We start from the raw sequence: 121,083 nt of genomic DNA, 5'->3' as shown, positions 1-121,083 counted from the left end.
AGGTGGTGCTAGTGGTAAAGAACTCGCCTGCCAATGCAAGAGACTAAAGGAACTCAGGTTCCATCCCTGGGTTGGGAAGATCCCCTGGAGAAGGGAATGGCAACCCACTCAAATATTCTTACCCAGAGAATCCCAAGGACAGAGGAGCCTGGTAGGCTACAAGTCCATAGGGTCGCAGTCCTAAAGAGACACGACTGAAGTGCCTTAGCATGCACACACACCTTTTAATACAGTGACTAGTTAGAAATACATAGGTCTTGGCCCCTTTAATGTGAAACTATCTCCAAACCAGGACACCATCTGTAGTATGTAGAAAAATATTCCAGTTTGAACAAAACACTTAAAAGTGTGTAAATAGAATAATTTTTATCATTTAGTATTAAATTTTACCAAATTGTAGTAGAGTAGCTATCTTTTTTTATATAATACATTGTTACAGTTTTTAGACCTTATTTTGGTAAAATTAGTGTTTTTAATAAAGATGTTATTACTTATATAACAGCATAAATTTCTGTGTTCATAGTTTAAAAGCTTGGGCTAATTTTCTACGGTAAAGATAAGGACAAAAAGCAAAGCTATGAGTGATGAGTATAATCCAAAAGAAATACAGTCCTAGTTGGAACATAGCAAATAAAATACTTTTATTTGAAAGAGTAAATTTCAACTTATTTATGTTTTATAGGTATTGTCTGTAAGGGGGAAGAAATCAACCTTACTTTTTATTCTTTCTAATAAAAATTATCATCTTGAATATTTTACTTCACTTATTATTTTATTATATTAGATTAAAATGGCTTAAAAATATATCTGCCATTTTAGTCAGAAAGAATACAACTATTTCTCAGTACTAACATAATTTATTACATAAATGATTTGTAATTGTCTGCATTTCAGTCACAGGTTAACTTTGTGCCAGTCACTATAGGTGCTGGGGGATATGTGTGTTCGTCACTCAGTCGTGTCCAGCTCTTTGTGACCCCATGGGCTATAGCTCACCAGGCTCTTCTGTCCATGGAATTCTCCAGGCGAGAATACAGGAATGAGTTGCCATTCCCTTCTCCAGGGGATCTTCCCAACCCAGAGACTGAACCTGAGTCTCCTACATTGCAGGCAGATTCTTTACCACCTGAGCCACAAAGGAAGCCCACTCGGGGATATAGCAGTGGGTAAAACAGATAAAAATCCCTATCTTTATGCAACTTTGCTTTCTAATGGACAATCAATAAAGAGCATAGATAAATAAGTAAATTATTTTTAATAATATAAAAGTAAATAAATTATTTAATATATACTGTTAGATAATGAAAAGTGGTATGAAGAGTAAAGCAGAGATGGAGGGTATTGAAATTTTAGATAAGGTAACCAGGGAAAGCCTCCCTCAACAAAGGTCCCTTGGTAATCAGGTACTTAGGGGCAGTAGGAGCACAGAGGATTTGGTGGCTGAAGCAGAGTTCAGAGTTGAGAGAGTAGTCGATGAAGTCAAAGAGATAACAAGGTAGGGAGAAATCACGTAGAAACTTGTGGATCATTATAAGGACTCTGGCATTTATTCTGAAATGGGAGGGTTTTGAGCTGAGTTAGGAGACTATTTACATAATTGCGACAAGAAACAATGGTGGCTTAGCCCTTCGTGGCTGCAGCAGAGGTGGTAACAGTTACAGTCAAGATATGTTTTGAAGGTAGAGGCCAAATCAGAGGTAGAGTGTATGAGAAAAGGAGTAAATAAAAATGACTAAGGTTTTAGGCTTGAGAAACAGGAAGATGGAGTCGCCATTTATTGAGAAAATGAAATTAGCAGAGGAGTAGTTACCATGAAGGGAATGTGAGTTCAGTTTGGATAGTCCAGATTTGAAGTGCTTACTAGACACTGGTGGAGATGTAAAGGTGCAAATCTGGGGCAACATAGGAGAGGTCTAGGTTGGAAATTTAGAGGAATCAGCATGTAATGGTGCTATCTAAAGCCATGACCCCAAGAACAAAAAATTTAACGAACAAGTAAACAATGAAGCCATGACTCTGAATGTGGACAAGATAATGAAAACAGTTTTTGAAAAAAGTCATCCTGGAGAATTCCCTAGCAATCCAGTGGCTAGGACTCAGTGTTTTCACTGCCATGGCCAGGGTTCAATCCCTGGTCAAGGAACTAAGATACCACAAGCTGTGAGGTGTGGCCCCCCAAAAAGAAAAATAAATTAAAACTCTTCATCCAGGCAATTCTATGGATACAGATATCTTTGGAGCAGAAAGGTGGTAAATTTTAGTTCCTTTCCTTCTTTAATCATTAATTAAATATTAAAATGTTATCACAAATACTTTTTATAAGGACATTATACTGTGTCCTCAGGTTCAGTTAACTTAGAACTATTGAAAGTAAAAGTAATAAAAAAAAAAGTAAAAGTAAAAAATAACTTCTAATTTTTAAATAACTTTAGAGTTTTGATAATATTGGCTAATTGATGAGCCAACACCAGCATCACAGCTGAACATTTCTACGAGGGGGAATGGAGAGGGGGGAAAATAATTTGAATACCTCCTTTTCATGGCATACCCTTCCTTTTTCAGTTGTGTTTATTCTACTTGTCTCTTAGTCACTACATTTCCTCAATTTTGGACTGCTACTTTGTACTTCAGTTGTACAATAAATGTGTATAATAACATCTCTTCTGATTCATCCTCTCCAGTATACACATTCTGAATTGTACTTTACTTTTTTATTTTTTTACTGAAGTATGGTTGAATTACAATGTTCTGTTAATTACTGCTGTACATAAAAGTGACTCACCTATATGACAAATATACATTCTTTTTCATATTCTTTTCCATTATGGTTTATCACATGAATCCCATTTTATACTTAAGAGTATGGAACAAAATAGAGGCCCCACTGATAATTTGTTCATATCACATAGCAAGTTAATGAACAGGAAAGTCAGGACTAGTGCCTACCCTTTTACATTTCCAATTTTTTATGTCTTTTCATTAAAATGAGTTTGGGAGAGAAGCAGCTTTTTAAAATTCCACACACTTATGGAGCAGTTTTGGGATGATATTTGCTATAGATGACTTTGGCTTACAAATGAATTCCTTCTGATTTCTTATTTAAAGTAAACAATGAATCCAGAGGACCCTAAATTAGTCTAGCAGAGTCAGACACTTCTGAGAGACTGAACTGAACTGAACTGAGGTGCCGGGGACCAGCCCCGGTGGATCCAGGGAATTCGAAGCGGGGACGGCGTCGGCGAGGATCAGGAAACAACTGCTTAATTAAACGTTAATTAAGGATATAAAGAGTAATAGAATAAGGATAGCTCAGTGAAGAAATTCAGTGGAGAAAAGAGGCTGAATAATTCAGCCAGAAGGTAAGAGAAAGAACGACATGGTGAGACCAAGTTTCGGTGAACAAGGCCCGCACTTTATTTTCCAAAGTAGTTTTTATACCTTAAGTTATGCATAGAGGATAATGGGGGAAGGGGTAGAGTCATGCAGCAAGCCAGGCTTTCTTCCTGCAAACTTATCATATGCAAAAGTTTAGGTGATTTGCATCATCTTCTGGCCCGGAGGCCTTTTCCTCTAAAGGTGATTATTCTAAAGTCAGGCGCCAGCCTCCAAAAAGCATTAGATAAAGTTGCATTCCTACAGAGCAAAGGTGTGGTGGGCTATAACAAGAAAAAGAATTAATTCAAGGGTCCCAGGTTACAAACATTAAAGCTACTATTTACACCAATTATATTAATCAATACACTGCCAGGGACACAGCAGGTAAGGGATATGGAGACTTAGCAGCAAACATTGGCCCAACAAGTGAGAATCCCTTCACCAATACAATTTCTAATCAATCTTTTAACTGCTCAAAGGAATCTGTATTTAGACAGTTTAGAACATCTCATGCCTCTCACAGTTTGGAGGCTCTGAGCAATCACATGTGGCCGGAAAAACCTATTCAGGCAGGCTAGAGGACTTCCAAGGGAGTTTGTAGATTGAAACACTGTCACACCCAGGAATTATTAACTGCAGCTGTAAGCTAACTCTTTTTTCAGAGAGGTAGTGGGGGACAGCCCCCCGTAAAGTCAGAGGTGTAGGTGAAAGCACAAAGCAGAAAGTAGGCAGACTCTGGTTTTGGGGGTAGATTGCTCGAGAATTTCCAGGGAGACTCCTGAGGCTTGATCCCGCCTTTGCGTATGTCAAGCCTCCTTCCTCATGACCTTTGCCACGGGCGGAGCTCGCTCCCCACACTGAGGTATCCTCAAAGTGTTATTTTGTAATGACCCTACTCTGGCTAGTGTATTTATTATATATTCTTGGTTTTTTTGTTTGTTTGTTTGTTTCTATTTATTTTTTGCTATGCCATGTGCAGGACCTTCATTCCCTGACCAAAGATTGAACCTGGGCTACAGCAGTGAAAGCACCAAGTCCTGACTTTTTAAAAAAGTCAGATGTGTACCTTAACTTCCAAAATCCAGTGACGTAGGCAGAGCAGAGAAATTTAACTCCAAAGTACTTCTTCACAGCATCCTGTCCTGCACATTCAGTTCAGTTCAGTTCGGTTGCTCAGTTGTGTCCGACTCTTTGTGACCTCATGAATTGCAGCACGCCAGGCCTCCCTGTCCATCACCAACTCCAGGAGTTTACCCAAACTCATGTCCATTGAGTCGGTGATGCCATCCAGCCATCTCATCCTCTGTCATCCCCTTCTCCTCCTGCCCCCAATCCCTCCCAGCATCAGAGTCTTTGCAATGAGTCAACTCTTCACATGAGGTGGCCAAAGTATTGGAGTTTCAGCTTTAGCATCAGTCCTTCCAAAGAACACCCAGGACTGATCTCCTTTAGGATGGACTGGTTGGATCTCCTTGTAGTCCAAGGGAGTCTCAAGAGTCTTCCCAACACCACAGTTCAAAAGCATCAATTCTTCAGCGCTCAGCTTTCTTCACAGTCCAACTTTCACATCCATACATGACCACTGGAAAAACCATAGCCTTGACTAGACAGACCTTTGTTAGCAAAGTAATGTCTCTGCTTTTGTATATGCTATCTAGGTTGGTCATAACTTTCCTTCCAAGGAGTAAGTGTCTTTTAATTTCATGGCTGCGGTCACCATCTGCAGTGATTTTGGAGCCCAAAAAAATAAAGTCTGACACTGTTTCCCCATCCATTTCCCATGACATTAGTTAGGCTCAAATAATGTTTTAAATTATTTAATTTGAATTGCCATACTTGAAAACTGATCACACATCAATAATCTAGATTTTTGGCTTTCTCTTTAAGAGTCACCAGCACATCCATTAAGATAGATATTATTAAACGAAAAGAAAGTTATTATTAAATGAAAAGAAAGTCTTGCTCTCTGGCCACAGGCCTGTACCGCCTGCCCTAGAGTCCACCTCCGGCCCCTGGAGCTCTCCACAGTTTCCCGGACTGGAAGCCTCGAGAATACAGCGAGGCTGCAGTGGTTCCCATGCGAAGGACAGTGACTTAGCCTGTCAACGTAGGCGAGAAGGAGCGGCCATCACGCTCCAGACCAAGATCCGTGCGCCCGGCTCTGTACTAGACGGCTGGTCAGTGGGGGAGACCTGCAGGTGTGGCTCGTCAGGACTCGTGTCGGGAGAGAACATTCCCGAACCCCGCTGCTATCATGAGTCTCCAAGCCGAGATGGGCGTCCTGCTGGGGAGCCGGGCGCACCGTCCTCCAGCCAAGCGCACCCGACTGAAGGCAGGGCGCCTGCCCGACTCAGCACAGCGGCCAAGCTCCGCCAGTCTCAAGGGCAGCACTGCTGCTGCTAAGTCGCTTCCGTCGTGTCCGACTCTGTGCGGCCCCATAGACGGCAGCCCACCAGGCTCCCCGTCCCTGAGATTCTCCAGGCAAGAACACTGGAGTGGGTTGCCATTTCCTCCAATGCATGAAAGTGAAAAATGAAAGTGAAGTCGCTCAGTCATGTCCGACTCTTCGTGACCCCATTGGAGCCCACCAGGGTCCTCCATCCATGGGATTTTCCAGGCAAGAGTACTGGAGTGGGGTGCCATTGCCTTCTCCGCAAGGGCAGCGCTATTGCTAAGTCGCTTCAGTCGTATCCGACTCTGTGTGACCCCATAGATGGCCGCCCACCAGGCTTCCCCATCCCTGGGATTCTCCAGGCAAGAACACTGGAGTGGGTTGCCATTTCCTTCTCCAATGCATGAAAGTGAAAAGCGAAAGTGAAGTCGCTCAGTCATGTTCGACCCTCAGCGACCCCATGGACTGCAGCCTTCCAGGCTCCTCCATCCATGGGATTTTCCAGGCAAGAGTTCTGAAGTGGGGTGCCATTGCCTTCTCCGCAAGGGCAGCGCAGAGCCTGGCAAATCGTGGCCTTGGGACTGTCCTCAAATCAAGATCTTTAGGCTTATGATGTTGTGTGACACGTTGGTGTGTTGAAAAGCAGTAGTTGTGTGCATGAATCAGCAGCGCGAAGACGGTGGGTGAGTGTGTTACATAAGTGTGAGCAGAGACCTCGTGGAGTCTGGAGGCTCCAGGGAACCCGAGGGTGACGGAAAGTCCAGCGAAGAGGACCGGCATGGGGTGGGGGAGGGGGTGCGGTGAGAAGGCAAGAAGTCATCCTAAGGCAGCAGTGTCCATCTAGGGTCCTTGTCCTGAAGTCTTCCAGCCCAGAGGGCCCGGGAGCTGCACCATTTTGTGGGCATGCCCACCCTAGTCCTGAGCTGTAATTGGATTATCCGCCCCCAGCCAATGGGGAATGTAGATGAGGTTCAGGAATTAGGGCTGAGAACAGGGGTCTCACAACTGAAACTTGGGAACACATGTTTTCAGCACAAAGTGTTACAATGAATGGAAGGATTTCATGCATTTGTCAAGGAGGGTGTCCCCATGTTGGCAAAACTAGATAATGAATGGGTCTTTTGAATTTAAAGTCTTGGTGAGTAACGTGGACAAACTACAATCTTCGTGTTGGTAGAAATGCAAAATGGTACAGGCACTATGGAAAACAGTATGGAAAGCCCTAGAAAACTTATAAAAAGAACTACTATATGACCCAGCAGTCCCGCTTCTGTGTATACACTCAAGAATTCAAAGTAAGATCTTGAGCAGGTATTTGTATACCCACATTCATAGCAGCAGCATTATTCATAATAGCCAAGTGGAAGCAACTCTAATGTCTTATTGACAGATGAATAAACAAAATGTGGCATATACATACAATGGAATATTGTTCAGCCTTATACAGAAGGAAATTTTGACATGTATTACACAATGGATGAACATTGTGGACATCATGCTAAATAAAAAAGACAAATGCCACTTATGAGTTACATAGTTAAATTCAGAGACAAAAGAGAAAAATGGTGGGTGCCAGGGGCTGGAGGAAGAAGGGATTCGGAAGCTGTTGTTTAATGGATTTCACATGAGCAAAATGAAAAAAAGGTCCTGGGCTTCCCCGGTGGCGCTAGTGGTAAAGAATCCGCCTGCCAATGCAGCAGACACAAGAGATGCAGGTTCCATCCCTGGGTCGGGAAGATCCTCTGGAGAAGGAAATGGCAACCCACTCCAGTATTCTTGCCTGGAAAATTCCATGGACAGAGGAGCCTGGCAGGCTACAGTCTATAGGGTTGCAAAGAGTCAGACATGACTGAGCACACACACTTAACTCTACACTAAAATGTGGTTAAGATGGCAAATTTTTTTTTTAAAAATTTGTTTTTTTAAAACACAAATTTTTTTTTTTAATTTGTTTTTTTAAAACACAATTAGTATTTTTTTAATTTTAAAACAGAACATTAAAGAAATTTTTTTAGAAGATGCATCATCTTTGGATCTGTCAGTTTTCCAAGGTAGCAACCAGGTGAAGCTGAAGAGTAGTTTAATGCAGCAGGCCCTCTCCAGGGCCACCACCTCCAACTAAGTCTCCTGGCTTTCTCCCTTGTGCCAAGGCCAAAGTGTCAACTGCCAACGCTTCCCCAGTTCTCTCTTCTTCACCTGGTCCTCTTCTCTCATTTCTGTTACTTTCAAGGCCACTGCTAATACTTAAAGAGTTTGCATCCTTTTCTCTAGCTCATGAATTTACAGGATGTTTGTAAGGTCTTGTTCATTACTTCCCAATCTGTCCTTTTAATTTAAAAATAAAGATCACATGCATCTAACTTTTCCATCCTAACTAGTCTTTATACAAACAATTCCAAAGATGTTATGTATGGTCTAACAAGTATAACTGTTAATATCAAGTCTTTTCTTTTGTTCCTTTGGCTATTTTAAACATATACTTACTTCAAAAACTCAATAATAAAATCAGTTTGAAATGTATTAGCTGGATTATTCAAGAATTCCAAGTTGTTCCATGTTCATACACTCACCTACTTACTTTTTAGAAGACGACAAAAAACTACACACACACAAACTTGCTTAGGTGATTTTCTACTAGATTATGAACTTTTGGGGGTTAGAAACTGCATTTTATTCGTCCTTATATTCCCTAGACTGTACTAGGGAACATGGAACACAGCAGACACTTAGAAAACATACTCTTGTTCCTACGTTCTCAATCTCGATTTTTTTACACTAAGCAATAAAACTAAACTGGACCTAGTGCTGCTTCACACACCCTGATTACTACCAGCAACACCGCTTCTAAATAAAGCATAGCAATATTTCGGAGCATTTTTTTCTTCTTCTTACAAAACAAGTATAAATCATTCTGTCAACTCCTTGTGTTACTAATAGAGTATCTTATCCTCAAAGGTATTTCAAGTTTTTCATTAATTTCTAAACACTAAAACTTCTTCTAAAATCTCTTATGTAAAAAGGTTATACAAATAACATATAAAACTATTCTACCAAAGTACACATAAATCTGACGTTCATTTTTGAAGCTATGAGGTCCTACACACACATCTAAATGTATACGACAAGAACCATCGCCCAGCACCTATCTGGCTCACTTTTTTTTTTTTGGCTGCACTGGGAGTTCACTGATGCACACAGGCTTTCTCTAGTTGTGGCCATCGAGGGCTCCTCTCTAGCTGCAGAGCGCAGGCTTCTCACTGTGTTGGCCTCTCTGTTGCAGATCATGGGCTCGAGAGCATAAGGGTTTCAGTGGTTGTGGAATATGAGCTTAGTTGCCCTGGGGCAAGGACTTAACTCATGTCCCTTACATTGGCCAGCGGATTCTTAACCACTGGACCACCAGGGAGTCCAAGAAATACAACTATTTAAACAATTATTTTTACATATATTTGTGTCAGACATTAGGGACAAACTTCAATTTCTATCCAATGTGAAAAATGTGTATTTAGAGAAATGAGTTTATTAGTTTCAGGATTAAAAGGGGTTTAGGTTATCTTGGGTTTTTGAGGCCACTAGTTATGAAAAGATTTCCATTATCTTTCATTTAAATATCTTTAGAATTGAGCTTTACTCCAGGGTTTTCCTAGCAAGCAAATTTTCTATTCACTCACAAACAGTTTTGACGAAACAGTGTGATAAAGGGATGGAATGAGACTCATACACTCCTTGTTTATGAGAACTCTATATTTTATGCCAGATTATATAAACTCAGTATGTTATCTCTTGGGAAAAATATGACTATTTTCTCAAAGTGTAAATTTTATTTCTGTATATATAAAGTACAGATTTTATTAGATGTCTGATTCCCAAAATAACAGTATTAGGATGTGCCTTATTTTAGGTTCTAAAAAACTGCATAATAAAATAGTATAAGTAGGTATAAAGCTAAAACACAAAGCACATACCATTTCTACCTAGCATAAAGGAGAATGTCATGTTTCTTTTTGTACAGCCAAAAGGTTTCCAAAACTGTGCACTCGGTTACCCTAGGAAATTAATAGGTGTGCCACAGGACATTTTAAATTTCTGCGTAGAACACAGCTGTTGCACACGACACAAAATGCTAGCTCGAGGTAGTTTACATCTTCAACATTAGACCGCATCCTTTCCATGACAGTATGTCTTTGCAAAACTGGACTTTCTGCAGTTGAGGTAAGTACTATACAAAAAGCACAGTGGAACAGAATATTGGCAGTGTTTAAGCTGATTCTAAGGTTTGAGAAATTGTGTAGCAACCACAATTACTTGTGGTCAGGACACAAATTCTTATTGTTTGGACCTAATAGCCTAATAAATGGAATTATTAGACACTTCTTTTGGCCGAGGTATACTGTAATACAACTGAAACAGTAAAGGGTACCGTAAGCTAAGAAAGTATCGAGGACGTCTGTGGTATAGGCGAGATACACACTAAAACAAAACCGTCATTTCACTGTTCATTTTTAACCTAGGAAATTTCCTAAACAGCCATTTAAGAAGAGAACAAAATATATACAAACATACATACAAAGTTTCCATTTTTATTGAAATCTTGTGTTAGGTATCAAACAAAATTTGCTTTCTTCAGATAAAAATATTCTCTCAGATGTATCCAGGTAACTGCTAAGCCTAAATTGGTCCTCCAATGTCTTGTTTTTACTGTCCTCGTGAAATGTTCATATGCACTTAGGATGTTCCCAAGAATATTTATCGTGTAAAGGACCGTACGTGGCGACCTCTACCGCTGCCTCCACTAACAAACTTTCCTCTCGAGCCTCCACTGCCGCTATTTGCACTTGCCCAGGAAGGCCCAAGCCCCCCACGACCTCTGGAAGCACGGTCACGAGGGCTTGGGCGGTAGCCTGTAAAAGAAAGAATATGATTTTCAGTTGCAACATCTTTCCCTTTCCCATTATATAAATACAAAGCTGGGACACCACACTCAAACCAAGACTACTGCTTGCTCCTTTTAATATTCAAGTGCAAGTTCTGTGACTGTGTTGAAGACCACTTTAAATCGTTAAATTGTCTAAACCAAGAATTACATCTCAAATAAAGCTATTATTTTAAAAATGTGTATTTGGGACTTCCCTGGCAGTCCAGTGGTTAACAATCTGCGCTTCCACTGCAAGGGCACAGATAGGGGAAATTAAGATCTCCCATGCCTTATGGTGTGGTCCGAAAAAAAAAAAGTGCATTTGAAAGCAAAAGCTATATCTGACCAGAGAATTTCAGACTTGATATAGGAATGTTTTAGAGGGGAACAAAAGGTTATATATTACATACATAAGATCATCCTGTAACAGAAAAGAAAATAATTGACCCTTGAACAACTCGAGGGTTAATCCAATATAATTTACGTTAGCCCTCATATCCAGAGGTTCCTCTGCATCCTTATTTCAAACCATGAACCATATTTACTGTTAAAAAAAAATCTGCCTATAAAAATGGACAACCCTTGCAGTTCAAACCTGCGTTGTTGAAGAATCAAACTGTATACTCCATGAAGATATCTCAGTTTAGTCAACATGAAACCACTCAGATTATACACACAGTTCAGAATCTAAAATTTTGAGAATTTATACAGAATATGTACACTGGGCACTCACTCACAGACATAAAATTACACAGACTTCAGAATTATATGCCTACATTCTAAAATATTCTCTCCCAGAATGAGAATATATGACATTCAACAATCTGGAAAGGATGATTCGCCTCCCTCCTCCTCAGCAACAGCAAGAAGGAAGAGCGTGTACCTGTGGAACTAAGTGGTCGTAATGGTGGAAGAGGACCCCTGTTAAAATTGCTCTGGCCTCCACGACTTTCATTGTAAGTTCCTCGAGGAGTATTCTGAGCACTCCAACTGGAGCCTCTTGTTCCCTCCCGACGACTGTAGTTTCCTAAACATAGACAACACAATCAAAATGTACTTTTACCACAACTCTTCAACTGGATTAAGGAAGATATGACATGTTTTTCTTAAATTTTCAAAAGCAATGGAAGAGCAAATATGGAATTTTGTACATGAAATACAGGTAAGAGTGGCAGCATTATATACAGTCAGGAGCAGAGGCTCTGGAACCAGACTGCCAGGGTTCAAATACTAGTTCTGCCTGTTATATTTTATGTGTCCTGGTCAGCTAACTGACAAGTTTTCCCTTCTGTTAACTGAGGGTACTAAAAGAATCTACCTCATGAGGCTGATGAGAGTATTATATGTCAAGTGTTTAAAATAGTTCCTAACACAGCTATGTGTTCACTATTACTGTAAATATCTATTATCTTTGGCTCTCATCCTCTCAACTCAAAAGCATGAAAACCTGTCATCATCCACTAGTAGAATATAATTTCTGTAAGTTTATACTGTAGAAATTCAGGTTCTAAAATCTTGAAACATTGAAAATAGATTAAATATAACATTAGGAAGCACGCAGATAAAAGAATCGATGATGAACTACACAGAACAATCTTAAGGGAACTGTTGGTAAGGACAACTGTGAAAATAATGTATGGATATTATTCAGAAAGGATACACACAATTTTCAATGCAAATAGGAAAAAAGTTAGGCAAGACTTTTTTTAAGCTCAACAGTAATTATGTAGTTAATCAAAAGTTAACTTGAAGATTTTTTCACAGAAAACAACAAAATTCTGTAAAGTAATTATCCTTTAATTAAAAAATAAATTAATTTTTAAAAAAAGATTTTTTCCCATCCAATAAAGTACTTTGCAAATGGTACCATTGGTCTAGATCTAGCTTAATTATAGCAACAAAAAAATACTTTATTTGAATCACTTCTATTCAACAGTCTAATACTGGTAGAACTCATTAGAAAACATATATTAAATAGTTACCTTTACCTTAGTCTCCAAAATTTACAAACAGCTTATGACACTTAAGAGCATCAAAACAAACAATCCACTCAAAAAAATGGGCAGAAGACCTGGAGAGACATTTCTCCAAAGTGGACATACAGATGTCTGACAGGCATGGAGAAAGATGTTCAGCGTCACTAGTTACTAGAGAAATGGAAATCAAAACTACAGTGAGGTATCACCTCATACCAGTCAGAATGGCTGTCATCAAAAAATCCACAAACAACAAATGCTGGAGAGGGTGTGGAGAGAAGGGAACCCCCTACACAGCTGGCGGGAATGTAAACTGGTACAGCCACTATGGAGAACAGCATGGAGGTTCCTTAAAAAATTGAAAAAGAGCTACCATATGACTCTGCAATGCCATTCCTGGGCATATATCTGGAGAAAAACATGATCTGAAAGGACACGTGCACCCCAATGTTCACTGCAGCACTGTTTACAATAGTTAAGACATGGAAGCAACCTAATTGTCCATCAACAGAGGACTGGATAAAGATGCGGTATGTATGTGTATACGTGTGTGTGTGCGTGCTAAGTCGCGTCCGATTCTCTGCAACCCTATGGACTACAGCCCTCCAGGCTTCTCTGTCCATGGAATTTTCCAGGCAAGAATACTGGAGTGGGTTGCCGTTTCTTACTCCAAGAGACCTTTCTGACCCAGGGATTGAATCTGTGTCTCCTGTATCTTCTGCATTGGCAGGCAGGTCTTTACCACTAGCGCCACCTGGGAAGCCCATACACATACACATACATACATACATATATACATGGTGTGTGTGTGTATACATATATATACACACACACATACATATACACACATATACACACAATGGAATATTACTGCCATTAAAAGGAGTAAGATAATGCCACCTGCAGCAACATGGATGGAATTAGAGTGTCATACTGAGTGAAGTGAGTCAGACAGAGGAGAAGAAATATTATATCCCCTTATATGGGGAATCTAACAAGAAATGATACAAATGAACTCACTTACAAAACAGGAGACTCAGACTCAGAAAAACAACTTAAGGTTGCGGAGGAGGGACAGTTAGGAACTCTGGGAAGGTCATGGACACACTGTTGTATTGAAAATGGATAACCAACAAAGACTTACTATACAGCACATGGAACTCTGCTCCACGTGCCCGCCTGGATGGGAGAGGGGTTTGGGGGAGGATGGACATATGTATATATGTGGCTGAGTCCCTTTGCTATTCACCTGAAACTACCAAAACATGGTTAAACGGCTACACTCCAGTACAAAATAAAAATTCAAAGTTTAAAAAAAAGTAGTTACCTTTTGAAGCAGGTGGTGTGAAAAACCTATTCTGACTGTGAAAAGCACCCCGTCCTCCCCGATTGCCTGAAAATCCACCACGAGAGGAGATCTTCTGCGACACTTTGAGTGGCCGTTTTGGTGGTGGTATCCCATCTTGAGGGACCACTTCTTTACTTTCAGCTGCAACAAAGTCATCCACATGCATAGATGGTGGTCTGCTTGTGTTCTGTTTCCTCTGACGAAAAATATCATGGGGTCGTATACCCTGTCCAAAGCCTCCCCTGCCCCTTCCTCTTGGTGGTGGCACAACATGAGCTCGCTTGGCAGGTTCAATGTATTCAGATTTTCCACTATTAAAACAAAAGCATTCCATGAACACCTCTCTTTTACACATTTCCAGCGAAAACATAAGTCAATCTTTGCAATACTGAAAACTGCACTATCAATTATTTCTTATCCTAATCATGTTAAATTTGCAAATATCCCTGCTACCTTCCAGGGAAACAAGAAAACAAGTGAAGAATGGTACTCAACATTTTACTGATATGACTACAACTTTTAAGAAATAACCCAGTTCACTCTTTTTCAAATCTTCTAAACTCTCATAAAGTCTAATAATATAACAAATGGATCAGGTATGTCCTGGCCAAATTATTATCTTTTAAAAAAATTCAAGATGATATTTATGACTCAAATATTACATCAGTGTCCTTTTCCCTTTAATAGTCACGTGTTTTAAATTACACTAAAATAAATAACCTTACTTGATTCCAATCAAGATCTTCAGCAAAGTATATTTTACCTTGAAGTTATAAAGGTCTCGTGCTTGTGCTTCCCAAGTTTGAATCCTTTAGTCGTCTTGGTTCTTCCAGGAGATGACGGCTCTGACAGAAACGAGCGCTCTAATTCTGAGTGTAAGTCAAAGTCACTACAACATTTTTCAGAGAGCTCAATTAAGTCAACCTTTACCTGCAGTCATAAAAACGAAACAAAATGAAAAACAGACCTTAAATGCAGCATATTCATGCAGCATTATACTTTAAATGTAACTATTAATGTAACATTTGAATATAGCAATTCCAATTTCCTATAAACTATATTTGATTCTCATAAGAAATTACAGGTCAGCCTCTTTCCTTCATCTTTTCAAAAAGCAACATCATTGGTAGTTTAAAAAAAAGAAAGTCTTAGGAATTCAGCTGCTTTTATTTCAGGGGTTGGGGGTGGGAAGTTAGCATTCTTACTCAAAGGAGGACTATTAGTCTGAGATCTTTGCTGCCTGACAAAGAACTCAGGGTTTCTCTATATAAATTAACAATGGAGTATCTCCAGAACTTTCCAAAAGAATCTGAAATAACACACTCCACAAGCCTTGTACATCACTATGTTATAAAAGAATTCTGTACCACAGATCCCCAAGTTTAATGAATTTAATGAGGTTCCAACCGAAGTCAACTTTCAGAGAATGAAAATTATGTTTAACTTAGGTTTTATCCACATTAATTAAACCTAAAAGACCAAAGTTGTGGCTGCCATCATCCTCCCTAATACATCTATGAGAAGCATAAAACAGACTCCTTTAAAATCTTTATTTATACTTTTATCTATACAGTATTAAGTTAATGAATGTCAATTCCTGTTCGCACTATATTCCTTTAGCAAATGTCTTTTTACATTTCCCCAAATTAAGAGCAGATACCACAACCTATTCTCCTTAAACCCCAATACAGAAATCAATTATAATTTTGTCAGATACTATTCTCTATCCTACAAATATAAGAAACCAAAGTGCTTCAGAGTACTTATGCAAAAACATGATTTTCCCCTCATTCTCAAATATACAGACCATTAATTAGAAAGAGGCAAAATCAGTAGCATAAAAAAAAATAGTCCTGGACACCATTAAGTGGGCATCTGACATAAAAATAGTGCAGTATAATCCTGAGACAGACTTTTGACAGCCATAAAATGTCATCTATTTTAGTGCTAACAACATGCAAAGAAACAAAAAAAAATCAACAATTTTTCCCTAAATATTTAGTAATAAAATTATACCAAATCCAGATCTGTATCAATCTCCTCAGCCTGAAATGGAGTGAACCACATAGATTTCAACTGATCATCCATGACATCAGCTAGCACATATGCAGTTCTAGAATAGAAAAAGTATTTCTTAAAAAGCAGAATTCCAAAATCAAGTATATTGGCTTAACTTCTAAGTAAAACCTGTGAACAACAGAATTAAAAATATTACCCTCTAAAATATTAGCAAAATTAGCACTTCTAAAAAGACTCCTTCAAAAAACTACTTAAGAATTAAGTATCCTTAAAAACTAGCAACTTGGAAATTAATCCTTTTGTAACAAATTTTGATTTTTCAATAAAATAAAACAGAGACCTAGCTTTCTTTCCAAAAAGCCAAATTTATAACAGTATACCAATGTGCAATTTTTCTAAATTTAGAGAATAATTTCACCACATTAAACACTCATTATCTCTAGAAGGACAGTGCTCCAAAGATCAAGAGGCATAGCCTCTAGACCAGGGATCAGTAAACTATGACTCTATTTGGCCAACTTGCTTTTGAATAGCCTGCAACCTAGGAATGGGTTCCACATTTTTAAAGCTTTTTAAAGAAAACCAAAAGAAACAAGCAAAAAGCTATAGAAGTGTGTGCAGCAGAGACTGAGTGTGGCCTGCAAAGTCTAGATTTTTCTTGCCTAGCCCTCACGTGTGTGCTGCGCTGTGCAGGCTCCTCTGTCCATGGTATTTTCCAGGCAAGAATACTGGAGTGGGTTGCCATTTCCTACTCTAGGGAAATCTTCCTGACCCAGGGGTCAAACTCTGTCTCTAGCATCTCCTGCACTGGCAGGCAGATTCTTTACCACTGTGCCACTTGGGAAGCCCTTACAGAAAATAATTTGCTGGCCTCTTCTAGATCCCAGCCATTTGCATGTTTCCCACTATCTACTCAACCACAAAACACTGCTTGTTTTACCTGTTGTTAAACAGATTCTGGAGAGATTCTGGAGCTGAAAGTACTGGTTCCACATCCTGGTCACCAAGAGGTAGAGGATCACCTGATGACTCTAGCATCTGCTTAAGTCCAACCACACTGTCCAACAGAGAATCCAGACTGTCATCATCTTTTGAATGCTCCTAGATACAAACAAAAGCAGAATAAGAAAATGCAGGTAAAACTTGAACATGTATGCCCATAATCTACTGACTCTTTAGTAGAAAAGGTGGTATTCCATTACTAAGAAATTTGGAACACCATCAAGAAATTAGCACTATTATACATATTAAAGTAAAACAAACGCCAAAAACACTTGCCATTTTATTTCTAAGTAACGGTATCAGGGGGCACTCTGCATTCAAACAATAGATCATTCAAAAAGTACTGCCTTCATGTACTCCTTAAAATTCATAATAGTATGGAGGACTTCACTCCAAATCATTAATTCAGAGCATAAATACCCAACTGAGAGGTCACTATTTTTAAAAGTCACTAGGAAAACTTGTACTAGTCAAATTGAGAAGAAAGTATGTCTTAGGAAGGAGCTGTTTTTGTTTCTGGTTTTTTTGTTTTTCTTTTTTTTACCAAAACAAGCTTCTCTAGTTCAAGGAACAAATTTTCTGGACTTTCTTCTTTGCTTTGTAGAAGCTGTTTTAACTCTGCAGCATTAATACTCATCGTCCGTGCTGAATGAGCTCCCTCTACTTCCATGAGACCACTATCGTCTCCACAACATCCCTGTAAATGTCACACACAAGTTAAATTTGAGAGCAGAGAAATTTGCAAAAATGCTTCCAAAATCTCTCAGATATTTAAGATTGCGGCAATCTTCCCCTCAGTGTTTTGGTTTTTACATCAGTACAAACGGCTGGTTTTAAGAATTAGTCAGCTCAAAGCTGAAACAAGTTTTTCTTTACAACTCACAAAATAAACAGGTAAACACATTTCTCAACAAAAATATCCAATGACAAACACACTGGCACTTGCAGGAAACAGAATATACTAATTGATACTCAAATTAATAAAAATGCTGCTATAACAGCTAAAAATGCTGAACTTCCTTTTCTGGAGACAAGGCAAACAACTAAAGAAAACAGGAACCATATATTTAAGACTATGTGTTGTCTACAGATGTCATAAAGTTATTATTTTCTGCTTTAAAAAATATGCCACACAATAAAGTGAATGTGGGAATGGTGAAAAAAATTCACCACACAAAGCAAATCTCAGTTCATGATGATAAATCCATCCATTGTCACATATGAAAGAAAACTTAAGTAGTTTCAAATTTAACACAGCCCTGTTTTAAACATCTCAACATGAATATCGGTCCCACCAATTCTGATGCAGGACTTAGTATTTTTAAGTTAACAGTAACATTAAAATTCGTTTGTAGCTCCTACCATTTTTCCTTTAACTGGACACATTTCAGTGAAAACTAAATGAAAATTATTCTGCACAAATTTCCACTCAAACTGATACTGTGCCTAGAGCACACTTGCTCCTTTCAGTAAACACTAGACTAAGGAGTCATTTACATGACATTAAGGAACAGGACATGCAATTTTAATGAGAAATTCAATAAACCATATGTCTACAAGGGTTTTACCTGCTCTGTTTGGAAGTGGTGATAAAGGATATGTTGATGATGGTCTACCTTATGCTTTATTTTTTTTTTTGATGTATGAATTAACAGACTAAATATATTTCATAGAAAGAAGTATATTAATGAGATCACAAATTATCAAGGTATCTCTCTGACTTTTCTCAGTTATTCATACCACTTTAAACAGGTGGGAAGTTCAGTACAGCTGAATCAAAAAGTATTATATGTTAAATGTTGGTTGCTCAGTCATGTCCAACTCTTTTGTGACCCCATGGACTACAGCCTGCCAGGCTCCTCTGTCCATGGAGTTCTGCAGGCAAGAATGGTGGAGTGGGTAGCCATTCCCTTCTCCAGGACATCTTTGAACCCAGGTCTCCCATATTGCAGGCAGATTCTTTACCGTCTGAGCCACCAGGGAAACATTATAATGATTATTATTTTTCAAGGTCAGGAAAAGCAGAATAACCAATTTTTTAAAGAGAAAAACTATGAATTAATTAAAATATTTGGAATAAAATTTAAAAATAAAATATTTGGAAGGATACAAAATTTTACCTCTCCCTCCTACCTTGCTTCTTCATTATTATGAACAGAAATTGAACAAAATAAAACACGTTTTAAATTCCTGTTATTAAAAACAGCCTTAGAAAATCTAGAGTCAAATTTAGCTTAATTTGAAGATTGCTCTCTCTATATATATACACATACATTACTGTGAAAAGTAGTAAAAGAATTTCTAAGGAGATTTTTTTTAATCTACAAAGTGATTTCAGGAAAATGAAAATTCTATGAAATATATGATACCACTTCAAATCTCCATAATCATTTGTCAAACGCTTTAGCTATTAAACTATAGAAGACACTATGCAATTACACTAGGAAAAATCCAGTAAGACATGGTCTCTGACCTAAGTGACGTTAACACTCAGGTAGTAGAAGAGGAAATGCTAAGTAGGCATATAAATGATCTATAAAAAGAAATCCAGTAATATGATGTGAAGTATACAAAAAGAAAAGTAATATTAACAGGCTTCGCAAATTAGGGTGTGTTAAAATAGGCACTATAAATAGATTACAGTTTGACCAGACAGAAAGAGAGACAGAGAGAAAACAACAAACTAACAGAGGCATGGCCAAGGAGATACACGTAAGTAAAGGAGATTTACGGATGGTGCCTCCCAGTAAGGGAGAAGTGGTTGCAAAAGTAGCTTTTTGCCCTACAGTGAATAGTCTTGAATGCCATGCTAAAAAGTCTGGAATTTATTCTATAGACACCAGAAGTTACTGGAGAGTAGAGTGATATGATCTGCTATCTGCTTTAGGAAGTTATGAACTCATACAGAACTATTCAGAATGTACCAAAGAAGTAAATGCTTGGAAGGAAAAACTGGAAAGAAAGTTGATACAACACTCTGCAAGAAAATATCAATAGACAGCTAAGAGTTATACAAAAACTGAACATAAATTCTGGAGTGGGAAAGGGCAATAAGCCAAACAAAAAATTCACTAGAGGGGCTCAAGAGCAGATTTGAGCTGGCAAAAAAAAAGAATCTGTGAACTTGAACATAGTCAACTGAGATTATCCATTTTAAGGAACAGAAAGGAAAACATGAAGAACCATGTGCACAGCCTCAAAAGATGCTTGTGGAGATACTATCAAGAGTACCAACACAGGCATAATAAAGGGTCTCAGAAGAGGAAGAAAGAGTCAGAATAAATATCTAAAGAAACGGTGACTGAAAACTTTACAAATTTGATGAAAAACATTAATTTACACTTTCAAGAGGCTCAACAAACTCCAAGTAGAACAAACTTAATCCACCCTTAACACATGATCAAGAGCCAAAAACAAAGAATCTTGAAAACAGTGAGAAGTGACTCAACTAATAAAAGATTAACAAGTGATTTATTGTCAAAAACCATGGAAGCCACAACGCAGTAGGAAAACATTTTCAAACAGCTGAAAGAATTAAGAATGATACCTAATAAACTCTACTCTTAACAATCTATTTTTTTAATAAATCAAAAACCCATACTTTTAGTGAGGTGAGGACATATGAAAAAAATAGAATGTAAGTTCCAAGTTCCAAATAACATCATTCCAAGATATTTTTGAACCCAAGTGATTTTTTTTAACATATACATTAAGTTTGTAAATATGAGAAATACCAAATACATATATATACACTTACCATTGTATCAGAATTAAGAATTTGTCTCATAAATTCCAAAAATGAAGATGCAAGTTCACCTGTGTCTTTACTAAATGTGCTGACCACTCGTTTCAGTAAACTATGCAGAGCATTACTATTTTTCCTTAAAGAACTGTAAATAAAGAAAATAGAGAGGCAATGTTTTAAAATTTGAGCGTATAAGTCTGGCATGAGAAATGAACAATCTCAGTTCAGACAAACAAAATTTAGTAAATTAAAATGTTACATTTCAAGAAATGTAAAAACGTACTTTGGTTTATCTGTCATACAAACCATGTAACAAAGCATTTCTTTTTATAGTTGATACCTCCTTTTAAAGAAGATAGACTTCATAAGGGTGTCTCTCATAGCTCTGGCGGTAAGGAATCCGCCTGCAATGCAGGAGGTCCAGGTCTGCTCCCTGAGTTAAGAGGAGAGGCCTTGACAGGCTACAGTCCATGTGGTCACACAGAGCTGGACACAACGGGCATGCATGTACACAAACGTCAAAAACACAGAAAGAAAAAAACTCCCCCAAATAACAAAGCTACAAAACTTAGCAAATAAATTCACAGGTTCCTTTATGAACACTTTTTTATAACCTGGGGATTTCTCTAACATAAGGAAGTTATAGCTGTCTTGAAAGCCTGCTGCTGCTGCTGCTAAGTCACTTCAGTCGTGTCCGACTCTGTGCGACTCCATAGATGGCAGCCCACCAGGTTCCGCCGTCCCTGGGATTCTCCAGGCAAAAGTACTGGAGTGGTACTTTTGCACCATCACCTTCTCCGCTTGAAAGCCTAATTTATATAATAACTACAAAGAATGATTATCTTCATGACAGTGTAATCTGACAGAAAGAAATCAAAGGTATCAAGTAAGCATCAGTAAACTTTTTATGTAAAGGGCCTAACGATAAATTATTTTAGGCTTTACAGGGTTATACAGAACTCAATCTGCCCTCTATACAGAATAGTGGTCTCAGTCACAGCTACTCAATGGCTAACGTAGTGGGAAACCATCTGTAGACAACACATAAATATTGACTACGTTCCAATAAACGCTGGATTTGGCCTGTGGCCCACAATTTACCATCCTCTTATAGAGAGGTTTCAGTATAAGAAATAATCATGCTATGTGTCCAAAACCATGACAATACATAATCCTGCTAAAATTATGCATTTATATAGTTCTTAGTTGATCAAAATAAAATTTCAAGACTTGGATAAAGCAATACAAAATGGAGAAAGATAAGACTCGTGCTCATGAGAACTTTATAAAATAATGAAACAGACAAAGCACAATAAACAGGAATGAGATTAAACATAGAAATAGTACAATCAATGGAAAAAGCTTAGGTTAAAAATTGGATTATACCAATTACTAGCCTTTACTTATAACTTTAAGAGAATGAGCCTTATTTAGATGGCCTATCAAAAACTGGGGTCCACTGCATACCCTTTAGAATGTCTACAATTAAAAAAGTAAACTAGCAATACTAAAATCTGGTATTTTGTCACTCAACTTGTAGTGAAGTTGTCTATAAAAGGGTGGCACACTAGACTGCTGGGGTGATGGCTTTGCATGGAAATGTGATAGTAGATACATAACGGTCAAAATCCACACAACTGTATATCACAAAACATGGATGAGGTTACAAAGAAAGGGGGAAAGTTAGAATCCACCCTCTGACACTGTATTAGAAACAAAATACTTGTATGGACTCATCTTTTAAAATATATACATACAATAAATAGGTGGGAAAAAAAGTGTAGATTTTTTTGGTAAATGCATGAGTTAGGACACATATATTTCCCAGCCCTAGTCAACGAGAAAAACCAAAATTAGTGATGTAAGTTGAACAACAAAATAAATAACGACATACTGTTCAATTAGTACACAACAAAAAAACTTAATGTCCACAAGTCTATATGGATATAAATACCCAAGTAAGTAAATAAATGGGGAAAAGTGATGAATTCATCCTTACAGAGGATAATTAAGTGAAAAAGGAATAAGAAAAATAGGAAATCACTCTTAAAACACCATGGGCTTCCCCTGATGGCTCAGCTGGTAAAGAACCCGCCTGCCAAAGGAGGAGACACAGGAGTCACCAGCTTGATCCCTGGGTCGGGAAGTTCCCTGGAGAAGGAAATAGCAATCCACTCCAGTATTCTTTCCTGGAAAAATCCATGGACAGAGGAGCCTGGCAGGCTTCAGTCCATGGGGTTGCAAAGAGTCAGGTATGACTGAGTGTGCATGCACACACACACACACACACATTAAAACACCACAGTAATAATTGACATGTGCCAAGATTCACTGATGGATAATAAAATGACTGGATGAAAATTTTAAGTAGAAACAGGACATTTACAGTCTTGAAGTATATTATCAAAATGTTTAGTTTAAAAACAGAAAATTAGTAAGTTTGCTGTGCAGAATCCTAGCAGACAGCATCTCAGTTTGGTGACCAAGGTTAGTTATCGCCAGTAATGCATATTTCCTGATATGATGTACTTAGAACATTACTAGAAAAACTGGTAAAATCTAAGCAAGTTCTGTATTTTGGTTAACAGTATTATGTCAAGTTTAGTTTCTTAATTTTGACAAATATTCAATGGTTATTCAAGACATCAACGTAAGGACAGGGATAAGGGTAAGTTGGATGAAGGGTATATCTGAGCTCTGTACTATTATTTTGTAATTTTTCTGAAAGTCTAAAATCATCTCAAAAAAAGTTTTTTTAAGTGAGGCCTTTCTCAGGACTAGAGGATATAGTCAGCTATTTATTGAAAAAGCCAGATCACACTATACCTCTGCTCAAAACCTCATAATGGCTCTCGTGTGTCTGTGTGTACGTTAATCGCTCGGATGTGTCCAACTCTTTGTGATCCCATAGCCTGCCAGGTTCCTCTGTCCATGGTATTCCCCCGGCAAGAATACTAGGGTGGGTAGCCATTTCCTTCTCTAGGGAATCTTCCTGTCCCAGGGATCAAACCTGGGTCTCCGGCATCGCAGGTGGATTCTTTACCATCTGAGTCACCAGGGAAGCCCAGTGGCCCTTGTAAGTAACTCTAAAGGCCCCCGATGACCCCTTCCCTCACCTACCCATTACCTCTCTGACCCGGGGCCCTGTCATTTTCCAATGTGCTTACTCACTTTAAGAGCAACCACCACAGTCTCCAGGCCATTTCTCAGACAAGTTAGGCATACCACATGCAGTTGCTCTCCCCCAGCATATTAACATGTTTCACTCACCTCCCTCAGTTCTTTGTTCAAGGGCCACCTTCTCAGCGAGGACTTCCCTGATTACCTCCTCAAACTTCAAATGACAACTCTCCCCCTCACTTCAGCACTCGCTATTCCTTTACTCTATTTTATATTGTTTTATAACACACTGTGTATTTTATTTACATGTTGATCATCTGTCTACTTCTAATAGAATGAAAGCATCGAGAAGACAGGGATTTTTTTTTTAATTATTAAATCTCCAGCACCTAGAGCAGTGTCTGGCCCAGAGGAGGGCATTCAACAAATATCTGTGAACTAAATGACTCTAACATTCCTTCATAATGCCTACTATGAACCAGGTTTCTAGGTGCTGGAGGGAGTACAGTCAAGAAAACACAGTCCCTGTCCTTGTGCAGATTATATTCTATTGAGGGAGACAACCAAATACGCAGTAAGTCTATATGACATAATGTCAAAATATAAAGGGGTATAAGGAATGGGGACACAAAGGATACACATTTTAGGCAGGCATTTAGGCAGGAAATATATTGATACAGATACCTGAGTGAAGTAAAAAAATAAGTCCTAGAAGAAACTAGGGAAAAAGCATTTTAGGAAAGAAAAAAAAAGGTCTAGAAATAGGAATGAGCCTGACAGGGAGCCAAATTGAGGATAAAAGAGCTATGAGAAAAGTCAGAAAGATAAGCAAGAGCTGGACTGTACAAGAGCCCTAGAGATCAATATCAAGTTTGAATTTTGCAGTTCAATGGAAAGCCAACAGAAGGATTTAAGCAAAATAATAATGACACATACCTTGTTTTAAGTTTAAAAAGATCAATCTGAGCGCTAAGAAAATATTTTTTATGGGGACAATACTAGAAGTAAGAAGAGAAGACTGGAGGCTATTGCAATGGGTCATATAGGCAAATACAATGGAGGGGACAGGGGTGGTAACGATGGAGGTGGAGAAAGGCGATCAGATTCAGGATGTTTTGAAAACATAACGTACTGGACTTCCTGACAGACTGGAGGCAGGGAGAAAGGAAAAGAGAAGCAGCGAGAATCTTCACGTTTAACATTTACCAAGTTAAGCAAGACAGAAACATGTCTGAGGCAAGAATATCAAGAGCTCTGCTTTCATTCAGCTTGGGTGTCCATTAGATGGCTAAGTAGAGACATCAAATAGATATATGAGTTACATGGAGCTCAGCAGAAGGATCCAAGCTGAAGAAACAAAGGAAATAGGTTACAATGACTTACATGAACCTAGCAGAGCCAGCTTTTTTTTAAAAACTAAGTTTAATTGGATACGTAGTGTATAAGACGAGTTTTAAAGGTAAATATCTGGGCAATAGGAAAAAAGACATTTAAGAAATAAAATTTAAAGACTCTGGCGAAAGACTGGGAGGTGGCAGGGGGAGAACCTGCATGTTCAGCAGGTACCATTAACTGAGAGAGAGTACAGGAGGACAGGCTAAGCAGGGGGAAAGATGGGAAGCAGCACCAAGCACTCTACCTGGAACCAACGTTATAAGAATTGATGAGAGGCACAAATACATGTTGCCTAATCCTTTTGATCTCATAATCCTACACACTTCTACGAATTCTCAGGGAAACTAAGTAGTAGCTATCTATCTCCCTAGTGAAGAAAAAGACGAGGGCATGGATAGCAATGGGGAGCAGAAATTACACCTGAGAGACTGAGCAGCATGAGATTTACATCATTTCAAATCCATTTCAGATCAGCCACTCCTCTAGAGAATAAAACACACAGAATCAGCACTTTCAGCTTCAGAGTCCAGAATACCACACTACCATCATCTTTGAAGAACTAGAGGAGTCTATGCCAACCAAACAAGTATCTTCGAGCACTGAATTAATGACACCGGAATGATAAGATTTCCTTCTCAATTTATATTACCTAAAGATTTTATTACTAGTACATTTCATTGCTAATGAATCTTTTCCACAAATTCAAAATTTCTCCACATGAAAGAAACCGTACCTTCCACCTTCTACAACATCTATGAATCAATTAATATGGGGGGATTAAAATACAAGAAAATAGTAAATTTTTACCACTTCCTGGTGGCTCAGTGGTAAAGAATCCACCTGCCACCGCAAGAGACGCAGGGTCAGTCCCTGGGTTGGGAAGATCTCCTGGAGAAGGAAATGGCAACCCATTCCAGTAATCTTGCCTGGGAAATCCCATGGACAGAGGAGCCTGGCGGGCTACAGTCCATGGGGCCGCAAAAGAGTCAATTAAGTAACAACAGAATTAAATTAGATAAAGCATTACCTTTTTAAATGAAATAATCCATAATCATGCTCTGCAAGAAACATCATTGTTCTGACACATGTCAGTAAACAGCTGTAACTGCTCTCAGAGTTAGCTACCACAGCCAGGAGACAGTCACAGATTGAGGCCATCAGTTCTTTGTTTGGTAGAGAATTGGAGAGTTGCTCCAGTTCAGAAACAGAACCTTCAGAAGAGTTTGGCAAAATTAGTGCAATGTCCTGTGAGGGAGGAGGGGAGTTGGGGAAAAAACAGTTTTTTTAAATGATTGTCACTATCACTTCGAGCTTTTATTTCTGAAATACACAGCAATCAGTACTTAATAGTTATTGAAATAGTATAATTATTATCCCATCCCAAACACAGATTCAAACACATTAAATACAAAGGAGTTGTTCTGCCCTTCTACAAAGGTTAATACAAGGATACGCACCTAAAGAATTTGCTTCAGTGTTTCTACTTTGTAAGACTGACACCTAATCACTTGGCAGCGGAACCTGATTCACAGTATTCTTATTTTAAAAGAACATCTCTTTGAAAAATTTTTCCTTCTGGCTTATACTAAGTGTAGTTTCTATGTTCAAATGGTTAGGTTAGTACTTTGGGTATGAAAATATTTTAAATTATTATATTTATTCATCTGAATATTTTTAAATTTATAAAGAAAGCATTCAGAGAAATAAATTTTAATAAATATATCCATACTTGAATTTAAAATATCACAAAAAGAAATGGATGGAACGAAAAAACATTTAGGCACAATCTTCCAATATTTTCCTCTCGTTTTTATATACATCTAAAATTCAAGTTTTTCAATGTCAGCAAGTTTACCTAACAATAACTAAAAACCCACACTATTCTTTTTACAGAAGTAAAGCAGACTTTACAGAAACATTTTTAGGTATGTGTTATTGCCTTTAACCACTTCAATACACTGGAAACCACTATTCAACTTGGGTTAAAACTATAAAACAAAGCTTGAATAGAAAGGAAATACAACTAGGTGAGGCCAGCCAAGAATGAAGTTTATGTGATCAGGGTAGCTAGGATGCTGAACTGTTACTCAGCATGGTCATACAACTCAATATTAATTATAAAACAAATACCAGCTGATTGGACATTTTGAGGTATAAAGACTTAAAATAGCCTTTTTACCAGGTCCAAAACTATTTTCTACCAGATCTCCTTTTTGTGAAAACAAATCACACAAAAAATGTTCCTTCTTGACTTGAGTGTTAAATGTAACCAAATTGGATTTTTTTTTTTTTAGCTAGAAAAACGTAATCTTCTAATATGTGTGTGCTTAGTCACTCAGTCATGTCTGACTCTTTGCAACCCCAAGGACTGTAGCCCACCAGGCTCCTCTATCCACGAGAATTCTCCAGGCAAGAATACTGGAGAGGGTTGCCATGCCCTCCTCCAAATCTTCTAATATGGGATCCTATTAAAAATACTCTGCCTGGAAAAATCACATTCGATTAATTAGATAGTAGGAGCATTTTGACAAGCTAAAATCCTATCAGGCAGAGAAATCTATGATGATCCCTGTAACAATGGGCTTTAAAAGTTAAAGCAATTCTCATTAACTCATGGAACTACCAATTGGAAGTTAATAATAGGAACAGCAGGAAGAAGTACTACTACTTCTAGTCAACATCTATAAGCACAGTAACCTGAAACACACTAAAACTGTAGTAGGCTGTGATGCCTTCCAAAGTTGCAAAGACTTCCCTGGCTTCCCAGCGGTTAAGACTCTGCACTTTCCTGGTTGAGGAACTAAGATCCCCATACCTTTAGGAATGGCTAAAAAAAATTTTTTTTTAATTAAAAAAAAAAAAGCCCAAACAAAAAAATATAGTATTAATTCAACCAATCACAAAACTACAATATTCAAGAATGAATCAGTACAGAATATAATTGGAAAGAAAATGAAACTACCAGATATAACCAACCCCAAAGAATACAATGGCACACAGAATAAATACCCAAAGACAGTATCTCATAAAGACAATGAAAAAACCTCTTTAGAGAAACATGTGATGTACAAGGTCAAAGAAAGTTATGTAGCACCAAATCATTTTATTGTTGGTTCAGTGGTCAAATATCCCCCCTAAACTATAATATGAATAATGAAACAGATGAGATCTTTTTGTTAGCAGCCAAGAATTACATCAGGAGAAGTTGTTAAAAAATATATACACCCACAAAGAATTTATAAAAATAACTATAAATACCTGATCACAGAGAGACTGCAAAATGGATGTGATATATTCAACACACTGCTGACGAATAACACTGTCTCCAGGAGACCGCACCAAAACCAACAGATCCTGGAATATCTCTGCATATCTTTCATCACCTTTAATAGTTCCACTAATTAGATGCAAAATAGCTAATTTACAAGCTTTGTGTGAAGCCAGAGCATCAAGAAGAGCAAGCAACCTGGTGGTTTGGCTAGTATATTGTTTTTCTTTATCTTCTGAAGTGCTGAAATAAAATCAACACATTTAGTAAACAAAATTCTTGATTTTAAGGCATTACTTAGTAATTTGCTTTTTCAACACGTATTATACAAATCTTACGTAAAAAATTTCATTCCTTGGGTATGACAACTCTGGAATTTTACAATTACTATAAAACTTTGTAAATTTGGGTTTTCAATAACATATTTTCTTAAATCAGAGTACTTCACAGTTCACTTTTCCAGCACCCTAAAACTTGAAATATTTCAAGGTATCTTGCAGATAAAATAATAGCTTTCTAATCAAAATTTACCTTTATATATTCACATATACATGTGCCTATGCTGTGTGTATTTTATATGTACACGTATTATCTGAGCATTCTTAAGCCTGGTTTCCAAAGTCTAAGTTAATTTTTTTTTAAAGTATTTGTGTCAAAAATACCTTGAGGAAAAAAATTTTAGTGCAAAATGAAAATACCTTTGCAAGTCTTCTACAATCAAATCCAACACAGTTCTCATAATCAGAAGGGCAGTTGGTGAGGCAAGGTCACACAATTGAACACAAATACGCCGTAACATATGTTGAATGGGCTGGCAGGTTGTGCCAGAGAAAGAGCGAACTATTTCTTGGAGCAACTTTGCTTGAACATGAAGGTGCATGCTCCACAACTTTCGGGTGTTGAGTGCCACTGATATATCATGTGGCTCAATAACCTGTTAAAAAAGTATAATGTGTGTGTACGTAGATTTTTTTTAATATTTATTTACAATCACAAAAACTGTTAAGGAAGAACTATTATGAAAAGAACATCTTTACTGCATGCTTAAAACATTTAATTTTCTGTTGTACAATTAAACATTTGCTTGAATTCATTGCATCTAATAAAAAATCTTATTGTTCTCAGGTTAGCAGTCAGTAGAGCAGAGTCCATTGATGAAGCAACCTAGTTAATGGTGGGGGAAAAAGATTTAAAAACAACAAAAGTACAAGTATACGTAACAGCATAATAAAATTCACATTAACAAAAATTTATTTAAAATGTTACTCCCATGTTTCCTTAGTGACCAACTTGCTTCAGTTTTTATCTCACCCTCATCCAGGTATTTTATGTCTTTCTTAGGGGAAGGAGATGAGGGGGTCTTTTGTTTTTGTTTTTTTAAGAAAAACCACTGGTTTTTAAAAAAGTGTTATTGCCATCATTTATAAGATGCATGTTATATGGAAGTGATACCTGAGTTGTTTGCATGGGCAATGGTAGAGGCAGCAGCTCTGAAAGGAGTATGAGTCCAGAAAAAAATCCTTCAGGAACCTTCAATATCGAAGAAAGAACTTCTTTTAACATTAAAGACCAAGTATTGTTAGCTAGAGTCTCTTCTGAGATAGTGAGCTTTTCATTAACTCCTTGGGTAAAAGTCAGTAAGATATCAATGATATCATTCTGAATTTTCTGTTCATCACTATCCAAACGACCTGAGAGAGGGATAGAGCACAGGAGCATGTGTAAAGTCACAAGTGCTGAAGGAACACGCATGTCCTTAAACTCAAAGGATCCACCTCTCAGGAGTTCCGTTAACATAGTTTTAAGAAGAGTGAGTGTGCAGCGAGCCATCGAAATGGTAGTAACTCTGTGAAGGGTAGTCCCCATGTTGACATGGAGCCTCCATGGCTGAGTCAGAATACTGTTCAATTTTTGCAGCACCCGAATAAAGGTGTCCATTCCTTCAGCAGAAAAAAGCTGAATGACAGCAAGATTCCATTTCAGGTCTTTCTGTTGACCTTTACATAAATAAGGGAGAAAAAAAAAACAAAAAACTAATTACTTAAATATTAATCACTGGTTAAGATTTTTGAATATTTTATTTAATAAATGATATTTACACTGGGCTTTAAAAATAGTTTTTAAGTATAGTAGCCACATTACCTTCAACAGGGGGTGGGGGACAGGCCACATTACAGAGAACACGCAAGGCAGTAGTAAGGCCAACTCCTTCTGGGGTCATCAAGTTATCAGTATTCTTCAAAAATAAAAATGAACAGAAACTTTAATTTCTTAGTACCTATCAGACCCAGTGAAGGCAATGGTTAAAAACAGGAGTTTCAAGTTAAGTACTTACATCATTTTAAACTTCCTTAGTGTACTTAAAACATGAATAAAGCTAATGAAGTTTTAAAGGTTATACAATCTTTGGCATATGTTGTATCATATGTGACATTATGTTTATAAAATGAATAACTGCTGACACAAGTATATTAAAAAGTACTGACTAAAAAACAAAGGCTACATACAGATAGGTATGAACTCTCTGTGTTAAGAATTTAAAATAGCTCCTTTTTGGATACTCTTTCTATATATCCGTTTTTCCAAAAAGGAAGCAAGGGATTCTGATTTTACAGAGCCCTGTGGGTACAAAAACCTCTTTCAAAATTGATGAAGCATCAGGGAGTGGTTTAATACTACATAACATACATTTCAAAAATACCACAAGAATCTAGTAATGATGGCCATTTGGGGCATGAAGAGAGGAAGAAGAAATACAGTTACCTATGTCCTTAGCACCTGCCCCGGCTATGTTTTCCTGCCAACAAATAGTTACACTTAAGTTGCCTTATTTTTGTAATTTTCAAAGAGCAGCATATACACGGTTTAAAAAACTTGGAAGAAATACGACTTTAAAATGTTACTACTTCAGCCTTTAAACCTCAGAGGAGAAACCTAAAAATAAGAAAACCCTTTTCCTCATGTTTCCCACCACTGTAGCTCACCCGGTAAAGAATCCGCCTGCAATGAGGGAGACCTGGATTTGATCCCTGGGGTTGGGAAGATCCCCTGGAGAAAGGAAAGGCTACCCACTCCAGTATCCTGGCCTGGAGAATTCCATGGACTACGTAGTCCATGAGGTTGCAAAGAGTCGGACACGACGGAGCAACTTTCACTTTCACTTTCCCTACCTTGGGTTATCTTTCCCTCTAACTTCTTCCTTGCTGCCTTTCAGTTATCCCACAAGTTACTTAAGGCAGCAGGGAGTCACAGAGTGACGTTTCTGTCTTAGATCAGCTGTTTTTTAGCACACCTTAGAGAGTTATTTATAATAACCATACTTAACGGGACAAGGATTTACATACAAATTAAAAATTTTAATTATAACATGCAATTCAAATTTCTAGCGCTGAACTTTTTACTGGTTAAATACTTTAATCCAAGTCCTCTGGTATTTTACTGGATACTTAATATATTCTCCTAACTATGCACAAGTACCCTAAATACCTGACCATCTAAATTTACAGGACACAAATGTACCTCTGCTAAATAAAAAGACTGAATATAATCAAAAACTCTAGATCATCTTTGAGGCATAAAATAAAGAACAGAAGAATATGATGGCATTGTAGGAGGTAAAAGTACTCTCTGGGGGAGATGGAGGAAAAGGATAATTCAAGGTCTATTCTGCCCCTCTAGTTTAAAACTTCTTATGCATCATTTTAAAAGAAAAAAAGAAGGAAGAACACCTTTAAAAAAAAAGAGCACTTTTTTTTTTAAAGCACTTAAAAAGAAGAGCACTTTTAAAAAAAAGAAGAGCACCTTTAGTCCTTCATCCTATGATACACACTGGATCAACCAAGGAGCAAAGAAAACTTTTTAAACTTCCCCAACTAACAATGTTTTGATTATAACAAAGTTTTGCATTATGAATTACTTGACTTGTATATGAATTTTTCAACTGTAATATTATGAACTATATGATTTTTCAACTCTCATGAATTACTTCAATTGCAGATTGAAGTAATTTAACCATCCCAAATGAACAAACAGAACTAGTCCTCATTCCAATTATCTAGAATTAACTCTTATCAATTTTCACCTAAAAATTTTGAGGGATATTCTTTTTCAGAAAGTTTAACTAAAACAATTATATATCATATTATCATAGCATTTAACTTTAAAACATTTTTGTAAATGTCACCAAAATGGTAGGTGATATTATTCTTATTTGAGAAGAAAAAAAATAGGACAGAATCTGGCAATAGAAAGCAATATCGTTGTGGGCATCTGTGTTCATGTATACACACAATCACATATCCATCTATACCCACTACCAATCTATACCCACAGGACTAGTAAATCAATCAAGTATACTTAACTACATTATCTATACAAGTGATTTAATACGACATTACTATATACTACCACACAGTTCCATAAAATCAAGACACTTTTAAATTTTACTTACCTGTTTAACATATTCAATTAGGTTTGGGATGCAGTTAATCTCAAATCTAAGGTTTTTCAGAGGTTCAAGCCACTTGCCAAGTTCTTAAAAATGAAAACAGTAATTTACAACATAATATTTTAAAATAAAAGCCTTACAAACAAGCCTTAATAACAAAGGAAGTGAAGGTATTCTTTTCCAAAGACATGACACATTTTTAGATTGCAAAATCCATGTTCATTTCAATGGAGTGATTTTTATATAGGAATTATGTGTCTAAATTATTTAAACAAGCCTTAAAATGAAATGTAAATGTCATACTATACTGGTTTAGAAATAAGAAGCTATCACTCTTAGTTATTTGGCTTCTGAAAACTTAAATGTTTATATGATTAAACCGAACTATCTAACTAAACTGAATTTTTCTATAGCAATCAACTTAAAACATTAAAACAATTATAAAATTAACTGCCCATAAACAAACAAAATAACATAGTGCTTATTCACCCAATACTACCACTGATTCCCACACCTCCAAAACAGCATGCACAAATGTATTCATTTCTAACAGGATCAAACCCATGGAGGAACATTTGCTGAGGGCCTTTTCCTGTGACACAAATTTTAAATTTTGTCAATTTCCTAATCTGCCTTTACAAAAGTAAAAGTGATCACTCTCACCCCTAAAACAGTAACAGGAAACTTTGTTTGTGGAAGAAATACATGAAATACACCATTTATTGCAACTGAACCGCCTAGAAGCTATGCCGTAAAAGTGAAGTCAAAGTATTAGTCACTCAATCACGTCTGACTCTTTGTGACCCTGTGGACTGTTGCCCGTCAAGGTTCCTCTATACATGGAGTATTCCAGGCAAGAATACTGGAGTTGGTTGCCATTTCCTTCTCCAGGGGACCTTTCTGGCCCAGGAATAGAACCTGACTATCACCAAAAATGTTTTTCTAAAAGCGTTCTAATGTAATAATTTCTAGACACTTATTAGAAGAACTGACGGAAACTGCAAATAGGAGTCGTCTCTCCTTGGTACTACACTCCTTTTTAGGATTACAACACTTTACATCTGAATATTTTTCCTATACAATTTTAAATTACCTCTTTCATGTATATAGAATATATATTGCTCAAATGAAAGATAAAATGAATAATAAATTTAAGCGTACTCATCACCCAGAATATGTACTAAAGCATTAGTAATACCTTTGAAGATGCTACACACCCTCTTTTTGTAAGGGCATACTTTGAGGGGGAAAAAACAATCTATTTTCAATATGGAAAGTTGAGTTTAGTATGCAACTTTTACTGGTAACACTTTAATCTTTTTAGGATTAATCCTAAACTTTAATCTTTTTAGGATTAAAAGAAAAAGAGGCCTGGGATTTCCCAAGCAGTCCAGTGGTTAACACTCCTCACTTCCACTGCAAAGGACACAGGTTCCATCCCTGGTCAGGGAACTAAGATCTAAGATCCCACATACTGCACAGCATGGACAAAGACAAAAAAGAGAAGTGGCCACATGCTATCCTGACAACTACTGTGTTAAATTTTCTATTTGGCTAGTTTGAAAGCCAAGAACAAAAATAAAATAATAAAAACCTATAATTAAATACCTTGAACTTTTCAAAACTACCCACATAATAAGGTTCAACTTATTATAAACCGTATGAAACTAAACCATGCCCATGGGGCCACCCAAGACGGGCAGGTCATGGTGGAGAGGGCTGACAGAATGTGGGCCACTGGAGAAGGGAATGGCAAACCACTTCAGTATTCTTGCCTTGAGAACGCCATGAACAGTTGGAAAAGGCAAAATGATAGGATACTGAAAGAGGAACTCCCCAGGTCGGTAGGTGCCCAATATGCTACTGGAGATCAGTGGAGAAATAACTCCAGAAAGAATGAAGGGATGGAGCCAAAGCAAAAACAATACCCAGTTGTGGATGGGACTGGTGATAGAAGCAAGGTCTGATGCTGTAAAGAGCAATATTGCATAGGAACCTGGAATGTTAGGTCCATGAATCAAGGCAAATTGGAAGTGGTCAAACAGGAGATGGCAAGAGTGAATGTCAACATTCTAGGAATCAGCGAACTAAAATGGACTGGAATGGGTGAATTTAATTCAGATGATCATTATATCTACTACTGCGGGCAGGAATCCCTCAGAAGAAATGGAGTAACCATCATGGTCAACAAAAGAGTCCAAAATGCAGTACTGGGATGCAATCTAAAAAATGACAGAATGATCTCTGTTCGTTTCCAAGGCAAACCATTCAATATCACAGTAATCCAAGTCTATGCCTCAACCAGTAATGCTGAAGAAGCTGAAATTGAACAGTTCTATGAAGACCTATAAGACCTTTTAGAACTAACACCCAAAAAAGATGTCCTTTTCATTATAGGGGACTGGAATGCAAAAGTAGGAAGTCAAGAAACACCTGGAGTAACAGGCAAATTTGGCCTTGGAATACAGAAAGGCTAATAGAATTTTGCCACGAGAACGCACTGCTCATAGCAAACACCCTCTTCCAACAACACAAGAAAAGACTCTACACATGGACATCACCAGATGGTCAACGCCAAAATCAGACTGACTATATTCTTTGCAGCCAAAGATGGAGAAGCTCTATACAGTCAGCAAAAAACAAGAGTGGGAGCTGACTGTGGCTCAGATCATGAACTCTTTATTGCCAGATTCAGACTTAAATTGAAGAAAGTAGGGAAAACCACTAGACCATTCAGGTATGACCTAAATCAAATCCCTTATGATTATACAGTAAAGTGAGAAATAGATTTAAGGGCCTAGATCTGATAGATAGAGTGCCTGATGAACTATGGACTGAGGTTCATGACACTGTACAGAGACAGGGATCAAGACCATCCCCATGGAAAAGAAATGCAAAAAAGCAAAATGGCTGTCTGGGGAGGCCTTACAAATAGCTGTGAAAAGAAGAGAAGCGAAAAGCAAAGGAGAAAAGGAAAGATATAAGCATCTGAATGCAGATTTCCAAAGAATAGCAAGAATAGATAAGAAAGCCTTCCTCAGTGATCAATGCAAAGAAACAGAGGAAAACAACAGAATGGGAAAGACTAGAGATCTCTTCAGGAAAATTAGAGATACCAAGGGGACATTTCATGCAAAGATGGGCTCAATAAAGGACAGAAATGGTATGCACCTAACAGAAGCAGAAGCTATTAAGAAGTGGCAAGAATACACAGAAGAACTGTACAAAAAAGATCTTCAAGACCAAGATAATCACGATGATGTGATCACTCACCTAGAGCCAGACATCCTGGAATGTGAAGTCAAGTGGGCCTTAGAAAGCATCTCTACAAACAAAGCTAGTGGAGGTGACGGAACTCCAGTTGAGCTATTTCAAATCCTGAAAGAAGACGCTGTGAAAGTGCTGCACTCAGTTTGCCAGCAAATTTGGAAAAGTCAGCAGTGGCCACAGGACTGGAAAAGGTCAGTTTTCATTCCAATCCCAAAGAAAGGTAATGCCAAAGAATGCTCAAACTACCACACAATTGCACTCATCTCACACACTAGTAAAGTAATGCTCAAAATTCTCTAAGCCAGGCTTCAGCAATACGTGAACCGTGAACTTTCAGATGTTCAAGCTGGTTTTAGAAAAGGCAGAGGAACCAGAGATCAAATTGCAAACATCCGCTGGATCATCCAAAAAGCAAGAGAGTTCCAGAAAAACATCTATTTCTGCTTTATTGACTATGCCAAAGCCTTTGACTGTGTGGATCACAATAAACTGTGGAAAATTCTTCAAGAGATGGGAATACCAGACCACCTGACCTGCCTCTTGAGAAACCTATATGAAGTCAAGAAGCAACAGTTAGAACTGGACATGGAACAACAGACTGGTTCCAAATAGGAAAAGGAGTACGTCAAGGCTGTATATTGTCACCCTGCTTATTTAACTTCTATGCAGAGTATACCATGAGAAACGCTGGGCTGGAAGAAGCACAAGCTGGAATCAAGATTGCCAGGAGAAATATTAATAACCTCAGATATGCAGATGACACCACCCTTATGGCAGAAAGTGAAGAGGAACTCAAAAGCCTCTTGATGAAAGTGAAAGAGGAGAGGGAAAAAGTTGGCTTAAAGCTCAACATTCAGAAAATGAAGATCATGGCATCTGGTCCCATCACTTCATGGGAAATAGATGGGGAAACAATGGAAACAGTGTCAGACTTTATTTTTTTGGGCTCCAAAATCACTGCAGATGGTGATTGCAGCCGTGAAATTAAAAGACACTTACTCCTTCGGAAGGAAAGTTATGACCAACCTAGATAGCATATTCAAAAGCAGAGATTTACTTTGCCAACAAAGTTTCGTCTAGTCAAGGCTATGGTTTTTCCTGTGGTCATGTATGGATGTGAAAGTTGGACTGTGAAGAAAGCTGAGTGCCGAAGAATTGATGCTTTTGAACTGTGGTGTTGGAGAAGACTCTTGAGAGTCCCTTGGACTGCAAGGAGATCCAACCAGTCCCATTCTAAAGGCGATCAGCCCTGGGTGTTCTTTGGAAGGAATGATGCTAAAACTGAAACTCCAGCACTTTGGCCACCTCATGCGAAGAGTTGACTCATTGGAAAAGGACTCTGATGCTGGGAGGGATTGGGGGCAGGAAAAGGGGACGACAGAGGATGAGATGGCTGGATCGCATCACCGACTCAATGGATGTGAGTTTGAGTGAACTCCGGGAGATGCTGCTGGACAGGGAGGCCTGTCGTGCTGCGATTCATGGGGTCGCAAAGAGTCGGACATGACTGAGCGACTGAAGTGAACTGATTATAAACTTAATACTTCATTCAACATTTAGAAAATAATACTTTTATCATTTTTCACTTGAGAATAGCACACATGTGTTAACCACAAATGGATTTCTAAGTTGTACTCAGAAATAAGTACATATTCAAAGAAAACACACACCTAACAAACTGTACTTCTAAACTCCTGTACAAAACTGAACTTCTGAGTTCATCTTTAATTCTGTTTTGATTAGGAACTTCAACCACCCATAAATTTCCATGACTTTCCAGAAAAAGGTATTTTCAACAACTTCCTAAAAAAATCTTTTTAAGAATACCATATAAAATACCTCCAGAAAACGTGCTTTAACTTATACGGAAAGTTAACCCAAGGTGTTACTAGGTATATTATCAAACAAGATAAAGCCCCTGGTCCCAAATGGCAAATACGAACTGCTGCTACTGCTACTGCTGCTGCTGCCGCTAAGTCGCTTCAGTCGTGTCTGACTCTGTGCGACCCCATAGACGGCAGCCCAACAGGGTTCCCCGTCCCTGGGATTCTCCAGGCAAGAATACTGGAGTGGGTTGCCATTTCCTTCTCCAACGAACTACAGATAGTCAAAGGCTTTTTTTTCTTCACTTATCATAAATGCTTAAAATAAGATCAAGTGCCATACCTTGCAATTTAGCATTATTTTCGTCTGCTTTACAAAGCTTCAAGAGAGATGCTGCATGCTGCTCCAACATTTGGACGTCGCTGGAAGACTGAACCACCACCAAGATAAGTATGCATGCGTAATTATAAGCGACTGACTTCTTAGACTTGGAATCACTGAAACAAAATAAGGTTTTAAAGGTTTTGGTATGCAAATAATTTTTTAGGAACAATTTTTTAACTGTTTTTTTTTAACTTGGTTTCAAGAAGATCAAGGAAATTTACCATGAAACATTACAAACGTTATGAAAACAGGAAATCACATTTTAGTTTAACCTCCACTTCACCTGAAACCACTACTTAAAAGTATATTAATAACAAAGCACATGTATCAAAATGGAAAGTGGAATTCTATTACAAAATATGATCATAACTATAAAATATGAGTAAGTACACTTCATCAGCAATGAAAGATTAGGAAGTACACTTCATTAATCTCCTTTAAAATGTTTTTTCCCTCTGGATATACAGGAGAAAGTGTGATGAATCAACCTACCACCGTGATTATTCAGACTTCCACTACAGAACTATAAAGGTATAGCTAGGCATAGAAGCACTCTTGTTCGCCTTTTACAGTCCTCCCAAGAAATCAGTCACTCAAGGGGTCATATCAAGACTCAGATGCAAAGGACACCACAGCTTTGTATGGCACGAACCAGGAGGAACGAGTTTCTCTTCTCATAGACTAAAACCCTGTGCCCAACAGGGCAAGGTCTTCAAAAACCACCATCATTCTCAAACTCCCTCATCCAGTCAAAACACTTCTAAAGTCAGAGCATCATGAATAGCTTAGCAGGTGAAGGCAGAGCCACCAAGACAGTCCTCATGACTCTTAAGTTGTATTATTTCTGTGTCTTATGACTCCCCTCCACAAAAATCAGGAGTACTATAGCTGCAATCTTTGTTAACTCTGTGGGGAAACCAAAGAAGCTACTATTTCATTTCTTTATATCCACATCTTAGAGAGTTCATCATTCTAATCCTTGATTAACAAGTTATAGGCTATGTAAAAAAATTATAGTTTTTATTTTCAAAACAACACATTCTTTCAAGAATCTACCCCACTAGTGATGTAGTTTTCCAATAAAACAGGAAATTTAAGGAGTAAGCATAAAATTACCCTAAGGCTTCTTTGGAATAGTACTCCATTAGTGTAATAAGACTTTGGAGATTTTTCTCAAGACTGAAAACATGGCCAACAGCTGATCTTCCCACAGGATTAAAAGTAATCAAGTAAAGGTTGTGCAGAGTTCCCAACAGATCTGAGTGGTCAGTTTCTTCACTGGCTGTACAATGCTGAAAATGGCTGAACAGTTCTGTAATACACTGCAATGTCTGTGTGGAGTCCTGCAGCCATAAGGCAAAGGCATCATCAATAACACCATCAGACTGGAGACCGTCTTCTTCATCTTGATCATAAAGATGACAAAGAGCTCGGATCAACAAATTTGTTGCTTCATATTCTGACATAAAAAAGAGAAGACCCTTTTGTGACTGTGCAAGGAACTTTAAAACATCTTTTGTGGCCTGCAGCACACCAGGATGTGCACTTGTCACTGGAATCGACAGGAGCAAAGTAACCAACTCCAAGAAGTGATGACTGTGAAGATACCTGCAGAAGAAGCAACAAGATAAATGCTAAGTCAGCGCACAACATTTCATTTACTCAGTTTTCATTAGACAGGTAATGTTAAAAATTTTAGCAGCAATAATCCTTATCCTCAGCAATATACTGCTTTAATTAAAAACATAACGTGAACAGCAAGTCTTCTCTCCACGGGACCAAATGAAAGTGAAAGTTCTATATGGCTTTTTCCTAGCATTCAAAAGAGGTTTAATTAGTAACTGTTGACAAATTTTCTCTTTCCAGAATCAACCTTGACTTTAAATTCTGGGCCTTCTTTCCAGGCCATTTATCAAATGCCCCTTCCTTTTTAACCATGGTCCTACTCAACTCATGGCATATCAGTATATCTGAATTCATGCATCTAGGAAGAATACAGTGCATATACTATAAAAAGCATTTGGTATATTCAGATTTACTACAGTATATCTGAACTGGTACTTCTAGAAAGAAAAAAAGGTCAAATTATCCATCTTCAGTACTTAATACAATAGTACTCTTTTATTACATCCAAGAACCATTTTTAGTACACACAGTTTTAGTAGAAAAGGTATGAATTTACCTAACACCCCTAACAGACACAACTGCTACTGATACAGAGTATTTTCATTGTCGTAATAATACTCTGTCCATCTATGCATCCCCCAACTAGCTCCCAATTCCTGGCAATCACTGATCTTTTTACTGTCTCCATAGTTTTGCCTTTTCCAGAATGTCACATAGTTGTAATCAAAAAGCATAAAATTGCCTTTTCAATCATATTTCTGCTTAAACGCAGGCTTCTGTATCATGAGGAAAACACCTGCAGTAAATGCTCACCACAAAGGTAAACACCTCTACGCTCTTAAGAGCACCCTTAACCACCTCATGGAATGTTTCGAAAAGAGTTAACATGGCAGGCCTCAGAATGCTTATCTTAGAAAGGCTGGTCCTTGGCTGGCCTCTAGGGACTTGGACTTTGGGACAGCTTCGACCTATCAACTGATAAGAATACTCACTGCACATAAACTGTTTATGCAAATAATATGGTTCATTCTGAACACCTGCTTTCTCTTTGGCAGTCTGAAATTCTGGTACATGCAAGGTACTGGGTGCCTACATGGCTATCCCCCAATAGGAAGCTTGGATGCTGAGATTCTAATGAACTTCCTCAGTATGCAACATTTCACACGTGTCACAATTTGTTGCCGGGGGACTTAAGGGGATCCTTTGTGCCTAAACTAGGAAAGGACTCTGGAAGCTTATGACTCATTTTCCCAGGCTTTGTCCCATGTACCTCTTCCCTTTGGGGATTGTGTTTTGTATCTTTTTGATGTAATAAATCCTGGTTGAGATTATAACACTGAGTCCTATGAGTCCAGCTAGTCAATCTGGGGGTTACCTTGAAGATCCCAACATGGGACATTAGAGCCTTGCCATCACTTCAAACTAACCCTTCCAAAATGTAATTATTTCCCTTTTCAAAGTTCACTCTCCCTCCTAATTTATCAATTTCTGTCCATAAAATCACAGTTCCAATAGTTACCCTAGTTAGAAACCTCAAAGCATTTTAGCTCCTTCTTACTTTCTCTTATCAGGTCCAGTTGCCAAGTCCAAGTAATGCTCTCCACCACAAACTCTCAATATTGGCACAGTATTTGTCTTCCCATTTGCTATAAATGCCACTATACTAGGCCCAGTATTCAGCACAATACCCACACCCTGGAATCTTCAGACAGGCTTATCTACCTAATAACATCAATTTCTTTTTCATGGCAATACATCTCGTAACTATAATATAATCTTAGAACACTACTTCGATCATATCAGATCTGCTACTCTAAAATATTCAAATCCACATTCTAAAAACAAAATCCCCAGGAATTCCCTGGCCATCCAGCAGGTAGGATTCAGTGCTTTCACTGTCAGGGGCCTGGATTCAACCCCTGATCAGGGAACTAAAATCCCACGTACCAAGCAGCACAGCAAAAAAAAAAATTAATCAAAAAAAAAAAAAAATCCAAATTCCTTAGCCCGGCATTCAAAACCCTTTATCTCCTAAAATCTGACACCCAAATGTACGATCTCCAATTATGGGAGAACAAAAAACAATATTACTTAATAGGCCATTAATTACTAGTTTCCCCTCAATAACTATTTGGGAGCATCATCTCTTTTCTTATACTTAGTCACCCTCAGGGCATTACTTTAAGTCTTAATTTACAAAAAACATGACCAGTGAGAAGCACCTGTCTCCTCTACTGTCTCCATACTACAAAGATAACTGTATTTGTATACTCAAAGGGTTTCCGTTCTCTTGTTCAAAGCGAAACCACTACACTTGTACTCTTGGCCTCATCTCCTACTAGACCCTGCTCTAGCAATTATCATCTTAAACTCCTGTACGAATTCAAGCTAAGGCAAATGAGTTTCAGCTAAAAACAGGAATGGACAGGTACAGATTTTAGAATGGACAAGTATTGATTTTTTGTTAATACATTATGCTCCAAAGCCAGGTAAAAAATAATCACTGAAATAAAATAATAAAAATGCAATTTTTACATTTGTTAAAAAATTATTTACAGGCAAAATGCCAAAAAAAAAAGAAAAGAAACCCTCAAAAATTAAAGCAAATTTTAAAAATCTGTGGGTACCTAAAAATGGCAAAACTGTACCAGTAAATAACTAGAGGGTTAGAAGGCAGAAACAAGTGACAACTGAACCTGTAATGTATCTTTAACAAGGACTGTAAAATTAACTTAGTAAAGTATCAGCTTCACTTACAATGTTTTAGAATCATAAGGTAGAAAGAGGCTTACACAGAAAAGCTCTCTCCTTCCTATGCCATCCTCTTTGCTTCACCTTCCCAGAAGCCACCCGGCAATTTCTCCTTATTCTTGCTCACAGATATGCTAATATAAGCACTATGGTTGATTATTACTTATATCTTTAACTTAAGTTGCCATTACTACTTTTAAGTATTAACAAAATATAGTTCAAATACAGTTAACACACTTCTCACTATGACCTATTTTGAAGTATCAAGACATCCTTACAAAGACACACATTACCTACAGATTTTAAAAAAAACAAACAAGGGGCTTCCTTGGTGGCTCAGTGGTAAAGAATCGACCTGCCAATGCAGGAGACACTTCAATCCCTGGTCCAGGAAGATCCCACGTGCCACACAGCAACTAAGCCTGTGCACCACAACTATTAAGCCTGTGCTCTCGTGCCCAGGAACTGCAACTACTGAAGTCCATGTGCCCTACAGCCTGTGCTCTGCAACAACAGAATCCACTGCAATGGAAAGCCCTCACACCGCAATGAAGAGTAGCCTCCATTCATCCCCAACTAGAGAAAAGCCCGCACAGCAACTAAGACGCAGCATGGCCAAAATTTAAGTAAATAATAAATAAAATTATAAAATAAAAAAATAAAACAAAGCTTTGTAGCTTTAAAAAAAAAAGCAACCACATGCAACTGCCTCTAATAATTGGTGAAATATACTTTCCAAAGTCAAAAATGTCTCACCTAAAGAGAACAGGGTATGGATCATCCCTCTCTGGTGGACCGGTAATACGTGCCATTGTTGGGAAAGACTTAACAGGAGGTTGGATCATTGTATGAGGTGCAGTTTCCATTAAATGAAAAACTTCCTCTAAGAGGTTGATAAGCTTTTCTATTTCTCCTTCACTTATATTTGAGGATTCCAGAAGATCCATATCCATAGAAGCCTCTACCTCGTTTTCATATTCTGGGTTTGTTCTCTCAACTCCAGCATCAGTATCATGATCAGGTTCACTGTGGTTAGGAACAGAAGAAGTCTTCTCTGCTAAATGGTCACCAAGTCTTTTAATCTCTGACAAAATTTCATAGAAATGGCATTTCTGAAGAATAGCTGAACCAGCAGTGACAACCCTCACAGTCTGATCTAAAAGTATGAGCTCCAGAAGTTTTTGATAGCCACTTTTTTCACTCTGCCTACTTCTCAAAAAAGCTTCCATTCCTTCTGTCATACTAATGACACTGTCCAAAGCTTTAAATGCATTTAATTTAAGGGAAGATGAGACATGATCAGCAAACAAGAGCTCAAATAAGCCACTGATCACTCCTGCTTGTAGCAGTCCCAGGACTCCTTGGGTCCCACATTCTGCTAGTGAGGACACTAATTTGGTCCCAGCTTTGAGCTGTCGGACATTTAAGGCAATGGGTTGGCGAAGGGCTACTTGTAAATTTAAAGCTTGCATGGTCCAGTCTATCAACTGACCAAGGGCGTCTTGTTTTGTATTTTTCAACTGCAAATAACTTAGTCCTTTTATTATTAAACTTGGAATTTCTTCTAAAGCTGTTACCCATTTTGCACCTCTATCTTCTTGATACAAATCCAACAGTTCAGTCAACTTCACTGAGGCTTCTACTGCCCCTGAGTTTTCTTTATCTGGACCTTGGTCCTTCATCCTACTGATTTCAATTTCAAAGGTAGTCTTGTACGGACAGCTGAAGTGTAAGAGTGGTACCAGCTCCCTATCATATGGGTCATATGTCATAGGAGGGACTGAAGCTAAGTCTTCAGCAGTGTATTCGACATCGAAGTTTGGATACTTGAATGTTTCACGTTCCAAGTCAGCAATTCCATCTTCATCACTGGAAATCTGCTCATAACCATCATCCCCTGAAAATCAGTTTAAATAATACTTAGTTGTTACATCATTGTTTAGTGCAAAACAATCTGGTTAGTCAAAATAAATTATTTAATAACGTGGCAAAAAAATGAAAAGTAATGATTCCATCAACAATATTAACTTCTGCCTCAATATCTTATCAACACTTATTAACATTTTATAACTCCTAATAGAACAATTATAAAGAAACTTCATAAGCAAAATCTTCTATTATATCTGTTCAGCTTTACAATAACTCTGCTATAAATCTTTTCCTCACAGAAATAAAATAAGAAATGTCTCAAAAAAAAAAAAAAATAACCAAAAATATCTCTCAGGAAGGAAGAAATTAAGCTTGCCTTGTGAGAGAGTATTTTTAAGATGGAAAAAATGAATCGATGGGCCAAAATTATTAAATTAACTAAGAATTAATACCATAATTACCAAGTTACACCAAATATTGTCAGGAAAAACATTCTAGAATCTCATATTCCTTCACTTCTACTCCTCTGTATTTACCTATTACATAGTTCCCAGTTCTGTATCATGTTTTTATGGAAAATTTGTTTATAAAAGTACCCATCTTTGCCAAAACAGAGTTTACATATCATGACACATGCAGCTTTTCCCTCTATTTAGTAATACAGGACTAGAAACAGAAAATTTGTTAGTTTTAAACACAACTGTTACCTGGCTGTGGTAAAACAGAGATGAGTAACAACAGCCTAAGAAAGAAAAGGAAATGTTTCCACGGTACTCCTCCAGTAACAGGCCTCTATGGACATTCTTAAGCTCAAAACAACTTAGCCATAGCAATACACTCATATTTGAAAAGAAAGGGCCTAAAGAGACTTGATTCGAGACTAACCCCCAGATGTCTTCTAGTAAAAATCAAATTAACCAGCCTTATTCTCTTATCTTCTCTACAAAAAATGTCCTCTGATTAACAAAGCCTGCCTGAAATCTAACTGCTACTTGCTAAATGCAATAAATCTAAAAAGGATTTTGTGGTATCCTAGAAATGGGGTCAGTTAAAAGAGTTATCACTCAATAACTCAATTACTTATATTTTGTAAAAGGGCCCCTGTAATACTGAAATGGTTCTCATTCTCATGTAGAATGACTCTCCTCTTTACTATCTTATAGAACAAAGCAGATGATCTGTCATTGTACATAAATACTTTAACATTACACTCCATTTACTGGACAAATTAAGAGTCAATTAGCTTGAATAGCTCTTTTTGCTTTCAAAGGAAAAATAAGACCTAACTAAAAGACTGCATCAGGCTGCCTTATGTCCCTCTGTAATTGAGATTTTTTTTTTTCCTTGTAAAAATGTCTAATAATAATGTAGATATCATTATTCAGCCAAAATATTGAGGTGACAGACATCTTTAGGGATTCTAGGCAGCTTAAAACACCACTCCTCTGAAGACAGATCACCAAAGCCCTAATCACCATGTATTTGCTGCATATTCTTGCTTCCCTGGGCAAAGCTGATGGTATCAAGGGGAAGCTGATACCACAGCAAGCCAAACAGAATCTCTCTCCCAGAAAACTGGAAACAGATCTGAGACACAGTCAGGCAGTTTAAATTGGGTGGTTAAAGAGAAGATATTAAAGATGTGGGGTAAATAGAGACGTAACAGTTAGTTTAAAAAAAAAAAAATCACCTAAATTCATTTTCCTAACTAAATAACAGATAAACAAAGCAAAGAAAAGATAGAAATCCTCAAGTCTAGTCAAGTCTCAAGGACCAGCTGACTCTGGGGTTTCTTGAAAGCCACTTATCTCAACTATAAATTCTTCTACATCAAGCTAGTTTCCAGCACTTAAAAACAAGAAGTCCTAGTTAATTCACCCACCTTCACCTTCTTCATCTTCTTCACCTTCTTCCTCTTCATCCTCCTCTTCCTCCTCAGGGATACTATCTACTGTATGACGATCATCTTCATCCTCATCCTCTTCTTCCTCTACATCCACGTCATCTTCATCATCTTCTCCTTCTTCTTGCTGTTCCTCTTCTACCTCTCCTTCATCAGAATATTGACTTTCCTGGGGAACAGAATTCCGATCAGGAGAAATGGGTTCAAAGTAATCTTCTCTATGAGGAGCATCCTCTTCCTTGTCACCAGACACTGAAAAATTGATATTTAAGGCACAGATTATTTTAACTGTTTAAATAATAATAGGCAGAAAGACTGGATATTGCAACTATTTAATGATATTTTGGATGATTTAGCTCATAAATACACTTAAAAAAAAAGTGGTAGAATTACTTGCTCTTAAAAAATATTAAGAGTAAACACTGCACAATTTTCTAGAGTGGGAATTAACAAAGTATGCTATTTTATGTTCTTACACAATAATCCTCTTTTTTAGCTATTAAGTAACTACAGATTTTTATCTCTTCCAATACATACAGGTTATTTTTACTGGTGCTTCTCTATACTATCATTATAGTACATTAACATTTTATTTTCAAAGCAATGTTGCTTCAGTTTCAAATGAATTAACTGATTTCTTTTTTAAACAAATTAACTTGCCAGCAACAATAACAATAAAAAAACCACAAGAAAACACTGTTCAGAATGGCGGTGGGGATATTCATCAAGATTTGATTACCAGCATCTATTTTTTTTCCTCTAATAAAAAAGTACTATTACATTAACATTAATCAAGAGAGGGAAAAAATATTATTTCTACCTGGCAACGGCATGGGATCATCTTCGTCATCATCAGGGGGCGGGGGTCCTGGTGGAGTTCTTGGTCCCCTTGGCTGTGGTCTTGGAGGGCTTCCATTAAATTGATCTTCTTTCTCCCCATCAGCTGATTTTATTAGAAAAAGAAAAAGAACTTTAAAATTATTAAAGTTAGTAATATAAATACATGACAAAATTGCCATTCATCATTTGGGTTTTCATCCTCAGAATTTATTAACTTTTTTGTTCCTAACAGAACAAATGTCTGTTGTCTAACAGAAATTTTGCTAATCAGTTTATATTGAGAAAGTTAAAATCTCTGACACCCATATACCAAAATATAATGTATGGAACTCTTAGGAATTATCCGAGAAATGGAGACTTATTTTCTCACAGGAAGATGTACACAAATGCTCATAAATAACTTTATTTGCTAAAGTCAAAAACTAGAAACTTATCTAAATGTCCTTCAATCACTAAACAGTTAAATAATACATCCATACTATTTATTACTACTCAGCAACAATAAAGAATGATCTACTGATACACAGAGAAAGTAGATAAATTTCAAAGAAATTACAGTGAATGAAAAAAGCCAATCTTAAAAAGATCCCAATTTCATGATTCCATTTTGTAACATTTATGAAATAATACAATTACAGAGACAGAGAATAATGATTGCCAAAAATAGGTATAGGTGGGATGAGTGTGGCTAGGAAGGGGTAACACCAGGGAATACTGTGACAGTACAATCAAGGATCTTAACTGCAATGATGGGTATGCAAAACTATACATGACATAAAATTACACACAGCTACACGTATATACACACACGTGCACAAGTACATGTACAAACTGGTGAATGTGAACAAGCTCTGCAGACTGTAACAATGCCAATATTGTCTTGATACTGTACTAGAGTTGTCAAAGATGTTAACTAGGGGAATCTGGGAGGAGTGCACAGGACTTCCCTACACATTTCTTTGCAGCCTTCTATAAATCTGTAACTATTTCAAAACAAAAAGTTAAAAACATGCACACATATATAAATGCAATATATGAGCTCAGGTGTCCATTTTAAAGCAAGTAAGAGTGAAGTAAGTCAGCGAGAGAAAGACAAATGTCATATGATATTGCTTGTGTGTGGGATCTAAAAAAAATTATACAAATGAACTTATTTATAGAACAGAAAGTTACATATGTAGAAAACAAACTTATGGCTACTGGAGGAAATGGCTTATAGCTACTGGAGGGAAAGGAGCGGGGATACACTGGGAGGCTGAGATTGACACATACACACTAGTAAATATAAAATAGGTAACTAATGAGGACCTATCATAGTACAGGGAACTCTACTCAGTTCTCTGTATCAGCCTGTATGGGAGAAGAATATAAAAAAGAGTGGAGATACGTATAACTGATTCATTTTGCTGTATATCTGGAACTAACACAACACTATAAATAGAAATTATACTCCAGTAAAATTTTCTTAAAAGTCAGTAAATTTTTTTCCACTTCTCTTTATTTGATGTACAGCTGATTAACAATGCCATGTTAATTTTGCTGTACAGCAAAGTGACCCAGTTATACACATTCTTTTTTATATTCTTTCCCATTATGGTTTATCTCATACTGAATGTAATTCTTTGTGCTATACAGCAGAACCTTACTGTTTATCCATTCTATATGTAATAGTTTGTATCTAACCCTAAACTCTCACTCCATTCCTCCCCACCCCTGCTTCCCCACTTGGCAACCATAAAGCTGCTCTCTGAATCTGGGAGTATGTTTCTGCTTGGTAGACAGGTTCCTTTGTGTCATGGTTTCATTCCAGATATAAGTGATATCATGTGGTATTTGTCTCTGACAAGTCAGTTGACTACACTGCGATAAGACTAAAGACAATAGAAAATATCAATGAAACTACAAGCTTAGGAAAGGTAACATTAGTAAACATTTAGCTAGACTCACTGAGGAAAAAAAGAGAGAACTCAAGCAAAATCAAAAATGAAAGAGGAGATATTACAACTGATACCACTGAAATACAAAGGATCATAAGAACCTACTATGAACAATTATACACCAACAAGTTAGACAACCTAGAAGAAATGGATACAGCCCTAGAAACATACAACCTACCAAGACTGAATCATGATTAAACAAAATATCTGAACAGACCAATTACTATAAGGAGATTGAATCACTAATCGAAAACCTCCCCAAAACAAAAGTCCAAACCATATGGCTCTACTGATGAATTCTACCAAATGTTTAAGGAAGAATTAATACCAATTCTTCTCAAAGCTTTCTAAAACTCATTTGCAAGGCCAGCATGACTCTAATACCAAAACTATACAAGGATGTCTCAAGGAAACAGAGTTGTGTCGGTGTGCTCAGTCGCTCAGTTGTGTCTGACTCTGTGCGACCTCATGAACTGTGGCCCACCATGCTTCTCTGTCCATGTCATTTTCCAGGCAAGAAATACTGGAGCAGGTTACCATTTCCTTCTCCAGGGGATCTTCCCGACCTAATGATCAAATCCGTGTCTCCTGCTTCCCAAGCAGATTCTTTATCACTGAGAAGCCCAAAAAAGAAAGTTACATTCTCCAATTAAAAATAAATCAGTTAAAAATAAAAGAGAAAGGTACAGGTCAATATCCCTGATGAACATACATGCAAATATCCTCAATAAACTATCAGCAAGCAGAATTCTACAATACACTAAAAGGATAATACACCATGATCCTGTGGGATTTACTCCAGGGACACAAAGGAGGTTTAGCATCTGCACATTAGTCAATGTGTTAACAAAATGAAGGATAAAAGTCATACGATCATCTCAACAGACGCAGTAAAATAATTTGACAAAACTGAAATCAATTTAAGATAAACACTCCCAACAAAGCAGGTACCGAGGGACTGTACCACACCATGTGTGTGCTCTTGGTAGTTCAGTCGCGTCCAACTCTGTGACCTGCTTTTTAGAAGTTCACTTTACACCACTTTACATTTACAAAAACTTCATGTTAGCACCTGTTTTCACTAACCAAATAAACTTTGCAGTGAGCTGTTATAGAGGGAACATAACCCCAAAAAAGTCAGAGTGGCACCACCAAGCTCCTTCCCCAGCAACTACACTTAGCATCTCACCATTAAGCCACCACAGCTTTGAATTATGTCTGTGAGCATCTGTGCTTTATCTCAATTGACTTTGTACATCCAGTAGCAAGATGTATCCTAAGGTAATTGTTTCTTCACTTTATATCATTCTGGCTTACAAAGGGTTTCACAGGAACACACTTTCAGAGAGCAGGGAAAACGTGTATAATATATAGAAAACCCTACAGATTCCATTGGATTTCCCAGGTGGCTCCATGGTAAAGAATTCACCTGCCAATGTAGGAGACACAGGTTCGATCCCTGGGTCGGGAAGATTCCCTAGAGAAGGAAATGGCAACCTACTCTAGTATTCTTGCCTGGAGAATCCCATGGACAGAGGAGTCTGGCAGGCACAGTCCATGGAGTCACAAGAGTCGGATATGACTGAAGGAAGACTCCATCAAAAACCTATTAGAACAAACAAAAGGTACATGGAACGATGCTCAACATCATTAATTAACATGGAAACACAAATCAAAACCACAATGAGGTATCACTTCACACCTGTCAGAATTTGTTGCTTTTTTAGCCTCTAAGTTGTGTCCAACCCTTTGCTACGCCATGTACTGTAGCCCACCAGACTCTTCTGTCCATGGGATTTCCTAGGCACAGATATTGGAGTGGGTTGCCATTTTCTTCGCCAGGGGATCTTCCCAATCCAGGGATCAAACCCACATCTCCTGCTTGGCAGGTGGATTCTTTTACCACTAAGCCACCAGGGAGTGGCTATTACCAAAAGACTAGAAATAACAACTGTTGGTGAAAATGTGGAGAAAAGGAAATCTTCATGTACTGTTGGTGAGAAGGTAAACTGGTGCCGCTAATAAGAGGAAAACAGTATGAAGGTTCCTCAAAAAATTAAAAGTAGAACCAACATAATGATCCAGCAATTCCATTTCTGAGTATTTACCCTAGAAAATAAAAACATTAATTTGAAAAGTTATATGCACTCCCATGTCCACTGCAGCATTACGTACAGTAGCCAAGAAACAAGGTAAACATCTATCAACAGATGACAGACTAAAGACAATGTGGAAGGTGTGTATGTGTTATTCCATACACATGTTAATACAACGGAATACTATTCAGCCACAAAAAAAAGAAAGAAATCTTCCCATCTGCAACAACATGGACCTCAAGGGCATTATGCTCTGTGAAATAAATCAGAGAAAGCCAAATACTATATGATCTCTCCTAAATGTGCAATCTAAAAAAAGTAAGTTTAAAAAGAACACCAATAACAAGCTCATAGATACAAAGAGACTGGTTGGTGGTTTCCAGAGGGTGGGGGGTAGGTGAGTGAAATGGATAAACTGTTTTTGTTTTATATAAATAAAATTTACAAAAAAGACCAAAGATACAAATACAAGTAAAATATACTTCTCTGCCCACAAAAAGCTCACAGTCTAGAAAAAAAGACAAATGAGCACAGAAGAATGAAGGATACAAAGAAAAGTGAAATATTAACTGTGCTTAGCAGATAAGATACAAGAAAAAAGATTAAACTACAGTGTGTTGGCCATCAGAGACAAAGACCTCACACAACAGTATCATATAAGGGTTAAGAGAAACAATGGTCATTTTATTTGTGCTCATAAAATGCTAACTGTAAAGCAAACTATTTTTCCCTATGACCTCAACTGTAATTTCAAAATTTATTCCCAAATTTCCTTAGTTCCACTAGTTCAATCTCTTTATTACAATGAGTAATACCAAATGAGGAAAACAGACCCTGGAAAACATAAGCCTAACTGCCTGCTTTCTATAAGGGAAGTCCCTGAAGTTTATCAGAAGGCTTATGCTTTGTTTTGTTTCAGGGGGGTGGGTGGGTTTGTGGGGGTGTTTTCTGGGAGCCACGCTTCATTGTATGTGGGATCTTACCTCCCCAATCAGAAACTGAACCCTCGCCACCTACACTGAAAGTGCAGAGTCTTAATCAGTGGACTGCCAGGGAAGTCCCTAGAGCTGTTATTTTCCCAAAAGGGGAAAATCTCCTTTAGCTAAGATTTAGACATATAAAGAAATCTGATAAAAGAAATGCCATTAACACATACCAAACTTACTGCCTCTTTTTTTTTTAATATACACTAAACGTTCATTTCGTGTACTTCTGAAGGCCAAGGAGTCTGACACCTGACACCAGCATGCTCGGGTTCCATGAGAGCGCTCTTCCCGGCGTGCAGACAGCTGCCTTCTCACTGTGTCCTAGCAAGCCACAAAGAGGAAGCTCTGGCCCCTCTTCCTCTCTTTTTTATAGTACTATTTATTTGGCTTCACCAGGCCTTAATTGTGACATGTGGGATCTTTAGTTGCAGCATGAGAACTCTTAGTTGCGGCTTGTGGGATCTAATTCCCTGACCAGGCATCCAACCCAGGTTCCCTGCACTGGGCACACAGAGTCTCAGCCACTGGACCACCAAGGAAGTCCCATTCTCTAATTCTTTGACAGACAATTTTCACAGTAAATCACAAATAACCATGTATTCTATTATCATTTATATATTAAAAAAAAAACAAACAAAAAACCTCATATCAACTAAAAAAGCATTTTTGGAAAGTACAGGAAGAAAATAAAATGCAACCACTTCAACAGAAAAAGAAACTCTTCTAAGAAACAATGGAAGACTGACACATAACTTGTCAAGCCTTAAACAAGGTTCAAAAGACACAAGAGTTCTTTGAGTTACCTTTCCCACTGTAATGAAAATAAGTTTCACTGATAAAACCAAATTTAAAATTCTCACCATGCTTTGGATTCCTTTTCACACTTGGCTGTGGCTGGGGAGGCGGTGGAGGAGGAGGTGGAGGTGGAGGGGAATCTCTGTCGTGACTTATGACTCTGTCCACCGATCCGTATATTGCCAGCGTCAGACAGTTGTACCAGCCTCTCAGCACCAAACCATCAGTATTCACCTGATTTGGTGGGACGGGGATAGGGGAAGAGACATCTTTCAAATTAATGTTTTAATATGTCAGAAGTAAACTGATATTAAATTACTCTGTGGGTTCAACTAATATCTAAAAGCATGCTGAAAAGGTAAAGATCAATATTGGTGGAAATTCACCCAGAGGCACAACTTTTACATGGCCCTCTAGAGTTATCATATCTAAAACCGTCTCAAGACTATATCTCCTCAGTCCTATACTTTAGGTCAATTCTATTCAAAAAGCATAACCAGATTCCTAACCAAGAGAAGAGAAATAAAAAGGAAATTAGAAGGGAGTTACTGCCGATTAATAAATTAAACCCAAATAGTTACAGGGGTCATGAAGATACACAAAAGTACAAATTGTGTCCAGTCTCAAGAATTATAAAGCCCATAAAATTATATGGCATTCTTTTTATTAATAAATGCCCAACTCATACATGCAAATCAGGTATATTCTATGTACCTACCCCGTACTTAAAAAGTAAGGGTAACCAGAGGCATTAAACAAATTATTTTTGCAAAGACACTTTATCCTAAAAAGATCAAAGACTTTATCAAGGCCATTAACTCTCAATATTTCCTTATAAAATAATTTTACATTTTTCAGAGCTTATCTACCAACAACAGAAATATTAACAACAAATAAGAAACTGAGACTGTCAGCAGGAAAACCCCGAAACCAAAGTCCCTGACTTCTGAGTTCTTCTCCCACTCTATAATGTTGGGTAAAGATGAAATAATAAGTGGTAATGGGATCTCTTCTAGAGAAAGAAATTATTATTCTCCTTGCTCATCTTAGCAAACTCCAGCAAAGTGACCAGAAGTAAGGCTCAAAGATTATACCCATGGACTGACAGACTCTGAACAGAAAGATCACTAGAAAGAAGATAAAGAGATAGAGAACACGATTTTTAGTCTAAACAACGTGCAGAATATTAAGTACTCCTTCACCAAAACAAAAAGCACGCTGAATAGTCCCATACTAGATCATCATTATAGTTAGAATTTGGCTCTTTCATGAGTCACATCTTTTAGATGCTTTTAGAATGGCATTTGGTATCAAGAAAAAAGACACATTTCTGATATGCAAGGAAGAAGTATGAAATACGAATTTTTAAAAAGACACCTTAATTAAGATACAATGGTGTTTAATAATTTACCACCATCTTCAAAATTCGCCCACCTAAATGAAAAGAAGGAAAAGCAGATGCTGGCTTTTTCCTGACCCAAGTATGAAATTAGAATGAAGAGCTACATAGGTATATAATAGCATTACAATGTTTTTGCTCCGTTTGAAAACAGTTTCTGGAATACAAAGGAATCAGACAAGAAATGATGAAATTCTGCAGAACTCGAACTAAATAAGCTAACATTCTGCATCACTGGGTTTATCTGGATCAAAACCTCTGAATGGAGGTGAGAACAATAGTAGTAACAAGCTGAAAACTGACTTCCACGATTACCTTTGAGTTGGGTCTAAAGATGATGGAAGTATTCTCATCATATTCCAGGCTGTTAAAAGAGAAGGAACAAATACACAGGTTCAAACACTGAACATCACAGTTTATGAAGATTCCAATATTTCAATCAAACACTAGATTTTTATTTTAATAAACTACAAAGTTTGAGTTTAATTTACTCCCCACAAAATGATATCAAGTATAAAACAAATCCCCCAGATTCTAGTTCAATTGCTTTCAGGTGAGTGTAGATGTCAAGGTTTGTTTAAAAGCACCCCATGCAATTCTACCACATAGCCAGATCAGAGATCCACAGCCCTATAGTCTTCAAAAAAAAAATGCATACTGGGATTAAAACTTTTTTAAAAAGCACCTATTTTATCAGGTAGGTACCAACTTTAAACAAAATTCTATATATTAAAAATTAGCTGCATCAGATTACCTAGGCTCCCTTCATTAAAAAAAAAAAAGGTTAAATTATCAATGTAATTTAATAATAAATGAATGGAGAATCAATAAAAGAATAAGCAAAGTCTAAAAAATTTACTGACAGGGATAGGAAAATCTCCATTTTTAAGCTGCCTTTAAAATTTTTTATTTTATAAATGAGTAAAACCATTTAATGGTTAATTAATTTGCAGATACCAAAACAACCAGTGTTAATAATACCAAGTCAGTATGCATTAAATTATTCAAAGTAGGGGTAGCTATTAACAAAATTCTCATTTTACAAAAATGTGGCTATGGAATTTTAAATTATGAAGCAGTGTGACGTAAAAACCACAGATAAAATCTCAATGCATTTATAGAGGTTTTTTTTTAAGAATCAAAAAGTAATATTTTCCAAATTAGAAGGTTATTACCAAATCATATGATATGTAGAAGAAATGCATACACCAATAAAAATCAAACAAAAGATGGTTAATGTCTCACGCCATTTAAAGTTTTATTTTATAAATAAACACAACTTGTTCTTAGGAGCATGACATTTCCTTAATATTGTCAACTGTTAAAATTAAACCAAATTCTTGGATCTACTATCATATATAGCCTTTTCTTCTACCAAAAGAATAAAAAGGTTTTGCTTACTAACTTAGGAGTGTCTGGAGAGATTACCCAGTAAGTACATACCTTCCCAACCTATCGAAAGAATAAAAAGGTTTCGCTTACTAACTTATGAATGTCTGGAGAGATTACCCAGTAAGTACATACCTTCCCAGCCTATCGAAAACCGGGGCACTTGGCTTGCTGACATTGTTAAAGAACAAGTCTAACTGAAATGTATGCGGTGAGGTCTCCCTGTGAATGAAACAAAGGTGAAACATCAGCCTTTACAATATCCAGTTCCTAAATTAAAAGAAAAAACAAAGTCAAATGTAAGAGCAAGTCTAGAATTAAGATAAAATATTCCCAATATTTAAATAAAACACAGAGTTAACTGCAATATTTCCTGTAATTTTATTCACAATCCAATTCTCAAGTAGTCAACTATTCACTTTGAATATTACTGAAAAGTTTTTAGCCATCAAGTATCTTTTGCCTGCTGCTTGGACCATTTTAAAACACAAAGACATTTAAATTTTTTTATGCATTTTAATGGAAAATGCTAATTATATAGTTTTTTTATTCTTTATATCATTATTTTATTAGCAAAAAAGAATCAGGAGTTAACGTTAAGTTGTAAATAATAATTACCATTTAATTTCAGCTTAACCCATATTCATACAGGACTATAATAATTTGAGCATCAGAGCCCTAAACTGTGACTTAAAGCCTAAACTGTAATTTGTATAGCATTAATTTACATAAATCTTTTTTTATAGACTTATCTAGTAAAGTTTAAAGCCTATTTAATTTGCATTAGAATGAAATCTTATTATATACCCTTGGCTGAAATTCCTTTGCCTCAACTAAAATCAGTTTTTAGACAACGCATGCTTTGTTTATTCACAAAAAATCTAAATGGTAAAAAGTGTAATGCCCAAAGTACTATGGAAGAGATTCCCTTATGTATTTCTGGTAGAAATACAAACAGGTACAACCATTCTATAAGACAATATGGCAATACAACTCAGGAGACTGAGAAAATGTTCACACCATTTAATCTAAAAATACTTTTCATTACAAAGTGTTTCTATGGAAACACTGATTTACAGTTTTTTTTTTTTTTTCAAGAGGAGATTCATTATACTAAAAATCTGAAAACTAAAAACCATCTAACACTCCCCACTTTAGGAACTAGCCAAATAAATGACAGTACACTGATTTGTTAAGATTATGCAGTCATTAGAAATCATATTTTCAAATAAATTTAAATGCTGTGAAGTACTCCTGACATAACGTTAAATGAAATAAAGGAATACACAGAACAGTGAGCGCCTGGGTCAGAGCAGCATCATACACTTTATCTCACCCTAATTCAACTGTACATGCTCAACAACTCCAGTCTCTCCCCTCCTACCTTTCGGCTTATAACCAGACCCTGGCCTCCAAAAGGAGAGGAAAATGGGTTGAAATGCAAATTATTTCCTCTGGAGGCAACAAAGACTCACGTCCTGGTCGCTGAAAAGTGCTTTAATGAATCCACATAGTCTGACTTCACAAGATTTTCACCTTAAAAACTGTTGACTCTAAAACCTAATCTCACATAAGATATACCTATCCTCCCCCCCAAAAATATACATATACACACAAATGTTTCACATCACCTGGGAAGCCCCCTCAAATGCTCACATATAAATTTAAAGACATAGGACATCAAAATGCTAAGCTTCTCTCAGAATAGAGGGATTGTAAGGATTTTAATTTTACCTTACACAGTTCTGAGTTTTGTAATGAGAGTATGATCATAAAGTGTGCTGCACAAATATATGACCTCTAACATTAACTTTCAACCTTGAGATTCCAGGCTTCCCAGTATCTTATTGGGTCGGCCAAAAAGTTCTTCCGGGTTTTTCCATAAAATGTAGTGGAAAAACATGAATGAACGTTTTGGCCAAACCAATACATTTGTATTAATGAATTAGTACTTCATCTTATGGTTTATAACATATTGTGTATAACACTGTTTCTGGTAACAGTTTCATGTTTGGAATTATTAAAACATGAATAGTCATTTATCCCCAGATAAGAAAAAGGAGAGAGAGAAGAAGGGAAATGTAACACTCTTACCCACTGCAGCTAATGACAAGAGATCCATTTTGCCTGCTATTACAGCCAGCCTCCAAAATAGACCCCAAAGACTCCCCCTTCCTGATATTCACCCCGCTGTATAGTTCCCTCTCACACTGTACCAGCAGAATATGTAGTCAAAAGAATATAGTACAAGCAGTTATATTGAAGTATGTGACATATGCTATTTCTGATATTAAGTTACAAAACACAGTGCCTGTGGCTTCCTTCTTGGGCATGCTCTCTCACTCTCATTCTTGGATCACTCACCCTGGAAGAACCCATGCTGTGACACAGCGACCCACAGAAAGGATCTCCTGGCAAAGAACTGAAGATCTCCCGCCAACAGTCATGTGAGTGAGCTTCTAAAATTCCCCAGCCTCAGTCAAATCTTCTGAGATTGCAACCCGAGGCCTATAACTTGGTTATAACCTCATGAGGGAACCTGAGCCAATCAAGAAGCACCCAAATTCCTGACCCTCAGAAATAGTGGGGGATTAAGTTGCTAAATTTGCTGAGGTTTGTTACACAGCAGCAGGTAACAATAGAGCCTTCTTGCCCCAAAGCAGTGCAGTTAGAGAAGTCTGCTGGATACTCTATCATTACTCCAAAGGCAAAGTAGAAAGAAACACAGGAAAACAGGAGTTTTTATTCCCTTGCACGTGGCAAAAAAATTAACTATAATGATCTGTCATATAAACATTGATCATTCTTATTGCTTTGTTTTTATGTTTTACCTTTGAATGACCTGAAGAATTTTATATCCACTCTACAAGTAACAAACTACTTTTCACAACTATGAAGAAATGAGCTCTTAACTTTGCGTCTGTACTGTACCAGCCACTACTACGTAGCTGGCTTAACTCTCGCGTGTAATAGAAACTGAGCTATCAGAGCATGGACATGTCACAATGTGGCACTGATACCTAGGCCATAAGCCAAGAACCCACTGATACATTTATTATACATATTCATGCTTCCATAACTAAAATTTAGCTTTTATCTCCAATTCATGTAATTAAAATCAGAAGAAGATGATGATTATTAACATCATAACAAAGATCAAATTCATCTGTTTTATGTCAGTTGTTAAAGTTATCAACAACAACACATTAGGGAGTTCCCTGGCAGTCCAGTGGTAAGAAACTTTTACTGCCATGACTTGGGTTCAATCTCTGGTCAAGGAACTAAGATCCTGCAAGCCTCACAGCACAATCAAAAAAAAGAATAACTAAAAAAAACAACTCCACATTAGGAACAATGTCTTACATTTGGTTTATTTCCCACAGACCTTAAAAAGGAGAAATGATGCTCAAGTAACTACTTGCTCAGTACAACTAATGGTTAATGTGAAGCTACATATTTACAAAAAGACACATGTATCAGGCTAAAATGATCACCAATAAGGCATGAAAACTAACACTATAATATAAAAAATGTAACATAATAAAAGATATATTTCTCAATATTACAGATGCATTTATTTTCAAGGAAAACAGCACATTAAGAATACTCTGTCTACTATACTGTGCCACCCTACAATAGTTTGGAAAATATAAACCTATTTCTACCAATTAAAAAAAAAAAGAAATGAAGAAAGAAAAACTTAATCTAGTACTTAAGTCAAATAATTACTCTTTTCAAGTTTATAGTAATATATGGATTATATAGAAAACTTAAAAGTCAATTATAATGCAACATAACTAAAACTGAAAAAAGTTTTATTTTTGTTTTTTTTTACTTACAAAATATTACCTTAAATTTTTGCATTTGGAAGTATGTTTCTAGGTCATCTTTAGTCAAAAACACTTTTAAAAAAGAAAACTGACTCACCCATATGCTCTATTGTCAGGCAAGTTGCTATGGGCTCTTACTCCCGGGGGTATGACTCGAACTTCATTTATATAAACCACACATGGAAAACGAACCACATCTATATGAGAACTTTGCTTTAAGAAAAGAGAAGAATATACTGTAAGCAAAACACTTTGTCTAGTCAAAATTTATTCACCTTCAATTTGTTTCATTTAGAATGTCACAATTTTTAAATAAACACTATCATTAAAACAGTGCTATTATATTATAAATGGTGTAAAAACCATTTTTAAAAATAGCCGATGAGGGACCTTCCTAGTGGTCCAGTGGTTAAGAATCTGCCTGCCAATGCAGGGGACATGGTTTGATCCCTGGTCCCGGATAATGATTCCACACACTACAGAGCAACTAAGCCCATGTGCCACATCTACCAAGCCCACGCTCTAGAGCCCGCCAGCCACAACTACTGAAGCCACATGCTCTAGAGCCCGTGCTCTGCGACGAGAGAAGCCATCACAATGAGAAGCCCAGGCACTGCAACTAGGGAACAGCCCTCACTGGCCACGAAGACCCAGCACAGCCAAAAATTAAAAAAAAAAAAACAGCTGATGATAAAATGTACCTAGTTAAATCCCTCCCCTTGTATAACAACATTTTCTGCATCTGCTTCCCTGCTGTCTTGCCTGGGCCAATACAGACTAATAATCCCTACTGCAAGGGTCCCCAAGCCCAGGCCACAGGCTGGAAGGGGCCACACGGCAGGGTGTGAGCAGCAGGAAAGCAAACGAAGCGTCACCTGCTGTGCCAGCAGCTCCCCCTCACTCACGCTGCCCCGAGCTCGCCTCCTGCCAGCTCACTGGTGGTATTCGATGTTCATAGAAGCGTGGATCCGACACACGTGAGGGACCACGGCAGCACGCTCCTTATGAGAATCGTCCCCAGACCAGCACCTCCCACCTGCAGTCACGCTGTCTCCCACAAAACCAGCCCCTGTGCCAAAAGGCTGGGGACTGCTGCTTTAGTGGACCTCTGCAGCCAGAGGCCTTTCAGAATCCTGACTTTTAGGATTTTTAGAAACTAATGATACAAATACTGCATATTACTTAACACCCCAGTAGTTTCTGCCACAGTAACTTGTAACCAAAACATTAATACTTCTGCAGCAAATGTATAAACGTTCACACTAAGTAAAGATTATACCAAGCATAAACTCAGTTCAAAGCACAGCATATGGCCTGATGAGTTCAGGGCAGATTTTTCCTGCCATTTTTTGAATTTCTGAATTATAGATGACAGATTGTGAATCTCTTAAATTAGCTTAGTTTACCAAACTTATATACTAACTAATATCAAGAGATCAAGGGAAGTCATTCAGATTAGATAAGGTAAACCCTCTCAAATTTAAAAAAGAGAAAAAAAATCCACGAACTTAAGAATTTATCGGGACTTCCCTGGTGGTCCAGTGGCTAAGATTCTGAGCTCCCAACGCGTGGGGCCTGGGTTCACTCCCTGGCTAGGGAACTAGACCCTACATGCTACAACCAAAGAACAAAGAACCTGCAGGGCGCAACGAAGATCAAAGCTCCCTCGGGCCACAACTAAGACCTGGTACAGCCAAATAAAGCAATAAACAGAATTTATCATAATAACATAAATGGATACCATGAATTTAGTGTACATTCATTTCTATGTATCACTTGATACAAGATCAGACAAATTAGCTCATGTGATTAATAATTTTAGAAGAAATTTTTCACATTGTTTTTGGACTATTATTTTATATCAGGTTTTCCTAGCAGTTCAGCTACAACCCCATGCTCTAGCCAGCCGCCAACCACGGAAGCCCACACGCCCTTGAGCCCGTGCTCTGCAACAAGCAGCCAACCATCACTGCCTGGTGACTGAAGTTTTTAACAAAAGGGGTTTATATAATTTGTATCTAGAAGGACTGAGTCCTGAGTGCTCTTGAAGATGCAAAAAATACTGTGCCTCTCAACAGACCAGAAGACTGGTCAAATGAGTCTTTCCTAAACTGAGACAGAGGATGACTTTCTAATTTTGCACTTTAAACTCAGAGATTAAGTATAACCAAACATGTAGATCTAGAAATCTTCATATAGCTATTCAAATGTACTTTATACTCGCAAAGATCTACAAGAAACAAGATGCACATGAACTGAGGCTGACTGCTAGCTGTTTTCCAATACAACTCTCTTAGAGTTAGGCACAAGTGAACTGAGTCTCCTAGACGCTGGGAAGCCAGTGTGACCATGGGATTGCTAGATCCCGTCAATGGGATGTAAGTGGAAACGATGTTGGCAACTCTGGGTCGTGTCCTTGAAGAGAAAGTCCTGACTTCAGAACCTCCTGCCACCTCTTCCTCTATACTCTGCTGCTTTTCTAGAACACACGGTACAGTGAGCTGTCTTGAAAAATGCAGGAGATACCCTAAGAATGAAAGAGAAAGAGAACAGAAAAGCCTGTCCCTGACAATGCAGACCTGTCACGTTAGCCCTAGAATACTCACAGTCAGATTGAGAGAGAGAGTCTTATTTTATCTAACCCATCGTTATCCTGACTTGATGGCAGCAGCTGAAATTGTATCCTAACTATTACAAATATACTGTAGGTATTCAATAAATACTACAGTAGACTTTTATAAAAGAAATAAGCATTCTGCCTCAAACTTTGGCGCTATGTTTCCTTCCTGTAAGTAACTCCTTTATTTAAAAAATCTACTGTATAGAAGCTCCTTTGCTTATACAGTTAAAAATTATCATTAATATTTACAATGGAAACTTAGAACAAAACTTTATTTATTCTATCTTCCTCCACCCTGCCCCTCTGTTATTTAATGAAGGGTATTAGTAGTAGTCAGAGTATAGTCACTGTGGACCTAAAAAATGAACTTAAGGTTTTACAGCCTTTCAAAATCTATTTTGTTGGTAAGTAGAAGAGTTTCTATATTAGTTGCTATCACTTTTATTCAATATTTATTTCTAAACATTTATTAAATGTTTATAATGTTTCAAGGTATGCTGCTGCTGCTGCTAAGTCACTTCAGTTGTGTCCGACTCTGTGCAACCCCATAGACAGGAGCCCACCAGGGAGAGCCCACCACAGGAGAATCCCGTCCCTGGGATCTCCAGGCAAGAACACTGGAGTGGGTTGCCGTTGCCTTCTCCAATGCGTGAAAGTGAAGTCGCTCAGTCATGTCCGACTCCTAGCGACCCCATGGACCACAGCCCACTAGGCTCCTCCGTCCATGGGATTTTCCAGGCAAGAGTACTGGAGTGGGGCGCCATTGCCTTCTCCGTCAAAGTATGCTGCTGCTGCTGCTGCTAAGTCACGTCAGTCATATCTGACTCTGTGCGACCCCACAGACGGCAGCCCAACAGGCTCCTCTGTCCCTGGGATTCTCCAGGCAAGAATACTGGAGTGGGTTGCCATTTCCTTCTCCACTGCATGAAAGTGAAAAGTGTCGCTCAGTCGTGTCCAACTCTTAGCGACCCCATGGACTGTAGCTTACCAGGCTCCTCTGTCCATGGGATTTTTCAGGCAAGAGTACTGGAGTGGGGTGCCATATGCTAGGTCCTGAGAATATAAAGACAAGACCTACCATAAAGGTACAATCTATTGTGGTAGACAAACAGATGAATTACTATGATATAGACTCATACAGAAAACTTCAAATTGGAAGGAGTACTTACCTAAATGAGATTGTAGGCAAACATATGTGAGGGGAAAAGAAGAATGTCAGGGAAGGCTTCCCAAAAGAAGTACCACCTAATCTAAGTAAATCTTTAAGGAAAACAAGAATCAGTGGAAGAGAGGGAGAAAGCTTTATAGGCAAAATGAGAAGTATGCAAAAAAGGAATGCAAATAAGAACTGGGAAGCTTCAAGAAGTTATAGGCATAGTTCACAAAGGCTGGAGGGCAAAATGTGGGAGAAAAGTAGGGCAGAGTAGCTTGTTGTTGTTCAATCACTAAGTTGTGTCCAACTCTGCCTGTCCGACCAGGCTTCCGAGTCCTTCCCTGTCTCCTGAAGTTTGCTCAACTTCATGTCCATTGAGTCTGTGATACCATCCAACCATCTCATCCTCTGTCATCCCCTTCTTCTCCTGCCTTCCATCTTTCTCAGCATTGGGGTCTTTTCCAGTGAGTCAGCTCTTGACATCACGTGGCCAAAGTATTGCAGCTTCAACTTCAGCATTAGTCCTTCCAGTGAATATTCAGGGTTGATTTCCTTTAGGATCGACTGGTTTGATCTTGCTGTACAAGGAGACTCTCAAGAGTCTTCTCTAGCACCACAATTTTCAACCCTTACCCTACTTTACATATCATGGTCCAACTCTCACATCCGTACATGACTACTGGAAAAACCATAGCTTTGACTAGATGGAGTTCTGTCAGCAAAGTGATATCTCTGCTATTTAATACGCTAAGTTTGTCATGGCTTCTCTTCCAAGGAGCAAGTGTCTTCTAATTTTGTGGCTGCAGTCACCATCTTCAGTGATTCTGGAGCCCAAAAAAAGAATATGTCAGTTTCCAGTTTTTCCCCCTCTATTTGCCATGAAGTGATGAGACCGGATGCCATGATCTTAGTTTTTCGAATCTGGGGTTTTAAGCCAGTTTTTTCACTCTCCTCTTTCATCTCCATCAAGTGGCCCTTTAGCTCCTCTTCACTTTCTGCCATTAGAGTGGTATCATCTATATATCTGAAGTTGTTGATCTTTCTCCTGGCAATCTTGATACCAGCCTGGGATTCACCCAGCCCACCATTTAGAATGATGTATAAGTTAAATAATCTTCCCTGGTGGCTCAGATGGTAAATAATCTGCCTGCAATGCAGGAGACTCGGTCTGATCTCTGAGTTGGGAAGATCCCCTGGAGAAGGAAATGGCAACTCACTCCAGTATTCTTGCCTGGGAAATCAAATGGACAGAGAAGCCTGGCGGACTACAGTCCATGAGGTCACATGGAAGTTGTGTCCATGAGGTCACAGAGAGTCAGACACAACTGAGTAACCAGCAATTTCACTTTTATAAATTAAATAAGCAGGGTGACACAACACACAGCTTTGATGTACTCTTTTCCCAATTCTGAACCAGTCTGTTGTTCCATGTCCAATTCTAACTGTTGCTTCTTGACCTGCAGACAGGTATCTCAGGAGACAGGTAAGGTGGTCTGGTATTCCCATCTCTTTCAGAATTTTCCATAGTTTGTTGTGATCCACACAGTCAAAGGCTTCAGCATAGTCAATGAAGCAGATTTTTTTTTTCTTTTTGAATCCCCTTGCTTTTTCTATGATCCAATGGATGTTGGTGGCATGGTCTCTGGTTCCTCCGCCTTTTCTAAATCCAGCGTGTACATCTGGAAGTTCTCAGTTCATGTACTACTGAAGATGAGCTTGAAGGATTTTGAGCATTACCTTGCTAGCATGTGAAATGAGCATAACTGACAACAGTCTGAACATTCTTTAGCATTGTCTTTCTTTGGGACTGGAATGAAAACTGACCTTTTCCAGTCCTATGTCCACTGCTGAGTTTTCCAAATCTGCTGGCATACAGAGTGCAGCACTTTAATAGCATCATCTTTTAGGATTTGAAATAGCTCAGCTGGAATTCCATCACCTCCACTAGCTTTGCTTATAGTGATTCTTCCAAAGGCCCACTTGACTTCACATTCCAGGATGTCTGGCTCTAGATGAGTGACATCATTGTGGTTATCTGGGTCATTAAGATCTTTTCTGTATAGTTGTTCTGTGTATTCTTGCCACCTCTTCTTAATCTCTTCTGCCTCTGTTAGGTCCTTTCCATTTCAATCCTTTATTGTGCCCATCTTTGCATAAAATGTTCCCTTGGTAGCTCCAATTTTCTTGAAAAGATCTCTAGTTTTTCCCATTCTATTGTTTTCCTCTATTTCTTTGCATTGTTCACTTAAGGCTTTCCTATCTCTCCTTGCTGTTCTCTGGAACTCTGCATTCAGTTGGCTATATCTTTCCCTTTCTCCTTTACCTTACATTTTTCTAAAATTTTCATCCACTGCTGGGAAGTCAACTCCAAAAATCTGTACCTCCATTAAGACTTCTCTCCTGAGCCCCAGACCACTACATCCAACTGCCAGCTGGACATTTCCATTTGAATGAACCTCTGGCACCAAAAGCTCAACAAGTCCAAAACTAAACTGTCCTATATCAGTGACTGATTCTTTCTCATTCTCTCGCACCTAAATTATTTCTTCATTTAAACATCACGTTCTATTGATTAAACCTCTAAACAGTTCTCAAATCTATGTGTTAGGTTGGTGCAAAAGTAACTGCAGTTTTTGCACTGTTGAAATTTGCTGCTTGATTCTGGAATACATTCTTAATAATGTGGGTATGTTATCATTTTAATGTGTATTTCTGTCTTTTTATCTTCGCTAATGACTTATTACTTGCTGTTTATTTTGTATTTATTTTAGACTATGGAAAAGATGTTAGACAAACACAAATTCAAGCAATTTTCTTACAAGTTCAAAATGGGTCGTAAGGCAGTGGGGACAAATTGTAACATCAACAACGCACATGGCCCAGGAACTGCTAATGAACGTACAGTGCAGTGATGTTTCAACAAGTTGTGCGAAGGAGACAAGAGCCTTGAAGATGAGGAGAACAGTGGCTGGCCATTGGAAGCTGACAACGACAACTGAGAGTCATCATCAAAGCTGATCCTCTTACAACTACACGAGAAGCTGCTAAAGAACTCAACATCAATCATTCTACAGCTGTTCAGCATTTCAAGCAAATTGGAAAGGTGAAAACGCTCTTTAAGTGGATGCCTCATGAGCTGACCAAAAATCAAAAAAATCGTCATTTTGAAGTGCCATCTTCTCTCACTGTATGCAACAACAAGGAACGATTTCTTGATCAAATTGTGAGGTGCAATGAAAAGTGGATTGTATACGATAACCAGTGACGGCCAGCTCGGTGGTTGGACTGAGATGCTCCAAAGCACTTCCCAAAGCCACCTCGGCACCAAAAACAGGTCAAGGTCACTGTCTGGTGGTCTGCTGCCTGTCTGATTCACTACAGCTTTCTGAATCCTGATGAAACCATTACATCTGAGAAGTATGCTCAGCAAATCAATGAGATGCACTGAAAAACTGCCAATGCCCGCAATCAGCATTGGTCAACAGAAAGGGCCCAATTCTTCTCCACAACAACACCTGACCGTACTTTGCACAACCAACACCAAAAGGTGAATAAACTTTTGCCTCATCTGCCATATTCACCTGACCTCTCACCAACCAACTACCAAGCATCTCAACAATTTTCTGCAAGGAAAAAGCTTCCACAACCAGTAGGACCCAGAAAATGCTTTCCAAGAGTTCACAGAATCGCAAAGCATGGATTTTTTTATGCTACAGGAATAAACGAAACTTAATTCTCATTGGCAAAAAAGTGTTGATTTTAATGGTTCCTATCTTGATTAATAAAGATTTGTTTGGGCCTAGTTATTAATAATAACTTAAAATTCACGGTCCAAAACCAGAATTATATTTGCACCAACCTAGTATTTCCCTTCTTTTCAGTGGTCACTTCTCTAGTGCTGGACACTAGGCCAAATTCCTTGGTCTTACAGACAAGTATTATCACTCCAAACGTACAGCCTCAAAATGCCCTGGTATTCCTCATCTTTATGTCCTCATCCATGCCACTGTCTCTGCTTGGAACTCTCCCACACTCCTCTCCCAACTCCATTCAGATGTCAAGTTTCTCTTAAAAGCCAAGTCAGATCAAGTCTAGATGATTGCTTATCAAACTAAGTTCAAATTGCTTTTTTTTTGAAGAAATACTATATATTTATTCATCCAATAAGCACTGTATAGCAGATCACACTTTTTAAAATTTATTTTTAATTGGAGAATAACTGTTTTACAATGTTGTGTTGGTTTCTGCCATACAACGATGTGAATCAACTATAAGTATACATATATCCCCTCCCTCTTGAACCACATGACCCCATCCCACCCCTCTAGGTTGTCACAGAGCACCAGGCTGAGGTCCCTGTGTTACAAAGCAACTTCCCAATAGCTGCTGCTGCTGCTAAGTCACTTCAGGTGTGTCCGACTCTGTGCTACCCCATGGACTGCAGCCTACCAGGCTTCTCCGTCCATGGGATTCTCCAGGCAAGAACACTGGAGTGGGTTGCCATTTCCTTCTCCAAGGCATGAAAGTGGAAAGTGAAAGTGAAGTTGCTCAGTCGTGTCCGACTCTTAGCAACCCCATGGACTGCAGCCTACAAGGCTCCTCCGTCCATGGGATTTTCCAGGCAACAGTACTGGAGTGGGGTGCCATTGCCTTCTCCCAATAGCCAGTGAGAAGCTATTTCACATATGATAATGTATATGTTTCAATGCTACTCTCTCAATTCGTCTTCCCCCACTGTGTCCACGTCTGTTCTCTATGTCTGCATCTCTATTCCTACCCTACAAATAAGTTCATCAGTAGCATTTTTCTAGATGCCATACATATGCGTTAAAATATGATACTTGTTTTTCTCTTTCTGGCCTACAATGTTGTCCAGAGCCTCTGTTTAACAGGCTCTAGGTTCATCCACCTCAGTTCAACTAACTCAAATTCGTTCCTTTTAATGGCTGAATAATATTCCATTGTATATATGTACCACAACTTCTTTGTCCATTCATCTTCAACGGACATCTAGGTTGCTTCCACATCCTGGCTATTGTAAATAGTGCTGCAATGAACTAGTTGCTTCTTTTAATTCTAACTGAACTAATTGCTTCTTTTAACTTTCCTGTTACAGTGGTATTTCAAAAAGACAAGAATCAAGTCTTCAGTTCAGTTCAGTCGATCAGTCCTGTCCGACTCTTCGCAACCCCATGAATCGAAGCATGCCAGGCCTCCCTGTCCATCACCAACTCCCGGAGTTCACTCAGACTCATGTCCATCAAGTCAGTGATGCCATCCAGCCATCTCATCCTCTGTCATCCCCTTCTCCTCCGGCCCCCAATCCCTCCCAGCATCAGAGTCTTTTCCAATGAGTCAACTCTTCGCATGAGGTGGCCAAAGTACTGGAGTTTCAGCTTTAGCATCATTCCTTCCAAAGAAATCCCAAGACTGATCTCCTTCAGAATGGACTGGTTGAATCTCCTTGCAGTCCAAGGAGCTCTCAAGAGTCTTCTCCAACACCACAGGTCAAAAGCATCAATTCTTTGGCGCTCAGCCTTCTTCACAGTCCAACTCTCACATCCACACACGACCACAGGAAAAACCATAGCCTTCAGTAGATGGACCTTTGTTGGCAAAGTAATGCCTCTGCTTTTGAATATGCTATCTAGGTTGGTCATAACTTTCCTTCCAAGGAGTAAGTATCTTTTAATTTCATGGCTGCAATCACCATCTTCACAGTGCTTAGCATAATCACTTAATGAAAGAAGACTTTTAACAGGTGCTTAATAAGAGTTGACTGAATTGTGTTTTTAAAGCTAAAAATATTACAGTGAAGTAGGAGGTGCTTAAAATATCCAGAAGAGTACATATACCTAGGAAGTGGGAAATCACAGAAGGTTTATGATTAGAGAGGTAACAGGAAACTGAAGAACAGACTAGTTAGACTCCACAACTCAGCCACATTTATCTAAGGAAGAAGTACTTCTGTGCTGAAGTCTTTCTGTGACTAACAAGGCCCCCCAATTCTCTAGTCCCACCAGTTCTCTATAACTAGAATTCTCATTTTTGGCTACTCTTTGATGAGTTGCAATCCTGGCAATTCTTTTTTTTTTTAATATTTATTTACTTATTTATTTATTTTGGCTGTGTTGAGTCTTGGCTGCAGCTCTCGGGATCTCTCACAGCAGTGCATAGCCTCTCCAGTTGTGGCATGAGGGCTCCAGAGCACGCGGGCTCAGTAGTCTCAGCACACAGGCTTAGTTGCACCGAGGCATGTGGAGTCTTAGTTACTGGACTAGTGATCAAATGCTCATCCCCTGCATTGCAAGGTGGATTCTTAACCACTGGACCATCAGGGAAGTTCCCATCCTGTCCATTCTATAACCAAAATTGATCATGTACCTATTCCTTCCTTCTTAGTCCCAGTGGGACATAGCATTGCACAGCTTTAGAGTCAAGAAATGTGCGTTGGCATGTCTTAATTCAGCTATGCCACATTAGGAAAGTCACCTAACTTTCGTAAGTCTCATGCTCAGTTTCCTTATCTATCAAGTGGGGACATTATCTTTCAAAAGGACGGGTGGACTAGAGATAATGTATTTAAAAGGACTGTATTTAAATTTTAAATGTATTTAAATTTCTATTACCAAAGGACTACGTCTTGCACAAAATAAACATTCAATAAATGCTAACAATGATTACTGCCTGTCTATTAACTCAAGTTTTCATTATGTCTCACCTTTTCTTCTTGATTTGCCACCTCTGATTATTCTGAACCATTTTAGGCATGATTGATGTACCAATGTACTGATTGATGTACTTGCTGTTGCTTAGTCATGAAGCTGTGTCCAACTCTTTTGTGATCTCATGGACTGTAGCCCCCCAGGCTCCTCTGTCCATGGGATTTTACCAGCAAGAATACTGGAGTGGTTTGCCATTTCCTTCTCCAGGGGATCTTTCTGATTGAAATCCAAGTCTCCTGAACTGCAGGCGGATTCTTTACCACTGAGCCACCTGGGAAGCCCACTAATGTACAAATCTACCTTAATTTTACTAATCACATCATTTTCCTGCTCAAAAACTAATTATTTCTTACAAAATAAATCCCATGCCCCTTTGCTGACCATTTAAGGAACTCCATGATCTGGCTTCAAACTGTCCATCAGGGGCCACTACAAACTGCCTCTTCAGCATACCCTTCCAAAGGAATGGCTACTCCAGAATACCCTTCTTTCCTATCTACAGCTGTGCGACATATCCTCTCCAACTTATCCACCAAAGATCAAGTTCAAATGCCACGTGCCTTGATGAAGTCTTCCCTGATACTCTCAAATGGCAAATGATCTGTCCCTCCTCTGAAATCACACAGCCTTTATTTGTACCATCAAAGGGATCTAAATAAATATTGGCTGGAGTCCTAATATATCAGACACTAATGGGTATTTTGGAAATAAAGGAAAGAAATCTCAAGGCATTTCCACTCTGTCTCTTCAGGTGCTCATCAGTATTTAACTTGAGTCATAATTTTGTGGATCTCATCTCCAATGCTAGTTATAAACTCCTTGAGGACAAACATCCCAATATTCCACAACCCCCCCAAAACCCCTACTCCTCCTTCAAGACTCAGTTCAAATGTGATCTCTATTAAGTCTTCCTCAATCATTACCAAAAGGTATTTATTACCTTCTGGTAGTCCTATCCTCTCCATGGTCCGCAATGCTTGCTTAAGAATGAATGAAAACTAGATTTCTAAATATATCTTAAGTGAATGGATGCTAACTTTCCTAAACTAGAATACTACTAAACTAACTCTTCATACTCTTTTCTTTCGTTTTTAACTGTCCTTTATTTCTATATTCATGATAGGTTTGTTCTTATCCAACTACTGCCTCTACTCTGAGTTTTCTAAAGCATAGCTGGAACTATATTCAGAGACGTATGGTCTCTGAACAAAGAGAGCTATTTGACCCACAAGAAATGAAAGACCACTAATCAACTCACTGTTAGTATGATATGCTAAGAGGCTTTCCAGGTGGCACTAGTAGTAAAGAGCCCATCTGCCAGCGCAGGAGACATAAAAGACACAGTTTCCACTCCTGGGTCAGGAAGATCCCCTGGAGGAGGACATGGCAACCCACTCTGGTATTCTCGCCTGGAGAGTCTCATGGACAAGAAGCCTGACAGGCTACAGTCTATAGGGTCACAAAGAGTCCGATAGGACTGAAGCAACTTAGCACACACACAGCACATGATATGCTACCGTTTCCAAATATTTTCTTTTTTAGATCTATAAACCATTCATTAAAATAAGACCAAGGTTGTTAAAGTTTTTATTTTATCAAGTTCCAAAGTACATCTGCTACCCACTACCATCTCTATCTGAAGAAAGAAAAGCTTTCCCTCAAGGTACAAACGACTGTGCATGTGGGCATGCTAAGTCGCTTCAGTAGAGTCCGATTCTTTGTAACCCTGTGGACTGTAGCCAGCCAGGCTCCTCTGTCCATGGGATTCTGCAGGCAAGAATACTGCTGGAATGGGTTGCCACGCCCTCCTCCTGGGGGGTCTTCCCGACGCAGGAATCGAACACGCGACTCTTACGTCTTCTGCATTGGCAGGCGGGCTCTTTATCACTAGGCCACTTGGTAAGTCCACAAACGACTCTATGTATAGAATAAATAAGCTACAAGGATAAGGGCTTCCCAGGTGGCCGCAGTGGAAAAGAATCCGACTGCCAACACAGGAGACGCAGCCGTTGCCGGTTTGATCCCTGAGTCGGAAAGATCCCCTGGAGGAGGAAATGGCAATCCACTCCAGTATTCTTGCCGGTAAAATTCCAAGGACAGAGGAGCCTGGCGGTCTATAGTCCATGGGGTCGCAGAGTAAGACAGCGAAGCGCACACAACGATATACTGTACAGCACTGGGAATACAGCCAATACTTTATAATCTCTCTAAATGCAATATAATCTATAAAAATTGTAAAGCACTATGTTGTACTTTTGAAACTAATAATGTAAATCAACTATACCTCAATTAAAAAAAAAGTTCTCTAAATTACGTCTACACTGAAAGAGAAATGTGAGCTCTGGGGTTTCTTTTAAGTTTCTCTACGGACTTCATTACTGTTCGTTGTCGGCCGGTTTTCGGGAACCTCTTGTTAACTGGTTATTCAATTTACATATGTCAGAGCCAGTCATACATTCAAGGGCACTCAAGTTAATACAGAACGATTACAACAGCCCACTCTCACCCCTCAAGACGACAACACAATTGTCCTCTACAGTCTGACTACAAATCTCTCCTCTTCACAAGTATTCTCCATGCAAGAGACGTTCTGTGTGAGTACTTCTTGTCCTTACGTGCGAAATCTTTCCAAGAGGTAAGTACCTATTAAAGTTTCAGAGCAAACTGGAGAACGCTGCAGTCTTCAACCGAATGAGTGTCACACCTGGGTGGCATGACTCCCGTTAGAAAAGGGACCTAGGAGCAGGAATTTGGAAACCAGAAAACCAACGTGACCCGCTGAGTTACCGACACGACTGTCAAACACAAGCTGTCCAAGACCCCTTTCGAAACACCACTTGCAGTAAACCCGACACTCAGGATCCTTTTCAAGCGGACCCGGGGGGACTGGTGGGACCGTGGGGGGAAGCAAAGCCAAGTAGAGCAGCCAACTCAACCAAAGACGACGCGGGGCCTTAAGTAACTCAGGGAAATGAGGAGGGGATGGGGGAGTTCCCGCCACCCTCCGCAGACGCGGCGCCCACACCCAGGCTGAGAGGACAGTGTGTGATGAATTAAAGCGGCAATCGGCACAAGGAAAAGTCGAGGCACGCCTAACGATTTTTTTCTTTTTTGTAAGGGTCCCCAAATCGAAAAACAGGGTCGGAAACACGTCGCGAAGACGTACCTCGGCGCTCGGGTGCTTGAAAGTGTCTAAAAATAGCAGCTCCATCGCCGAGTCCACCGCCATGTTTGCCGCGGGCGGGGGAAGGGGGAGGACTTCCGGGGCAGCCCTCCAAGCTCTGCGACAGCAGCTGAGGAGAGGGAGAGACGACGGTACTTCCTGTGACCAGAGCGCTGGCGTCGGAAGCCTGGACCTATCGCTACGCGTCGCGCTGCCGGAAATCGCCTGCCCAGCCATCTCCAGGGCGGCGGCGAACGCTCTCCGAGCGCCGAGAGATGTAGCGGGGAGGGGTGGGCGGGGAGAGTACTACGGAGTCTCCAGTGGTCCAAACCGCGTCGTCCTACCGCGTTTCAGAGCCACGACGGCCTCGGGGTGGCCGAGTGCCGAGCGGGCTTAGCAGAGGCGGAGGAAAGTTAGGGAGTCCTGCCAAGTCAGGATACCCGGCCCCGGTGAACCCGCCAGCAAGTAACTTCCAGGGCTGGCAGGAACAAGGTGCAGTCAGCGCGGGTGAAAACTAAGACATTTTTCTTTTTTAAGATGAAACTACCTCAAAACGAAGAGGTTTTTTGTTTTTGTTTTCTCATGTGGAAAAATGTCCGTTAGTCAATCATAATACCTAATCCACTGGCTTATTGTGGAATTTTTTTTTCCTAATTTTATTTTATTTTTAAACTTTACATAATTGTATTAGTTTTGCCAAATATCAAAATGAATCCGCCACAGGTATACATGTGTTCCCCATCCCGAACCCTCCTCCCTCCTCCCTCCCCATACCATCCCTCTGGGCCGTCCCAGTGCACCAGCCCCAAGCATCCAGCATCGTGCATCGAACCTGGACTGGCAACTCGTTTCCTACATGATATTTTACATGTTTCATTGCCATTCTCCCAAATCTTCCCACCCTCTCCCTCTCCCACAGAGTCCATAAGACTGTTGTATACATCAGTGTCTCTTTTGCTGTCTCGTACACCGGGTTATTGTTACCATCTTTCTAAATTCCATATATATGCGTTAGTATACTGTATTTATGTTTTTCCTTCTGGCTTACTTCACTCTGTATAATAGGCTCCAGTTTCATCCACCTCATTAGAACTGATTCAAATGTATTCTTTTTAATGGCTGAGTAATACTCCATTGTGTATATGTACCACAGCTTTCTTATCCATTCATCTGCTGATGGACATCTAGGTTGCTTCCATGTCTTGGCTATTATAAACAGTGCTGCGATGAACATTGGGGTATACGTGTCTCTTTCCCTTCTGGTTTCCTCAGTGTGTATGCCCAGCAGTGGGGTTGCTGGATCATAAGGCAGTTCTATTTCCAGTTTTTTAAGGAATCTCCACACTGTTCTCCAGAGTGGCTGTACTAGTTTGCATTCCCACCAACAGTGTAAGAGGGTTCCCTTTTCTCCACACCCTCTCCAGCATTTATTATTTGTAGACTTTTGGATCGCAGCCATTCTGACTGGTGTGAAATGGTACCTCATAGTGGTTTTGATTTGCATTTCTCTGATAATGAGTGATGTTGAGCATCTTTTCATGTGTTTGTTAGCTATCTGTATGTCTTCTTTGGAGACATGTCTATTTAGTTCTTTGGCCCATTTTTTGATTGGGTCGTTTATTTTTCTGGAGTTGAGCTGTAGGAGTTGCTTGTATATTTTTGAGATTAGTTGTCTGTCGGTTGCTTCATTTGCTATTATTTTCTCCCATTCTGAAGGCTGTCTTTTCACCTTCCTTATTGTGGAATTTTTTAAAAAATAAATTTCAAAAAATTGTAAAACGTGAAATGCCATGAGCGGTTACCATGTAGAGTGAAAAGGAAGCCTCCCTGGCTCCCTGTTGATGAACACTGCAGCGACTGGAACTGTTTAGTAGTATACAGTGGCGCCAGTGCTGGATAGAGCAATTAGGAATTACTTAGTAAAATCACTCGTGCCCACCCCGCTTCTAGTTTCCCAGGTGGCTCAGTGGTAAAGAATCCACCTGTCAACGGAGGAAACGCCGGAGACTCCGTTTAGACCCCTAGGTCAGGAAGATCCTCTGGAACAGGAAATGGCAACCCACTCCAGTATTCTTGTCTGGAAAAATTCTATGGACAGAGGAGCCTGGTAGGCTGCAGTCCATCCATGGCAGAGTCCGAGGCGACTGAGCTTGCATACCCACACACCCCACTTTTAGGAAACTTCTTGCACATGTGCCCAGAGAAATACCTACAGATACAAGAGTATTCATGGCAACACTTTTTAGTTTTCAAAAACTGTAAACTTAATTGTCATTAATATGAAATAATCAAAAAGAAAAAAATCAATAAACTCTGTTATATTTATGCCATCTAATATATAAAGCAGAAAGAATGCTATGCGGCTGCTGCTAAGTCGCTTCAGTCGTATCCGACTCTGTGCGACCCCACAGACGGCAGCCCACCAGGCTCCTCTGTCCCTGGGATTCTCCAGGCAAGAATACTGGAGTGGGTTGCCATATCCTTCTCCAACGCATGCATGCACGCTAAGTCGCTTCAGCCGTGTCCGACTCTGGGCGACCCTATGGACAGCAAGCAGCCCACCAGGCTCCTCTGTCCACGGGATTCTCTACACAAGAATACTGGAGTGGGTTGCCATTTCCTTTTCCAGAAAGAATGCTGTATTTAATGCTATATCCAGCGCTATATGTACTAACATGGATAATCTAAAAAATGGTTAAGGAAATACCCATTCACATGTAGAAAAGTATACAGCATTTAAATAGCTCTAAACATATAAAATAACAAATTTTTAGGAGCATATATATGTTACAAAATTAAAAAGAAAAGCACTGGAATGATAAACACTAAAATTGCAAGACAGCGGTGAACCACAGAGAGATGTAATTGATGAGCTTCATAAGCTTTGATAATATTTTATTTTTTAGGCTGGTGTTTTTTGGTGTGTCTGAAATATTTAACAAGAAATTATTTTTTTAATTTTTTAAAGTGAATCTCCTGTCCACTCCCCTTCTCAGCCATCCAGTTTCTGCCATTAGCTAACAGTTTCTCTCTTTTACTGTTTTTTTTCAGAGAGTCAATTGTTGCATTTATATTTATTACTTTTATATGTCCATCAACTCCTCCCTAAGCTCTGCTTTAACTGTAACTAATATATTAATTGGGCTTCCCTGTGGCTCAGACGGTAAAGCGTCTGCCCGCAATGTGGGAGACCCGGGTTTGATCCCTGGGTTGGGAAGATCCGCTGGAGAAGGAAATGGCTACCCACTCCAGTATTCTTGCCTGGAAAATTCCAAGGACTAAGGAGACTGGTAAGCTACAGTCCATGAAGTAGCAAAGAGTCGGACAAGACTGAGCAACTTCACTTTCACTAACATATTAAGTACTTTGCCGACAAAAATCCGTCTACTCAAAGCTATGGTTTTTCCAGTAGTCATGTATGGATGTGAGAGTTGAGCACTGAAGAATTGATGCTTTTGAACTGTGGTGTTGGAGAAGACACTTGAGAGTCCCTTGGACTGCAAACCAGTCAATCCTAAAGGAAATCAGTCCAAAATATTCATTGGAAGGACTGATGCTGAAGCTGAAACTCCAATACTTTGGCCACCTGATGAGAAGAGCCGACTCATTGAAAAAGACCCTGATGCTGGGAAAGATTGAAGGCAGGAGAAGGGATGACAGATGTTGAAATGGATGGACAGCATCACCAACTCGATGGACATGAGTTTGAGTAAGCTCCAGGGGTTGGTGATGGACAGGGAAGCCTGGTGTGCTGCAGTCCATGGGGTCACAAAGAGTCAGACACGATTGAGTGACTAGACTGAACTGAATATATTAATACCATATATGCTTTTATTATTGGTATTTTTTACATAGTCTGGTTTTCTTATCTTTAATTCTCTTTTTGACCTAAAAGCGATGTGAGGTAGATTTAAAAATATAATATCTGGAGAATTGTCTGGCTGTCCAGTGGTTAGGACTCCACACTTTCACAACGGGGTGTGGATTCAATCCCTGGTTGAAAAACTAAAATCCCAAAAGCAATGTGGCCTAATAATGATAAATTATTTTTTAGAACAGCCTTACTTTTATGGGAAATTGAGTAGGCAGTACAGAGTTCCTATCTATGGGCTTCCCTGGTGGCTCAGACAGTAAAGAATCCACCTGCAATGCGGGAGACCTGGGTTCAATCCCTGGGTTGTAAAGATCCCCTGGAGAAGGGAATGGCTACCCACTCCAGTATTCTTACCTGGAGAGTTCATATCTCTATATATCCCCTTCTCACTAATCAAAGATTCCCCTATCACTAACCAGGAACCACAGCAGTGAAAGTGCTGAGTCCTAAACATTGGATACACTGGACCACCAGGGAATTCCCAGGACTGTACATTGATTACAATTGATGAGCCAGTATTGATACATTGTTATTAATTACAGTCCATTATTACCTTATGTTTCAGTCTTTGTGTTGCACAAATATACCACTGTGTATATTTGAATGTATAGATTATCTCTGAAATAATTATGCAAGAAACTGATAATTATTTTTGCCTCCAGGGAGGAGAACTTGATGAGTTCCCCTCATCAATAGAGGGGAACTCATAGATATAGTTCTTATATCTATGAGTTAAATAGAACTTATTTCCTAAATAAATAGAACTTATTTCCTAATAAAAAATAAAATTTTTCAAGATGAATATGAATTGAGGAGTGTAAAAAACTGGTATAAACAACTCTTTTGAGAACTTTTGTTTCATAGGACAAAGAAATGAGGTAATTGTTGGAGGGAAACATGGAATCAAAGAGTGTTTTTAGGATGGAGTATAATAGAGCATGTAGACTGCTGGGAATGAAGCAGTGGAGAAACACTGATGATGAAGACAGAGGGGACAATGTATTGCATGGATGGGAGGAATGGTATCTGGTAGCCAAGTAGAAAGTGATCTTTGCTGTTAATAGAATACCTGCTCCCTGGGAACCAGGGGCAAAAAGGAGTCCATGGGTTCACAACAGATGGGAGTAATAGTTTAGTATGTGGAAGCAAGAGAGTTCCTTTTTTATGATTTTTACTGTCTCAGTGTGATCATCAGCTACAACTGAGAGGGCAGAAAGATATGTAGGAGGTCAAAACAGTGAGATATATTAGCCAGACTTCTGGGAGAGCCCAGAATCCCTGATTGGCTATCCATCACTTCTCACAGTGTGAAGGATCCCAAATTCAGTTCTCCTTGCTCACTCTTTCACCTTGTCCCACTTTGATGATTCAACAATTCCCATCTAGATATGGCTCCCTTAATCCAGAGGTGTTTTACATCTCTGTGCCCTTGCTTACATGTTTTCCTCTACTTTCCATATGACCCCTTCAATATGGCTTTCAAAAACCTATGTACAGTTACAATAGCATCTAAAAGAATGAAATACCTAACGAATGGATTTTACCAATGAGGTGACTAGCTTGTACGATGGAAGATACAGAATACTGCTGAAAAAATTAAAGAGGACTTAAATAACTGAAAAAACATTCCATGTTCATGGATTGGAAGACTTAATATTGTTAAGATGACATTACCCAAAGCAATCTAGAAATTCAATGCAATCCCTATCAAAGTCTAACAGGCTTTTTTCTCCTGAAATGGAAAATCTGCTCCTCAAATTCATATGGACTTGCAAGGGGTACCAAATAGACAAAACAATCTTCAGGAAAAAGAGCCAATTTTGAGGATACACACTTCCTTATTTTAAAACTTACTGCAAGACTAGAGTAATTATAAATGTGGTAATGGCATAAGGATAAACATATAGACCAATGGAATAGAATTGAGTCATAAATGACAAGATGCTCAACAGCACTAACTTTTAAAGGAATAGAAATCAAAACTACAATGAGGTACCACTTTACAACAGTCACAATGGCTGTGATTAAGAAGTCTACAAGTAACAAATGCTGGAGAGGGTGTGGAGAAAAGAGAATCCTATTACACTGCTGGTGGGAATGTAAATTAGTGTAGCCACTGTGGAAAACAGGATGGAGGGTCCTCAAAAAACTAAAAATAAAGTTGCCATATGATCCAGGAATCCCACTCCTGGGCATATACCCAGACAAAACTAATATGATGCAAAAAGATACATGCATCCCTATGTTCATAGCAGTGCTATGTCCAACAAATAGATGGAATATTGTTTAGTTTCTAAGTCATGTCTGACTGTTTTTGCAACCCCATGGACTGTACCCTGCCCGGCTCCTCTGTCCATGGGATTTCCCAGGCAAGAGTACTGAGAGGATCTTACCGATCCATGGATTGAACCTGTGTCTCCTACATTGGCAGGCAGGTTCTTTGCCACTGAGCCACCATGGAAGTGCAGTATGGAATGTTGCTGCTGCTGCTAAGTCGCTTCAGTCGTGTCCGACCCTGTGCGACCCCATAGATGGCAGCCCACCAGGCTCCCCCGTCCCTGGGATTCTCCAGGCAAGAACACTGGAGTGGGTTGCCATTTCCTTCTCCAATGCATGAAAGTGGAAAGTGAAAGTGAAGCCACTCAGTCATGTCCGACTGTCAACGACCCCACGGACTGCAGCCTACCAGGCTCCTCCATCCATGGGATTTTCTAGGCAAGAGTACTGGAGTGGGGTGCCATTGCCTTCTCCGTATGGAATGTTACTCATCCATAAGAAAAGAGTGAAATAATGCCATTTGCAAAAACATGGCTGGACCTAAGAATTGTCACACTAAGTAAGTCAGAAAGAGAAAAATACCATATCACTTATATGTGGAATCTAAAATATGACACAAATCAATATATCTAAAAAAAAAAAAAAAAAAAAACCAACCAGACTCCCTGATATAGAGAAAAGAGTTGTGGTTGCCAAGGGGGAGGTAGAGGAGGAAAGGATTGGAATTTGGGGCTTAGCAGAGGCAAACTATGCACCACACAGCTCCCCCACTCCTCAGACTTGATTTTTTTTTTAATCTGTACTCTGGAGTATATTCAGCAGACTAAGTTCTAGGGCCCAACCAGCTTTAGCCTTTATTTATTCATAGGTTAGTGTCCTCCTTTTAGCCTATGAGCTTCTTCCAAGGTAGTGATAATACCCTAAGTACTCAAACATGTTTATTGAATGAATTGATTTTTTTTCTCTATTTCAAATCACACATAAAATTATGTATTATGCCTGTTTTATGTATCAAATGCTCAGATTGTACTATTCTTTTTCTTTCATTTTTGTCTCTTTTGGTTATCAGATTTGGAAACTTGTCTGGTTTCCACCTGTAAATAGCCCACAACAGCTATTGTTGTTTGACCTGCCACAGTGTCTTTCCTTTTTGATTTTCACCACCCTGCTGTGAAAAGAGCCATCTGAAGGAAAACAGGAATTGCCTCTAACGTGAAAAACAATTTATGCGAATCTGAACGCCTGCCAGGGACGACATGACAAAAAGGCAGAGATGGCGGGAGAGAGCCAGGCAGCCCACAAGGGCATGTTTGGTAACAGAGGAGCTCTTTTCCAAGGTTTCGGACATGCATATCAGTACACAGAGCAGGGGGAGAGTTGGAGTGAACTGTAAAAGCTTTTCAGCCTCTCCAGAGATCAAGGACAGGGAGAACAACCAGTTTGGCAGTCTGGCAAACTGCCAACTGCACAACATCCGTCCACCAGTGGAAACACAAAAGGCCCTCATTTTCCTCCCTCTCTGGGCACCCTGATTAAAAGTAACAGCTGCTGCCCTTTCTCCACGAGACTTTATCATGATAATTTCCTACTGCCGAGGGCTTGCTGTGAAACTTCCACCTCATTTCTCAAAATGTGCTCTGGCGATTACCTAAAGATTTGAGAGGCACGAATTGCAAACTACTACCTACACAAACTATCTCCAAATAAGCACACCCACTTGTGCCTGTTGTTTAGAAAGATTAAATGACCCCAGCTATTCTCCGATGCTTTTCCAATCCCATGAAGGCATAACATTCTGGGATCCTGTCTATTCCGAAAACAGGCAAATAGCCAAAACTCTGTGGTTCAGTTGCACAGAGCTAGCATTGTGTAGACCATAAGCCTTACATACGGCACTTTTTTTTCCTTTTTTGTAATTGCTCTACTGTATTCAGCAAATCCAAAATCTCTCAAAGCATGTTTCCTCAAGAAGCCCCATGGAACAAGGTTCCTGTGATCAAAAAGAATTTGGGAAATCCTGTATGCCTTAGTACCCTCTTATAGCTTTACCATGCGTGTTAGAAGCTGTGAGATCTATGTAGAAAAGAAACTTCTCTAACATTCTAGAACTTAACTACTTATCAGGGCTTCCCTGATAGCTCACTTGGTAAAGAAACTGCCTGCAATGCAGGAGACCCTGGTTGGATTCCTGGGTTGGGTCCCCTGGAGAAGGGAAAGACTACCCACTCCAGCATTCTGGCCTGGAGAATTCCATGCTGTGTATAGTCCATGGGGTTGCAAAGAGTCGGACACAACTGAGTGACTTTCACTTCACTCACCAGCCATTGCAGTTTCATCCAAACTTGCTCTTAACAACTTTAGGTTTATTTCAGAGGAATTTGTTCTATATGTAGCTCTAGATTTGATGTGTTTGTTGGAGGAGGTGAGTTCAGGACCCTATTACTGTATGTAAGTTGTCATCTTGAACTAGAACCTTAACATCTTTCATTATTTCTATAAAAAGTACAGAAATAATGGACATTATTATTAAATGTCCGTTTATTAAAAGGACATCAGCCTTATGGGTTGCTCTTTCTTTTAGCAATTAAGCAAGGGCATAAGTACAGTGTGAGGTGAATTTGAAGATGACTGGTTGAATGAATTGACTTGGCTAGAAACTTGCTTTTATTTTGTGTTCATCGATGACCAAGTGTTAGTTAGATTCCTATCTCCCACCCCTCTTCCCTTCCTCCTTCTCTCTTTTTCTCTCCCTGGAGCCACTTATGTTTCCACATCAGAGATTCCATCCCTATGTAAATCTTCCTCGGATTGTGCAGTGGCTATAACCTGTTCTCCGAGCTCCAGCTGACTTGGCCAAGGATAGTCACAGGCATAAGGTGGGTTGTGGGGAGTCACCAGTTGACAGCAACCCCTGACTTACGTAGCCTGACTCCAAAGGTGAGAGGCTTGAGTGTAACTCCCAGCTAGCAGTCGCCAGAAGGGCTCAAACTCGTGGAGTGGCGCTGAGTCAAGTTCATGACAGAGGACTAAACTAGAGGGAGAGTTGATCAGCTCTGCTGAGGTCCTAGAGCTACTTTGAGTCCAGAAGCGGGTTCACTGAGGTAGGACCAGCCATGTCTCTTATTTGAGATTGATTTTTCTTACTGTAATCCCCTTGAATTTAAATAGCTTAAGTGGGGCTCTGTTTCTTGCGATCAAACAATTCTAAATTTAAATAACTTCTCTAAAAGTGTTCTTCTGAATTTGGTAGGACATATGCAGCAAAATAAAACATGGTCATGATCTTCAATGAATTCCTAATAGAGTTGTAGAAATAAGAAACAAATATTAGAAAGATGACTTTATAAAGCTGTAGAATATGGTATAAAGAGATTACATGAATTCTTGAGATCTGAGGCTCAGGGTTTTGACAGGAAAGAGATGGAACATTCAAAAGATTCATTCATGGATGTTTAATAATAAACTGAAAATATAAAGAATGTTTGAAACCTTTGGGTAATGAATATGATCATTATATGGATTGTGGTGATAGTTGCACAGTGTACATTGTCAAAATTTAGTAAATTGTACAGAAACATGGATGGACCTAGAGATGGTCATACTGAGTAAAGTAAGTCAGACAGTGTGATACTGCTTATAAGCAGAATCTAAAAAGAAATGATACAAATGAATTTACTTACAAGACAGACTCACAGACTTAGAGAAGGAACTTGTGGTTACCGGGGGTAGGGGGAGGGGAAGGATAGGGAGAAGGGATAGTTAGGGGTTGGGATGGACATATATATATACAGTGCTATATTTAAAATGGATTACCAACAGGGACCTACTGTATAGCACAGGGAACTCTGCTTAGTGTTATGTGGCAGTCTGGATGGGAGGGAAGTTTGCAGGAGAATGGATACATATATATGTATGGCTAAGTCCCTTCCCTGTTCACCTGAATCTATCACAACAGTGTTTGTTAATCGGCTGTACCCCAATACAAAATAAAAAGTTTAAATAATAACAATAAAATAATGGGCTTCCCAGGTAGCTCAAATGGTAGAGAATCTGCCTGCAATACTGGAGACCTGGGTTCAATCCCTGGGTCAGGAAGACCTGGAGAAGGGCATGGCAACTCACTCCAATATTCTTTCCTGGAAAATCCCATGGACAAAGGAGCCTGGTGGGCTATAGTCCAGTGGTTATCCATTTTACTTTTAAACAAGGACCTAATCTATAGCACAGGGAACTCTGTTCAATATTATGTAACAACCTAAATGGGAGAAGAATTTTACAAAGAATAATACATGTATATGTATCAGTGAATCACTTTGCTGTACACCTAAAACTATCACAACGTTGTTAATCAACTACACTCCAATACAGAATTAAAAGTTAAAATAAGTAAATACAATGGCCAAAAAATTCAATAAATTGCACATTTTAAATATATCCAGTTTATTGAATGTATTATGGCTCCAGTTCAGTTCAGTTCAGTTCAGTCGCTCAGTCATGTCTGACTCTTTGCGACCCCATGAATTGCAGCACGCCAGGCCTCCCTGTCCATCACCAACTCCCGGAGTTCACCCAAACTCATGTCCATTGAGTCGGTGATGCCATCCAGCCATCTTATCCTCTGTCGTCCCTTTCTCCTCCTGCCCCCAATCCCTCCAGCATCCGAGTCTTTTCCAATGAGTCAACTCTTCGCATGAGGTGGCCAAAGCATTGGAGTTTCAGCTTCAGTATCAGTACTTCCAAAGAACACCTAGGACTGATCTCCTTTAGAATGGACTGGTTGGATCTCCTTGCAGTCCAAGGGACTCTCAAGAGTTTTCTCCAACACCACAGTTTAAAAGCATCAATTCTTCAGCGCTCAGCTTTTTTCACAGTTCAACTCTCACATCCATACATGACCACTGGAAAAACCATAGCCTTGACTAGACGGACCTTTGTTGGCAAAGTAAGGTCTCTGTTTTTCAATATGCTATCTAGGTTGGTCATAACTTTCCTTCCAAGGAGTAAGCATCTTTTAATTTCATGGCTGCAGTCACCATCTGCAGTGATTTTGGAGCCCCCAAAAATAAAATCTGACACTGTTTCCACTGTTTCCCCATCTATTTCCCATGAAGTGATGGGACCAGATGCCATGATTTTCGTTTTCTGAATGTTGAGCTTTAAGTCAACTTTTTCACTCTCCTCTTTCACTTTCATCAAGAGGCTTTTTAGTTCCTCTTCACTTTCTGCCATAAGGGTGGTGTCATCTGCATATTATGGCTCCATAAAGCAAAAAAAGAAAAAAAAATTTTAATGAAAGAATTATTTACACTTGTATAAGCAGAGTCAAGAGTAAAAGACTCATGGGCAAGCAGCCCTGAGATGTAATTACAGCCCCAGGGTTAAGGAAGCAAGGGAAAGAGACTTTTCAGGGCTGTAGTCACAAACTTGAGGCCAGCAGTCTACAAACTATTAGTATTGTTACCATCCAAGGAGGTAAGTGTATCAATAGAAATAGAGTGAGCATTTAGAAGCTCCCCAGGTGACACTAGTGGTTAAAAAAAACCTGCCCACCAATGCAGGAGACATTGGATCCCTGGAGGAGGGTATAACAACTGCTCCAGTATTCTTGCCTGGAGATCCCTACAGACAAAGTAGCCTGGTTGGCGGGTTACAGCCCATACAGTCTTAAAGAGTCCGATCTGACTACAGCTACTTAGCACACACGCATAACAATGTAACAGACCAATGTTACATTTGTCAATTCAAATAATATAAAACCCAAGGACTATATTTTGTATGTCTTTGGGGCTTTTCATTTTCGCTTTTCTAGTAATTCTTTTTTTTTTTTTTTTTCAGTTGTTGACCAATTGTGGGTGGTGATTTTTTTAAAAGATCATTCACCACTGACAGTTTGAGAAATACTGATCTGGAGGAATCCAACCTCTGAAAAAAAACTTCAGCTTTCCCTCACTTCAGGAGAGAGCTAGGGAAAATGCATTCCTGCAGTCTCTCTTTTCTCCCACACTCTGATCTGTTTCTCCCTTGGACTAAACCCAATTAGAAGCCAGAGGGCAGAAAGGTCCAGGTAATAAAGCGGGCAGCCTGCCACGTCACAGAGCAGGGCAGAGAAGGGCAGAAAATGGATATGCTAGCTGTGCTGTGGGCCTCGACACTCATTCGCAGTGTGATCTTGGGAGAGTTACTCGTCTCAGTGATCTCCAGTACCCTCGCCCCATCGTGTCATAAAATGGAGATTCTTAGACCACCAACCACTTGTTCCACCACTCTTCATTCACTTGCTTAATCCAGAGACCTGTAGCCCTTCAGATCCCCCCCAGTGAGTCCTGAGGCTCTCACCCCTATGATGACGTTCACACGTGGCCTCTCCTCTCTTTACACCGGCTCCTCCACCTTTGTCCATTATACTGCTCGGCTCAGCCTTCCTGCCTGAGCTCTCATCCAATCCACCTGCCAGAATGACACCCGAGGGATCTTTCAAAATACAGATTTGGGGGACTTCCCCCCTGGTCCAGTGGCTAAGACTCCAAGCTCCTAATACAGGGGGGCCCGGGTTCGATCCTTGGTCAGGGAACTAGATTTCACATGCCCCAAGTAAGACACAGTGCAGCCAAAAAAAGAAAAAAAAAAAAAAAAAAAAACAGATTTAGCCAGCTAATTTCCTAGCTTCAGTAGAGAATCGGAGAGTGAGCATTTAAAACTACTTTAATGTTTAGAATGCTTAAGTGGTTTTGTTCTGTTTTTGTTTTGGTCTTCAGATTATAAAAGTTTTCTTGTGCTTCTAATCTGGCTCCTTTCCTCTCTTTGAAATGCCCTTGTCCCTTCATTGCCAGCTAACTCCTATTCATTTTTCAGAACTTGGGAAATCTCTCTGACTCCCACACTCATCACAGGCAGGGGCTCTTAAAGGATCTTATCCTACACTTTATTACTTCACTTATTCCTGCATTGTAATTCAACTTCTTTTAGAAACTGCTAACCCCTTGAAGGGAGAAGGCAATGGCAACCCACTAAAGAGACATTATAAAGAAAGAAGTTATAAAAGTTTGTTAAAATAATGGTGTTTAAGGAGTAGCATCGGAGAAGGCAATGGCACCCCACTCCAGTACTCTTGCCTGGAAAATCCCATGGATGGAGGAGCCTGGTGGGTTGCAGTCCATGGGGTCTCTAAGAGTTGAACACGACTGAGCGACTTCACTTTCCCTTTTCACTTTCATGCATTGGAGAAGGAAATGGCAACCCACTCTAGTGTTCTCGCCTGGAGAATCCCAGGGATAGGGGAGCCTGGTGGGCTGCCATCTATGGGGTCGCACAGAGTCGGACACGACTGAATCGACTTAACAGCAGCAACCCCTTGAAGGAAGGAACTACACAGTCTTCATGATTGTATTTCCTTGCCTAATAGTACCTGAACACAATTAGTACCTTCTCTATATATTTATTGAATGGCTTGTTGAGTAAATGAAAATTGGGATGGTCAGTTAAGTCTTTATGAAAATAGAATTTGAACTAAGTAGTTTCTAAAGAATAGATAAGATTAAGATGGCCACAGGGGAGGGGAGAGAGTTCTTGGTAGGTTTAACAATTTGAGTCAAGGCAGAAAGACCAGTATAATTAGTGAGTAGTTGAGTTTGAATGTAGGAGCTAAAGATGGGAGGTCGGTTGAGGTCCAAAGGAAGATTGCCATGAATTCCATATTGGAATTTGTTTTTTAAACTGGGAGTGAACTGAGGAGTTGAGGTTGAGTACTGACCCTTTTTGAAAAGATGATGAAATTATATAAAAGATGTGTCAGGAAGATTACTCTTCCTGGGGTGTTTACAATGATTTGAAAAAAGATTAGAAGCAAAAAGTCATTAAGAAAATTTCTTAAAAGAATTCACGTGAGGGGGTTAAAAGTCTGGATGTAGATTGCTGGCAGTGGATATGGAAAGGAAACAAATGAGAAGAGACATTATAAAGAAAGAAGTTATAAAAATTTGTTAAAATAATGGTGTTTAAGGACTAGCATAAATGCATGGAATTCAGCATTTACTGGAGAAGGCAATAGCACCCCACTCCAGTACTCTTGCCTGGAAAATCCCATGGACGGAGGAGCCTGGTGGGCTGCAATCTATGGGGTCGCTAAGAGTCGGACATGACTTCACTTTCACTTTTCACTTTCATTCATTGGAGCAGGAAATGGCAACCCACTCCAGTGTTCTTGCTTGGAGAATCCCAGGGACAGGGGAGCCTGGTGGGCTGCTGTCTATAGGGTCGTACAGCCTCAGACACAACTGAAGCGACTTAGCAGCAGCAGCAGCAGCAGCAGCAGCATTTACTGATTATTTGACACTCTAAAATTCTGGTCAGTACTAATGACAGAAATAAAGAGGATGCAAAATGAACTATTTTAATAAGGATTCATGCATTGGAGAAGGAAATGGCAACCCACTCCAGTGTTCTTGCCTGGAGAATCTCGGGGACGGGGGAGCCTGGTGGGCTGCCGTCTATGGGGTCACACAGAGTCGGACACGACTGAAGCGACTTAGCAGCAGCAGCAGCATTGTTATTACTTACATTTAAAAAGTCATGTTGAAAATGTATGTATCGGGCAAAGGTTTTACACTCTGGACTCCAAGGCCGTGTTACAATATCTACTGCCACCTTCTGGCAGAGGAGAAGTGATGATAATCTCTTAGTTGCAAACCTGCCAACTCAAGTCAAAGTTAGCATTATGCTGCTGCTGCTGCTGCTGCTATGTCACTTCAGTCGTGTCCGACTCTGTGCAACCCCATAGACAGCAGCCCACCAGGCTCCCCTGTCCCCGGGATTCTCCAGGCAAGAACACTGGAGTGGGTTGCCACTTCCTTCTCCAATGCGTGAAAGTGAAAAGTGAAAGTGAAGTCGCTCAGTCGTGTCCGACTCTTAGCAAACCCATGGACTGCAGCCTACCAGGCTCCTCCGCCCATGGGATTTTCCAAGCAAGAGTACTGGAGTAGGGTGCCATTGCCTTCTCCGAGTTAGCATTATGCAGTCATCTATATGTCAAGCAGCTGGATGATAACAGTCATTTCTGTTCTTTATTGTACACTCTAATTGTTGTGTCGCTATCAGATCAAGGGCCCCAGGAACTTGCCACTGGCTGGTCAAGCCTGGTGTCTTATCCCATTTTAATTCCACTATTGCTGAGTGGTTTTAGGATTTCCTTAGGTTTGTTTCTTTTTAATCAATTTTTATTGGAGTATGGTTGATTTACAGTGTGGTGTTTAGGATTTCCTTAGGTTTATCCTGTTGGCTCAGTAGGTAAAGAATCTGCCTGCAATGCAGGAGAGACCTGGTTTTGATCTCTGGGTGGGGAAGATCCCTAGAGAAGGAAATGGCAATCCACTCCAGTGTTCTTGCCTGGAAAACTCCATGGACAGAGGAGCCTGGCGGGCTACAGTCCATTGGGTCGCAAAGAGTAGGACAGGGCTGAGCAACTAAATCACAGTTTCCTCACTTCTAAGATTTGAAACAGCAAAACTTTTCTGGTTGCTTTTGTAAGGTTATTCTAAGAAAGAATTGGGAAAGACGTGTTGAAAGGTAAAGATATTCTTATTTTCACCAGGCACCAGATTTGTTCTACAAAATGATATTTAGATTTTTGTTTGAATTTTAAAAGATTTTTATTCAATACCATAAGATTTTTATTTTTGCCATATGGTACCAATATGCTTTAAAACCTAATGGAAAGATTCTACATTTAAATGAATATTGATGTGTTAGTATTGATAATACTGGATCCACACACATAGTCTTAAAATACTCATGCCCTTTGATCCAAATCTTTTCATTTTGGAAACTTAAGGAAGTAATCACAAAATAGTGAAACAACCTTTATTTACAAAACATGTATTGCATCATTTATAATCACAAGAAATTGGAAATAATGTAAATATTTAATAAAATAGTAATTGTAAACAATGCTATAACTGTAGAACAAAATATTTTACAGTCATCAAAATGATATTCATGAATAACTTAGAATTACATGAGAAAATTTTATTACTTGTTTGGAAAAATGCAGAAGTGTTATGATTGCAAACTATATAAAATGAAATAAATTTTAAATCATTCATGCATATAAGGACTAGAAAGCAACATACCAAGGGTCATACTTGACTATGAATATCATTTTCTTTTCTTTTTTTATTGTGTTAAATTACACATAAAATTTTGTAAAATTATTATTATATTCTAGTCAACTATCCTCCATGAATTAGTAAAATCCCAGATGGATGCTTAACAAATATCATGTATTCATTAAGTATTTCTTTCTTTCTTCTACCTACCCACTCCTGGGGGTGGTGAGAGATTTTGTATATTGCTTTATATTTTTATTCTTACCAACTTATGGAATAATCTTCCCATTATTTGATATTCCCAGATGAGACCATGTACTCTGAGTCTGTGCCAGAATATTAGCCATGAACACGTAAGAATGTAAACAGGTGTGGCTGTTTGAGGCCAGAGCCACGGTGAGGTGCAGTATCTTAGCATGATCGTGGTCTGGATCCTTGATCTGCAGTCAGGAACTGAGCTTTGACCTCATAGGATTAGCAACTCTTGTTAACTGTTTTCCTCAGGAGTGGTCAGATAGAGCCGTCTAAGTCATACTCACACGTGGGTTCAATCCCTGGTCAGGGACCCCAGACCCCACATCCTGAGACACAACTGAGTCCGAGTGCCACAAGTACTGAGCCCGCACTCTAGACCCTGTGAGCTGCAGCGATGAAGCCAAAGCGCCTACAGTCTAGGCTCCACGGGAAGAGGAGCCCCCACGGCGGTGAGAAGCCCGTGAGCTGCAACCAAGACCCAGCACAGCCAAAAGTAAGGAAGTAAATAAAAATGCAAAACACCACACCCACAAATAAACTGATAAGTAAATCTTGAGTTTTTAATTTTATTGCAAAACTGGAACATATATGTTAACTCACTGGAATCACAGTTGTGGGAGGTGATGAATGAACTCAGAAAACTCCAATGTCCCATGTGAATGAGCTACCTCCAAATGCCCTTTTCCTCTGCGGGGATATATCTAGTAAGGGAGATGACAACTGTAGTAGAAATAGATGATTGTTCCTTCTTTTTTTTTACTGAGCCGTGTGACTTGTGGTATCTTAGTTCCCCCACCAGGAATCGAACTTGTGCCCCATGCAGCGGAAGCACAGAAGTTCCTAGCCACTGCACTACCAAGGAATTCCCGTGATTGCTTCTTCTTGTGCTGAGAATTCTGATTTGTTTAGGATACACACTCCTCATTCCCCTTAAACCATGAATTTTAGGAAAGCTGGCATTAGTTCTAGCCTAAGTGAATCTTGTTTGGCCTAATTTCCTTTTGTGGCGGCCACATTCTTCATGCTAGTGACTGACTGAGGGAGAAGCATATGGTTCCACTTAGGCCAATGAGACATGCTGAGTTTAGTTCAGTCGCTCAGTCATTTCCGACTGTTTGCAACCCCATGGACTGCAGCATGCCAGGCTTCCCTGTCCATCACCAGCTCCCGGAACTTGCCTAAACTCATGTCCATCAAGTCAGTGATGCCATCCAATCATCTTATCCTCTGTCGTCCCCTTCTCCTCCTGCCTTCAATCTTTCCCAGCATGAGGGTCTTTTCTAATAACTCAGTACTTCGCATCAAGTGGCCAAAGTGTTGGAAATTCAGCTTCAGCATCAGTCCTCCCAGTGAATATTCAGGGTTGATTTTCTTTAGGATTGACTGGTTTGATCTCCTTGCAGTTCAAGGGACTCTCAAGAGTCTTCGCCAACACCACATTTCAAAAGTATCAACCCTGAGACATGCTCAGAAGTTGACTAAGCGGGATTCCAAAAGATTTCTTAGCTATATTTATAAAACTTTTAGAAGAAAATATGGAGGAAAAGCTTTATGATTTTGGATTTGGCAATGATTCCTTGGATAAAACACCAGTGCAGAAGTAACAAAAGAACAAAAATAGATAACTGGACTACATCAAAATTTAAAATTTCTGTGTATCATAACATCCAACAGGGTTAGTATCCAGAATATAAAAGGAGCTACATACAATTTAACAGCCACCAAAACCACAATTTTAAAAAGGGCAAAAGGCACTTGAAAATATGCTCACCATCATTAATTACCAGAGCAATGCAAATCAAAACCACAGTGAGGTACCACCTCACCCTTGTCAGAATAGCTATTATCAAAAAGGCCACAAGGGTGGTCCAGTGGCTAAGACTCTGCACTTCCACTGCAGGAGGCACGGGTTCCAGCCCTGGTTGAGGAACTAAGATCCCACATGCTGCATGACAAGGGCGAACAAGAAACAGTATTACTTAATAAAACTATCCTTTAAAATAAAATAACTTAAAAAAACAAAAAGACCGCAAGTAACAAACGTCGGTGAGAATGTAGGGAAAAAGGAACCTTCTACACTGTTGGTGGGAATGTGAATTGGCACAGTCAGTATGGAAAACAGCATAGAGGTGCCTTAAGAAACTAAAACTAGAACTACCATATGATCCAGCAACCCCCCTCCTGGATGTAAACCTGAAAAAATGAAAATACTAATTCAAAAAGATGCACACACCCCAATGTTCATAGCAGCATTACTTACAATAGCCAAGATATGGGAACAATTTACATGTCCATCAACAGATTAATAAATAATGAGGATATGAGATATATATATATATACACACACGCACACATATACATACAATAGAATACTACTCAGCCATAAAAAATAATGAATTTGTCATTTGCAAAAACACCAATGGCCTTGGTGGATATTATGCTTAGTGAAATAAAGACAGACAGATACTGTATGACATTACATATATGTGGAATCTAAAAAATAAAACAAACTAATGAATATAAAAACAACAAAAAAGATTCACATATATAAGAGAATAAACTCCTGGTTACCAATGGGAAGAGGGGAAGGGCAATATTGGGATAGGGGATAAAGAAGTACAAAGTACTAAATATAAAATAAATAAGCTACAAGGACATATTGTACAGTCCAGGGAATATAAGCAATATTTTATATAATAACTATAATATGGAGTATAACCTGTAAGAATTGTGAATCACTATGTTGCATACCTGAACTTTTTTTTAATTTTGGGGGGATATGCTGAGTCTTCGGAGAAGGCAGTGGCACCCCACTCCAATACTCTTGCCTGGAAAATCCCATGGACGGAGGAGCCTGGTAGGCTGCAGTCCATGGGGTCGCTAAGAGTCGGACACAACTGAGTGACTTCACTTTCCCTTTTCACTTTCATGCATTGGAGAAGGAAATGGCAACCCACTCCAGTGTTCTTGCCTGGAGAATCCCAGGGACCGGGGAGCCTGCTGGGCTGCTGTCTATGGGGTCACACAGAGTCGGACACGACTGAAGTGACTTAGCAGCAGCATGCTGAGTCTTCGTTACAGTGAGTGGGCTCTTCATTGCAGTGAGCAGGCTTCTTTAGTTGTGACACGTGGGCTCAGTAGCAACTAAGGGCTTACTTGGCCTGCAGCATGCAGGATCTTAGTTCCCCGACCAGGGATCAAACCTGCGTCTCCTGAATAGGAAGGCAGATTCTTAACCACTGGGCCACCAGGGAAGTCCTCCCTGAAACTTATGTAATACTGTACAGTAACTATACCTCAATTTTAAAAATATTTTTATAAATGGCCATAGGACTTGAACAGACATTTCTGCAAAGACAATATGGCCAACAAGCATTTGAAAAGGGAAAGAGGCGTTACTATTTAAAGGGTACAGAGTTTCAGTTTGGCAAGATGAAAAGAATTCTGGAGATGAATGGTAATGATGTTTGCACAAAATGTGAGTTATGTAATGCAACTGAACTTATACTTAAAAGTGGTTAAGAAGGTGAATTTTATGTTATATGTATTTTGCCACAATTTTTAAAAAGAGAGAGAAGACCCAGGGATGACACAGTTTCTTTTCTAACTCCAGTTGTTTCTGTAGAGTGATGCCCGGAGCTGCTGGAGTTCAAGTAACCATCTTGCAACTGTGAGGGGACTACCCAACACTCTGAAAGGAGCAGAGGAGAAAGACAGAGCCTGGGCTCTTTGATGACATGGTTAAGTCCTGAATTAAGGAGCCATGATACTGCTATTCTTCCAGACTTCTTGTTTTATAAGATACTACATTATCCTTTTTGTTTAAGTCCTTCTGAGTTGGGTTTTCAGTTATTTGCAACTGAAACATCTTAACAGATACAGTAACATTGTGGTCTGTTAGCCAGCACACCATATTCCCCAGGCAGGGATAGGGCTACAATGACCAACTTTCTTTATCGAAACCTTCATGAAATGTTAGAAACTTGTATTACCACAATATCACCTCCTGACCCACTACAGTTTTCAAGATTTCTAGCTGTAAGATGCTAGGATTCCAGATCAATAGTTTCCCGCAACCCCCCACCCACCCATGGCTATTCCCTGAGGAGGTCTGCAAGAAAAAATAGATAACCTCCGTTTTTACTTCTGTTATCATATATGTGCAATCCCTCTTATGTGAATCTTGTAATTGTGCTTTCTTATATTAAGGCAGTAATACACAATAGGGATGAAGCTACATTCTTTTGCAGGTCCCCCAGGAAGGGTGAGGTCATTTTTGATGCTTGATAATGAAGAAAGAAGGCTGTTTTCAGTCAGAAGCTTGAAGCAAAGAGGGCAGTCCAAGATAAATCCTTAATGTGGTTTTGATGAATGAAGGGTCAAATGCCTAGGAACCAAAGGACATCAAGAAAGTGAAAAGGCAATCTACAGAACAGGAGAAAATAATTTGCACGTCATATATCTAATATGGGTCTACTATCCAGAATAAATAAAGAACTTTTAATGCTCAACAACAACAACAAAAACAGTTCAAATAAAACGTGAGCAAAGACATTTCTTTGAAGATATGCAAATGGTCAACAGGCACACGAAAAGATACTCAACATCACTGACTCTTAAGAAATGCAAATAAAAAGACAATGAAATGCCACTTCACACTTAATAACACGGCTATAATCAAAAAAACAAGTGTACGATGAAGTGAGGATGTGGAGAAACTAGAACCTTTATGGATTGCTGGTAGGAATGTAAAACGGTGCATCTACTGTGGAAGACAGTTCGGAGGTTCCTCAAAAAGTTAAGCACTGAATTACCATCTGATCCAGAAATTCCACGCGTAGGTATAGACCCGAAGAAATAAAAATAGATACTCAAATACTTGTGTACACATGACCACAGCAGCACTATTAAATAGCTCAAAAGTGGAAGCAATCCAAATGTCTATCAATTGATGTATTGATAAATGAAATATAGGGAGTTCCTTGATGGTCTAGCAGTTAGAATTCAGAGTTTTCACTGTCATAGCCCGGGTTCATTCCCTGGTTGGGGAACTATAACCCACAAGCTGTGCAGCGTGACAAAAAAAAATATATATATATATAGTATATACATGCAAGGGAATATAACTCAGCCTTAAAAAGGAATGGAGTACTACTATATGCCACAATATGAATGAATCTTGAAAACATGCTAAGTGAAAGAAGCCTCACATAAAAGACCACACGTGATGCCACTTATATTAACTATCTAGAGTAAGTAAACCCACAGAGTTAGAAAGCAGACGTGGTTGTCAAGGACTGAGGGGAGAGGGAGAGAGGGATGCTTGCTTAATGGGTACAATGTTTTGGGGGTTTTTTGGCCACATTGCATGGCTTGGGGAATCTTAGTACCCCCTTGCAGTGGACTCCTAACTACTGGACAGCCAGAGAATTCCCAGGTCCACAGTGTTTTGAGAGGGGATGAAAGTGTTTTGGAACTTGATAGGGGATGACGAAAACGTTTGGGGGTGATGAAAAAGTTATGGTTGTACAACATTGTAAATAAACTAGAAGTCACTGAATTTTTCACTTTAAAATGATTAGTTTTATGTGATTTGAATTTTACCTCAAAAAATAAAATAATGAAATAAATCAAACCAGGATGCCTAGGAAGCTACTTCTGGGTATTAAATGAGGATGGCTTCTTCCACGGGGATAAAAGTGAGAAGCCAGGAGGGGAGGAAACAAGGCCACTTTGGGCCAACTCCTGGAGCTAAAGTGAGAATGTCTTGAAAGAGCAGACAGAATGGGAAGAGATTAGCTGTGCTAAATGTGGAAATTTCTTTGTAAAACATACTGTTTATAGTGCTACAAATTTCTGCATTTATTTTCCACAATTTCAAGTAAACTTATTTGTACAACTTGGAAAGCTTAGACTTTGAGTTTCTTGAAGAGCAAAAACTGCCATATCTTTGAACCCTTTTGGCCTGGTATGCAGTGGGTTTTAGAAATGCTGATTTTGATGAAATTAGAGCAGGAGGTTTTGGTTACACTTGTGTAGGAGCATAAAAATGGGAACAGCACACTTTTTTGGAATATCTTTGTCGTGGCAGCAGTAAACAGTTGCAGATCACAAGGGAAAGTGAGATCCTGAAATTCAACTGGAGGGAAAAGAGGAGTAAAATTTTCTATGATTAAATCAATATTTGCTTTCTTAAAAGAGGAGGTAATCCCTTATAGGCCGAGAGGAGCCACCCACGTCCAAGGTCAGGGGCAGAAGCCGGGAGGACCCCATGCCCAAAGGGCGGCAGCCAAGAGGAGTTACCCCACGTCCGAGGTCAGGGGCAGCGGCCTAGAGTACCAGACTGTGACGGCGCAGGAATGGCCGAGAGGAGCTACCCCACGTCCGAAGTCAGGGCGGGGTGCGGGGGGGGGGGGGGGCGGCCGAGAGGAGATACCCAGCGTCTGAGGTCAGGGGCGGCGACGAGAGGAGTTACCCCGATTCCGAGGTCAGGGGCAGCTGCCGGAAGGAGCTACCTCACGACCCCACGCCCGAGGCCAGGGGCGATGGCCAGGAGGACCAACCCCACGTCCAAGGAGCCGTGGCTGCACGGGCGCAGGAGGGCCTAGAGGAGCTATCCCACGTTGAAGGTCAGGAAGGGCAGCGGTGAGAAGATACCCCTCGTCCAAGGTAAGGAGCAATGGCTGTGCTTTGCTGGAGCAGCCGTGAAGAGATACCCCACGCCCAAGGTAAGAGAAACCCAAGTAAGACGGTAGGTGTTGCAAGAGGGCATCAGAGAGCAAACACACTGAAACCATACTCACAGAAAACTAGTCAATCTAATCACACTAGGACCACAGCCTTGTCTAACTCAATGAAACTAGCCATGCCCGTGGGGCAACCCAAGATAGGTGGGTCATGGTGGAGAGGTCTGACAGAATGTGGTCCACTGGAGAAGGGAATGGCAAACCACTTCAGTATTCTTGCCTTGAGAACCCCATGAACAGTTGGAAAAGGCAAAATGATAGGATACTGAAAGAGAAACTCCCCAGGTCAGTAGGTGCCCAATATGCTACTGGAGATCAGTGGAGAAATAACTCCAGAAAGAATGAAGCCAAAGTAAAAAGAATACCCAGCTGTGGATGTGACTGGTGATAGAAGCAAGGTCCGATGCTATAAAGAGCAATATTGCATAGGAACCTGGAATGCTAGGTCCATGAATCAAGGCAAATTAAAAGTGGTCAAACAAGAGATGGCAAGAGTGAATGTTGACATTCTAGGAATCAGCGAACTGAAATGGACTGGAATGGGTGAATTTAACTCAGATGACGATGATATCTACTACTGTGGGCAGGAACCCCTCAGAAATGGAGTGGCCATCAGGGTCAATGAAAGAGTCCGAAATGCAGTACTTGGATGCAGTCTCAAAAACAACAGAATGATCTCTGTTCGTTTCCAAGGCAAACCATTCAATATAACAGTAAAGCCAAGTCTATGCCCCAACCAGTAACGCTGAAGAAGCTGAAGTTGAACGGTTCTACGAAGACCTACAAGACCTTTTAGAACTAACACCCAAAAGAGATGTCCTTTCATTATAGGGGACTGGAATGCAAAAGTAAGAAGTCAAGAAACACCTGGAGTAACAGGCAAATTTGGCCTTGGAATACAGAATGAAGCAGAGCAAAAACTAATAGAGTTTTGCCAAGAAAATGCACTGGTCATAACAAACACCCTCTTCCAACAACACAAGAGAAGACTCTATACCTGGACATCACCAGATGGTCAACACCGAAACCAGACTGATTATATTCTTTGCAGCCAAAGATGGAGAAGCTCTATACAGTCAGCAAAAACAAGACCAGGAGCTGACTGTGGCTCAGACCATGAATTCCTTATTGCCAAACTCAGACTTAAATTGAAGAAAGTAGGGAAAACCACTAGACCATTCAGGTATGACCTAAATCAAATCCCTTATGATTATACAGTGGAAGTGAGAAATAGATTTAAGGGCCTAGATCTGATAGATAGAATGCCTGATGAACTATGGAATGAGGTTCGTGACATTGTACAGGAGACAGGGATCAAGACCATCCCCATGAAAAAGAAATGCAAAAAAGCAAAATGGCTATCTGGGGAGGCCTTACAAATAGCTGTGAAAAGAAGAGAAGTGAAAAGCAAAGGAGAAAAGGAAAGATATAAACATCTGAATGCAGAGTTCCAAAGAATAGCAAGAATAGATAAGAAAGCCTTCTTCAGTGATCAATGCAAAGAAATAGAGGAAAACAACAGAATGGGAAAGACTAGGGATCTCTTCAAGAAAATCAGAGATACCAAAGGAACATTTCATGCAAAGATGGGCTCGATAAAGGACAGAAATGGTATGGACCTAACAGAAGCAGAAGATATTAAGAAGAGATGGCAAGAATACACAAAAGAACTGTACAAAAAAGATCTTCACGACCCAGATAATCACGATGGTGTGATCATTCACCTAGAGCCAGACATCCTGGAATGTGAAGTCAAGTGGGCCTTAGAAAGCATGACTACGAACAAAGCTAGTGGAGGTGATGGAATTCCAGTTGAGCTATTTCAAATCCTGAAAGATGATGCTGTGAAAGTGCTGCACTCAATATGCCAGCAAATTTGGAAAACTCAGCAGTGGCCACAGGACTGGAAAAGGTCAGTTTTCATTCCAATCCCGAAGAAAGGCAATGCCAAAGAATGCTCAAACTGCCGCACAATTGCACTCATCTCACATGCTAGTAAAGTAATGCTCAAAATTCTCCAAGCCAGGCTTCAGCAATATGTGAACCGTGAACTTCCTGATGTTCAAGCTGGTTTTAGAGAAGGCAGAGGAACCAGAGATCAAATTGCCAACATTCGCTGGATCATGGAAAAAGCAAGAGAGTTCCAGAAAAGCATCTATTTCTGCTTTATTAACTATGCCAAAGCCTTTGACTGTGTGGATCACAATAAACTGTGGAAAATTCTTCAAGAGATGGGAATACCAGACCACCTGATCTGCCTCTTGAGAAATCTGTATGCAGGTCAGGAAGCAACAGTTAGAATTGGACATGGAACAACAGACTGGTTCCAAATAGGAAAAGGAGTACGTCAAGGCTGTATATTGTCACCCTGTTTATTTAACTTATATGCAGAGTACATCATGAGAAACGCTGGACTGGAAGAAACACAAGCTGGAATCAAGATTGCTGGGAGATATATCAATAACCTCAGATATGCAGATGATACCACCCTTATGGCAGAAAGTGAAGAGGAACTAAAAAGCCTCTTGATGAAAATGAAAATGGAGAGTGAAAAAGTTGACTTAAAGCTCAACATTCAGAAAATGAAGATCATGACATCCGGTCCCATCACTTCATGGGAAATAGATGGGGAAACAGTGGAAACAGTGTCAGACTTTATTTTTCTGGGCTCCAAAATCACTGCAGATGGTGACTGCAGCCATGAAATTAAAAGACGCTCACTCCTTGAAAAGAAAGTTATGACCAACCTAGGTAGCATATTCAAAAGCAGAGACATTATTTTGCCAACAAAGGTTCATCTAGTCAAGGCTATGGTTTTTCCTGTGGTCATGTATGGATGTGAGAGTTGGACTGTGAAGAAGGCTGAGCGCCGAAGAATTGATGCTTTTGAACTGTGGTGTTGGAGAAGACTCTTGAGAGTCCCTTGGACTGCAAGGAGATCCAACCAGTCCATTCTGAAGGAGATCAGCCCTGGGATTTCTTTGGAAGGAATGATGCTAAAGCTGAAACTCCAGTACTTTGGCCACCTCATGCGAAGAGTTGACTCATTGGAAAAGACTCTGATCCTGGGAGGGATTGGGGGCAAGAGGAGAAGGGGACGACAGAGGATGAGATGGCTGGATGGCATCACTGACTTGATGGGCGTGAGTCTGAGTAAACTCCGGGTGTTGGTGATGGACAGGGAGGCCTGGCGTGCTGCGATTCATGGGGTCACAAAGAGTCGGACACGACTGAGCGACTGATCTGATCTGAAGACATTAGATATCTTACCGTGGTAGGCAAACTCTATCAGGAAGTAGGAATCTCTTCACAAATAATAGAAAACCAAACTCAGCTGGTTTAATAATAAGGGGGATTTACATACACAATACCCAGAGGTAGGGAGGGATAACTCAAAGCCTAACCCTAAGCACCAGTTTCATTTGTACACTGCCTTCTTTCAAGAGCTGGCTCTCCTTGCATTTCCAGAATGGTAGCCTAAAGTTCCTGGTATAGCTTACCTTCTTACATCCAGCAGGAAAAAGCCAACACAGTTCTCCCATCAGCATTTTCAGGAAAAATGTTGTGTGGACTAGTTCTGATACCTGCCCACCCCCAAACCAATCACTGTAGCCTATGGGAGGAAACATTTCCAGGTTTTGCCTAGGTCGTATGTTTCATCCCTGGATTCAGGGCAGGATCAGTCTCCCTAGAACCTTGGGACCCCAAAATGTAATTCTTGCCTTGAGAACTCCGTGAACAGTATCAAAAGGCAAAAAAGATATGATACTGAAAGACGACAACCCCCCCCTCCCCGCCCAGTTGGTAGGTGTCCAATACGCTCCTGGAGAAAAGTGGAGAAACAGCTCCAGAATGGATGAAGAGGCTGAACCAAGCAGAAACAGCTCCCAGTTGTGGATGTGTCTGGTGGTGAAAGTAAAGTCCAATGCTATAAAGAACAATATTGCATAGGAACCTGGAATGTTAGGTCCATGAATCCAGGTAAATTAGAAATGGTCAAACAGGAGATGGCAAGAGCAAATTTAATTCAGACGACCTTTATATCTACTACTGTGGGCAAGAATCTCTTAGAAGAAATGGAATAGCCCTCACAGTCAACAAAAGAGTCTGAAATGCAGTGCTTGGGTGCAAACTCAAAAATGACAGCATGGTCTCATTTTGTTTCCAAGGCAAACCATTTAATATCACAGTAATCCAAGTCTATGCCCCAACCACTAATGCTGAAGATGTAGTTGAACAGTCCTATGAAGACCTACAAGACCTCTAGAACTAAGGCCACAAGAAAAGATGTCCTTTTCATCATAGGGGACTGGAATGCAAAAGTAGGAAATCAAGAGATACCTGCAGTAACAGGCAAATTTGGCATTGGAGTACAAAATAAAGCAGGCAACGGTTAACAGAGTTTTGACAAGAGAACGCACTGGTCAGGTCAAGCACCCTTTTCCAACAACACAAGAGACAACTCTACAGGTAGACATATGTCCAAATACCAAAATCAAATTGATTATATTCTTTGCAGACGAAGATGGAGAAGCTCTATACAGTCAGCAAAAACAAGACCAGGAATTGACTGTGGCTCAGATTGTGAGCTCCTTATTGCAAAATTCAGACTTAAATTGAAAGAAGTAGGGAAAACCACGAGGCCATTCAGGTATGACCTAAATCAAATCCCTTATGGTTACACAGTGGAAGAAACAAATAGATTCAAGGGGTTAGATCTGATAGACAGAGTGCCTGAAGAACTATGGACAGAGGTTCATAACATTGCACAAGAGGCAGTGATCAAAACCATCCCCAAGAGAAAGAAATGCAAAATGGCAAAATGGTTGTCTTGACAAAGCCTTACAAATAGCTGAAAAAAGAAGAGAATCAAAAGGCAAAGGAGAAAATGAAAGATATACCCATTTGAATGCAGAGTTCCAAAGAATAGCAAGGAGAGATAAGAAAGCCTTCCTCAGTGATCAATGCAAAGAAATAGAGGAAAACAACAGAATGGGAAAGACTAGAGATCTCTTCAAGAAAATTAGAAATACCAAGGGAACATTTCATGCAAAGATGGGCTCGATAAAGGACAGAAATGGTATGGACCTAAGGAGCAGAAGATATTAAGAAGAGGTGACAAGAATACACAGAAGAACTATACAAAAAAGATCTTCACAACCCAGATAATCACAATGGTATGATCACTCACCTAGAGCCAGACATCCTGGAATGTGAAGTCAAGTGGGCCTTAGGAAGCATCACTACAAACAAAACTAGTGGAGGTGATGGAATTCCAGCTGAGCTATTTCAAATCCTAAAAGATGACGCTGTTAAACCGCTGTACTCAATCTGCCAGCAGATTTGGAAAACTCAGCAGTGGCCACAGGACTGGAGAAGGTCAGTTTTCATTCCAATCTCAAAGAAGGGCAATGCCAAAGAATGCTCAAACTACCATCATTTATGCTTATCTCACATGCTAGCAAGGTCATGCTTAAAGTCCTTCAAGCTAGGCATCAACAGTATGTGAACTGTGAACATCCAGATGTACAAGCTGGATTTAGAAAAGACACAAAAAGCAGAGATCAAATTGCCAACATCCATTGGATCATCAAAAAAGCAAGAGAATTCCAGAAAAGCATTTACTTCTTCTTCATTGACTATGCTAAACCTTTTGACAGTGTGGATCACTGCAAACTGTGGAAAGAGATGGGAGTACCAGACCACCTTACCTGCTTCCTGAGGAACCTGTATGCAGTTTAAGAAGCAACAGTTAAAACCAGATGTGGAACAATGGACTGGTTCTAAATTGCGAAATGGGTAGGTCAAGGCTGTATATTGTCACCTTGCTCATTTAACTTATATGCAGAGTATGTCACGCAAAATGCTAGGCTGGATGAAGCATAAGCTGGAATCAAGATCATCAGGAGAAATATCAATAATCTCAGATATGCAGATGACACCACCTTAATGGCAGACACCAAAGAAGAACTAAAGAACTTATTGATGAAGGTGAAAGAGGAGAGTGAAAAACATGGCTTAAAACTCAACATTCAAAAAACGAAGATCATGGCATCCAGTCCCATCACTTCATGGAAAATAGATGGGGAAACAATGGAAACAATGACAGACTTCATTTTGGGAGGCTCCAAAATCACTTTAGAAGGTGACTGCAGCCATGAAATTAAAAGACCTTTGCTCCTTGGAAGAAAAGATATGACAAACTTAGACAGTGTATTAAAAAGCAGAGACATCCCTTTGCTGACAAAGGTCTGTCTAATCAAAACTATGGTTTTTCCAATAGTCATGTATGGATGTGAGAGTTGGACTATAAACAAAGCAGAGTGCAGAAGAACTGATGCTTTTGAACTGTGGTATTGGAGAAGACTCTTGAGAGTCCCTTGGACTGCAAGGAGATCAAACCAGTCAATCCGTAAGGAAATCAACCCTGAACATTCAATGGAAGGACTGAGGCTGAAGCTGAAACTCCAAATTTTGGCCACCTGATGCAAAGAACTGACTCATTGGAGAAGACCCTGATGCTAGGAAAGATTGAAACCAGGAGGAGAGGGGGACAAGAAAGGATGAGATGGTTGGATGGCATCCCCGACTCAGTGGACATGAGTTTGAGTGAACTCCAGGAGTTGGTGATGGACAGGGAGGCCTGGCATGCTGCAGTCCATGGGGTCACAAAGGATCGGACATGACTGAGTAACTGAACACAGAGGATGAGGATGTTGCTGGGAAGGCAACTGACAAACGTCTACTACATAAACTAATCTTAAAGTCTCATTATGAAATCCATCTCATTTTTGTGGTCTAAAGCCCACACTCAGTTATGCTATATTAGTCCTATGGGATGTTCTTCAAAGAAAAAGTCCTCAGCACCCCCCCCAAAAAAGAAGAAGTCCTCAGATCAAAGTTGGCAAATAATATATACTGTAACCCCCTCTTCAGAGGTTCCCATTGTGCATTAGTGTGGCAAAGGCTTTGAGAAATGCGTCAGCATAGAGGCTGATGAACTTTGTCTAGTCAACTGTTTCACAAGCTTCTATGACTGAAGCAAACTCTTTTTGAGTAATACCTATCTACAGCCATGGAACAATACAACATATTTTGGAAAAGACCATGTCATTGCAAAAGTCCGATGTCTTCGGACTTGGCTCTATCTTTGGTGGCTGCAACTGCTTTCTACTTAGTCACAAACTCAACAATCACAGAGCCAGAAGTGATTTTGCAACCAGAAGATGTAATGTCGTGTTACAATTTTTTTTAGCGATATGTGATTATAGTGTCATAATTTCATGAATTGTCTACCAATATTTTCCATGTTTAATCTTTTGTACCTTGTTTATGACACTGTGGTTAGAAAGAAATGAAACAACATTAAATTGTTATCTCTGGGAATGGCAACCTGTTAAGGGCACTGTCACAGAGTCAATCTTAGACTCTACAATCACAAGAGCTTCACAGGAAAATGATACCCAGACCTTCCAGTATTCCCATAAAGTTTCCTGTTTATAACTCCCCTTGCTCCACCCCCATCCCTATTTCACAAAGTGAAGAGATTTTACCCATGACTTGGTAAAACATTTTGTGGGAATGTCTCCTTAAAAAAAAAAAAAAAAAAGGTGCCAAATACGCCATTGCCATTTGTAAACTTTCTCCTAAAATATCTCGTGGATTTGGAGGGCACTGGAGGAAAAAAAAAGTCTGAAAGTGAGTAATGTTAAAAAATGCAAAAACTATGATTCTTTATCAAAAAGTAGAAGTGTGGGCACAGATGAAATTCCCTTTGATACACAGTGTAGGGGCTGTGGGCTTCCCTGATAGCGAAGTTGGTAAAGAATCCACCTGCAATGCAGGAGACCCCATTTCAATTCCTGGGTCAGGAAGATCCACTGGAGAAGGGAAAGGCTACCCATTCTGGTGCTGGGTTCTCAGTGGTTAATAATCTAACCTGCTTAGGGCCTCATACGATTCTTTATTCCTTTCCTGCCCTCACTCACTAGCTATGCTTAGTTCTCCTCATTTTGATACCTCAGTCTTAAGTAATATATTTCTATAAAATGCCCAACACCAGACTAAACTCTGGTTTCAGAGACTTTTCAAAGCATTGCAACAAATCAGTCAAGTGTCCAGCAAGGAATAGGGCCTTTTATAGGCAACATGGACAGCAAGGAGATCCAACCAGTCCATCCTAAAGGAAGTCAGTCCTGAATATTCATTGGAAGAACTGGTGCTGAAGCTGAGACTCTAATACTTTGGCCACCTGATTTGTAGAACTAACTCATTTGAAAAGACCCTGATGCTGAAAAGATTGAGGGCAGGAGGAGAAGGGGATGACAGAGGATGAGACGGTTGGATGGCATCACCGACTCAATGGACATTAGTTTGAGTAAACTCTGGGAGTTGGTGATGAACAGGGAGGCCTGGCGTGCTGTAGTCCATGGGGTTGCAAAGAGTCGGACACGACTGAGCAACTGAATTGAACTGAACTGATAGGCAACATAGCTGCAGATTTACTTGTTTATGCACAAAATATTTCTTAGTTGATAAACCATTTGGCTTTTTTTTTTAATTCCAACGATAATTTAAACAGTCCTTCTAAATCTATATTCTTATCTACAACCCTGTGGTTCAGGAAAAACAAAGTTAAGTGTGATGTTGAGGAATGAATTAGGGTCATGTTAAGCAGATTTTCTTTCAGTTCAATTCAGTTCAGTCGCTCAGTCGTGTCTGACTCTTTGCGACTCCATGAATTGCAGCATGCCAGGCCTCCCTGTCCATCACCAACTCCCGGAGTTCACCCAGACTCACATCCATCGAGTCAGTGATGCCATCCAGCCATCTCATCCTGTCATCCCCTTCTCCGCCTGCCCCCAATCCCTCCCAATATCAGGGTCTTTTCCAATGAGTCAACTGTTCGCATGAGGTGGCCAAGTGCCGGCTGCGACGGACCGCACAGAAGCGCACCTGCAGAAGCGCAGCCAAGAGGAGCTACCCCTCGCCCAAGGTCAGGGGCTGCGATCGAGAGTGTCAGGCTGCGACGGCACAGGAGTGGCCTGGAGGAGCTACCCCACGTCCGAGGTCAGGGGCGGTGGCCCAGACGAGCTACCGCATGCCCGAGGTCAAGGGCGGCGGCCGAGAGGAGCTACCCCACGCCCAAGGTCAGAGGAGGCGGCCGAGAGGAGCTACCACACACCCGAGGTCAGGGAGGCGGCCGAGAGGAGCAACCCCAAGTCCAAGGAGAGGTGGCTGCGCAGGCGCAGGAGGTCCTAGAGGAGCTACTCCACGTTCAAGGTCAGGAGGGGCGGCTGTGTGGAGATACCCCTCGTCCAAGGTAAGGAGCAGCGGCTGCACTTTGCTGAAGCAGCAGTGAAGAGATACCCCACATCCAAGGTAAGAAAAACCGAAGTAAGACGGTAAGTGTTGAGAGAGGGCATCAGAGGGCAGACACATTGAAACCATAATCACAGAAAACTAGCCAATCTGATCACACGGACCACAGCCTTGTCTAACTCAATGGAACTAAGCCATGCCCGTGGGGCCACCCAAGACGGGCGGGTCATGGTGGAGAGGTCTGACAGAATGTGGTCCACTGGAGAAGGGAATGGCAAACCACTTCAGTATTCTTGCCTTGAGGACCCCATGAACAATATGAAAAGGCAAAATGACAGGATACTGAAAGAGGAACTCCCCAGGTCAGTAGGTGCCCAATATGCTACTGGAGATCAGTGGAGAAATAACTCCAGAAAGAATGAAGGGATGAAGCCAAAGCAAAAACAATATCCAGTTGTGGATGTGACTGGTGATAGAAGCAAGGTCCAATGCTGTAAAGAGCAATATTGCATAGGAACCTGGAATGTCAGGTCCATGAATCAAGGCAAATTGGAAGTGGTCAACCAGGAGATGGCAAGAGTGAACGTCGACATTCTAGGAATCAGCGAACTGAAATGGACTGGAATGGGTGAATTTAACTTAGACGACCATTATATCTATTACTGTGGGCAGGAATCCCTTAGAAGAAATAGAGTAGCCATCATGGTCAACAAAAGAGTCAGAAATGCAGTACTTGGATGCAATCTCAAAAACGACAGAATGATCTCTGTTCGTTTCCAAGGCAAACCATTCAGTATCACGGTAATCCAAGCCTATGCCCCATCCAGTAACGCTGAAGAAGCTGAAGTTGAACGGTTCTATGAAGACCTACAAGACCTTTTAGATTTTCTTTAGTAGCATATATATTCTTGCTGTATTTTGCATGATGTATTTGTAGAATTGGGCTTCCGTGGTGGCTCAGTGGCAAAGAATCAGCCTGCCAACACAGGAAATGAGGGTTAGATCCCCTGGAGAAGGAAATGGCAACCCACTCTAGTATTCTTGCCTGGGAAATCTCATGAACAGAGGAGGCTGTTCAGCTGTTCATGGAGGCTACAGCCCATGAAGTTGCAAAGAGTCGGACACAACTTAGCAACTGAACAATTTGTGGAGTTAGCTTTTAGAAGTCCAGTTTGTATTATGATAGTCACTAGAAATGTGGTTCTAAAGCCAAAAGATAGAGATTTCATGGGAATGCAGAAGAAAAATAAATTTAGCTCTATTAGTAAATATTATGGGGCCCCATATATTCCATATGGGGCTTCCCTGGTAGTTCAGCTGGTAAAGAAACCACCTGCAATGCGGCAGACCTGGGTTCGATCCCTGGGTTGGGAAGATCCCTGGGAGAAGGGAACACCTACCCACTCCAGTATCCTGGCCTGGAGAATTCCAGGGACTGCATAGTCCTTGGGGTCAAGAGTCAGACACAACTGGGCAACTTTCACACACATTCCATGTAGCAGTAATTATACCAGGCACTAGAGATTCAAAGATGAATAAGAAATGTATTTTGTCTCACCCAGTTCAGTCCCTGGTCTGTCACGGACTGTCACGTTTGTACTAGACCCCTCCCTCCAGCCGTGCCCCTCTTTAATCCTCAGCCACACTGCAGCACAGAGTACTGCCCAATGCTCAAGGGTCACTTGAACCTGCATTAAGTCCAAATTCTTTGGTATCATAGTCCATAACGTCAAGACACTCCTCTCTCTTTGTCCCCTATCACTCTTTACCTTGACGTTTGTGTGTTCTAACTGGATCCCATCCCTTGAGCTTTCTGCACGTGTCACATTAATTTAAACCTCTGAGTCGTTGCTCAGGGCCTGAACCTCCGCCAGGCTTGCCTTTCTCAGCATCTTCTTCTAGTCAACTTTGTTCTTTCCTCCAGGTTCAGGTCACTACTTCCACGAAGACTTTGCTGAACGTGCTGGGTGGTCTAAGTTCTCCGCTATGTCTGGGCATTCTTCTAGCGCTGTACATAGCGTATTATAGTAAAATTATGGATATGTTTCTTCCCTCTTACCATTGGCTCCTTGATGGGAGAGACTGTGCCCTGTTCATCTTTGTGCTGCCAGCATTCAGCACCATTCCTGGCCTGTAGTTGACCCTCAACTATTGCTTATTGAATAAAATAGAGCTGGATTTGAGACAGGCTGGGACCTGGGACTCTGCTGCAGGGCTGTGCCTAGACACACCTCTCCATGAGCCACAAAATACAGGGAAACTATATGGGACTAAAATAATTGTGTGCATCACAGTTGGGGCAAATTATGGACAAAAGATACAAAGAGACCAAAAATAAATAAATAAACTCAACTGCCACTTTTGAAGAGCATGGAGCAAAACCAGGAAATTTTAAGGAAAATGGACCTTAAGCAGGAAACTGAGCGTGCCCACTGTGCTCACACTGCCACAGGTGGGCAAACCACCTAAGCCACCCCTCGGGCCTGACTCTTGGACATACCCCCGTGCTGTGCTGTGGTTAGTCGCTCAGTCACGTCTGACTCTTTGCGACTCCATGGACTGCAGCCTGCCAGGCTCCTCTGTCCGTGGGGATTCTCCAGGCAAAAATACTAGAGTGTGGCCAGGCCCTCCTCCAGGGGATCTTCCCAACCCAGGGCTCAAACCCAGGTCTCCCACATTGCGGGTGGCTTCTGAGCCACCAGGCAAGCCCAGGAATACTGGAGTGGGTAGCCTATCCCTTTTCCAGGGGGTCTGCCTGAACCAGGAATTGAACTGAGGTCTCCTGCATTGCAGGCAAGTACTTTACCAGCTGAGCTACCAGGGAAGCTGGAACACACCCCTACCCTCTCTCTATACAAGGTACAAGCTCACCCCCTCCTCAGCCAGTGAGCAAGTAAGGGAATGTTTTTTGTTTTCCTTCCCCTTGGCTGGAGCAGGGGCCCCAGTAAAGCCTGGCCTGAATTTCTTGTCTGGCCTCTAGTCAATTTTTATTGGTTCGGGAAGGTCAAGAACATTGATGGGTTATCAGATTGATCATCTTAAAACAATTATATTAAAAATTTTACATTTGCTAAATGAAATTAAACTTTGCAAGTAACTTTTTATAGGAACTAATAAAACTTACCAGACTCCAGACAAGAATTTTTACATAGCAGAGCATGATATAAATTCACTATGATTTTCTTCTGTGAAAAAGTCAGACATACTGTTTCTACATAAGATAACAAGCATAATTAATGTTGGAGATACCTTTCCTACCAAACATAAATATTATTCCATAAGAAAATCTCTTCAGTTTCATTGCAAACTCTAAGATCTATAATAATACAAATTACTACTTTATTCTATGATTCCACAAAAATAACGAATAAGTTCAGCAATATTGTCATTTTCCAAATGAGGATAGTTCACACGTAGGCCTCACAAGGCTGTTCACAGACGACAAATCATTTTGAAAGGAAACTTGAGTGGACAAATGTGATTTATCTGCCCAATATGCCTGTCTTTGGGAACCACCCATTCTCCCCTCCTTATGGTCCAGGTGGGAGTGCAATCATTGAACCCCACCCGCTAAGGGATGCCTTTGGATGAACTCATTCACATGGCAGCAGTGATTGCTTCAGAGCTGAGTTCACAGCTCAACCAGGGAGAGCCACAGCCCTGCCCATGACTACCCATTCCTAGGAGGCAGAGAAGCTGGAAGCACGTGACACGGAGGGGGTCAGTGGCTAACCAACTGAATTGCTATCACTTGCAATGAAAACCTTTTGTCTAATACAACAACCTAGAGTATTTAGTGGACTATTTCCAAAGACGATACAGTCAGCAAACAGCCTTCTACCTTTTATGACTGTGCACACAACCAACCTTCCACACTTAATAACCAAACAACAGTAAAATACCTCATAATTGTAAGCAAAACAACTTTATATGACATTTGACTATAAACACATCCGGATTTCTGGACTTTATAACTGTAAACAAACTCTTGCAACATTTTATAACTGTACGCAAAACACCTCTTAATAATATTTCATAACTTCAATCACAAGTTTAACAGGAAAGACCTGTCACTTATTTGACATTTTGAGCACATATAAAGGCTCAAAAAATCCTGGCTTGTTTATCAGTTAGTGAACAGTTTCAGATGCTAAAATTTTAATTATTTGATTAATGTAGGTTTTCTTAGCACACAATAGCTCAATATACATCTCAGTCACTATCATTTATGTCATAAGCATATGCTACACAATAACTGTAATTAATTCTGGAATTTAAATAATTCACTGATTATTTTAAAATACCCAGAAAATCCAAAGAAAGATTGAAACTATAAATTTTAAGGAATTTTTAGTGACTGATCAAATTACAAAACGGAATGAAATTAACTACATCTTTCAAAACATGTATTAACATGTCCTAATCTTTTTTTTCCTTTTGATTTACTAATAAAATGAGAACATGACTTTTTAAAAATTAAATTATTACTTTTACTTTTTTTTTTTTTTTCTGATATGGCTGTGTCTTCACTAGGATAAGGAGGCTATTTTGGCCAGAAAGTTCACAAAATATTTAGTCTCTATACAAATGGTCTTAAAATTGAGAAAGTTATATACATATATATATATATATATATATATATATATATATATATATATATATGATGGTGGTTTAGTCGCTAAGTTGTGTCTGACTCTTGCGACACCATGGACTGTAGCCTGCCAGGCTCCTCTGTCCATGAGGATTCTCCAGGCAAGAATACTGGAGTGGGTTGCCATTTCCTTCTGCAGGGAATCTTCCCGACTCAGGGATGGAACCTAGGTCTCCTGCATTGCAGGCAGACTCTTTACTGACTGAGCTACAAGGGAAGATCCCTATATATGTATATGTGTGTATATATATACACATGCACATACATATTATTTCTTTTTGGTCACACCACATGGCTTTTGGGATCTTGTGGGAGGGCCAGGGTTTGAACCCAGACCCTGGCAGGGAAAGCGTTGAGTCCTAGCAGCAAGCAAGTGTCAAGCAAGCATAAGAATCAGGAACTAACCTCCACCCCCACCCCTCAGCACACAGCCCCCCGCGCTAGCTGTGCCCTAGGCCCTGACTCCAAGGGCTGCCCTCCTGATCGCTCCATCGTGGCACTGTCTACCACTTCAGCAACAACTCCAGGAGGCGGTCACCACTGGCCTCCAACCCATACTCTGGGGCCTGGGGTTCAGATCCCCCAGCACTCACCGTCTAAAACAAACTTTCTTCACTTTGCATGACAAGAACAAGACAGTGACCTACTTATCTTTCCTCCTCCTCATTTTTTTTAGAAAATATCTCTTGTCTCCGGCCCCTTTCCTTTCTCCTTTTGGTCAATTCTGATCCCCTTTTCCTTCTCTCTCTGGGATGGAGAAGGTGGTGAACCCAGGAACTGAGGAAGGAAGTTTTCCATTCAATCATATTAAAGACCCTGGGGGAAAGTAAAGCTCAGAGCCAGTAAGGAAACATTTCCTTTTTGGTTTTATTTGGTTTTCGCTTCTCATATTTGAAAACACTTCAGTACTCATGAGTTGGCCTTGTGCACGGGTGAGACGGGAAGGAAAGATCTCAGGCCCCCGGTGGGAATCGTGTGTTAGGAGCTGGGCAGAGGTGTAAGAGGTGAAGACGCAGTGTCCTCGGTGCCTCTGGATGTCTTCCAAGGCCTAATTCCCCTCACTCAGCCGCTTATATAGCTTTCCCCCATAGCGAGGAAGACCCTGGACCCCAGAGTCCTCCAGAGAATCTTCACTGGTTGCCTGTACCTCTGGCTCTGCTGGGGTCTCATTGGAGGAAGGACAAGTTTCTGGTGCTCACGCTGATCCACACACAAGCATTTTTCCCCTGTGACTTTCAGATGGCCTCAGCCCCAGTCACTTAGTCCCCCTACACCTTGTCCTTTAATTAATGGTAGTTCAGCTGTGATAGTTGCTTTATGAAGGTTTTGATCAATTTCCCTGCCCTCTTACCATTTTAATTATATGGAATCCAAAGTGTATACGAGGTCTGGGAGGGGCCGTAGAAAACAGTACCAGTGGCAGGTACCCTAGTCCCGTCTCCACTGTCAGCTTCCTCCAATTCTATTCTTACTCCACCTGTATTCTTGTCAACCCAGCTTTCGGGCAGAGGTTTGCCCCACCAGGGGCTTCCCTGGTGGCTCAGATGGTAAAGAATCCACCTGCAATGCAGGAAACCTGGGTTCGATCCCTGGGTTGGGAAGATCCCCAAGAGGGCACGGCAACCCACTCCAGTATTCTGGCCTGGAGAATTCCATGGATGGAGGAGGCCTGGCGGGCTACAGTCCATGGGGTCGCAAAGCGTCGGACACAGTTGAGCAACTTTCACTTTGCCTTTCCTGGGGAATTAACTGAGCAACTGGACAGCTATCTCAAGATAAGGTAGACTGAAGTAGGGAAGTGAAGAGGACTCAAGCAAGAGGGAAGGGTTTTGTCTCCTTTCCCAGGGTGAGCCTTCAGTTTGATCCACTGATTACCATGCCTTCTCCACATCCGTATAAGTAGGTATGTGCTTTATCCCCGCTGACCAGTCCGTTTTATTCCCCACCTCCCATCAGTCTTATTTCTTTTCTCCTTTGTTAGTCATTTTAGTTTGGTCCCTCCAGCTTATCCCCAAACCCACCCATGACACACCAGCAGTTTAATCCTTGTACCACTGCTGGTAGCACCACAGAAAGAGAAGTGTGTCGCTCAGTCGACTCTTTGCATCCCCATGGACTGTAGCCACCAAGCTCCTCTGTCCATGGAATTCTCCAGGCAAAATGCTGGAGTGGGTTGCCATTTCCTTCTCCAGGGGAATCTTCCCAACCCAGGGATTGAACCCTGATCTCCCACATTGCAGGCAGGCTCTTTACCAACTGAGCCACCAGGGAAGACCTAGCACCACAGAAAGACAGAAAGTGAAGTTGCTCAGTCACGTTGGACTCTTTGCAACCCCATGGACTATAGCCCACCAGGCTCCTCTGTCCATGGGATTTTCCAGGCAAGAGTACCGGAGTGGGTTGCCATTTCCTTCTCCAGAGGATTTTCCTGACCCAGGGATCGAACCCGAGTCTACCACATTGTAGGCAGATGCTTTACCATCTGAGCTACCAGAGAAGTCTACTTCAAATCATAACACCTGTTCCTGAGACAGGGAATGACGGGCACTGAAGGTCCCCATGACTGCCTCCACACCAGCAGTGAGTGAGTGAGTGAAAGTTTCTTAATCGAGTCTGACTCTTTTCGACCCCATGGACTATACAGTCCATGGAATTCTCCAGGCCAGAATACTGGAGTGGGCAGCCTTTCCCTTCTCCAGGGGATCTTTCCAACCCAGGGATCGAACCCAGGTCTCCCACATTGCAGGCGGATTCTTTACCAGCTGAGCCACCAGGAAGCCCACACCAAGCAGAGGACTTTCTAATCCCTAGCCTCTCTTCACATTCCTCATCAGGTACTTTGGGATGTCTTTGGAAGCCAAGACGGAAGAGAACTCTAAACTCCTTTTTCCAGCCCAGTGTGTTAGTTGTTCAGTCATGTTCCAACTCTTTGTGACCTCACAGACTGTAGCCCACCAGGCAGGCAGGAATTCTGGAGTGGGTTGCCATTCCCTTCTCCAGGGTATCTTCCCGACCCAGGGATAGAACCTGGGTCTCCCAAATGCGGGCATATCCTTACTGTCTGAGCCACCAAGGAAGCCAAATAAAAAGTAAATGTTATAGCAAAAAAAGGGGAAAAGCAGAACTGCTTATTCAAAGATTATATCTACCTATCAGTTTTCATTTTGATCCTTTGGTTGCACTCTATTTTATTGTTTTAAATATTAAACACAAATAATAAGTTCAAGGGGTCACAGGGAATGGCAGAAATGAAGTAATTAAAATTCTTTGTATAATTACTGTACTATCATTATTTATTTTAAATATATTGTTTAAACACCAAAACATGTACTAACACAAGGCTTGGAAACATGAAACTAAGCTCAGAGTGAGCTCAGATCATTTTGATCCTTTATGAACTTACTGTTTTGTTTTATTGGCCACGTCACATGGCCCGTGGGGTCTTAGTTCCCTGACCAGAGTTCCAGCAGTGAAAAGGCCAAGTCCTAACCACTGAACCTCCAGGGAAATTCCTATGAACTTACTCTTGAAATTAACTGGTAGAGCTGAGTGTATGCTTTACAGGAGCCAACTATTTCACTGGGAGTTCTCCCGATTCACTTCCTTGTAGAATACCATGTTTATTAAAATATAACTAATAGTAATGTGTCAGTTTGAAGCTATTAAAACTCTTGACATTAACTGCAGCAAGACTAGAATTTTAGAGCAGCAAAAGATTTTTTAGAAGAGTATGTTATGGCTTACATTGTTTAGGAATTACTAGCACATAGGGATAAACAAAACTCCAATCAAATTTTTATTTTTGGTTTTAAAAACAGACAATGGACCCCACCCCCTTATTGCAAAGAATGATTAATAATATGATTTCAACTTCTTTGCTCTGTTGTTGAGCTTGCTATTCATGACAAAGTCTTTACCAAAGATTCAAGAAAACAATTGGGAAAATAAACAAAAATACAGCTACAGAATGTGATGTAAAAAAATCTCTGAAGTGCACAGCTTACAACTATCCAGCTCATACTCTGCCTGCTATGGGCTGAACTGTGTGTCCCCCCACCCACCAAATTCATATGTTAAAGCCCTAACTCCCAATGTAATTGTGTCTGGAGCTAGGGCTTTTAGGAGGTAATTAACATTAAATGAGGTCATATGGGTAGGCATCCCAATTTAATAGGATTGGTGGCCTTATTAGAGTCCCTTATGGCCAAACGCAAAGAACTAAAGAGCCTCTTGATGAAAGTGAAAGAGGAGAGTGAAAAAGTTGCTTAAAACTCAACATTCAGAAGACTAAGATCACGGCATCTGGTCCCATCACTTCATGGCAAATAGATGGGGAAACAATGGAAACAATGACAGACTTTATTTTTTTGGACTCCAAAATCACTGCAGATGGTGACTGAAGCCATGAAATTAAAAGACACTTGCTCCTTGGAAGAAAAGTTATGACCAACCTGCTGCTGCTGCTGCTGCTAATTCGCTTCAGTCATGTCTGACTCTGTGCGACCCCAGAGACGGCAGCCCACCAGGCTCCCCCATCCCTGGAATTCTCCAGGCAAGAACACTGGAGTGGGTTGCGATTTCCTTCTCCAATGCATGAAAGTGAAAAGTGAAAGTGAAGTTGCTCAGTCATGTCCGACTCCTAGCAACCCCACAGACTGCAGCCTACCAGGCTCCTCCGTCCATGGGATTTGCCAGGCAAGAGTACTGGAGTGGGTTGCCATTGCCTTCTGCATGACCAACCTAGACAGCATATTAAAAAGTAGAGACATTACTTTGCCAACAAAGGTCCGTCTAGTCAAGGCTATGGTTTTCTAGTAGTCATGTACAGATGTGAGAGTTGGACTGTGAAGAAAACTGAGAGCCGAAGAATTGATGCTTTTGAACTGTGGTGTTGGAGAAGACTCTTCAGAATCCCTTGGACAGCAAACAGATCCAACCAATCCATGCTAAAGGAAATCAGTCCTGAATATTCATTGGAAGGACTGATGCTGAAGCTGAAACTCCAATACTTTGGCCACCTGATGCGAAGAGCTGGCTCATTGGAAAAGATCCTGATGCTGGGAAAGATTGAAGGCGGGAGGAGAAGGGGATGACAGAGGATGAGATGGTTGGATGGCATCAGTGACTCAATGGACATGAGTTTGAGTAAACTCCAGGAGCTGGTGATGGACAGAGAGGACTGGCGTGCTGCAGTCCATGGGGTCGCAAAGAGTTGGACACGACTGAGTGACTGAACTGAACTGAAGACACGGGAAATTCCCTGGTGGTTTAGAGGTCAGGACTCTGTGCTTTCACTGCCAGAGCCCAGGTTCAATCCCTGGTTGCGAAGCTGAGATCCCAAGTGGCATGGCCAAAAAAGGAAATAAGAGGAAGATTCTCTCTCTCTACATTCCCAAGCTGAAGAAGGACCATGTGACGACATGTCAAGACAGCCATCTGCAAGCCAGCAACAGCGCTCTCACCAAGACCAAATTGGGGATACCTCAATGGGGCTTTCCAGCTAGCAGTGAATTGGGAGAATTCCCAGTTAAATAGTTGTCCCAGTCACACATGGAGTCAGCTATATGCACTCACTTCAAGAGTAAGTTCTCTGTGAGAAATGAATTTCTGTTGCTTAAGACACCCAACTACGGTATTTTGCTATGACACTCAAGCAGACTAATACACTGCCCTTTGTAGTGGACTGCACCTTGCTCCAACAGGAGTTGCTGAAGATGTGTCGGTAATCAAGGAGGATACTTAATCCGTGGCAAGCAGACGAAGAACTTTTGGGGCCTTAGAGCACCCAGACTGGAGAGGCTGTGGACTTGGGAAAGGGACTCAAGGGAGAAGAGGGACACATGAGACCACCTCTGTGCTTTGACATCACTTTTCCTTCACCCCAATCAACGACCAGTTCATCTGAGTGTGAGCATATGCATGCTCATGCATATTTTTATTATGATTCCAAGTATCTTCAGAATTAAGACCTTTATAGATTAAAGTAAGAGAAGAACGAAAGGGGAGGGATTAAAGACAATAACCATAAATAGCAAACGAGAGAAAGAGGCATCGAGAAAGAAAAAGGAGGAAATCAGAAGACAGGACTAAATGGTGGAGGAAACTGATTCATGGCGGGAGTTCTGGGCATTCACATCGGCTGGCAACATGAGAAGTGACTAAAGAGTCAGCAGGGTCAAGAATTAAATTTTAAAATATACTCCAGGGCTTCCCTGGTGGCTCAGCGGGAATTAATCCACCTGCCAATGTATGAGACATGGTTTGATCCCTGATCCAGCAAGATCCCACGTGCCGCAGAGCAACTAAGCCCGTGGGCCACAACCACTGAGCCTGTGCTCGAGAGCCCGGGAGTCACAACGACTAAAGCCTGCGTGTCCTAGAGACCGTGCTGCGTGATGAGAGGAGCCACCGCAGTGAGGAGCCCTCACCCCGCAACTAGAGAAAAGCCTGCATTGCAACAAAGACCCAACACAGCCGAAAAGAATTAAATAAATAAAACCGGTTTTCAAAAAGTTATTACATTTATCATCGTTGGGAAGAGTTGTTTGAATGCAATAGGAACTCATATTGGGAGAAGCAATGGCACCCCACTCCAGTACTCTTGCCTGGAAATCCCATGGATGGAGGAGCTGTAGGCTGCAGTCCATGGCGTCTTGAAGAGTCGGACACGACTGAAGCGACTTCACTTTTCACTTTTCACTTTCATGCATTGGAGAAGGAAATCGCAACCCACTCCAGTGTTCTTGCCTGGAGAATCCTAGGGACAGGGGAGCCTGGTGGGCTGCCGTCTCTGGGGTCGCACAGAGTCGGACACGACTGAAGCGACTTAGCAGCAGCAGCAGCAGCAGGAACTCATATGCATTCACCCAACTGTTTGTTGAAAATTCTTATGAGTCAAAGTGGTTAAAAGTATATGCATATTCAAAAATATATGTATATTTCAGCTTAGAGGAAAAGCTACATCCAACACTCCACTAAGCAGGTAATGTAACATATTGTCAGATAAGAGTATAGTTCATATCCATTAAGTGACCTGTTGAAAAAATATTCTTTCTTTAGTAATATTAAAGTTTTATTCAAGGGATAGACACCTACAGAATCTTAAAAGGAAAATGTCAGAGGTTTAGGTCTGACTCTATTTAATTAAACTAACCACTAGGGAAGAAATATGAAGGGCATACAAAGAACAAAATATGGACATTTTCCACAACTATGAAATCGAATAAATATTCTTTTATAGAGACTTGTGCCAACCAAAGTGCTAGGTGGTATGAGTATATAAGTGAAAACACAAGTTCACTGTCCACAAGGAACTGATGGTTTAGCGGGGAAATAGACACACATAAATCTAACATAATACAACCGCTATTTCAAAGGAAAGATGGACAAATTCTGTAACGGACATTTATTCGTTTTGGTTGCCCAGCTTCTAAATACCCTTCCTACTTGGAAGCAATCTTAAGACCAGTGAGAGGCAGGGCTTCACTGCCAAATATGGAACCTAAAGAGGGCCCTGCCATTGTCTCCTGGCCTTGAAAGCACGGGCATATGATTAAGTGCTTGGGCTCTGACTCTTGAGGGAATGACCCAAAGCCTCTGGGTCACCTAGAGATAGATATTCAACGTAGCTCCTGCAGAGTCAGAATCCAGTGGCTCAGGGAGGTTGTCCATGGAGGTGGACTCCACCAGTCTAGTGGCGAGTGTCCGACAGCTATGTGATAACAGTAGTGACTCCAGAAGACCATTCCTATAGTAGGAACTGAGCTATGCTTCCTTTGCCTTGGTATTACCCTGAGCCTGGCTCTGAAGCAGCATTCCAGTGTATTCTGTGGGCCACCTCAATGGAATAGCTCCTTGACAATAAAAAGGTACAAACTGCTCTTACATACAATACAGATGACTCTCAAAAACATAAGCTGGATGAAAGAAATCAGAACAAAAGAGTGCATACTGTATTATTCCACTATGCAAAGAACTAAACTAGGCAGAACTCACCTACAGAGACAGAAATCAGAAGATGGAGATGGGGGAGACTGACTACAAAGAGACATGAGAAAACTTTTGGAGGCCACGCAGACGTTATCCATCTTGATGGGGTGATACTTACATGAATGTTTACATTTGTCAAACTCATCAGACCAAACATGGGTCCATTTTTTTGTGTAAATTATATCTCAACAAAGCTGATCTCCTAAAAAGTTAGGAAAAAAGAATATATAGAGGTTGAAACATTAGACATTTGGGGGGAGAATATCCGATAGACTGAAAACACTGGTATCCTCCGAGGAGGGAAACTGGGTGATGAGGGAAGGGTGTGATGTATTGCCTCTTGAACCTTTTAAATCTTTGTATTTATGAGTGTGTTATCTATTTTAAAATGTTTCCAAATTAACAACAAACAAACATATCTCCCGAAGAATCAGTGACATTGTCAATAACTGGTAAGAGGTGGGGAGACTTAGCTCATTCCCACTAAAACTTCAGGGTGGCAGGTGCAGAAAAGGGGCTGATTTTGAAGAATACTTGTGAATTGTCATAAGGGTGATAAGGTTTGCCGAGCAGCTTGTGGATCTTAGCTCCCCAGCCAGGAATTGAGCCCGGGGCCACGGCAGGAAAATCACTGAGTCGTAACCCCCCTGGAACGCCGGCGTCAATAGGTTTTGACCCCATTAGCAGCTGGCATTGAGACGTGGTGTACTTACTGGAGCAAATCTATACAGATCTCAGCACCTGGTATATATTTCAGTTCAGTCACTCAGTCGTGTCTGACTCTTTGTGACCCCAGGGACTGCAGCATGCCAGGCCTCCCTGCCATCACCAACTCCTGGAGTTTACTCAAACTCATGTCCATTGAGTCACTGATGCCATCCAACCATCTCATCCTCTGTCATCCCCTTCTCCTCCCGCCTTCAATCTTTCCCAGCATCAGGGTCTTTTCCAATGAGTCAGTTCTTTGCATCAGGTGGCCAAAGTATTGGAGTTTCAGCTTCAGCATCAGTCCTTCCAATGAATATTCAGGACTGATTTCCTTTAAGATGGACTGGTTGAATCTCCTTACAGTCCAAGGGATTCTGAAGAGTCTTCTCCAACACCACAGTTCAAAAGCATCAATTCTTTGGTGCTCAGCTTTCTTTATAGTCCAACTCTCACATCCATACATGACCACTGGAAAAACCATAGCTTTGACTAGATGGACCTTTGTTGGCAAAGTAATGCCTCTGCTTTTTAATATGCTGTCTAGGTATACATTTGCTGACCTGAAAATACTATTTTTCTCCATGTCAAGATTCAGAAGATACCAGAAATAATTTGGTTTCAGGCTGTTATTCAGCCTGTCATTAATGAGCAGTCTTTCAGTTCTTACTGAGTACAGACTTGGTGTCAGATCCCTAACACAAGCACTTCACAGCAAGAGGGCTGAGGCAGCAGAAGATAAAACCTATATTCCTATCTTTGCATGAGTGTGTACTCAGTCATTTCAGTCATGTCCGATTCTCTGCAACCCCATGGACCGTAGCCCACCGTGTTCCTCTGTCTAGGAGATTTTCCATGCAAGAACACTGGAATGGGTTGCCATGCCCTCTCCAGGGGCTATTCCCGACCCAGGGATCTAACCCAGGTCTCCTGCATCTCCTACACTGCAGGCAGATTCATTACCACTGAGCCACCAAGGAAGCCCATTCCCACTTAGCCAGTGCTACATTTATGCAATTATTCAAGGTATATTTATAAAATTTTTCCTATGAGCTATGTGTTGTGCTAGACAAACGTTGAAAATGGATGCAGACCCTGTGCTAGTGAAGGTCAGAGTCTATGGAGGAAGAGAGATACTGGCTAAGTAAAGAAACCAATAGCAATTAAAAAAAAATGAGAAGGATGCTAGGAAGGAAACAAACAGCGTCCTGATAGAGAAGAGGTGTGATGGTCAGGGAAGCCGTGGGTAAGAAAATAACAGTGAGAACTTCCCTTGTGATACAGTGGTTAAGAATTTGCCCGCCAGTGTAGCAGACATGGGTTCAATTCCTGGTCCAGGAACTTAGATCCCACGTGCATCGGACCAAGTAAGCCCGAGTACCACAGTTCAAGAGGAGCCCGACTTGCCTAGAGAAAGCCTGCACACAGACAAGAAGGCCTAGCACAGCCAAAAATAAATAAATTAATTAGTTTTTAAAAAAGAAGGCAGCACTGAAGCTGAGACTTGAGGAATTGGGAACCAGTGCTGTGACGAGGCGGGGAAGATGTTACCAGCCAGGGGCCTCTGTATGAGCAGCCTCCAAGGCTGGACTAAGAGCATACG

At 40.1% G+C, this 121,083-nt stretch overlaps 1 protein-coding gene across 2 annotated transcripts; it reads right to left on the bottom strand.

Annotated features, from left to right (window-relative positions):
- Positions 1-9,496: 9,496 nt before the first annotated feature.
- Positions 9,497-73,652, bottom strand: VIRMA (vir like m6A methyltransferase associated). 2 transcript variants are annotated; one of them, NM_001205426.1, is made up of 24 exons: positions 73,566-73,645; positions 59,999-60,114; positions 56,207-56,293; positions 54,998-55,046; positions 53,349-53,517; positions 47,450-47,572; positions 46,609-46,881; positions 43,614-44,754; positions 39,597-40,088; positions 38,439-38,593; positions 33,006-33,088; positions 30,698-30,791; positions 30,008-30,552; positions 29,254-29,489; positions 28,546-28,798; positions 26,315-26,532; positions 20,785-20,917; positions 17,572-17,724; positions 16,966-17,126; positions 16,023-16,119; positions 14,770-14,936; positions 13,986-14,317; positions 11,566-11,709; positions 9,497-10,668 (listed from the first exon to the last, which is right to left on the bottom strand). In NM_001205426.1, exons 1-24 carry the CDS (start codon positions 73,626-73,628, stop codon positions 10,514-10,516), a joined length of 5,439 nt encoding a protein of 1,812 aa, NP_001192355.1. In that variant the 5' UTR covers positions 73,629-73,645; the 3' UTR covers positions 9,497-10,513. The 2 variants fall into 2 exon arrangements, with proteins under 2 accessions (NP_001192355.1, XP_005215745.2); XM_005215688.4 differs by lacking the exon at positions 17,572-17,724 and having other exon boundaries at positions 10,328-10,668; positions 73,566-73,652.
- Positions 73,653-121,083: the final 47,431 nt, after the last annotated feature.

This window comes from Bos taurus, chromosome 14 (genome assembly GCF_002263795.3).
Source record: "Bos taurus isolate L1 Dominette 01449 registration number 42190680 breed Hereford chromosome 14, ARS-UCD2.0, whole genome shotgun sequence".
NCBI classification, from domain to species: Eukaryota; Metazoa; Chordata; class Mammalia; order Artiodactyla; family Bovidae; genus Bos; species Bos taurus.
This window is presented reverse-complemented; position numbering and strand designations above follow the sequence as displayed.

What these genes read in the sequence shown, in the direction of transcription:
- VIRMA (NM_001205426.1), bottom strand. Translation starts at nt 73,628, where the DNA reads ATGGCGGTGGACTCGGCGATGGAGCTGCTATTTTTAGACACTTTCAAG. An exon ending in TTCTTAATTCTGATACAATG is followed by an intron (nt 17,725 to 20,784) that starts GTAAGTGTATAT and finishes TGACATTTACAG; the next exon opens with GGATGTTGTGGAGACGATAG. An exon ending in GAGACCTTTATAACTTCAAG is followed by an intron (nt 14,318 to 14,769) that starts GTAAAATATACT and finishes TTGTTTTAATAG; the next exon opens with TGGAAAATCTGAATACATTG.